General features: G+C 40.5%; 1 protein-coding gene across 2 annotated transcripts; it reads right to left on the bottom strand.

The window, feature by feature from the left end:
- Positions 1-29219: 29219 nt before the first annotated feature.
- tmtc2b (transmembrane O-mannosyltransferase targeting cadherins 2b) lies at positions 29220-110624 on the bottom strand. Of its 2 annotated transcripts, none has more exons than XM_063480121.1 (12): positions 110174-110624; positions 74654-75230; positions 56378-57224; positions 54787-54901; positions 54228-54313; positions 52438-52622; positions 51328-51406; positions 48472-48593; positions 41581-41662; positions 39038-39152; positions 35480-35543; positions 29220-31637 (listed from the first exon to the last, which is right to left on the bottom strand). In XM_063480121.1, the coding sequence occupies exons 1-12, from the start codon at positions 110254-110256 to the stop codon at positions 31458-31460; spliced, it is 2535 nt and encodes an 844-aa protein (XP_063336191.1). In that variant the 5' UTR covers positions 110257-110624; the 3' UTR covers positions 29220-31457. The 2 variants fall into 2 exon arrangements, with proteins under 2 accessions (XP_063336191.1, XP_063336192.1); XM_063480122.1 differs by lacking the exon at positions 110174-110624 and adding an exon at positions 85960-86486.
- Between the last annotated feature and the right edge of the window lie 9240 nt (positions 110625-119864).

The raw sequence follows: 119864 nt of genomic DNA, 5'->3' as shown, positions 1-119864 counted from the left end.
ATTTATCAAATCAATGCTATTTTTCCTTTCCAACTACTTACGCATTCCACGAACGAAACAAACTTTGCTCCTCACACTGGGCCAGTCTTCTCTTCTGTGGGCTTGAAATTTACGATGCTGAGGTGCAACAGGGGCGCTTTCCCTGAGTACTAAAGGGAGAACGGTGGAAAGGGCATTTTTGTGAGCTGTCCTCTGACACGCCACCCACACAGTCCTAAGAGGGGTGTTATCCTCTGCCATAAATCACTCGGGTCATTAAATCACACCCCAGACACTCTTCTGCCCTTTCTCATCACAGTGGTTTCTCTTCATCTTTATTCAATTAGGAAGATTAATGGCCCCGTATACAGCGCCCAGGTTGACATTCTGTTATGGGGGACATGACTGAAATGTCACAGTGTGAGTGGGACACATTTTGAAAAGATGGGCAGGGGACACTCATTTACCTTGGTTGCTCATCATTCTAAGCCAGAGATCTTTATCTCTGTGCATTAAGCCACCTGTTGCAGTGTTAGTGTTAAGCAATGGTTTTCTGTTTATAACACAAAGCCATTTTTGTATTGTTGTTCCCATTTGAACCCTGGATTCAGTTAAGGAGATTTCTTCTTTTCTGCCTAATGGCAAACAGACTAAAACTTCTGCCTCACACTGAGTCAAACGTCATCACACGCTGCAATCATGCTTTCAGTCTAAGCAGGAGCAGTGCTCTGTGAAGCTGTAATAGACCTGAAGACATGGAGCTCGCTCAGCAAGTCAGCGAGACATGCCAGACAGTATTTCCCTACAATAGAAAAAGGAAATGGAGTGGGGATTGACCAGTGCTTCATCTGTCAAACAGTGGACCACATCTGAATAGAAGCCCTGGGCAAAGCCTTTGAAGACTCCTTGTTAGTCTTTCTCCAAGAACTGCCACTGAAATGTAAATTAGGTGGTCAAAGAAACCCTGTTAGGGAAAAAATATGAAAATGTGAAAAGGAAAGACATGAAGCAGGAGCACTCGGTTTCCTGATGTATTGTTCAGTTGCTAAGGAGAGCATAGCACCAGAAGGGCCTTTCATCCTGATTTTATCTAAATATAGATTTAAAATGCATATTTTATACAGGTCTTTTGGTAATGGTCTGGATTTGGAGGACAAGCTACAGTTGAAGGGCTATAATGGTAGAATAAAGCCTTTCATTTTCATTAAGTGAAATTCTCAGCCAGCCATGTCATTGTGCAGTGTCTGTCATGTACACGATACACAGAAGAAGGAGAAAATAGGATTTTTGTGGATGAATCACTAATGCTCGATTGCATGAGAGCAGCTTCTGTTTACTGTGGTTTTCAGCCATGCTGCTGGCAGAGATCCAGACGTGGCAAATCTGCCTGCTTGCTGGTAACTCAGTGCATCCATCAGAGGATCTCTCTGACTCACTGTGGAGATGACTGGGCTCTTTCCTTAATGGCTGTTATTTGTAGTTTAAGGCACAGCAGCTATCGCATGAATGAGTATAAAATTTGATCTGAACACAATTTCCAGAACAAATGAATTCAATTTTATTTATATAGTGCCAAATAAAGATGACCCCCTACGAGCAAGCACTTTGGTGACAATGGGAAGGAAAAACTCCTTTTTAACAGGAAGAAACCTTTGGCAGAACAAGACTCAGGAAGGGGCGGGGCCATCTGCAGTGACTGGTTTAGGGGCCAGGAGAGGAAGAAAGGACAAAGACACAGTGTGGGAGAGAGCCAGAAATACATGCTGAGCTTTATCAAAAAGGAAAGTTTTAAGCGTCTTCTTAAACGTAGAGATGGTGTCTGTTCCCTCAATGTAAACTGGGAGGTGGTTCAACAGAAGAGGGGCCTGGAGGCTGAAGGCTCTGCCTCCCATTCTACTTTAATTTGTATTCTTTATTTTTAATCACAGGCTTTGTGTGAAATGCGACCTAGCATGGTGAAGATTAAACTAGAGATGGCACGATACCACTTTTTTATGTCCGATACCGATATCATAAATTTAGATATCTGCCGATACCGATATGAATCCGATACAGTGTGTTTTTTAATCAATAAAACTGTTTTTTAAATATCTTGCTGCATTTTGTATAAGTTCATACTCAAGTTTAACTAAACAACAACACTAAAGCTATTCTGTTATACCTGGATGTAAAAAATACACTGCACCCAAAATATTTCATAGTTCAGCAATACTGATCAATCTAATAAACTTAAACCTACTCCATCCTTCCTATTCTGGTATTTTAAAGAGTACTTAGCAGAAATATTAAGCAAACTAACTAATAGGGTTGCAAACTCCCAGCAAAAAAAAATAGGGAACCACCCCCACCCTCCACCTCATGATGCTTAATCAATGTAATCAACTTTAATTTAATGCAGGGTGAAAAAAAAAAGCACAGAAATAAATTATTTTTCAAGAATAATTAAATAGATTCAACATCTTTCTTCAACAGAATTGCAGAATTCACAGATGGTACTTTCCCAAAGGAAAAAGTACTATAGCTTACTAGGGTATATTAGACTTAATAGTTATTATATACAGTAATGGACTTCTATACATTTTACATCAGATTAAAATTTTGGGTGTAAGATTCAGATAATTATTTATTAAAAGCTAGATATTTTAAATGAGAATAAGAAAGAAAAGTATGTCTTTGTGCCCCCTTTTCCCTGTTCATGCCCTATCGGCCCCCCTGGCTAAACTTTGCTAGATCCGCCCCTGCACAGTTACCAGCCGTCAGCTGCGTAGAAAAGGATCCTGGTGTAGAAAGTAATATTAAATAAATTCTAACAACAGCTTATCAAGCTTAAACGTGCTGCTGTTGTTCAGCCGCTGGTTTCCTCTTTCTGGTGCAAAGTGGGCCAAAAACAAAGAAGAGAGACAGACTCGCGACAGAAAAGCCGATCAGCTGATCATTAAGCAGTTTCACTATTGAAGAAGCAGCAGGAGAGGGAGAGAGGCAGTCGCTCCATATATCGGTTGTTAAGCTTAACATGGGAACGCTTTACAAACATTCAGAGATGAACTTACACACTTGCTTTACTTCTCTCTGGGATAACTTCCTCGGAGATGAAATGCCGGTTTGGTAGCGAGGCTACAAATACACACAGCCGCTTTATCACGTGACGCATACTGCTCCGAAGTGCTACGGTTATGAGCCGAGTTACGCGGTGTCGCAAGTTTTGTGAGGTGCTTTTTTGATATTTAATGGATCGGATTACATTTTTTATTTCTCACCAATATCCGATCCAGTAATTTAGGTCAGTATCGGACCGATACCGATACGTAATATCGGATCGGTCCATCTCTAGATTAAACATCAAGTTTAATCATGGTAGTCCCCAAGTACAACTTCATGTAGATGACTCTGCACTTTATTCTTACAGAGCTGGTAATGAAATTATATAGTTTAACATTAAATTTAATGCATTTATTAAAGTGCAATATACATTAATTGACTGGATGCATTTTTACCCGTATAGCCATTTTACTCCAAGAAGATCTAAAAAAAAAAAAAGGTCACAAGCCTTTTTGCTTTTGTATCACCTTGACAGAAGTGAGGCAGCTCAGTTGCTGCATGACTCGCCTACCATCATAATCTGGTATTGATTCAAGCTGCTGCTGAATGTTTGGTCTGTGTTGTCGTCTGACAGGTGACTGACAAGAGCAAACACTGTGGCAGTCTTGCTATTGTTCATTGGAGGGAAATCTCATGGGAACCCCTCAGCAGACTCCCCCCAACATTTACAAGCTCTTACAAACACAGACGGGATTGTCTGCCATTAGTTAGTATTCATTTCTTCTCCTGACTGATTGTAAGGCTCTAGGTAGCTATTATTCAGTTTGTGTAGTGTGGTTTTAAATGTTGTGTAATGTGACAGTTATTATTAGTGAAGCAGAATAGAACCTGGCATTGAGCTTGTTAAAGACAAAATGAGAAAAAAGCATCATGCAAGAAACTAAGAAAATGATAAGGTCTTGGAACAAATTGCAGAAACTACAAGACATTATACTGTTTCTGTGACTTTGAAGGCTACAACTGGTTATTAAGACCGTTATTATTGAGCTTGGTCAATGGGTAAATGGGTCTGATAAAAAAATAAATAAATCAGAAATTCTCTTTTATGAGGGAAAATGTTCTGCTTGCATTTTTCTGGTCAGTGAACAACATGGCTTCACTTTGCAAAGGCTTTATCAGCCTGGCAGTTCAATTTGGTTCACTTTTATTTATATTGTGCTAAAAAACAACAACAGCTACCTCAAGGCACTTTTATTGTAAATGAAATAGTGAGAGAAAACCCCAACAATCAGACGATCTCCTATGACCAAGCACTTGGCGACAGCGGGAAGGAAAAACTCCCTTTTAACAGGAAGAAACCTTTGGCAGCACCAGGCTCTGGGAGGGGCGGGGCCATCTGCTGTGACGGGTTGGGGGCCAGGGTAGCAGGACAGGACAAATGATGATGATGATTAATGAAAAGTGGTGTATAAACACACAGAGCGTGAAAAGCGGTGAGTAAGGAAAAAAAGCTCAGTGCATCATGGGAAGCTGACAGCAGCCTAGGCCTATTGTAGCGCAACTTAGCCTCTGGTTAGATTGAGATCACCTGATCCAAGCAAAGGAAAACACCACAGAGCCTCGTAAACAGCGAATGACACACAGGTGTGAGTAAGAAGAGGCAAAATCGATATTATTTTCTTCTTTTCCAAGTCTAATTAATGGCAATGTTGCTTCAATATTGTGATGCTTGTGGTGATTCTGGGATAAAATTGCAGGGGTTTCCTGGATGATAAATTAGATTTAATTAAATGATGTACTGCAGGCCTAATAAATGTGTTTTTCTTTACAGCTTTTGTTTCATGAAAAAATGACTCACTAATCTCAGAGAATATACATTTTTTCCATCTAAATGTATTACCTCCTTGCTCCCTCTCCATATTTTCTTTGCATTACCTGGAATGTCCCTACTACGCTGTCACAGAATGAATAGCCAGTTAATTCAACATTTTAATGCTGCTGACAACTAGAAATCCCGTGTGCATTGTTTATATAATTAACCTTTACTCGCCCATATGAACCACAGCAAAACAATTATACAAACGTCTTCATGCGCACAAATAGTTTGGCTCTAATAACATGAGGAGGAGTAGAAAGATCTTCACATGGGGAATATGATTATGCAGGAACTCACAGGTGTAACATTTCCAATTACTGCTGTTCTCAGTTTAATCAAAACACAACCGCCCAAGAGAATCAGCACTGAAATGTTTCTGAATTATAGTTTAAAGGCTTGGCTGCACACTGTGTAGTTATTTTAATTTTGAATGGTACACTGTCAAAAATGCTTAAACAATTATTCTCAGTAAGTCTTGAGTTAGCATAAAAAAATCACAAATTCCTTGTGTTCAGTCTGTCTTTGTAATGAAAAGAGCTGCTTAGTTTAGGTATTTAACAAATGTGTTGATTTGACTTTCCTGTTTAGTAGGCGTGATCAGCAGTTTGGCACTAGCTGCTCGTATCCAAGCTGACTGTTTTGGCCATCGAACATTTCAGATGATTCCAAAGCCAAGACAGCAAACAATGGCAACTGACTGCAGCTTATGGTAATGAAGCTAAACACTTGCACAGTACAGAAAAAAATCTTCAACACTTTCACTCTGCAAAAACTTGTGACTTCTAAACCGTGAAACTCACAAGCTTGTGAAACCAGGGGGGATTTTTGTATCTGTGCAAAGCCGTACTGATAATAAATAAATAAAAACAAAATTTTTAAGGATTGCACAGCTTTACATTATTAATAAGATTCGCTTTTCAATGTGCTGTTTCCTTGTTTTCCTTAACATGAGGATATATTACCTTAAAAGCATGATAAGAAGCCCCCACCTGTGTTAGCGTTGCACACAAAAAACCCAAAGTGGCAAAACTTCAGCGAGGCATGTGAGAAATTGAAGCAAAAGTGCCAAATATTGCAGTTCTTTAAACGACTGCTTGATGGTTGCTCCAAATATGAGTCAGTCCCCGTAGGTCCCATATTAAAATGACCACTTTACACCATAAATAAACTTGTTTACAGCCTGATGCAAAAGATAATGTCTTTACCTATTAACTGCATGGGGGGATTTTTTTGAATTTTATACATTTCCCTGTCCAACTGTATTAAGGTCTTAACCTGTGCATAATCATGGCTGTGTCCAGTGAATGGCAAATAAAATGGAGAGAATGTTGTCTCCGGGGGGGTAGCTGATTTAGAGTAGCAAGGCATGGTGGGTGTGTTCCAGTTAAAGAACACGGAGGCAGATTGGTTGATTCTGCTGTGGTCTGTAGTAATGATACATAAAGCAAACCATCAGTACAGCATGCGTAAAACATTCAGTGCATCCATCCATTCATTCATTCGCTTTAGCTTATCCTTTTCAGGGTCGCAGGGGGCGCTGGAGCCTATCCCAGCTGTCATAGGGCGAGAGGCGGGGTACACCCTGGACAGGTCGCCAGTCTGTCGCAGGGCTAACACACAGAGACAGACAACCATTCGCACTCACATTCACTCCTGCATTCACACCTATGGGCAATTTAGATTGATAAATTAACCTTTCCCCACTAATTCAATGCAGCCAAACATAAGTCTAGAACCAAGATTACAGAAGGAAACTATCAGCCCTCACATCCATCAGCATCAATCATCTCACACAAGGTTTATAACTAGCATCATTTAGCTTAATAGCTTGCATAGCGCATTAGCGTAAGATAGCATTAGCATACTCACAAGTTAACAAATACACACAATATCATTCAACCTACACAACATAATGTAAGCAGAACCCACCTTCTCGCATTCACACAGCAATAAACCAAGAAAACACAGGTTGCTGGTGAGAGGACAAAGGGAAATATACTGGCTATCAGCAGCTGAGAAGGCAGACTGGCACTGCATGGCATCGAGTCCCTATGTGGTGTGTTCAAGGAGTGTCAGCATTAGTATAGAATAGAATAGAATAGAATAGAATAGCATGGTGAGTTCAATGATGGAGGACAGCGGTCCCCAAACCCCGAGCCACGGACTGAACTCGTTTGGTCGTTTGAGGCTCGGGTGTGAAAGTGATGGTTTTCAGGGTTTTTATTGTTAACTCAGTTTCCCTGGGTCTTTTTTCCATGTTGTAGTTGTGTGTCTTATTTTGAAAGGAATATTTACACGTTACCATATCCACCAGAGAGCATTAAGGGGCAGAGAGGAGGATGTTACTCTCAATGTTGTAGGCGCATTTCAGGAGGACGCTGCTGATAAAGTTACAGTTACACAGTGAATTATTATTATATTTACAAAATACCACAGTTTTTGTCTTGGTCGGATCAGTTTATTTTATTGTGTTTATCCGAGACACCTTAAAGGCCAGTCCTTAAAAATATTGTCTGACATTAAACCGGTCCGTGGTGCAAAAAAGGTTGGGGACCGCTGATGTAGGACATATCAATGTCTATGGCAAAAACACTATCAATAAATGAACCATAACACTCTAGCCAAGTAAACAACATGTAAACAGGGAGCTTTCTAACCGCAAAGGAGAGCCATTTTGCGTTAGAGTGGAGTCTACTAAATGCTAGCTTTTGGTTTGCTAGGTGAATTACTGATGCACCTTGCTAACCATGTCAGTGCTAGGCTTAGCCTACCCTTTGGAACAGGATAAGATTACACAAAAAAGAAAGAACCAAATTGCCAGACTCGTGGATTCAAAACTTGGTACATATGCCAGTCACAATGAAACTCAGCTACCTACAATTTGTTTGATGTGCTAGGAAATTAGCTGCTATGTAGCCCTGAATTACTAGTAAGTGTGGAAATTTGATCACTTCCTAAATTATCTGCAATACTGACTCAAATGACACTACTTAAAACACTTAACAGGGTTAACGCAGCTCCCTCTGGATCCATCCAAGTCTTTACATAACTTTTTTAATTAAGCTATACTGCATATAGTGATGTTTAAAACCAAAATAGCTCCTTTTAGTGCCCTGATGAGAGGTACACATCTGAAGCAAACACATCTGAAGCACTTTCAGCATTGCTCTAAATTAATGTACTTTTACCAAATGTGTGAATGAAATCCAAGAGATGTTAAGTTGAGATGTTTTTCTTGAGACAGTTTCTACGCTTTTCAAAGTGTACAATGACAAGCAGGATTACTCTTTGGAAAAAAAATACTTTTTAATAACAGTTTCCCTTGAAACTGTATTTCCTAAATGCTTGAAACAGTTTGCTGACTTGTCTGCTGTTGATACTGGCACATTTTTATGGTGCTATTTGGAAGGTTAACTCAACTGTGAACAAAATTAAGCATCGGTTTTGAGTCGAAATAGAAGAAATAAACTGATTATAATTACGTGATAGTAGAGGTGCCAGTGAAAACATGGTTTACTCCCTTGGCTTTCCATCATGACCACCGTAATGGCGACATCACAAACAGTTGCTGCCCTCTTTTCATTAATTGGTCATTTGTCATTGAATAGGAAATTATGCATAATGGTGCATGCCTTTTATGAAGCCTTTTCACTTGCCTTTATGGCCAAGGTGGACACATATGGTCTGATGAAAAGCACAGTTTTTCCATGAATGACAAGAAAATTGAGTAAATCAGACATTCTCCAGAGGTGAATGCAAATTAAAGGTGGCTGGAAAAGTTTGGGCCTTGCTTAATAAAAGGAAAATGCAGTATCATGCCAGAATATTTGCTATGGCTATAGCAATATAGAACAATGTCACAGAGCAAATATGGAATATAGAAATTGTTCGAAATAAATTTCAATACACCTACCTGGCGGACCGTCTATGTTCATGTGAACTAAGCAATTTATTATCAGCATTGCACTACACCCCATCTCTCAATAAACTCATATATAGTCTAATATAAGGTCTATATGCTTGCGCTGTGCTATTCTTTCATAGCGTTGATGCTTAGTAGGAGGAGAAGCAAACTAGTAGCTTGGCAACATCATTAGCATAATTGCATCATTAATTGTGAATCCTTTTCACTGTGAGAAATAGTAGCTGGTACCGGGTGTAGCTTGTAGTCAAGCGAAAGGGTCCACACACAGCGGTTTGTAGCGAGCCAAAGAAATGCCTGCTGCCTCATTAGTGCTAGATCCCTGCAGGCCTCCTTTTCTGAATACAGGGGGGGTCTGATGCCTGTGAATGACAAACCCGTGGTGTTTGGTAGAGTGGAAGCATTCAGGTGAAAGTTATTACACTTTTCTTCCCACACTCAGCCGCATAACTCAGCTTTAGTGTTTCCCCCACAGGGACACTCCAAGGTTGATTGTATCTCTCCAAGTAAAGCAGCTACCAAACCTTTGTTTGAAGAAGTATTCCCAAACTGCTGTCTCCACTATAATGAGGACACTCTCCCAGCATTCCTGGCTGCTTTTGCAGCGAAACAGAATGGAAGAAAGACTGTGTGAAGAGGATGAATGAGTGAGTAATTAGGAGTGTAAGGCTGATCTTGAATTAGCAAAGGAATGACAAGTGTGAAAGCCAGCTCTTTATTTTAAAACAGAGAGAAACTTAGTGAGTGGGCAGAACACGATTCACAGCGGGCAGCATCAGCTTCATTCAGGCAAACAAAGAAGAATGTGTAAAATTACCCCACAATTAAAGGTTGTTCACATCGCTACGATGCTTTAGCAAAATATTTAGCGCCTTGCTGAGAGTTAGCACAGGTTACAAACCTACTAATCGCACACAAAGGCAGCTAGCAATGCAAAGTTACATTTTTTTATTAGACAGACATAATTAAACCAGCACAGTTAGAGTAAGGCTGTTTCCCTGTCTTCAGTTAAGTTACAGCCTTACAGACGTTTGCCTCTTGGCATTAGGACAGTGAAACAGCTAGCTTTGTTGCTTCTGCAGATAACATAATCTGTCTACCAGCACCTCGAAAGCTCACAGTACAGTAAAGAAGAAATGTTGTTCACCTAGGCTAACTTTAAGCAAGTGGAGTGATGGAATACATGTACCGGCGTTACATATTTAAGATACAAAATATGAGTAACTGTATTCTGTTACAGCTGCCGCTTAAATAGGTGATAATTAGAATACAGTTACTTTATTGAAATAAATGGATTACACCGCGGTCTTTTCTTGTTTCATTAGGCTATTCTCTCTCTAATTTTGGTAATTCCACACATTGCCGGAAACCCAAACAAAACACACAATAAGAGGCTCTAATGTAAGCGTCCTGTTAATGTTAGCGGCGTCAATTGCACAGTGAACCCGAAGTCAGCACAACAGAGCCAGCAGTGCACAGGCAGGAGTGCATTTCTTACTTGGAAATTCTGACACCACTTTACATTTAAAAAAGAAAGTGATGGGCAAAATCTGACCGTTCAATGCAAACTCTGTTTGTCAGCAACCAAGCTGCTCTCAGCATCAAAAGACTTCAACCTAAAGAAACATCTTGGAAGTACGTTTTAAAAAATAAAATAAAACTAACATTACCCTGCTGCAATTACCTTGTTTTAGTTGTGGTAGATACCTGGGTTATGTGCCACTTCAGTGTCTTTGACGTACTGTTGCTGTGTGATTTATTACTATTACTGAAGGCTGCATTACAACCTGCTAGCTGCAAATAATCATGTGCAGTTCTGAAAGCAGACAGAAATGAAACATATTACTGATACAAAAATACATTTTCATACGAGATCACTGCAAAAAGTGCAGCCTTACCTAATGTGCACCCTACTGTTACTCATTTTATATTAAGATTCAAAAATCTAGTTGCTATTGCTTTCAGAGCTGCACATGATTATTTGCAGCTAGCAAGTTGTTAATGCTATCCATCAAGTCTAACAGTCTGCAGTCTATGAACTAACCTCAGCTAACGCCAGCTAACAATGTTAGCTCAGTGGCGAGTAGCCTTCAGTAATAGTAATAAATCCCACAGCAATAGTACATTCATGTAGTTGTAAAGAGCATGGCAATATATCAAATAATCCAAAGTATTCAGAATACGTTACTCACATTGATAACTTAACAGAATATATTACAAAATACATTTTGGGGCATGCAATCTGTAATCTGTAGTGGAGTACATTTTTAAGGCAACCTTCCCAATACTGCAAATATTCAAGTTTGCATACTAGTACAATGAAGCAAAAGGGCAAAACAGCATTCCCAAAATGCCTTTTTGGTCTATTTCACTTCCCTATATTCTGAGCTAGTGAAGTGTGAACACACTAATATGGTCTATTGAGAGCGAGATGAACACAAACGTGTTTTGCTAAAATAATTTGGTCACAAAAGAAATGCAGTTAAAAAAAAAAATAGACAATTGTTTAGTTTTGGCACAAATAGAAACTTTCTCTTGCTCCTCAGGGCATTTCACACACGTTCATCATTAAAAAAAATGTTAAATGAAATATTTACTTTCACAAGAAGTGTTTACGAGATGTTAATGGTGAATTTTATTTAACCTTTCATTGAAAACTTCCATGTATTGGCTGCAGTTTTTCACTTGAAAGAGAGTCATACAGAGAGAAATGAATAATCCTCTGGCTCCCTAAAATGAACTGTGCACATTTTTTTATCTGCTGTGTCAAAGGGTTACACAAGGCTGCTGTGATGTTTGGTTCATTATTCATGAATAATAAATAATGCAACAAGTGTCACACTGGGTCAGCTGCACAACGACTTGTGATTGGAACATTGCACACAGTATGCATTTAAGAACAGTACTTTTGTGTTCCGTGTGGAATTAGGCTTCTGCAAAGTATCAAACATAAGAGAGAAACAAGAGACTCGTGATTTAATTTTAAATACACAAACCTATTCATAATGAACCATGTCCGCATGAGAATGTGGTCTCCAAGTCTTGGAAAACCAAGCACACTATAGGCTTGTCTGTGCTTGTGTTGGATGAAGGCTGTGATGAAACACAAGGCAATCTGTGATTTTTGCCAGTTTGTAAGCACTCAGGTGTGGGTGAAAAAGAGCCTTTCAAACACGTCTTGCTATTCTACGGTGTAGATCTTCGCCTCTCAGAAAATCGGTGCTATTTTTTCATGTTCCTAACAAATGGAGCGTCATGCCTACTGGGAACCTTTTAAGAGATAAGCTGCATTTATTTCCCAAATGATTTTTTTTCTTGGTACGAAGCCGTGGACATCTGTTAAAGCTGATTACTGAACCAGACCTTGTTCATGCATTTGTGCTTTTCTCCCCCGTGTTAACCTTTGGGATTGTTTATTCAAAAAACTGCGAGCAGTGATGGGAAAGGATGCTGATGATAAAACACAGATGGTGAAGCGTCAAATTCTTGTTGATGATCGTGCAGACAAGTGTGTTTAGTAAGTCAGGAGAGCAACTGGAAACTAATATATTTGATTCATGTGCAGAGGTGCATGCCACAGCCTTGAATCTGGGTGCAACTGTAAGTCATGCTTGATACCGTCAGCTCTGAAGGTTAAGCCAATTTGTTTTACGCTCTTACTGCTGCAGACGTATGCCTTTTGTCAAAAAGCGTGATACTGATAATAAATGCTAACACAAAAGTCTCAAACTACTTGAAGTAGACACAAAATATAGTTGCCTCTTATATTCAGCCCTGCAAAATCCATCCATCCATCTGAGAGGCAGAGTCATGCAAAAAAAGAATGGTTAATGCCATGTCTGTCCTTGTTTGCATCCATTTTTTAATGCAGTTAATAATTTCTCTCCTCCACTGTACCTTTTCTTTCTACCATAGCAAATGAGTAGAACGTGTTTTTCTTTTGCCACGATCCTTCTAAAAAACGACAGACTCTAAAACCACAATCACCTTCTGGTAATATTTTCCTTCCTACCCTAAATTAAGCTAACTTTTGCATGTGGCAAACTGTTGAAATGCCTCTGCAGTATGCTAACAAAAGCTAAGCTCACATTTTGAGTGTCTAAACAAACTATGAAGGACTTAATATTTGACCAGAAAAGAAGCACGATTTCAAAAGTAGTGTACATGGTTCTTCTACCCAACCTTTTTTCATGGACATAAAGGTGTCGCAGATAAATACAACAAAATAAAACCAGTACCAAAAAAAAAAAAGAAGATTTATTCATAACACACGGGAAAAAGACCTGGGGAAATCAAGTTAATGATAAAAACGCTGAAAATTTTTTTTTTTTTTAAAAATCGATAAAAACCCTGAAAACCATAAATTTCAGACCCGAGCCTAAACTCTCCTGGACCGGTACCGCTGTTCTACAGTATGGACAAGCTCAGCATAGCAGCTGCGATCCACTTTGGTTTAGTGCAGAATGTGATAAGAAAATCTATCTTCGTTGATTAATCCGGGCAAAGCTTCTCGGATCTCTGATGCTAAGCTCGCTTTGTTAGATTATCTTCCTTTGACTGGTTGTTTGTTCACTGATAACATCAGGCACATGTAAAGATCTGGCAGAGGAAGTTGACGTGATGGCAAAATGCTAAAAAAAAACCTTGTTTGCATGTTGGCTCCTTTTCATCTGCTATACAAATTATCCCCCCACGAAGATATTATGTACTCATATGAGGCAGCAGGCACTGTTGAATGTTTGTGTTTACCTTACAGATTTATACAATCATCTTTCCTACAAAGTTCTAACAATTTCAGTTGGACCGGGAACAGAAAATGGTTTGAGTCTTTTACTGATTGCAATAGTTTATTTCCATGAAAGCAAACAACAGAGACACACATCATTCCCCCATAGCACCGGTGTTTATGAAACAAAGCCTGTGAGCTGGTTCAGGCCGTCATTTCAAGGCTTTTGCTATTCTCATATAACATAATCTTATGCTATATCTCCAAACAAGAAGATCAAACTTCCAAAACCACAGAATGGAAGAGTGAAAGTTTGGGTGTGGGAAAATGATTCCACTATTGTTTTCTTCAGTGTCACGTGCCAGTACAACGGCGCAAATACCTAAACCGTTCTTCAACACAAATCAATCATGTTGTTGACGGTGCTACAGCCTCACAGATGACCAGTTTGTTCTCCACACTGACACCTAATGCTTGATGAAACACATCATCGGTTCTAAGCATTATTTCTCAGTGTTGGTCAGAGACTATTTTCTCGTATTTTAATATGAACAACATTTTCTGAGATACGGATTTTAACACAAGGGGCACCCTATTAGTGTAAATGGAAAATAATGCTTTTTACTGTGGATTTTTCAAGATACAAGACACAATTACACAACCCTCAGAAGAGTCCGGGGCCTGTCTCTGGCTACTCTTTTGCAGCTCTTTTTCCTTTTATTTTTGACTTCTTTTTCTGTTGTTATTAGTTTGGATTGCAGAATTAAACTTGCAATAATGATGCTCCATTAGGTTAAGGCGCTAGAACTGCTTGGGTGAGTGTAGACAAAAGGCTATGGTTTGGGTGGAAATGTTAAAAACATCTTCTTCCATTTGCCTTTCTCAGCATTTTCTTTGCCGCCACACACACACACGCACACACACACATGTCTGGTTTGCTATCCTCGTGGGGACATCCCATTGACATAATGCTTTCCCTAGCCCCTTACCCTAACCCTAACCATTAAAAATGAATGCCTAACCCTAACCCTTACCCTAAACCTAACCATAACCTAATTGTAACCCTGACAGTAAAACCGCATTTTGAGTGTGAAAATTGCTTTCAACCCCAAGGGGACCTGGATTTTGGTCCCCACGGTGCAGAAAGTCCCCACCAGGATAGTAAAAGTCAGATTTTGGTCCCCACCAGGATAGTACGAACCCGTACACACATACACACACACACACACACACACACACACACACACACACACACACACACACAGTCTTTCGTGGTCACCATGGTTACATGTTCAGCAGTGATGATGGGCACAGTGACTCACTTTAGTGAATGAAGAATCTGAACAAATGGGTTTAAGGTGACTCTGACACAGCCTGACCGAATGAGGAGTTAGGAGTTAGGATTTCCTTTAAATTATTGTCGACACTCTACAATTGAAAGTGCCCTGAGATGATTATGAGAGATCTGAAGTGGGGCTGTCGATACTATCATGCAAAGTTTGGACTGTCATTAAAGGACATCCCAAAGCTCTTCTTTGTTGTGTTCTCTCTCAAGATGATCCAACACTGTTTCCGTAATGTTGAGGTCCGGGATCCGGAGAGGCCGATCCATGACTGATAGTGGTGCACTGGCCGTTTGTTAGGGTTCACTGTCATGGTGTAAAAGGACACCACACTTTGGCAAAAATGCAGGCCCAAACCATGCCTCCACCGTGTTTTACAGATTGTTACAGACACTCACTGTTGTACTTAACTATGCCGATTTAAGCCAAAGTTTTCAAGTTTTGATTTATCACTCCATTAGACTGATTTTCATTTCTTGTGTAATCTGACATATCCCAGCCTTTTCTTCCTGTTTCCTGACAGTTGCCCTTCCACTGAGACTATTTCAACCTAATAGCTCTTTCGCTATTGCCTCATTGGTGCTAATGATGCAGTTTTAATCCTGTTATTTTTAGCCTTTTTTTTTGGGTTCAACTAAAGAATTGGGAACAAAATGTGCCTAAATTCAAAACTAGTTCTTTGCTAAGTTGTGCCTCAGTGTTAAATGACTTAACAAACAACCAAAACATTTCTCTAAAAATGGTCTGGTACAAGGACTAAACTGAAGATGAGTGAATAAGCAGACAATGTCCAGTGCTCAAGGTCACTTTAGAAAAGCAAAAGAAAGTCTGACTCCTTGGTAGCAAAATCTAAAGGTGGCTCCTACACAGACCTTTGGACAGCACTGTAAATAAAATTAAAACAGATTGATTTCCACATTATCTGATTAGCTAAACTGCTGTAATTGTGGTGGGTAATCTGGTGTCTCAACAAATGTCATTGCATGAGCCTGTGTAACTGCTGAGGAAAAGGCCAGCAAGAACAAAATATAACAACACCCTCGAGACAGCTCCCACGGTGGCAGAATATAATTTTGTTTTCATTTCACCTGCACATTAAATCTTTGTTTAGTCATTTCACCATCACCTTTCACATATGGTGTCTAGCACTAAGAGCTTGGAAAGTCTGTCCAACATGGTCCACAGATGTTGATTTGAAGGGTCATTTGCTCTTGAGGTTCTATTAACACAAGCGTTTTAGTTGACTGACCCAGCAGTGATTTATGATCTTCTGGGAATTCCAGGAAATTGTGGTGAACATGTAATTGCTTGGGAACATTTTTAGCACCTCTCAGGTCACTGGACATCATTGTCGGGTCATAGGTCTGGCAAACCAAATGGCACTTGGATCAAAAGGGTTGTTGGATTCTAGTGAAGCCACGCCTACTTACATGCTGTCTACTAATGTATTCAGTCTAAGCAGAGCCCTAAACCCGACAGTAAATCATACAGAGCAAAAAGGAAACCTAGCCTCAGAGCACAGAGCAGCTCTGCCTCTCCACCACCTCCATCCTCCCTAAATATATTTCCACCAGGTGTCCATCACACAAAGAGCTGCTCTGTGAAGCTGACTGTACCTGGGATAATTACACAGCAGCGCTTGCACAATGAACCTCTTTGTCCAGATGGTGTAGGTTTTGATGTATTCAGAGAAGTTTGAAATTAATCACGAATAGATCACACTTAAATTCAATGCTCATAAATTCAATGGGGTGTGTCAGTTTCATGTGGAGAAAAAAGACTGTTAGCAATATAACAGTGATAGTAGCGCACAGCGTGGCTGCAACTTCTAAACTGTGTTTGCTGCAATACTTGGTTCTTCTCTTGGTCTCAGAGCTCGTTGTCCACAGTATCTTTCATAGGTTAAACCACATTTTGCAGAAGCACAACAGAGCAAAATGTTTTATATCAAATACGTTGATGAGTGCACTCTGCGATGACAAAGTGTATTCTGTATGTAAAGAAATCAAAGAACCATCTTTAAAACATTGCTAAGATTAAAAAAAAGAGTTACTGTATGTTTCTAACTAACAGAGAATAAAACCTAACAACTAATAAAAAAAACACGTTACAACCAAGTTGTAAAACATCAAATCAATTTTCAATTTAGGGCCAGCAGTATGTGCCCCTAGAACATCCTATTAAAGCAGGATTCAATTTTAAAATCCTATTAACTGGTTTAAAACACAAAACTGAATTTCCCAGAAAAATGTAACTGGACTCATCATTATTCAGACAACACTTTGTCACAAAACACAAAGTTATAAAAACAGCTACCACTGCTACCTGCTACCACTGTTTGCTGGAACCTGTGGAACTTACCCGGACTCACATCTCCTTCTCACCGAAGCTCATCTCACTCTGTCTGCAAGTTAGCCATCAGTTTAGTTATACTTACCTTCTGGACTCAATAGCCACTTCCACGCTAACACCTTTCTCCTCTCTCCTCAGTGTGACCACTAGACATTACCTGATTCGCTCCTGTGCCCCTTCCTGGCCCACGCCAAGTTATCATCACGTCCAATGCCACATTGTGTCAGTTCATGTTATCATTGTGTTTGCATCTAGTAAAATAAAGGTTGTTGAAACTCTCTGCTGCCTCCACTCTGGGTTCTCTGCTCTTGGGTTCAGTTTTGGTACTGGCCATCAGCAGTTTTGACAGATATAGGCATTTCCTAGGAAACATGGATGCAATCCATTTACAAGTGTGTAGTCATAGAAATTGGCTTTTTAAGGTCCCTGGTAAGCTGACTTAATCTAAATCCATGCAGTTAATTCTTTAGAAATAATTTTACCAGAAAAGATTGTAATGTTGCACCACAAATACGAATATTATAAAGGTGACTTCTAACCAAGAACATTTTGCTTTGGGAACAGTTTAATTGCCTGTGCATTAAATCATTGCATTTCTATAATATGCAACATGTAAGATATTGTTATAGAGTCTTAAAGTTTGTTCATATAAAATATGATAAAACAGGGATTATACTTTTCATGTCCATGATTCCAGTAGGTTCTACTCAGGTCCCAGTGACGTAAATTTCATCACGAGACTGTTAGTGTGAGGGTTTGTGTGGATGTGTACATACCTACCTGGTCTGTGGTAAATTTACATTACAGTGCACCAACTATGCATGCTACCTTGGCAGTGGACAAGCAGACATCAAGGAAACATAACAGCAATAACTACTTGGCTATCTGAGTGTAATCTAGGCTTGAGACTTTTTGTTGAATTCAAGTGCCTGTAAAGCTGCTGACAGCCTTAATGTCAATGATGGTAAGCAGTGAACCACCAGTTGTCTCAGTTCCAAAACAAATAAGCAAATATTATTTTACCAAACATCTTCTGATTGCTTCCACGGCACCCTTTTAAGTCTTCCTTCCAGCATGGAATAACACATCAAATCCATTCATGTCATGACTGATATTATAAATGAAAAATTGTTACTGTACACAACATCTGACTTTAGGAGAGGAAAATATGACATTACTCAAAAGAAGAAAAAGTGTTTTTCTGGTGTCTCATGACAGCAGACAGCTGGACCCCACATTGGATCTTATTATTTGAACCCCATTCAATACACAACATGCATTTTTCACAAAACTTGGACGGTGTTTACAAGGCACCGCCTCATCAGTCTTGCGCTCATGCTGTAAATGACCACAATCTACAGCTTTTGCATTTGGTATCTTGTGTTTGACTGGTTTGACAACAGATGCAGTAGTACTCTCATGATTAACATCAAACTACTTGCATGGCTGTGAATGGTAAATGTCACACAATCAAAGGCAACAATTACAATCAGTCATGTAGCAAAAAAGAGCTGATGTTCAGGTTTTTTTTACCTTTCCATGTGAGAAAAGAGGCTGCATGTGTGTGAAGCTAACTGAAACAGATGTGAATCAGGTGTAATCTCAGCAAACAGGGAAGTGAAATGTGGTTTTGCATGTAAATTTGGTTACTCTTCATTGGCTCAAATATTAACTGTAATGGTTTCTTCATGCTCAAACATTTAAAGGTCCAAATGCTTTATCGAGACTCTGTGATAAGCAGATTCCAAGTTTTCAAGAGAAACGATGATGGTAAAAACAACTACACAAGGGAATCTGCTGCAGGAAAGGTATTCGTAGTATTTTCTTCTCAAATGTTTCAATGTCTAAGTTGGTGGTCAGTGTCACTGATTTTAAGTACCAGTGGTAAATAGTCATAATCATCAACACGTGAGAATTTCATGTTAAAAGTGTATCAGAAAAGGGAAACATGTTGTTTGTATCAGAATTAACAGCCCCCTGGATTTTTCTGGAGCTCAGGCAGGCCCACTGGTAGATGTCCAAACCGCAACTTTGAGAGGTTTTCCATTGGAATTCATATCAGATCTGTCAGGAGGCCTCTAGACTGGAACCCCAGTGCTTAGCGTCCTGAAGCCTATTTGCAAATTACCTCCTTCACCAGTCGAGTGTAGAATAACACATAGCGGCCAGCCATCTGTCCAAGACCAAGCTCCCTGGGTCAGCTACTGCAAAGAGAAGGGATACGGGGCAGGACTAAGGAGGGTGTCAAAGCTGGCTAACCAAACCCTATTGATATGAAACCTGTTGCTGCTTTGACATTCACCCACTGGTGTCCCATTTCTCTTATTATGGGTGTTTTTTGAAGGAAGTGTCCAGAGTTGTTAGCAGTATACTCTTTTTTACTGGTTTTTGACATCCGGGTATAATAAAGCAGACCATAGCAGACTTGAGTGTAGTGTCCGTGTTCTAAATTTGCATGATGAATGGTGGCAGTGGCTGAGTGTGACAGGTTGCCTGCTATAATGGGTCTCTGAGGAACCTAATCAGCCATTCCCACTCACTCAATTCAGTTTGCAAGTCAACATTTTAGAGTACACACATTTGCAAGCACAGAAATAGACTTCAGCAGAAGGAAAGACAGAATCATGAGGGTAATTATTTAAGTGAGAGAATGATTGCTGTGCTGTGTTGCTTAAAGTATGGCTGCAGTAAACTGCAGAGGAAGGAAGCCAGTTTCTACTGCCCAACATATCTAATTAATTCACTTGTCAAGTATATCTACAATATGAGCTAATAAAATGAGAAACAGCACAACTGAAAAAAACAAAACCTATGAAAGCTTTTTATTAGCTCATTGAGGTCTGAGGTCAAAGCTCTATGGCTGCAGATCCCTTGTACAAAGGCACAATAAAGCTTCTTCCGACCTTCTCCGTGCATCTCCATCAACACTCTCAAACCAAACATTTCATCTGTAGTGCTCTTTCTTGGCATGAAGTCATACCAGTAGTAACAGTTACTACAGCTTCTCACAGCACCCTTGTTCTTGAAAACTTTTCTTTCTTAGGCGTCCTCTCACTTTTGATGAGTGCATGAAACAGTCTAAAAAGTTCATTGCCCTCTCTCACAGACAAACCAGTCACCTTTCCACTCTTCATGTTCTCGTGGTTGGCCTCACTTCTTACTAATTCTCTGCCTCTGCACTTACTAATTCACTAATTTTCCTCCATCTGTTCTGCTCTCTTCTCTAACATACTCTTTCCATGTTCTGAACACATTCTCTTCACTCATGATTACATTTCCATCTCTATCCTTAATCACCCTATCCTGCTGCTCATCCTTTCCATTGCGATGTCTCCTTCTAGCCAATTAATTCAAGCCCGTTTCTCCTTCCTTAGTGTCCGGTCTTGCATACAACTCATTATGAGCCTTTTCCTTTGCCACCTCTCTGTTTGCTGTATGCCCAGCTTCCAGTACTCCTGTCTACTTTGTTCATCTCCCTGACTATCAAACTTTTTCTTTATCATCCTCTTCCTTTGAGTGCTTTCCTGTATTTTGTCATTCCGTCGCTATGTCCACCTGTCATCTTTGCTTTGGCCAGAGAATACACCAAACACCTTCTTGGCAGCATCCCTCACCATTTCATTTCATTTCCCAGTCATCTGGTAACGCTCCACTTCATCCCAGAGCCTGTCTCAAAAGCATACGTCATGTTGGCAGAAGCTTCTGGAGATAAATTGCGACATATAATTGTAAGTGTCCTGTCAACAGCGATTATTATAAATACCCAAACTTCAGGGGATGAAAATGTGCTTTATGATTTGTTGTTCAGCATAAGAAAACTATGTTTTTGCTTTTCAGATAATAAGGTACACTTTGTCTAAGACTGTTACGGCCCTAGCAGGGCCTCCTCCTGTAGTTGCCCTTGTGTGGGTGTGTCCTGCCTCAGGTGCCACCTTTTTTTGTACAGCTGACTCCCATCAGCAATTAGAAATATTTAAGGCCAGGGAGCAGTGAGCTCCAGGGCCATATCTCATTATGTAATAGATGTGGAAAAAAATTGGTGGACAAAGCATAACAATATTTCTTTTTCTGAGACTCTTTAGTTTCTTATATGCTCTAGTCAAGTCGAACATTGATCAACAGTTATGTGTCTTCATGCTGTCTAGTTCTACAGCCTTCACCAAAGCATACATGTGCATATATGTCACTTTCTATTTGAACTGTCAGCAGTCATCCTGCAAGTCATGATGTTCCAGCTCCAATGTACATCTTTTGCACCCAGTCTCAAACTAGCTTGCCACCAACAGCTTAGGCACGTAAAAAAACATAGCTGTGACTGAAAGTTACAGATCCTCCATTGACAGTCACCAAGTGGGTGTTTATTGGTGTTTACATACTGTGATTACTTTGTAATGTTTGATTCATTAGGACCACATTATGTAATGGAGGAAGGAGAAATCAGGAGATCAGTGGAGCCTTTGTTTAAGTGAGGTGGCTGTACTCCAGTGACAAGGCTAAACTACGCTAGACAGATGGGAAACCTGCCCAGTTGTAGAGGCTTAGCAATTTGCGTCATGAATCACTCGGTGAAAGAACTTCTGTTTCATGACTCAGATACTGGACAGAAATGCACGATGCTAAGGCAGTCAGATACAAAAGGATGACGCATAAGACTAGTTGCAGGTTGGCAGGCAGATTTAAATAAAATATACACAAATAAAGAGACTTGGAACAAGAAAACAATGACAGAAGAATAAAGCCAATCTGGCAAAACATTAGTTAAGAGGAGCTAGTAAATATATTGAGGCTGATTAGGTGGAAACAGGTGAGATGGAAAGTAATTAAGATCAGGTGATCTTACTGGAAGGAAAGCAGCTCAAGGGTATTGGCAGGGTTGGAAATAACAATGAAGTAATGAAGTGAAAAGACAAAGGCATAGCAGAATGACTGAGTGCAAGAAAATCACTAAATTAAGACTCAAGCTGCATTCTGAAACTCTATTAATATTACTTAGTTTGTTCTGATGGGCTGCTGAGCCGGAGGAAAGACACCACTTTTTATCTATGAATACACAAAACTATCACCTGTCAGTGCAAATTACTACAATGTGTTTTGGCACAAATGCAAATGATGGCAAATGAAGATACAATACATTTGGACTTATCCTGCAGAATGTGCAGCAGAATGTTAAAAAAAAATAATAACTTGCAAATCACCTCTCAGTTGATATTAGGTAGAATAAACAAAGTCTAGGGTGCATATAAGCAAAAGCCATTCCAGGTAAAGAGCTTCTGGCAGCAGCAGCAGTGGCATAAATAAGAAACACATCTGCATTCAGATTGGATGTGAGCATAAAGACGTCAAACTGGCTTCCAAATCACTGCAATTAAATGTGATGTTTGTGGTGAACTGGCTGACAGTTAATACAGCAGAAAGACGTGTGACTTTGAATATCCTTCCAGAAAAAATTCACAATAGTTATTAAGAGCGAGTCACTGTGTGGTTACCGTGTCCTGTTACACCCTTCTGAACAGAATCTCATCTGTCACTAAAAATAGTACTGCCTCCAAACAGCATTCTTATTCAACTATGGAAGAGCAGAAAGGGAAGTTACATGTATGACATAACTGTGACAAAAGTGCCCAAAAAGAAAATAGATGATAAGGCAAGCTTGCACATTTGGATCTGCAGCCTTTTCTTCAAAGGTACAGTATCAACAGTGGACCCTTTTGTAATTGACTCTAAATTAAACTTGTGCCAAGAATCAAGTAAAGAAAGTGTTTTGTAATGCAATACAGAAAAGAAAACAGTCAATAAAACAGAATCTTCTCAGTTTTGTTAACCTATTGATCTTCTATCTCACGAGCGCTGCAGTGGATTAGTAGCGCTGTTGGTTTAAGCGACCGAGGACCGCCGCTATAGCTATCAGCATGTGTTAAATCACCTGGAATCACCCGGGTCAGATGAGTAATTTCTTTTTATCATGCTGCTGCACAGCAATGAGTTTAGAGCCCACACTGGCTCACACACCACTCACCGATAAATATTGTCCCACAGAGTCCTTTCCTCTAAGCCTGTGAGCTGTACATGTGACAGTCTGAGTAGAAATCCAGCTGTGTGGGGAAGAGCCTGTTGTTTTGACAATACACTACTGGATCTTCCCATCTTGTCTCTTTCTCTGGAACTAATCAATCCTGACATCTCGATATGCACAGACCGCACCTGCTTCCTCCTTCGCCTCAACACAGACAACACACGCACACATTTGTGCAGTCATAGTAGAACTCTACAAAAAATGGTATTATTCCAGCTTGAGCATTTGGGGAAGAAGTAAGACAAAGTACATTGTGTCAGTGTAGAAATAAAAAACGATACCATTTCCTGAGATGTGTGAGTTTAGAAAGCCTCTGGGATTTCTTTGTTAATAGCTCTCTGTACGTCTTCAGAGGTGGCCATTTGCGGGAGATGGGGATCTGGGTTGTGTCTCAGACTCCTTTTTTCTGCATATATTGTCCACCTGCACAAGCACACATAACTAGCCATGCAAGATCGTGTACACGCAGGCATGAATGTGTGTTTGCTGCAGTAGCTGGTATCTATAGTGATAAAGTCTATGCCCAGTTGGAGTGGATCAACAACTATCAGTTATTAGTTACAACTCCTTAGGGTTTTGGAGGATTGTGTGAGACGTGGCACTGAAAATTTAAATCTGAGTTGTGGGAATCACACGCATCAGCAACTTCAGTTTTAAACTTTTAATAACACAGTGTCATAGTGCCTTGTCAGTATGCTTGTGTGAAAGCTAAAGCCGAATGTAAAGCGCTGTAAGTGTTGAAAAGAAGATTTATGGCGTGGACGACAGAGAACCACCCGATGTGCTCATTTCCTGCGGTGTGCCAGAGCACTCTGTACGCTAATTTCAATGATAACATCAAAAACTCATTCCACTTGGGTATTATTACACTGCACGCAAACATGCATGAAATCCTAAAAGTGAAGGATTTGACAGTGTCACTTTGATGAATGTTTTGTCATTTAATACTAAATGAATGTAGTCGGGATTCATGAGAAAGGATAGTTTGGGGACAAACTTGCAATGTTGTGTGAGGAGAATATTAATTGAATGTTTTATAGAATTATGTTCTTATGTGGCAAAGAGAAAAGAACAAATCATCGCTGAATAATATACGTCTTTCAGCATGCTGTGCACTCATGGTTCGGTCACTTGGTGCTTTCTGGACACATTAGAGAAAAACCAAGTACCGTATTTTCTGCACTATAAGGCGCACTTAAAATCCTTAAATTTTCTCAAAAATCGACAGTGTGCCTTATGTATGAATTCTGGTTGTGCTTACTGTCCTCGAACCGATTTTATGTGGTACACGCCGCTCAAAAGTCTGTCAAAAATGTTTTGGTACGACTTTGGTAAGCTACCGCTTGATGGATTGTTGGAACATTTCGGCTACCGTAGTCAGGAGCCTCACGGAGCAGTGTTGCCAACTTAACGACTTTGTCGCTATATTTAGCGAGTTTTCAGACCCCCTAGCGACTTTTTTTCTAAAAAAAGTCGCTAAAAAAAGACGTGAAAGCGCGTATCGCTTTTACTCTCAACAAGCAGCGGGTGCTGTAACGCAGTCAGTTCTTCTTTTACTCTTATGCTGTTTTGTGGATCACAAGGTTTAAAACTACTTATAAACACACACACACAAAGTAACTCCACCAGAGTGCCTATTTCGGTCAGTGTTGCCAACTCCTCAGTAAGGAAAATCGCTATTGGTTGTCCTGAAAGTCGCTAGAAGTCGCTAAATGACGTCATCCCCTAATTTGCATAATTGGTCATGCTAACATAATTGTAACCTATGTTGTTGGAGAGAGAAATAACATCGTGGAAGAGACATAAAGTGAGTAAAAAACGTCCTAAATGCATTTAGAGTTTATTTAGAACTACAAATTAAATTTCTCTTAGCAATTATTGGTTTTTTTTTAATGTCACAATTCCAACCCTGCTCCTTTACCCGGGCTTGGACCGGCAAAAGTGACCCGAAATAGGCACTCTGGTGGAGTTACTTTGTGTGTGTGTGTGTGTGTGTGTGTTTATAAGTAGTTTTAAACCTTGTGATCCACAAAACAGCATAAGAGTAAAAGAGTAAAAGAAGAACTGACTGCGTTACAGCACCTGCTGCTTGTTGAGAGTAAAAGCGATACGCGCTTTCACGTCTTTTTTTAGTGACTTTTTTTTAGAAAAAAAGTCGCTAGGGGGTCTGAAAACTCGCTAAATATAGCGACAAAGTCGCTAAGTTGGCAACACTGATTTCGGGTCACTTTTGCCGGTCCAAGCCCGGGTAAAGGAGCAGGGTTGGAATTGTGACATTAAAAAAAACAATAATTGCTAAAAGAAATTTAATTTGTAGTTCTAAATAAACTCTAAATGCATTTAGGACGTTTTTTTACTCACTTTATGTCTCTTCCACGATGTTATTTCTCTCTCCAACAACGTAGGTTATAATTATATTAGCATGACCAATTATGCAAATTAGGTGATGACGTCATTTAGCGACTTCTAGCGACTTTTAGGACAACCAATAGCGATTTTCCTTACTGAGGAGTTAGCAACACTGTCACGGACTAATCTGGGTCCTAAACTCAGTCAGCTTCAGGTCCCAAAGTCAAACGAACACTGCAGCATCACTGAGAGTGAAAAATTGTCTAAAGTCTTTCATTTTTAATAAAACGTTCAGCGTTGCTGCTTTACCAGGTGTAACAATTAAGTTTAATATCCAGGCATCAATGAAAACAGAATTTATTAAATTTAACAGAGTTAGAAGTTAGCAGGAAGTTAGCTCGCCAGTTTCCACCTAAACCTGATATAGCATGTTCTGACTGAATTTTTTCAGAAAGCTCTCAAACGTACAGCTCTGCTGTCACTTCCAACATAAATGAAGACAGAAAACTAAACAGCAGTGACGTTTGTAGGGTTACTGAAATTGAGCTAGCTGGTATATAATGATGATCCCTAGTGACAAAGCTATGTTAGCATAACATAAACACAGAGAAGTTGGAGGATGAACACTAACTTTTTTACACTCGATAAAAGTTAATGTGAGGGTTTCTGGTGGTTAGAGACAAATATAATCGCATGGCAGGATGCTGTAAACGGACCAAACTTCAGTCAGGAGAACATCTGAGATAATTCATCCACAATACGAGGTTAGTCATTAATATACTGCAACAACATGGGAATAGAGCAGCTGTGAGAGAATTCAACATTAATGAATCAATGGTATTGAAGTGGAGGAAGCAAAAGAATGAGTTGAGTAAAGTTTGACTTGTCTGTTTTGTTTCGCTTAATGCGCCTTATAATCTGGTGCACCTTATGGTCCGAAAAATACGCTAAATAAAACTACAGCCGACAGAGTCTACAGACATGCTGGGGACTCTGTATGGCTGTGCATATGCTGTAATCATTATATCAGCAGAATGCAAAAAACAGAAAAATGGTGGTTTTAGTGCCAGTTAGCCTTTATTAACTGCTTTTGTTCTACAAATTATGAAAACTCAGGTAAAGAAGTTTTTAAAATGAATCTGCATACTTTACCATATTTTGTTTTACCTCTTTGCATTTAGGAACAGTAGCTCCTGTATAAACAGCTGCAGTACAACATGTGCTGTAAAATGCCAAAGAAAGACAATTTCCTTTCTGGACATCAAAACGCTTCAATAATATGAGGCAAAATCTAGATCTCATGGAGGAGCTTCATCCTAATGCCTCTTCTATCAAATAATAACAGTGGGTATTGGGTCCAGAGGGGAAGACTTCTCTGCATCACGCACAGCGAACCACTCCAAACAAGCTTGGTCGGGTGCTGTGAGCGCCTGGCTCAGGTGCTTGAGATCAAAGTAGCGATAGTCCATCGGCACATACCACGAAATGTTTGCTTGATAACAGCAGGCAGATTTTCCAGATCACAGCATAATAAAATGAATTCCTTTCTCCCAGTTTGAACAGTTGGAGAGTGCAAGAGGTCATATCAAGCAATGAAGCGCACTAAAGTCATAAGAGCAGAAGTCATATGACTCTGATTTCCTTGGGGCCTGGCTTGAGACAATCTTTTATCTCTTACAATGAGAGAAATGTGGAGCGTATAAAAGAAGCAGGGAAACCATTTTTACATCTAATTAAATATAAAAGCAATTCTGACATACATTGTTAAAGAAATGTCGCTTTTAGCATGAAATATAAATCAGTTCTGTATAATTTATGGTACAGCCATGTCACTTTATATCAGTCTAAAATTCTTCATTGAAATCAACTTGCAGGGTTTTTGCACCACATAATGACATTGTCAGTGATTTGGCCTTGTTGGTACCACAGTCATCCAAGCTGCAAAGTACTAATGAGAACTCGCAGTATTATGTGCTTGCATAAACACCCACGTGTTGAGAGCTTTAAAGGCAGACGAGAACCCAGAAACACTACTGTTTGCTTAAAGGCCACTGACACAGAAATCCAAAGTTATGTGCTCACTGTGTGTCTTCTTACCTCATTTTAGGAACACTAGCTTAAGTGTTTTGGCAACACTAACACATTAGACAAGTGAGGAGAGTATTGTACAGTGCAGGTGCACAGCCTGGATTCAGGTGCATTACTGCAGTGAACATGTATTAACCTGCTTTAACTCTAGACTTTTACATCTTTCCTACATGTGCACGGGTTTACTCTTAAGTCTTTTGAGACAAAAAACGACTATGACTAAAAAAATGGCATGAAATAATTAATAAGCAGATTTAAACAATTATTAAACATTATTTATTTTAGTCAGCTCACTTGTTCAAACCTACTGAAAATTCAGTGCCTAGTCATAATCTGTCCATTTCCCTTATTTCCATCTGCTTATCCTTGTCAGGATCGTGGGGGGTGGAGCCTTTCCCAGCTACCACAGGGTACACCCTGGACAGGTCGCCAGTCTGTCACAGGGCTAAAACATAGAGACAGACCCACATTCACACCTATGGACAATATAGAATTACCAATTAACCTAACCACACTAAGTGCACGTCTCAGAGAGAACCCATGCAAACACGGAGGAGAACGTGTACACACCCTGGCCAGGTGTGAGGCAACAGTGCTAATCACTGTGCCACCATGCTGCCCCTTTTTTATTATTATTCCCTTCCCTTATTGCCAGTGGTATGATCAGAAGTTCATGTTTGCCTTGTTTTAATGTCTGCATAAAAATCTACTTGTCTGGTTGCAGATTCTACTGGAAACACGACATTCCCTATTTTAGGGAATGGTAACTATGTGAACTGACGTGTAATTTCACAGTTAGCAAGCTATGGGAAGACAGTCAAATGCCTACTGTTTCATATAGCAATAAATAAAACTACGTCGCATTTGCGGCGTGACTCCACAACCCGACAAACTGTCAAATTTTGCTATTTGATGCAGAGATTAAGTGAAGCGCACCTGTGTTATGAGAAGAGGCAAACCGGACTGGACAGTGCAAGCAGCGCCCATGCATTCCAGCTCGATAAGGAAATCTGGGCACCATGGTGAGCTCGGTTCATGGACGCAGACCTTCCAAGCAGAACATGTGAGAAACATCACAAGGCAGACTGCTTCGTTCACAGGGAAGGGCCCTTTACTTGTCAACGGGGTCTGAATTGTGGGACGGGTGGAATCGAAACACACCGACCATATGTGGCTCCAACACTGCTACCCCTTCCATATGGGAATATTTACATGTCTCCTTTGTTGTACAAAGATCAAAGCAGAGGAAATTCATTTGAGTTGATTTTATGACACATTTTAGCAAATTTACAGGGGGCAACTTTATATACCCTGTAAAAGCTGTTCCACAGCATGGACGATCACCCCATTAAGGCTTAATACAACGGAAATTTGATGTAAAACTCGAGCTGTTGCTCCAAAGTGTGACTGGCAAAACCTTAATATCAATCTGTGACCCACACTATCAGCAATAATGGCTGCACAGGCACTCGTCAAAGCAGAACACCATAAATTTATTGTGGAAAACAAACAAACAAACAAACAAACAAAAAAATAAGCAGACAAACAACCAAAACAAAGAGGAACACCACTGGGAAGAAAGATCTACTCTGGCACATTGTTCATTTTATAATACAAAAAGGAGAAAAAAATGGGGCTACAAAGCTCGATAATTTATACAAATACAACAACTTTCAAAAATAAATTTTAATTTAGTAAACGCTCCGTGAACAAGTTTCTGCAATAGCCCACCGCTTGAGATCCCTGAGCAGAGACACAGAGTGAAACATTTTTTTTCTCAAACACCTTCATTAAAACAAGTTGTCAGTGTTTCTTCATAAACACTTTATATATACATGTGATAATAACACGATATGTCTGATGTGTGTGACATACGCTGCTAGGAATTAATGTGAACTGTGAATCTTAGTGAACATTTCACTGTCACCATCATAGTTAAAAACAGAACGGTGTTATAGCATTATGACTGTAACAAATGACATAAACTCAAAAAACGTTACCATCCGTTGTAGACACTGCTCTGTATTTACCCACGACGGGCCACAGAACTGGGTATTTACTCCATAATGACCACAGGAGTAAACATAACAGCTGTCGTTTCCTTCTTTTTACATCTAAAAACACAGTACCAGCTGGTTCTGCTGCTAGTTAACACAGAGCAATAACTTAAAATGAAATAAACAAAGGACACGGATAGCTGAGAGGTTTGTGACCAATAACAAACAAATTATTCCAAATATGGTACATGCTGATACCTCTGGGAAGGTGCTGTTTCACTTGCTGACAATAAACAAAACAAACAAATTACACAGAATATGTACAAATGAGACTGAAAGACTGACAATGTGAGAAATACTGTAATAATGTAAAAAGCCAAACTTGCTCAGTAACGCAGAGTCAAATTTGTGTCTGGCTACTTTTTTGCTGCTTTCGATGATTTTTTTGATACTATACACAATGTAGGTATATATTAGAATTAATTTACACACACACACACACACACACACACACACACACACACACACACACACTAAACTTACTTATATCAACATAAAGGCATTAAAATATTTCCCTCAAATGCACCATGACTGTGCACTGTTCTGTGGTTAAAAGGTGTGCATCAGCATAGTTTTTTGTATTTGGTTAGAAGAACTCCTTCATCTGCTTAAGGTCCTTACACACTCTTCTATAAAAGCTTCGGGCATGTAGCAAGGAGGTGTACCTGAATCTACAGTACCTACCTATTTTTTGTCTGTTACTTCCACAGGAAGGTAGCTTAACATTTCTATGTATAGTTTCTTAACTGCCATGGTGACTTCTTAACCAATGCAGAGAAGATCTGTAATGATAAAAACACTTCCTGCTACACTCATGAAAAAGATATTACACCTTTTAAGTCATTACATTGCAAATTTTTCTTCACTTTTTGAGCTTACCTGCCAAAATATGCTGGGTTTTGCAAAGCGGAACATTTGCAGAGGCTACTGTTGTGCTGCAATGGCTAACAAATTAAATTCCCTTTTTCAAGTTGTCACCGAATATTAGGAGAGTGCTACAAATGGTGTGTATATTCTAATGAACAAATTTCATCACTGAGACTATGAATCGGTACACAAGCTGGAGATTTGAGATATAAATTTAAGTTGTGATTTTGAATGTTGTTAGTTCTTCATATACTGTCTTCATGATCAAAGTGGAGTATCTGGTCAAACCAAGAACTTCATTTAATGGTGATGGAAACTACCCGCTCCCCCCCAGTGCAGCGTTATGAGATCCTTTCCTCTCTTTTATCTCTAATATTAAATTTTACCCAGTTCAACAATTCTTTTTGAGAAACCTTTCAGCAGAATTGCTTAGTTTACGTATAATCCATCTCAAATGTTAAAGGATGTACCTGGTCTTACTTCAAGTGCTTTTGTTATAAAGGAAAGAAAAGCCTTAATTTTGAAAAAAGTACTTAAAAGTCCAAATACCACATAACGTCTGCCAAACTGTGAGCAATGATCGTGAGGAAAGTTGCTGGCCTGAGGTGTATGCGAAGCTCAGGCGTCACTAGGAGAGCTGTGTGGTACAGTCACGGCCTCTTTGAGCAAACATTCTCCCTGAGTCTCTTCCATCTTTCCTGGATGAGAAGAGCAAATGAGGAGCGTGTAGGCTGTCCTTTTCCCGGGTCTGGTGTGCAGATGGCGAGTAGGCGGGTTCTCTTGAGCTCAGGGGCTCGTGGTCCTCAAGCCCTGTTTCTCCATGATGTTCCACAGCTTACGCAAATTGGACTGGGTGATGGCATCATCTGGTTTTAGTTGAAGTGCTCGGAGGTAATTGGCTTCAGCTTCTTGCAGCTTCCCATTGAGGTGGAGGATTGCCCCAAGATTCATCAAAGCTGCAGGGTACTGAAATTTAAGAAGAAAAAAGAGAGCGATCTTAGTTATTTTAGGGTAAGATCAATTGGATTCAGAGATTAAGCTTAAAAGACAATGCAACAGTTTATAAACTAGTGTAGTTGGTACAAACACAGCTGCCTGGGACATAGCAAACGGGAGCTAACAGGACAGTGTTTTAACTAGAGACATGTTTTAATAAAAAATTCAAATTTTACTACATCCACGGGCTGATAAATAATGCACATAAAGTCCATCTGTTCACACTTTGGGATGTACATAATTTAATGGAAATGGAAAAAATGAGTAACAGTAACTTGTCTCTTATGACAAAAGCAAGAGAAAATGCCAGAGGTGAGGCTTAAATAAAGAAAGTATTTTTTCATCACATGATGCTTTAACACAGTGGTTTCTGTTCGTCTGATCACCCAGACCCTGTTTGGAGTTTGGTAACCATGCTGCTTTGCGTGTCTCTGTGTCTTGTCTGTGGCCATAGATGTCAGAGGGAGCGACCGCGACTTTGAAGTGGGTTGAGATGAATATACTGTTTATTCCCGTTAGTGCCGAGGGGCAAAATCATCAGCGGTGCAATGAGTGAGTCATGAGGACCAAACTACAGGAAATGTGTCTGGGGTGCAATCATGTCAGATCCAGGGCTAGGGAAGGGCCACATCTGATCGCTATTTCAGTTTGAAATGTGAAAAACATGTCTAATCGTGTAGTGAGGCTACTGCTTCGGACTATCGTGATTTCTATAATTGTAATTCCTAGGATACGAGGATGTTAAAATTTAAAAAAAAGAAAGACCTTTTTTACTATAAGCACAGAAGCTATGAGCCTTTGTCTCATATATTCCCAACTACGAGGAATTATGTGAACGGCGCCGTTTGCTGGACTGTTCGCTTACAAAACATTTCACCATTTTTCCAGTGCCAGAGTAGGATGAGTGATACTCTATGCATGATTTCCATTTTAATGAGAAGGAGAGTGCTTTTCTCTTTGGCAGAATTCAACCAGTATAGTCCAACTATACCACTGTCCCCTTGAGAGAAAACCATTTTCTGCTGTAAACACATAAAATGTAAAACATAGAACACATGCCTGGCCCAAAGGAAGGACTGACACGACCTCTACTGTAGCTCGTTGGAGAGGATTTTTTTTTAATTTAAAGCATCCTGGCAAAACTAAATTTGTTCTGCTAGCAGCCAGGGTTCTTGAATTTAATGGCTGGGGTAATTCTGAGGCACTCTAAATTACCTTCTTTTTGACCCATCATTGGATGTTTAAATCATAGAATAACTGCCAGGCTTCAGTTTACAAGTTGGTGCATTTTAAAAGTCAGAAAATTGTGAGCCAAAGTATTTCTTCTTATACAGATGGACACAGTTGAAAGTGACAGTGAGAGGACGACACATAAATAGAGCCACAATGTATTGATGTATTGTGTGTTAACAAAAAACAAAAAATGTCATTGTCTCTTTCTAATACATGTGTGAGTTCACAGAAGCAGGTGGGCAGCAAGACTTTAACAAACAAACTCTGTCCAGTCAAAGTCAGGGTTTGAATGGATGGGATCCTGGAGAATAGAAGTAAATGTTTTCCAGAAAGCTTACAAAGCTTGTATTCACACTTTTTACCGCTCCCCAGGACACTTACTGATGAGTGGTGTAACATGTGAAACACTGTGCAGTGACTCCTGGGTAGAAAATCCACAGAGTGCTGGTTTTCTTCTTAGCACAGCTGCAGCATAGCTTCAAAGATTGCTCTTTTCACCCATGCACAACTTAGCAATCCCTGAATTTTGTTTCCCTCCTAAGTCTACCCTGCAGACTCAAAGCTAAAGACTACTAAAAGCCTTTGCTTCTCCCCCTTCTTCATATATCTAAGCCGTTTGTGATTTATACCCCCGTTTCTGCATTCTTCCTAGCCCTTGCAACACACTGCAGAACACTGGCTTGTCAAAAGCTTTTATTTTTTTCTCATTTCCTGCTGCTCTGTAACCTCTCCGCCTCCCCACCCTTGCTGAAATCGGCATGCAGGAGCAGAGGCATGTCCAGATGCAGAGCATATTAGCCTAGACTGTAAAGCAACATATGCTATAGAGGTTGTGAATGTTCAGTGTAAAACCAGGTGTTGAATGACCTGGCTGTAATGACTTTAAATAGCCATTTAAGCAAAGACTATCCATATAAAGTTGGAAACTTTGAAAGGGCAGATGTCATAGGTTATAGAGAGCAACTGATGCTAAGCAAGCATCCAACCGGATTTAGTTTATCTAGATTGAAGGAACTGTAGGACTGAAGGATTAAATCCTTTGAATGGAAGGGAGTGTCCTCTCTCACTCAAAGCAAGCAGACATACGTGCCTAATATAAAACACCAGGGCCTTTGGAGAGCAAAGAGTCAAGTCGCAGTAAAGCATGAAATGACAAATGAAGATAGACAGCGTACATGGCTTAAGTCAAATCACATTGGAAAGAACAAAGGATAAAGGTAAGGAAGATGGATGAAGATGCTAAATTATAATAATGCCTCAGCTGTAAAGCAACACAAATAACAAAAAGTTTCCCAAAAAATGGGCCCGACAGGGGCAAAACAGTGCATCTGCATGTGGACGAGGACTACGGAGTACACAAACATCTCGAGACTTTAATTTACAGACGAACTGAACAACACTGACACAGAAATGGTGTTGTGTGTATTTCATACACTCTCCAAACTGTTTGAAGCCAACTTGTTAACTCCAAACTGGCTGTAGTTGTGTATGAAAGAGTCCCTTATGGATTAATGACAGGAACCTGATGTGAGACTCCATGGTGATGTGTGTTTTGCTGTTCAAATGTATTAAATCACAAAATCGATGTGTTATCGATAATGAGTTTGTACTCTGTAAACCTTTCAGAACCCAGTTATGCTTTAAACATGCTCATAAATCATCCCATCATATGTAAAAAACTGCAATATTTGATGTACAATACCGACGGGATTCATTAAAAGCTATAAAATGTATAATTTTTATTATTATTGTTATTGTTATTTAAAGAAGAGTATTTCACATCTCCTCGTTCCTCACTTAGCTGGGCACACAGAAAACACAGCAGCTCTACCTCAGTCTATTGTCGGCAATGTGGAGCACAATAAGCGGCCTATAAACATCTAATCAACGATGGCTGTGCATTTTGGGTGGAGGCAGTTGACAGTAATTATTTAGACATCAGAAAAAGTATCAGTGGGAACGGTCAGGGATCTGAACAGTTAAGCTCTTTGAATTTCGTCATGTATGGAAAAAACATCTAATTCCTCTGTTATACTCAAGTTTTGGTTGCTCCATTTGTCATTATTTGTTTGCGTTATACCAGGGTTTATGTGGTCCTAACACTAGACTTTGCTTTGTCTGTATATCATTGTTCAGATATAGTTGATCATTAATCGCAAACTGATTTCTTTTAATCAAGACGCAGGAATAAACAGGGTGACCACATGCCAAACATACTTTGCTCCTTCTGTGACCCTCACTTAAACAACTTGACCCTCCCTGTCAGAGCTCTCAAAGACTGGATCCCATTCATTTTCAAGACGTCACAGTCCCCTGACTCAGTGTTATTATCATTATTCTTTTCATTCTGCTTACCCTGGCCTCTCCTTTGAAGTTGGTGATGGATGTTGGACAAGCAAATCTCTGGGCTTAGTAAAAACCTAGCATTCATCTGTCTGAGATCCATTGACAATGCATGGTGTTGTGCAAAAGCAGATCAGAGAGTAATAATACTGGAAAACCACCCAGACTGCAATTGCGCATTGTCCATCAGAGTAAATAGTAACGGGGGAAGATTAGCTAGCTGTGGTTTTACTCACGTTGGGTCTCAGGCTCGCTGCTTGTCCGTAATACTTCTCGGCTGCCTCATTTAGGCTGGCTTGTCTGCAAAAGGAAAACAGAGAGGCGGTCATTACTCATTTTTATTGCTGCTGGCTTCGGATGAGGCCTTGAACCCCTCGTGTTTACTAGCGCTCGAGGGTCAGTGAGAAAGTAACGCAGAGGAACAGCATGAGGGATGAGAAAAGCCAATCCAATCGCCCGTAGGCTTCTCGTTCGATAGCATCTTTCGATAACATCTGTGCTGAGCAGTGCACTGCAAGCACTTTCTGTTATAATTGAACCTTGAGGTCAGGACATCTAGTTCATTGCATACCAAGAAACCGAGGCTCATCTGGAATATTCACTGTACATATCTGTTTACATTTAGTCTGGAAAAATTTGGGTTGCAACACTTGATAGATATTGAGATAGTTAAACTGTGCAAACACCATTAAAACAGAAACGTAATCATACCATCAATAAAAACCCCAAAACCAAAACAGGACAGCAGAGCGTACAGATCGAATGCTCCAAAATATGCTGCATATGCCAAATTGTGACAAAAAGGATTTTTGAGCAGATGGCTTGTCGGCATGAGTCCCTGGAACCAGAAACACACTGTTCCCGAGGACACGAAAACTACAGTTACAACACGGCTGTGCTGCATCATCTGCTTTCATAACCCACTGTACTACTGCACATAAACCGGTGGCTCCTCGGTCACAAAACACTTCTTGTTGTTAACTTTCTGGCATATCAGAAATCACCTTTATGACACACAGCTTCAGGCTGTGCCCTTATGGTAACAATTGCCCAATTAAAAACAATTTAACACTGACATAGTCAAGGACGGAGTCAACAGTGGCCGGCTGTGGAGCCCGTTAAGTTGGAATGATCAAAGGAAGCGAAGCTTTTATAGCCATGCTTTCACTTAGGCTGTCGTGCTTTATTATGAGATCGTCATCTGCGTAGTTCCAGAGAAAGTCTGGACCTACGTACACATCTATGTTTGGTTTTGTGAAATCTTAATCCTTTAATTTTAACAAATGAAGGAGATGATTTATAATTCAGAGTTAGAAAAAATACCTATACCTTATATTTTATATAGAAGAAAAAGAGCCTCCAGAAAAACAAAGCCAAGCAAATAGCTTGTAGCTCTCTGAGGCTAACATTAGCCACATACTGGTGTTAGCTAAATGCTAATGTTCTAACGGGTGTCCACGTTTAGTGATCATTTGGTGTCAGTCCATTCCAGTTCACTTCAGCTTACACCATGAATAAGAAGATCATTGTGGTGCTATAGAAAAAAAATCACCCCAGTCAGTAGTCGTTCTTCCTCTCAAGACTGTTTGTACAAAACTTTATGGTAGTTGTTGATATATTCAAGTCTGTGACCACAGTGGGTCAACTGACTGACGCTGCCAAAGTGTTGTAATTGGATCTTAAATAAGTTATACGTTGTGTTTGCTTACATATTCAGATATACAAAGGAATACGCTATGGCTGGGTTTCTCCCTTTTTTGTTTCAGAAAGAAGCATTTTACATTCCAACAGGGATCCAAACACCAACTTGAGTTGCTGAATTTGTCCTGAGATTATAAATGTGGCTTTCACATCCAACCACAACCATATGTTTGTTTGCCAGCATAATATTTAGAAAGCAGATCCTTCAGAGATGAAAAATGCACAAATCTAATTCCATAATATCATTATCACGTTTATAAACACATTAAGAGAGGAGAACTGGAAAGCTGCCACACTGTAACCAGCAGAGCTACAGGACCCCCTAGAGCCGTCTGACTGTGGGTTGTGAGAGCACTGTAGACAGTGAAGGCCAACCGTTGGAACAAGAGCTATTGTAAGGCTATACCAGCACAGGAACTGCGAGAGAGGCTGATGACAAAAACGATGCATTAATGAAATAAAAAAATAATTTAAAAAAAACCTTGAGGAATAAAAAATTCTTGTCCATAATTAAAAACCAGTGATCTTGTTGTCTAATGATGCCACCTAAAAAAACGAGATCACAACAAAGACAAATTCTGCTTGTAAGCATGACATTGGGCTGCAATTTCAACACTTAGTTGCAGTCATCAAATTTTTCACAAAATTTACATTTGGTCTCATAGTCGGCATGCTTAAGATTATGGCACGATAGCAACGTACAGTACTAAGGGGTTATGGTATGGCATATGGTTTAGTTGGGAATCTATGAGGTAAACTGCGAGTGGATAAAGTGCTTGTGTGTTTTATAATGTTTGCTTTTCCCAGGGCTGCCTTTGGAAATCTACAGATTGTACTTTACTCTACGACTTCACAGTGTAATTTTTCACTTTCACTGGCATTTGACATGCTCATGGGAAGTACAACCATGTACCTCTTGGCCTTACTATTGCCCAACTTTTCCTGTCCTACATTCGTAGTGAAAAAAAATAAAAGAACTCTTAAAACGAAGCAGATGAAAATTATTAGTTTGAAAGCAAAATAGTCAAAACCAAAAGCCCAAAGGGATAATAAACGACATTTGCAAATTTGAGAGCTACTGCTCCCCCTTTTAATCTCTTCCCCTCTCCTGTGCAGATTCACTTGTGTCCCCACCAACCGATGGGCTTTCCACATCTACGTCCAAGACAAACACATAAAGAACATGAGCTGTGGAGGGAGTGAGACCCCATGCCAAGCAGGCGGAGATGAGTTCAACCCGAGCGCTGCTTGATGCTCTCTTAGCTGCCAGGAGTCTGGACTCTAGGAGAGGCTCCCTATGCCTGAAACTGTTGGTGGTGAAGATACTACACGATCAGAAGAGGTACGCTGAACAAAGCTGAGTGGGAGTGCACTGATGTACTCCTAAGCACAGTAACTTTGCAGATCTCTGGTGAGTCAACTGAAGCACTTGTCCAATAGTTATCTTTCTTTACAGCTGGCAGTCGTAGTTTTGACAAATATGCAGAGAGTTGCCCACGGTGACTAATTAAACAAGGAAATCGCTACACTGGGTAATATAAAGTTGGAGGTTTATTCAGGGGGAGGGGGGAAGCATTCAGTAAGTTGGCACATAGCTGTATTTATACAATCCCACACATGGCTCTCATTCACAAACAACAGTTTGTGGGCTTTCCTGCTTAGCCTCAACAGCTGAACTTTGCACTAATTTGTAATTATGCTTTCAAATATGAGCACCGACCAGTGATGGAAGACTGAGACAGAGTGGTATATGTAATTTGAGAGACAGCACTCTGAGATATATAGCTACACTACGCACTAAGATAAACCAGGAGTTCTAGAGCTGGCACTGCAGCAAGAGAAGAGGATTACAAAGTATAGCCAAGTAAATCACAGAGGCTGAGGAATGGTGTAAGCCCCTGGATAAAACGTGCAGACAGTAGACCTCCCTCTCTCATACACAGCTTTCTTTCTACTCAGCCACGGAAAACTGTGGCCCACCCATCTCATCTAGGCAGAATAAAAACATGCAGTGTCTTTATGCATGCTCTTGCACTAAGGAAATCATCAAACCTGAAGAAAGAGAAAAAAAATCACGCCAATCAAAAACATACCTGAGCATGTGGGCTGCATTGAAGACCACATCAAATTCCCCACTGTCAAGGCGTGCAGCTGTCTTTGCCATCTCTGCTGCTTCAAGCAGCCGTGACTCTTCCAACAAAAACTGACCTGGCAGGGCAGAAGGGAACAGCACCATTATTAAAACACTTTGGGATCCCCACAGGGGCACGTAGGGATACACGGCCTCGCAGTGTTTCTTTTGGCCTAGGCAGAGGGACAGACTAGTCTGCCCTTGTGACAATATGATGAAACATTAAATATAAGTGCAGAATAAAATCTCTCCTTGGCTATCTTTCAGACTCATTTGTTCAGATTATCAGCCTTGATAGATCTGTTCCTTTTGGATAAAAATGTTTTCAGCAGGAGGGTTATGTCTTATTACGGGTGCGCCTGCCTTGCAGTTAACCTCTGTGGACCAGCCTAATGAGAGGGGATTATAGAAGCCTGACAAGGCCGAGTGCGGGGCGGACCCCTCGGTAAGAGCCAGGTTTAGGGGGAATTAATACACTGTTGATTTTGGTAAGCTCCAATGCTGTGCCAGGATGCTAAACCACCAAGTGAACCCAAGCGCATTTTTTTAATAACTGTGGATGAAACTGGAGCATTTAGTGCAGGACAAGGCAAGAGCTATATTTTAAGTGAGTTTTTAGGCAGCAACTGTGCACTAAAAACCTTCAGATCTGCAGTTTTGCACTGTTTTTGATACATGAAACCAAATCTGTCAGAGACAAACACATCAACTAATAAAACGGACCCGACTTTGATACACAACAGCAAAAATATGCTTTTACTTAAAATATAATAATTTTATCTTTTGCATCATTTCTTAATTGGAGAAAGTACGGCTGTACGATTCTGTCAGTTTAAGCTCATACCCAGATTGTGAGCGGGTTAGCTAATGTTGGAGGACAGATTTCTACGTTTTGTTTTGTTTTTTCTTTCCTTCGAGCAACACTTCAGATTTGGACAGCTGAATAAAAAGAACTCGGGCTAAGTAAATAACTTATGTTATTTATGTTGAGTATCCTAACAGTTAAAACTAACATTAACACTATATTATTTACAGATTATCTTACACAGTGTATAGACAGAGAATTAAATGGGACCAAGACCTGACCCCTGGGGAACGCCACGCAAGGTTTTCATGTGACAATTAGGCCAATTAGGACAAGAAATAAATAAATCAATCAAAGTTTCTTCAGGGCTTACCACATTTATGAAAAAAAAGAAAATGTATGCATAATTAATTTACTTGACCCTTTAATTTCCTAAGTAGTTGGAAATGCAAGTCTAAACATAAAAGTATCACCTATTAATGCTATTCCCAGGCATATATGACTAAATTCTACAATGGAAGTAATTAATTTACCTTAGTAACCAGCAGAATAGATGGATGAAAGCAATAATCAGCTAACTTCTTCTTTACTTATTACATATTTTTTTAAACTAAAATTCAAAAGCCCCAAATGAGGCAGTACACTTCTAATAATGCTGACTGAAACTCTGCAAAAATGACACTGAATAGCTCTTGCAGCACCATTTGTAGCAGGATAGTGTATGCCTTTTTTTAATACAAAAGAAAAAAAACATCACTAGCATTGCTGCCTAAGGCAGGCAAGTGAAAATGATCAAATAAACACAGCTAAATTAAATTGATGATTTTTAGTGCACTCTAAGACCTTTTTTGAAGAGTCTTCTTCAGGCCTGAGGACACTCTGTGAAAGCTGCAGTCTCAGAAACAAAAAAACATTTTGAAAAACAAACAACTTAGTCAATCTAAAGTAATGAAAACCCAGCAGTATATGGCAGACCTGATGTGTTTAGCTGTAAATAGATATATTTGTAAATTAAACCATAGCTGTGATCTGAACAAGAAATAGAAATTAATTGATGCATATTTTTACTTGGGCCAACAGAAATACGATAAATGATGTTATATGGATGTTCCATATGGATATTATATCTCCATTATTATTAGTACCGTTTAGTAATTTCTTGAGCTAACACTGTCTCTGTGCTTGGATCAATGCAATCGATATCCTCTTTGGCTGGACAATTAACCTACACACACACAGTACTCAACAAAATGCAAAAATCCACCATTAACCAATTACCTTAAATGTCACTTGCGACCTGGTGCAAAGATAGTGAGCGAACCCATCATAAAGACAAGGCTTTAAATGCTTTTACAAACTCAAAGGTACTATGAAAGAAATTAAATCCAGGAGGTGATACTGCTGATTAATGGAAAGCTTGAGAAGAGGCATACGCTAAAATTGTCACGTTCTGTACACCCATCAAATCAGTGAACAATCTAAGGAAATCAACCCTGCTTCCTGTGACTCTCAACTAATCAAAAAGAATAAAAAAAGAAATGGCAGAAGGGTCAGCCAACACTGTTGTACAAACAACCGGCTAAGTGCTCGTCTTGCACCAGTGCAGCATGTATGCGTGAAATTTCCAAATCAAATATTTGAAATGTAAGAAGAAATCTGGTGTGAGTCAGACTGGAAGAGAAATATATATCTGTGCTTACCATAATGCATGTAGCAGTTGCCTTTTGTGGGATCAAGTTGGATGGCCTTGAGGAAGTACCTCTCCGCTTCTGTTTTCTGCCCCTGAGAGAGATGGATTAAACACAGTGTCATTATTGTTTCAACTGCTCCTCAAAGCTACTCAGTCTAAAAACACCACACTCGACTCAACAGCCAAAATACCTCTGTGTATACCTAATGTCCCTCTTCCAACCACAGACGTACTTTAACAATAAATCTTAACAAATAGACACGAAACACACGGATCGCTACTGTTATTCTGTCAGGCTCATGTGTCGTCCCACAAAAGCAGACACTGTCACGTTTAGCACAGCAGACCAGACAGGGTAAAGTCTCATTCATTAAACATATTATCTTTGCAAATAGCACTTCCGGAGCATAGTTGCAGATTGTCAGTGTGTGTGGCCTAACTGCTATTAAACAAGATAGTGAGTAGGGAAGAGGAGAAAACAGAAAGGCTTGTGTCTATAATGCCTCAAGTACAGGTGTACTGCACACAAACACATATGATTTTTATTTTTATGTTCCAGAAAGAATCCATACCGGAGGGGGGCGAGCATAATATGATGAGAAGAAGACACACTGAAGCCCTGCGGACTGCAAAAGCTTCCTCAGGCCCTTTACACTGTGACATGTAACCAATCACAGCTCTAACAGAACCGAGCAGCTGGCCAATAGAAGTGCCAACTGGGACTCTGACACATCGCTGATCTCAGTTGGGCACCAGATGTCATCTGATCAACAATTAACCATGTGCACTCATCGATAAAAGCTGATGCATTAATAATGCAACCATCAGTATGCATTTTAGAGAGAGATAAAGCCTTCTCATGAAGTTGGAGTTGTACCAGACTAATATACTAAGGCATTACTGGATTATGCAAAGCCAGTAAAAACAACCTGAATGAGTGTGACACTGAGCGCAGAACTTCAGTTCAGTCATACAGAAGGAATGTGCCCTATATCGTATTAATAACAGCAGACTTCATTTTCAGTGAGCGGTAGATTCAATAAATACAGAAATTTCTAATGTAAACATTTGAGTGTAGTTTCCATTGATGCTGCAGAAAATTAAGCCTGTGCCAAGGATACGTTTAACAGAGCTGATTGTGTCCAAGTTTCATTCTGAAAAGCATCACTTTTGTGTATTTTTATACTTATATTCACAGATGGGGGAATGCAAACATTTTACCGCCAGCTGCTTTTTACAACAAAGACCTACAGTTATTAAACCTCTACAGCTTAAACTTTGACAGACTGAAATGGGTTTTAGTTCTAAGTGCATGAAAGATGTGGACTGTGACACGTTAAGAATATTAACAGAGACCATACACAGAATAAGCGAGATGTTGGTAGGACCTCAAAAATGTAACAACTTTTTTCTTTTTTTATTACTTGTTAAAAAATCGTTTATTATAGGTCAAAATTAATAACTGTGCTACCCTTTTTAATTTCACAGAATCCCCTTAATCAGACGAAAACAATCTTTATATATATATATTAGGGGCAGTAGCGGTTTTTGATACGGGCGGTTGCCCGGGGCGGCAACGTGGTGGGGGGCGGCATCACGGGCATCGGCAAAAAAAAAAAAAAAAAAATTGCTCGTACTCATGCTGTCCCGACATCAGCCAGCGCATATTGGGAATGGCATAGGCACCGATCGGTTTTCTGTCGCCTATTTGCTGGGAGTAAGGGCGCCCTCCGTTTGCGAGGTGCACCTGCTGCTTGCGGCACAGGGAGGAGAGGGCGGGGCGGCGGGGGATTCACTGGTGGCTGGAGCAGCATCTAATAACCAACTCGCAAAATAAAACAAAATAAAAACGAACCAACAAACACGAAAACACCAGACATTATGATACAGAGCGAGAGCCCTCAGTGCACCTGCTTGCTGCTGAAGTCAAAGTAAACTTTATTGTCATCTCCGCTACATACAGTCCAGTATATCGAAAGACGAGACAACGAAGCTCCAGTTACAGCAGTGCAAGTAAACAAACAATAAATATAAGAAGAGTAAGAAAATAAATATGCACTTAGGACTAGGGGTAAAGGGATCAATAACAATTTAAAATTTATAATTTACAGTTTGATGATTTAAAGTCTCACACACAACCCGTCAAAAGGGGAGGGGGGGCGGCTGCTTCCAAACAGAGCACATTTCATTCATAATGATGTAAATCCAAGTCCATTATGTATTCATGATTTGAATCCTGGGTTGTGTGAAATCCCAGAAATAAACCCTAGACAAAGTGAATCTGTGAACTAAGGTGTAGGTCTGTTAGGTTATGTTGTGGTGATCCTCGGGTTGGGGGGATGGGTGTTCATACTGGAGTGCAAATTAAAACCAATTTAAGATGGACAAGAAAAGTTCAAAGCCAACAGGTGCTCAGTTTAGAACAAAGAGAAAAGAAGAGGAGGAGAAACAAGCAAAAGATACAGGTAAGCAGATGTGTCATTGGATAATGGCAGGTCATCCTGAAACAATCAGAATCAGAATACTTTATTAATCCCTAAAGAAATAATGTGGATTACAGTTGCTCCAAGAAGAAATGGTAAAAATAGTAACACTAACAGACTAAACTCCAAACAATACATTATGTTACAGATTTTAATATTAATTAGTCATTGTCAATTGTTGATTTGTCCTGTTCTCATTGTATGACGAATTATGATGGCTGTTTGGTAGCCGTTTGCATACAATGCATACTCTCTCTCTCTTCATATGTGTCTGTGTGTGTTTCTCTGGTGAAATTCAGTGTGGTTCCGACAGCAGTTTTATGTTATTGTACAATCCTTAATATGTTTTATGTGTGAGTGTGTGTGTGTGTGTGTGGGGGGGGGGGGGGGGGGGGGGGGGGCAGAGGGAGTGTTTGCCCAGGGCGCCAAACAGGCTAGGACTGCCACTGATTAGGGGTGCAACAATACTCGTATCGATATTGAACCGTTCGATACAGTGCTTTCGGTTCGGTACGCATATGTATCGAACAATACAAAATTTTAAATTTATTTTATCAACTTTTCTTCTGACGATGCTGTCTGTGTTGAGAGCTCAGTGGATCTGCGTTCGACTACTCCGCCTAGGCTGCACTGTCGAGCGCAGATCCACTGAGCGCAGCGCAAGCTAGCAAGACAGAAGCTTAGCTCGTTGCAACATGGCAAATTGAACCTCCCCCACCCTCATTCAGATCTGGCCTTTGGAACTATTTTGGTCTTCATGTGAAGTATGACCCTGAAGGTAAGCGCATCATGGACAAAAGTAAAACAGTATGTCGGATGTGCCACGCAATGCTCAATTACATGGGTGGGAACTAGTGCGTTAGCGCAGTTAGCTCGTTAACGTGTTGACGCCGTCCAGCCCCACGCACAGGGCGATCCGCAGTAGCTCGTTAACGGAGATTTGCCGTGTTGTGGCGTTAACGTCATTTCAACGAGATTAACGGTGACAGCACTAGTGGGAACACAACGAATATGACTGCACATTTACGCCGACATCATCCTAGTGCAAAGACAAGTGGAAGCAGACAAAAACAACAAGCACACATGCTACAAACTTTACCCGAGTCATTTAGACAGCCGTTAGCACATGATTCTCCTTATGGGGACCTGATATGTTTAATATGCTGCTGAGAGTATACCCCAGAAGAAGCGTATAGTATAGCTTTTATTTTGGAAAGAGCCATTTCTCTGTAATAAACTCTCTTTTCCAAAGATGAGTGATTTCTCGATCAGATAGATTTATTACTTTGTTGTTTCAGCAGCATTAAATTTAAAAACTGTACTTTTGAGTTAAAATATATATTTATAATTTTAATAAATGACAAATTAAAAAGGCATGAACATTTTTTGTATCGAAAAAATATCGAACCGTGACACCAAAGTATCGAACCGAACCGTGAATTTTGTGTATCGTTGCACCCCTAATATATATATATATATATATATATATATATATATATATAAAGCTATGATTATGAGTGGCAATAAATAGGAATAGCTTTCATCTAAGGTATGACCAATGCAGCACGAGAAAGGGATGGAAAGAACCCCGTCTATAAATGATGACTGTACTCTGTTTATTACTCCAGTAAACATATCACTTCATTGGTCATTGTAAAACAGTTAATAAAGCAGGATGTGCTTTAGGACATGAGCTAAAGGTGTAACCAAGTCGCTACCATGTGGAGATATCGTATCTTGGGTTTCTCAGCCAACTAAAAGATACTTTGATGTGGCTGTTTGGGTTTAATGGTAAGTAGAATTTGTTTAAAGTCTGTTTGTCATTGTCCAACACTAGTTTAGCATGCAAACATACAAACATCTGCTGAGTACATGTGAATACAGCTTTGTCGGATATCTACTTGTTATGCAAGGTGACTTATTGTGTAATATTCTCCTGTTTGTCGCACACGCGCTGAGCTCATTTGTGCACGCCTCACACCTCAAATCTCCTGATAACATTGGGCAAACTGCAGATGTATCCCTGGCTCTGTAAGTGTCGAGGTTATTATGAATGAAACCTGTACTGTGTTAGTTGAATCCAATATTGCGAGCATTATAATTATAATTATGCACAACCAACAACACATCCTGCTCCTTTAGGGTGTCAGTGAAGGTGCAGGGGGGTCAGCAGGGCTGAGAATGCAATACTGATCTGTGCGATTAACTCTCCCTTTCTTCCTGTTTGTCCTTCTCACCATCCACACCGTCTCTCTGCGCCTCAGCAGCCACAGAAAGGCTCGCTCCGCCACCCACCACTCACCCTTCTCTGACCCTGCTGCTAAACCTTATATTGCAGCCTCTCCCAGAGGGATTTGAACCTCAAAGTCCCTGACAGCATCTGAAGTGTCTTCATCACTCACAGTTGTTGCACAGGGAGGGCAGAGGTGGGAGATGACAGACGGCTGCTCTTCCTGCACTGCTTTGGATCATATTAAACGCCGGGGTCGGTACATATTAAACGACAGCCTCTGTTCACGGGTAACATTTTTCTGACACATTTCAATAAAATCTTTCAGAAATTCCTTTAAAGAATAGAGTCACTGTAAGCCTATCCAAGTAAGTTAGATCCCATCTTTGATCGCACTTTCATTTGCACTCAAGGGATCACAGGGGTTCAAGACCCCTAAACCATCCATCATGGTCAGAGAGCTACAGAGATTTATCCCCGAAGGTTTGAACTCTACTTTCCCCCAAATCAATAACACTTTCCTAAATAAAATGAGTTTCTCCTCACAGCTCACAGACTTCTTCTCTGAATCAACTTTACCAAGTCTTAATACTCTCCTTTAAAGTATTGAGTTATTCCCTGAAACCGTCCTTGCTGATGGGTTTTGGTTCCATTGAATTTTTCACAGGAATCATGTCAACTTAATGAGTTTTATCTGCGTTGCCAGTTGATCTATTCTTTCAGCTGGCAACCGGTCAGCGGACAGAACGGCAAATCAATCTACCGCCAGTGTGCAGAGGACTAATAATAATGATCCACAACTGTACAGCACTTCAGCAATTCAGATGAAAGACACTTTGTGGTTTTTCTGAAGACTCAAAAAATGCAGAAGCAGTCGGCCCGTCCAAGCCTACAATCTGTACAAAACACACCAAAAAAAAAAGACACATTCTTTGTTTTTTTCTTTAGGGGTATATGCCAAACTATTTCCTGGCTGGGTTCAGTAACTTTTGGCACATAAAAATCTTATAACACCACAAAGTGTGGTTTTTACACCTCAGTTTTTGTATGGATTAAACAGCCCAAAAATAACGTGTTAATTAGTGATCCCCGGAGCCAAGCTTTTTATTTCCAATTCATGTGCTATGCTATGCTCACTAGCTACTGGCAGTAGCCAGTGCCATACAGATATATAAGTGGTAACTGACTTCAAGTTTATTTCCAAGGCTTTTGGTTTTATATGTGTTGACACAAAAAAGGCTAACATTATGTCTAAAAAGTGTGGAAAAAATTGGTTTGCCTGTTAAATTCCTCCACCTATCAGTGAGGATATTCACAAAATGATGATTCAGGAAAAACTATAAATGAAACAAACTTGAAAAGAATTCTGTTTCCATGAAGGAAATAAAAAGGGCCAGGGCCAGGAAGAGTGCAGCCGTTTGCTGGAAATCCAGATATCACTGCTGCAGGCTCTCTCATTAGGGCCCAGGCAGTGGATGAAGGGGTGTCTGCTGAACACAAAGCCTCCACCCTTTTTTTTGACCTTCTAAGCAAGCCTCTATCTGATTTGTTTATTTGTCTTCTGACAGTCCTTTTCAGATCTGACTACTTTGTTTCTCAGCACTTTTCCGAGTATGTACGTCTAGCTGCAGTCTATCACCGAACGACTGCACGACCCCACCGCAAGACCAGCTCCTCATAAACTCAAGGACTCTGGAAACTGCTCCTGTACTGGAGATACCTCCATTTTTTTCATTAGTAAAACACAAGACAGGTGTCACTTTCATTTGCTGACCTGGAAGATGCCGGGCAGTGTTAGCTTTCTTTCCATTTAGTGTAGAGATTCGAGTGCTCTCTAGGCAGTTGATTAAGAATACTGTTTTAGTAGCTTCTAGTAACACATTAAAGATGCAAATGTGGAGGCACGACAAAATCAGGAAGTCATTTCATTTGATTAAACTTTACAGAGAAGCTAAAATGACCCTGATGACATCAGTGTGTTTGTTTTGCCCTGAAACTTGACGTATTTGCTCCAAAGCAAAGAAAGATGCTATAAAACAGCAAAAGTAGAAATTAACTTTAAATTAATCTCATAAACCAAACCCTAAATGTGGGACACACCTTTAAATAATAAAGTTGGTCACAGGGTAGTGTTTAATCAGAACATGGAAACACAGATAAGGGAGGATCAAAACAAAAACAACGTTACCGTCATTGCGAGAAGTTTCCCATAAGTGAGGTGTGCAGGAATGTGGTCTGGCTTGGCTCGCAGCGATTCTCTGTACCAAAACTCAGCCTCAGTCAGCTTATTCAGTCTAATGTAGGCCTCTCCTGTGATGGCAAAGACAGCGTCACATGAGGGATCAAATCAAGTGTCAGGGGTTAAAACATCACACAGCTGTCTTTTATTCTTTTGAGGATTTTTATTACAGGGCGGCAACAAATTCAGACTATAATCCAGTCATCAAACTTAATGATTTTTCTTCCAGCACTTCCATCATATTTTAAACATATGGAGTAATAAGAGGCTTTGGAAGATGCTGCAATTGCTTAAACCTGTCAGATTCATACTGAAGAAATTATTTATGCTCTTATTTCAGGGTTTTTCCTGAAGTAATACATTTCAGCTAAGTGTGCTTGATTATTATATTTCGGCATAGCAGAAATTCACCGTAATGCTTACAGAACAATAGGACAAGATTTCTCCTGTTGTCCTCCTTCACTCTTCCTGACCTGTCAGACATCATCCGATACCTCCCCCACTGCCACATCTGACCCTCTGCCTGCTAAAGCAACACCTGAAATAACAAAGCTATCCAGCAACCCTCGCATGGTTGGAAAAAACTGACTGGCTGGTAACGCAACACAGTTAAAATCAACATCATGATGTATTTAGGGGGAAAGTGTGAATAAATCCCACTTGTTAAAATATGACTTGTAATATGGTTTATATTTCAATCTACACCAAGTCTTATGAACTGCCAAATGACTGAAAGAGTTGTTTAGACAAGAGGAGACTGAGGTTTGAATTCAGTGGGGATTCAGATTAATCGCTTTACTGAAAAGACAGCGATAAGCAACAGGTGACATACGCCTGACCACAGCCTTTTATTCTTATGAAAACACACCTCCTCATATAAGTGATAACATAGAGATACCTCTTTCACACAGACGCATGCATGCATGTAAAGGGGATTCAGCTGAAATAGTTACTGTAAAAAGAAGCACAAGGCTTAAGGCCTTTACATAATTTTATTCCAAAACATGTTAATATGTTATTTTTTCTCCAGTATTATAGTGTAGTGGTTTACACATTTGGTTAACTAGTGAAAGATCCCTGTTTTGATGGTGAGAGGAGCCAAAAATCCCTTTGGGGTTGTGTCAGATGTAAAAATCAAAATCTACCTGCTGCAGCGATCCCTCGTGAATAAAGGATTAAGCCATGTGTAGCTATTATTGTTCTACCATTGCAGCCTCATGCTGCATGTTTCAGTGTTTGTTTCCATCAGATTGTAGCTACATAATAACAAAACTCCCATCAACAACAGAGTGGATTAGGCAGCATTACACCAAGCTTTCCATTTCCATTCGGTCATAATGAAAACCTCTGTGTGTAAAATTCCTACGCCAGTCGTTTTTTAAAAATGTATATACTGAATTATTAGTTCGAAGGTTAATAAATAATCATCATGTTTATATAGAGGCTTATCTAACCCGCAGTGATGTATAGCTAATCCAAGGTGCTAAGCTGTTTAAAAATGCACATATTGGTCTGTTTTGACACGACCTCTTCCTATATTGATTGGCTTAAAAGCAGCCAAATTACTTGACTCCATTTCCTGGCAGCAGACCTCTGTACCTCTGAGATTAGCACAAACATTAACGTGCAATTAGAAGTGACATCGAATCCAAGGAGCTGAAAACCAGCTCCTCGGAGTGGAACATTCCTCAGCCAACCAGAAAGAGCTGGAGCGAGACCAGCAGGGTACAGATTACCACCCAGGTCCGCCTCTGATGAAAGCTTCTGCTCCTTGGCGTCTGACAAACAGCATGAGAGCAGCGCAGTGAGTGAAACTGAAAAGAGATATAAGCAGGTGTGCCAAATGTGCAAATCAGCTCAGCGAGGAAACAACGCTAAGCTGCAGAAATCACAGATCTGTGGCTCGGTGCCTCCATTACAGGCGCAACGCTGCTCCTTAATGGGGCCTGAAGCTTTCATCAACATTTTGACATAATCTCAGGAGCTCCGTCACATTGCATTTTGCCAACACATAAGCAAACCTGTGGCACTGCCTAGTCTGGATTACTTATTGTTCCAGGTTTTCTGTGTGTGTGTATAAGTAGCTTCATATGTGTGTGTGTGTGTGTGTGTGTGTGTGTGTGTGTGTGTGTGTGTGAGAGAGAGAGAAAAACAAGTAGGAAGGGCAGAGAAAAAAGAAAAAGCAATGGAGTGAACAGATATAATGAGCCTGAAAGCAGCTGTTCTACAGCTGTAATGTAACAAGCTGGGTTGCTCTTGCAGTGAAAAGCATCTGTTTAACATGACATTGTAAAGCTTCCGATTGTCTACTTAAACCTCTGTCTAACTGTATGAATCAGATCAGCTGTCTCACACACTGCCTTCATTCATTTAAATTAGTACAGTTTGCTATACGTGTATTTATCACTTTTGTTTTTGACCCCCCAAAAAATCTCAGCAACACCAACAGAAATCCTGGTTTTGGACACACTGTGCCTTACAAATATTTTTTCTTTATTTATTTTTACAGGATATTAAAGACCTGAATAGTGATTTTTTTCACGTTTGCATTTTTATTGCCTTTTATAGTATCCTGCTCAGGAAATCTCAGATCTTTAATTTGTATGCAAGGAATAAAGAAATATAGTCCAAAATAATACACAATATGCAGGAAGTACACGGCCTTTGTACTTTTCTTGTGTTTTGTGAAGCATAAATGTGTGATGACCAGCTGATAATACCTCCAAGATCTCCACAGACTTTTTTCTTCCACAGTAAAAACAGTATCTATTATGCTCATGGTCCTGAAACACGAGCAGCTCTTACCCATCATGTTGTAGAGGCTCTGCGGTGCAAACTGTCTCGGCATTTTCTGTATTGCTTCTTTAAACACAGAGAGGGCCTCCTGCGAATGAAACAAACAAAAAAGAAGGTTTGGGACGTTTGCATTAGAGAGCACAGAGACCCCGCTAGAGAAGCCGGCTCTGGGTAACTCGTCATTCCTCCCATGCAGCCGGGGCCATGACAATATGAATACACAGCGTGGAATTGGGGGTCGCCAGAAGGCTGCTTCATACAGAGCTGAGCACAAAGGCTCTATCCTCAGTGTCACGGCTGTTAAGACAACTAGAGCCGTGTCGCTTGTTGACTTTAGCATGTATAATGTGTTGGTCCGGCAAGTCACCTCAGACTCGCTCAGAGTTTAAATGGCAGAAGGACCTGAAAGTATTTTATTGCTGAAGCAAATGTTGTGGTTAGAGGTCAGAGGAAGTGGGAATGCTCTGTTCCTCAAGGATGCCAACAATTTAGAAAGGCCTTTATTGAATCGGCCGTAGGACCGCTTCATTCCTGATTGAATCAGCAGCATCGGTGCGTATTTTCAATATAAATGTACAGCAACTGGAAAACCAGTTACTTTAGCCAGCACTGGAGGTCTTTTGGGGCATGAAAGAGAAAATTTGTTAGAAACAGCCTGAGGAGTATCTGCACATACGCTTTGTCCCCTATGACTGAGACCATTTTGTAACATGTCCATATAAAAGTAAGCTTTTTTTTTTGTTTCCCCAAAAGGCTGCTTGGGTAACTGCCTGCATTTCACCTCAGTTCACTGTGGTATGAAATTTTCCAACATTTACGTATGCAGAGGAGTACTGTTTCAACTCCCATGGTAGCAATGGATCTGTTTGTTAGACAAATATAAAAAACAAATATGAGACAAAAAAAAGATTTATATTACTGCAAATGCAATCAAGACATTTCCTTTTCCTGTTTCAAGGGCGGGTTTTGGGGGGAATGTAATTCACAAAAATAAAAAACAGTATTCTTGTCTCCACTTGGTGTATTTTATTGTATCCTTAACCTTTATTATGACATGCTATAAGGTTATTATTGCCTTAAATATGTCCTTAGCATACGAGATCTGCAATCTGTCATTACCTCCTGGTGTCCCTGTTCGTGGAGCAGTTTGCCCAGGTTGTACAGGCAGCTTGTGACTGAGCTCTTGTGGGCGTGAGGGTCCTTCAAATTCTCATCTGGGATATCAGCACAGGTCAGGAAAGTGCGTTTGGCCTCATCTAGGCGACCCTGATTCATCAGGATTATGCCTGTGTTCAAGTAGGCTGCTGTTGGGATCAAACGAAACACAAACAGAAAGCTTAGACTGTTCCTGTCGCTTCACTCGATCGATAAAAGCTCTTCCTTAGCTCAGTGATAATTGTGCTTACAATGATAAACTGGTATCAGACGCTCCAGTCACAGTGATATCAAGTGATAAAGCACATAATATTGTAGTGTGGCTCATTTATCTGGGATCCAGGATTCCTTCTCCCAACAAAGTCCTTGTTTTTGCCTCTGTTGATTTGAAGCAACGGCTAAAAAAATCATTTTCATATGAATTTCATTAAACCACTGTTGATGCTTTTCCAGCTTTACTGTATGTTTGATATTTGCTCATGTCCCGCGGGATACTTTGAATGTACGTTAAACTTTCTCTTGAACGGTCAAAGACGGCATCTAATGATCAATACGCAGCTGAAGGGTAATTAGTCTCTGTAGACCTTCCTCTCTAAACAACTCCCTATCAAGTCTGGCTGCTGGAATAAATTAACTTGAAACAGAAGATCAATCTGGACATATCAAATCAAAAACAAATAGCTAGAAAAAAAACTCCTTTTTGTTTTTTTTCCCTCCAACGTCCTTGAAATTCATGATCCTGATGCTTATAATGTTTTACTCTTCACTCTTCCACCTTACAACAATTTTACCCGTTCTGCTTATTGTTGTGCATTTGATGGTAAATATCTAAACCCTTTTCCCAACGACAGGCTGTGCAGACGACGGACGGCAGATAAGAACAACACAGAGACAAAGGAAAACTTTTCCAGTTTCGTCAGCCTTCTAACAACTGATTCTCTCTCTCAAAAAAGTGACACAAATCAATAGTGCCTTATCAAAGAATGGGATAAATGTGCATGCCGAGTATAAATGTGACAGTTTGGCCCAGTTAGCTCCCAATTAGCCAGTGAGTAATAGTGTAACCTTGAAAAAACACACATTAGCTGTCACATTCTCATCTGCCTTCAAAACGTGTGCTGCTTAGGGTAATTAATTAACCTTGTTATCAGCGTTAACAGATTGGATAATTGCACGCTGAATGGAAATTTTCTAGTCTAACTGTGATCTTGATTAGGTGTATAATTAATCTGGGGAATAAAGGAAGAGACTTTCAGGATTGTCTGTTTATCTGTCATTGATTGATGCGCAGAACAACGGGGAGCTAATTTATTTCATGATCAGGTAAGAATGTGAGTGATTTACACTAATCAGGGAGCAAAAAAAAAAAAAAAAGGTGAAAATATGACAAAAGAAATGGATAAAACTGCGAGGAACTCGTGGTGAGAAGAAGAGACAAAGCAGAGGAGGACAGGACAATGGAGAGAAAAATAAGTAAATGAAGTGTACAAAGCATGAATAAAATAAACAGAAGCACCATGGCTTCAATCATAATAAATCACTTAATGTTTATGCTTTATCTGTGGACATATCGGGCTTTGAAACCAGTCGCACAGCTGCACCGAAGGTTTAATTCAGCTGTACACACACTGGCCTTGCCACCTCTTCCCTTCCCTTCACATAACCACAGCCAGTGTTCGCTGTTGCCTGGACACAGCACAACCACGACCACAAGTGCTGGAGATTGTCAATAAAAAAAGGAGAGCTGTACTTACAAGCCAGAGTTGGCCGGCTCCCAATGGCCAGCTTATAGTAGTGAAGTGCCTCTGAGAACTTGTTGCTCTCCTGTAGCAGCAAACCACTGGAGCAGACAAAAGAAAAGACAGTTCTGACAATTTAGAGCTTTAAAAACTCTAAAGAGGAGATCGTTTCAGTTAAAAGCCTCTGTTATGATTAAACACGAACATCAGCCAGCTGATAAATGTGAAGGGAACAGTTTCGCAAACCACAGACATTTGATCACACTGTGAGTATTGGCCGGTGTTTTGTGTTTTCCCCTCAGACTAAAACAGCATCATTAATAATGCTGTCAGGCGGACAGCGCCCCGGGGAATTGAAAACAAGACGGCACTTCCTCTCAGAGGAGCTCTGATCAATGTACCCATGAAAAAGGAGAGTTTTTTCAATCATTCATTCACGCTCTTAAGACAATGAGATGGTTATAAATGCACAGTAGCATCAACAGATTAAAAACAAACAGACAAATAAAACATTTGGGGCCAATGTTTGAAGAAAATATTGAATGCAACAATAAGTGTGATTAAAAACACTCACAGGTTATAGAGCATGTCAGCCATGTTGCTGCGGTAATACAGGGCATTTCTGTAAGCCTGCTCTGCCCTCTCCATCTTTCCCTGGCTCTTCAAGACATTTCCAAGGTTGCCCCATGCTGACGGGTCACACAGGATCACAAAAGAAAAGGTTAATCAAAAGAAAAAGAAAAAAGTCGGTGAATTATAACAGCAGGAGGAACATTTCTATGGCAAGTAATCATTTTCTTTTGTTATTCACAGCCTCATGCTGCCATGGCTTCAGTGCCTTTTAACCTCTGAGGAGGACGTTGTTCTGCTGCAGCTGGCATACCAAGACAGTACTGCTGAAGAGAGCTGGCACACCAGGGGAGCTTTGTGTATAAACCACCAGTTTTTCCAGTGTGTATGAAAAGAAGACCACCACAGCGCCATTGAATAGCTAACGGCATTAAATAGCAAAGAGCAGTAACTGACAGGAGATGTAAGGCTGCCAAGATGTTTTGTACATATTGTGCAGATACTCTGCAGTGTGAAAATACATCCAGAAAACATGAACTAAGTAATAAATACGAACAGAAAAAGGTACAATAATGGGATTTTATGCTTAATGGCAGCGTGCAACATTAGCATCTCTTCAATTTGCTTTGGAATAATTTATAAAAATAAAAGACTATTATGACTCAAGAGATGGGCCTAATGAAGTGCACGCTGCTCTAAATGTGTAAGAGTAGTACTTTTTAACCTTGAGGTATTATTCCATTTCTCCTCTCTACTACTCATTCAATAGGAAGATAAAATCCATTAATGGGTGGTTACACTGCTGTAATGTGCAGCTTTTAAAACACACAAGTGTTTAGGATAACAGGAAAAAAATAAAAGCTTTCTTCATTCACCTATCCAGTTCTGAATGCTTAGTGAAAAAAGTGTCATAAACATTCTGTGTATTCACAATTTCACACTTTGAACAATCCAGTGTGTGTGTGTGTGTGTGTGTGTGTGTGTGTGTGTGTGGATGAGGCTGGGCTCTTTTCTCATCTCATATTAACTTTATTGAATGTGAGTCGTGGACATTTCTGCTACTTGGTTCGGCTGATGGCCTGCCAAAACAAACAGCTGTCATGCCTCAGCGCCGCTGCAGAATCTGAAAGGGAAATTAGCTAACACAACATGCCCTTCTGCTGCTTTGTGGGGCCCTGTCCTGCTTCTCCGTTCAGCAGATCCAAGAGCTTCAGTTTGGATAGGAATCAGTGTCTGATGACCTTTAATATGAAGCTTTAGAATATTTGATCTTTTACTAAAGGTGCCAGTCACAGATGGTGCCTTTCCAATTAAACAGATTGCATGCCGAGTATAAGAAAAGTGTCAGATCAAAAAGTACAGCTCTGTTGTATTCCTTAGAATAATAGTAGACTCGTAAGAATATTGAGAATTAAAATGTGTTATTTGAGTTATTCAGGATGATAGCAAACGAATGGACGGTGCACATAATCAAATTCAAAACCTCGCCTAAATATTTGCTTTGAATTATTCAGACAAATAAATATAATGGTTGCATATAAAGTGTGTATGATTTTACATGTTTACATATATACGAATAAAGGCACACATCTTACCTTTAGCAGGATTGACATAAATCCCTGACTTGTAGAGCATTTCTTCATTTTGCCAGTCCTGGTTCCTCAAAACTGTTTTGACACCAAAAAATAGAACCAGGGCTGCGCTGGAGTACACCAACATTGTTCTGGATGATCTGCGCCGTAGTCGGATGTAGAGGGACCTGATCCCCACTGCAACCAGCAGGCAAAAGCCCATACTCGGGATGTACAGTACTCGCTCGGCTATCACAAATCCCACATAGAAAAACAAGTTTGTGGCAGGTAGAAAAGGGATAGCCAAGAGGCCCAGTGAGAACACCACAACATTTTCAGTGGTAGGTAGCAGAGTCCTGCTCTCATAGTGCTTTTTGGTGCCATTTTGCGTATTATTTATGTGAGCATCCGTATTGGAATTGTTCACGTGCTCATAATCATTATAACTGTAACTGTGCCCATTACTGCTCCCATTTCTGCCATTGGTGTAATGATGCACTTTGCCATTAGTGTCCTTTCCCCTGGGTGCACGATGTGTCCACAAGCCAAACCAAGCTAGCAACAACAGACCAGAATAGAAGACTACTGCATGAAAGTTCCTCCAGTCAGCAAGGCTCCTGATCAGAGGCACGGCATCCATCGACCAATCGAAACTAAGTGTGTCTGGGCAGAGGAGGAGCCAGAAGTTAACAGCAGGAAGGTAGAAGAAGGTCAGGGTCCTGGTGATGAGCGAGGGCGAGTCAGCCGCTGGGTTGTCAGAGTTGGAGAAGTTTGGAGGTTTGTTGCCCATCCAGTAGAAGCGACAGGCCAATAGGAAGAATCCCCACGCTGCCAGCAGAAACACGTTCAGCAGCAGGTGGACGTTCTTTCTCTGAAAGACAAAGAAAACGAAAAGCAGAGATTATACCTTCAATCTGCAAGAAAGGAAAGTAGGAAATGACTGTGTTATAAAATATAGTGCAAACATTAAAGGCTCACACTGCAACTGTTTTCTCAGTGACTGTATATTTACGACTCTCGGACCTTTACTTTCACTTTGACCCAGCCCAACGAGAGGAAGAATAGAATCGCTGCTTTGTGGCCTCGACTACAGACGCAGCGAGTCATCGGAAAGTGAATGATTCAATAACCATTCCTAAAGCGTTGACTAAACGGAGCAGCTTTGAAATGTGTTTAATCAAAATCTTCAGTTGTGCCCAGTGTGTGCTTCCACAGAAAGCTGTGAAATAAAAGCAATTACGTTTTGTGACACCTTTTTCCCTTCTTTGAACTTTATGCCTTCCAAGAGGAGGAACACCACATAAAGCTTTATTAAAGCCAGAACATTAACACTGTCTCAGTTTGGGAATTTTTCAAAATAAAGGTGACCTTGCATCCTAATGTTCTATTTATGGCCTCTGCAGACATAACAAAATAAACACAACTACATAAACGCCATTCATCGTGTTATAGGCTTAATATTAAACACTTTCCCAAATGTTGTGTGGACATGCCGATGCAATATTTATAGCGTGTTTGGTTGTTTAATCATTTGCTGGCACAGCGTTGAAGAATTACTGGCTCTGTTTCTCCACGAGCCTGTTCCAAAGTTAGGACCAACCGACCTTTTTTAATGTGCTAATGTTGGAAAGTCTAACTTAAAAAAACATGCTTGTGTCCTACAGTAGAAACCTGTACACGGCCTGGAAATAAAATGAATAAAAAACTGAAAATATTATTTCACACCCCAAACGCAAATAATATAGATCAACAAAATATGATCTATTGGCTGATAGCTTGCCCAAAGAGTCTCAGCCACCTGCATATAAATCACCACGGCATCATTGCCCTTGATGCTGTAATCCAATTATTTAAGCTGAAACCCAAGGCAATCCTGAACCCACAGTATTTTTAATTCTAGTGAATGTGATCTTTCTCCATCTCCACATGCCAAAGGGGATGATGATGTCTCATCTGTGATCATAGACATCATGCCACTACTGCTTTGGGGGTTGTACTATTGATTTTCTCGCCTGTCCGTTGTCATTTCAGATTGTATCTGTGAAGAAAGGCTTCGGTAACCTCTGGGGACAGCTGTTGTCTGCTAATGATCACTGCAAATACAAAGAGCTGTCGCTGCCACACAAAGGCAGCAGGAAATTAGGCTTAAAACACAGCAGGCGACACCATGGAAATGATCTACAGACGAAAAATATTACATTCAGTGCATCGAGATGGAGAGGGTGAATATAAAAGACACGTACATAAAAAGCAAACCAACAGAAGTACTTTGTAACAACTCCCACTGGTGTGATACAGTGAAGAGTTAAATAAATCAATTCCCAAATGGCTTCTTTCACCTTAAGCAACAACAACAACACAGACTCGCAGCTGAATATTGGATATATTATTCAAAACAGTTTGGGGAAATATCACAAGCATGAAAAAAAGATCTCGCATAAGGTCAGCTCTGTCAAACCCTTCACTGGAGGCCTGACATCAACCCCCAGCGATTCAGTATTTTGTGGGGATGTGCCAGGATATGCCACTGTTGGATAAGTTGTTTAGGCGCTTGGCAACAAAAGGTCAGATCCAGATCACAGTTTCTCATTAATCTGAGCAACTGTTGAAAGCGTTATGGTCAGCTCCCTGTGGAAATCCAGGGGAGGCAGTAGGATGAAGAGAAATTTTCATTAGATGCTGTTAAATGACATCAAATTAGGGAAATGAAACAATAAGTCGCTGTGCAGGATCCTAATAGATGAACCATTCAAGTGAAACAAAAATCAATCTAGTTTAGATTTTATGTTGAAAGGCTAGACAAATTCATAAAAAAACAATGTCAGTTATGTTGACCTAACCACCTGTCTGTAAGGCAATAAAGGTTAAAAGGTCTAGTAAAGAAAAAAATAAACTATCTATAATCTGCTCGTTGCTGGACGAAGCACAGAATTGGTCAAACTAAAACATAAAACAATGAAATGAGATATGCAAATATGAAGCTACAGCTAGCAGCTGATTGGCCTAAATTAAACATAAAAAATAAAACAGCTTTTTAAATTTTATTTTAAACAAAATCAAACAAGTGAGAAGTGTTAACTGGGGAGCTTTAGAGTCAGCATTATTGAGATGTATCACCTTTGCACAGAACCAAAGGCTTTTACTTTGTCAGTCTTTGTGCCATTAGTTCATATTTGTTGCAAAGACATGATACATGGTATCATTACCTCTGCAAGAAGTCCCAAAAATGAACATGCCGATACCAGTCAGAATAACCTGTCTGTCTCATGATAAGTTCTTAACGAGCTGCACACTGCACATGTGAACGAATTACATGCTTTTTGGCTTTGGGTAGCACTGAAAATCAGATGCACTTATACATATAGCAGTCCTTTAAAATGATTGCCCCACAGCCCAGATTTAAAAGCTGTCATCTGAACTTCATATGAACTCTTCTTTTCCCCGGCACTTTTAATCATCTCTAAAATCACAGAAGCTGTGTCCAGTTTTGAATCTAAGCAGGTGAGCAGGAACCCTGCAAAGAAATGAAGTGCACTGAAATGGTCTTTGAGGCCCAGCGGCTGTACTTTGAGCAGACTTTAACAGAGAGGCTTGCTGAGCAGTGTTAATACATCTCAATGACTGCTTCAGGGAGATCCAGCTGGGATTTATGAGGATCTTCGACAGACTCTTTAGATGACTCTGGTTTAAGCAAGCCATAACAAGACGCTACCAAGCTGCAAACTTAAAGCACTGCAGGAGAAACAGGAAGAAAAGCTCCGTCTATTTTTGACAGATCGTTCAAATCTGAGAGTCCTCGGTCACAGCGCCCAGTTCAAACAACAATCGAATGTCCTCCGAGGTGGTTTCAGCGCTGTTAATGAATTATGCTGTACTTTTCTGCAAATAATTTTTGTTCTTGGCGTGATGCAGATCGCTGTCTACTGGACAATGAAGTGGCAACTATGTTTCAGTTCAGTCCATATTCACCTGTGACAGCCCTAAATTCTAATCATTTGTACCTGGAAATGTGACAAACAGATATGCCTCGACTCTTCCCAGAGAGCAGCTAACGCTCAGACACCTCCTCCTTAACCACGTCCATATGCCAGTGCTGTAGACTGAGGCGGTGTTTCATTCAAATTCTTGTGCTGCACTGAGGTTCAACTTTTTCTGTGCATATCGAAGTCTTCGGGCAGCACCCAAAACATAAAACAGCCCTTTGATTTTGCTTCAGTACACATTTGTAACTCTATTACTCCTCCTGGCATACTTTACCAAATGCATTGACCTTTGAAAAATATATAAGTGGCAAAAGAAAAAATTGTGAAAATGCTCAGAATATATTCTGGGACATGAACCCAGTCGCTATAATCTCTGGAATAAATAAACATGTGCATCCTCTATATTATGCCTCCAGTTAAAAACGTCTACTGTTCAAAGGCATAAGTTCAATTACTACCAGGCAACGGCTCCCAGGGCGCTACGGCTCTATTATGCAGGAAAACCAAGGCGTTCCCGCTTTGTGTCTTTTGTCAATAATCCAGTTTAGTCTGAAATAGGTGGTTGAGCACAACCCCGTAGGAGGCATGGGGCAGTGTTTTTTTCTTCTCTTTTGTGTTTTAGCAGCAATCAGCTGAGAACTGAAACAATTTAGGCTTTATAAGGCATGCGTGTGAATAAAATATCCTTGGAGATAAAATGCAAAACAGGCCAATTACAGAATCCCTGTTTGTGCCTGCCTTTTTCCATGTCTCCACTTTGATTAGGTTAATTTGACTGAGAAGAAAACTCAATCAGGTTTTTTCTTTTAAACATCCATTTAGTTTTGTGAATGAAGGTTTGTGGCAAAAAAAGTGGAAAGACCTCAGGGAGAAATCTAATTAATTTGTTTGGAGAAAAACGCTCTTTTCTCAAGGTACACACAAGCCTTTTTTGCATTTGGTAAATGGGCATTATTCTATCACTCGAGAGAATAAAAAAAAAAAAAAAAAAATCAATCACACAACACATATAGGTAGCCCATCAAAATGCAGCGCTGTGACTGGCTTTCACTTCAGCGAGCACCTAAGTGAAAATCCGGTGAAAGAAGTGGCATGTCTGACCTATCCCCACCTCTTCATCATTACTGAGATCAATTGTCTGCAGAAGGCCTTTCATCAAGATCCTGCCTCACATTGATAGACTTATAATGAAAGAAAAAATGAGCTCAGGGTACCAATCAGTGAGTATTACCTCTGTCACACGCATGTGCACACACACACTCCCAGAAAGCTCGAATTTAGTACGAGTCCCTAAAAAGTCTGCATAAACCTTTCTGCAGGCTTGATGGATGGATACATTCTGTGCTTGTGCCTTTGATCTTTAACTGCTGGATCAACTAATCAAGCTTGTGGTTGATGGACCACAAATTTACCATCTATCTCTCTGCTGCTGCAGCTGCTGTGCTCTCCCCTTGTAAGACAGACTTTGGGCGTAAAACCTGATAGTTAGCAAGTAAGACAAGATACGAGCCTGTCCATTTCCTAACAGTGTGTAAATGGATCACCAACAGATGGCTGATGATAAAGCTCAATTAGCGGCTCGCAATTTTCTCTCGCATGTGCACGAACTGTTTTATTTTATTATTTATTTAACCTTTTTATTTTATTCTATAGTAAAGAAATATAATGAATGTTTGTTTTTTACAGATTGCAAAATATGCTCTTTGGCTTTCACGTTTAAAGTTACATCCGTGGCTCATTTTCAAATTCTTAAATGGTGACTCCACAACTACAAATTTTTGGTGACTGTTAAATTACTTACGGGCAATGTACATTGAAATGTATTGTAAGATATAACAAGTTAGTTGGATCAAGCTGCGGACTTGATCTGAGAAAGACAAGTGCAACTGTGTAGCATGAACAGTAATTTCAATGCAATTCTATTCTATTTATGCAGCGTCAAATCACAACAACAGTCGCCTCAAGGTGCTTTATATTGTAAGGTACACCCTACAATAATCCATACAGAGAAAAACCCAACAATCATATGACCCCCTATGATCGAGCACTTTGGCGACAGTGGGAAGGAAAAACTCCCTTTTAACAGGAAGAAACCTCCGGCAGAACCAGGCTCAGGGAGGGGCGGGGCCATCTGCTGCGACCGGCAGAGAGGTCTATTAACACATAATGAATGAGAAAGGTGACTGAAGAAGAAATACTCCATGCATCAATTTACCTGTAAAACGGAGACTCTGTCTTATGGCTGCCTGATAATCACTGTAATACTGGTCAGTACTAAGATACTGATTAATATTATTCAAAACACATGGAGTACACTGCAGTGAGAGAGATATGTTTGTAATGAAGAAGGAGGTAAGACAAAGTGGGAAGGAGGCCTACAGGAGGGGAATCCCACCACACTACTGATCAAAGACACTGACATGTTAAATGTGAAAATAACATTTTCATTTGTAAGTTCTGTGGTATCACCTGCTGTGGAAAAACTTGGAATTTATATGATGAAAGCAAACAAATGTGAGCAAGAATATTTCCAACTAATACATGACAAAATATGCCAGTTCACGCTCTCTCGGTCAGCCTTTATTAACCATAATCACTGCAGCAACATGGGATCCATTTCTCTCAAAACCATTAAGTCAACATTCCAGCCTCGCTCACTCTGTTTTACTCTAACTGAGCCGCTTTAAAGGCCCTTACTGTAAAAGGCTAAAACATGTCATCCTTTCATGCTGAAATCAGAGGTCAGACAGAGTCACTCTCTCCCATTTATTCTGTCATCAACTGCAATCAGACATCTATAGATTTGTAATGGCACAGAAAAGATGAACCTTATTCTGTCCAATCAGAGGGAGCAGCTGAGAGGATGAAATCTACACGTAAAGCTTGTAGTAAAGGGAGGAAGGTACTGTGTGTATCCACGAGGAGGATGACAAACTTGCTGAATGAAAAAACAATATTTCATTTCATTCACTAACTTCTGCCATTTTGCATTTGTGAAGTTTGTGAAGTTTTCCCCAGTTTATTTGCTGGGTCACATCTGAGAAACAAAGAATGAAACGACTCTAAAATCACCTTCTATACTACTCTGTATACACACTGGAAAAGGCAAAATGGTCAGGCTGCCCAAACAATAAGAACATAATGACAATGGAAAACCAAAGTGGACTCAAAGCCTTAACATTTCACAGACGATATTTATTGAGTGAAACCACAGAAATGGTTTGAAAAATAAACCGAGTGTTCCCGATTTCTGGGCTTTCATTTCCCATATTTATTTGTACTGCAAGGGCCAACCAGACTATGTGACCGCTACTGCAAATTTGCTGCGACAAGATGCTGATTCAAGCTTGAAGGGGGGGAATTTTTTTTATTGCTGGAGGGAGACGTGTGTGTGCCCCGCGCTGCTTACAGTCCAAGTTCGAAACTTTAAAGATAAATGAAAAAAAAAGTAAAAATGTACTGTTTTTAAAAAATGTTGCCAGTTGTGTCCAGACTAGATTTATTCTGTACATGCTTGGATTCTCTCTCATTACTATGCATTTGGAAGATCAGAGCCATTGTATTGTTGGGTTTAGAGCGGCAGTAAGCTCCTACGGTGCATGAATGAATGACTCAAAGCCAGAGCAGGGGTCCAAATCTAAGCAGATAGACTGTCAGAGGAATGTCACATGCTGGTTGTAGAAAATTGCTCCAGTTGCATTCTTTCTTCTGTCAACCACTTTCTGAACCACTCTGTCTGGTGTGTCATGTTACAGTTGCCCACAGAAATAGTGACAGCATGCCATTTGTTACTGTGCATACTGGCCAGTAATAAGCATGAGAGAAGCCGAGTAAAGTAAAAAACAAAAAGATGACTTGTTGTGTAATAATGATGAAGAGTTGACACAAATGCCAAATAAAAAGCAGTTAAGAATGCACTGAGCTGAATCATCACTTGGTTTTGACGGCTGTTTGTGAGTCTAGCTCCTTTCACACATTTCCATTAATCTGACAGTATTTGAATGAGTCAGCTTTATGTCTGAATGAGCACCTTGCTCCCGACTGAAACCCTCATATTGCACTGCTACACTCACATATCATCATTTTAAACAAAAGTGCACACCATTTTCTTAAATGGGAAGGGGACAAAACTACGGTTCATCTGCACCAATCTGTGTGTAAACCATGCACGACTGTTTAGAATAGAATAGAATAGAATAGAATAAACCTTTATTATCCCACGAATGAGAAATTTGGGTGTTATACAGCTCTTTTAGCAAGGGGTACATAAAATATAGAATGAAGAAACAAAGTGGTGCTATATACATAAGCAACTGAAAATTGTATATACAGATAACAATGTACAGAAATATGTATACATTTATAAAATATGTATAAATGTATGTATAAGCACACATCAGTGATTGACATTGAACTGGGCATTTTTAGCTTGTTAGACAAATGTGTAAACCACTGCACTATGGAACTCTATTAATATTACTACTACTACAAATGCTTTGTCATAGTTTTCCATTGGTTTTTTTTAGCCTTTTTTAATGTCTTTTTTTTTTTTTTTTTTTTTTTTTTTTTTTTTTTTTTTTACAGTGAGTGTCTTAGGGGAAATTCAATATGTTAGAATTTTTTATTTATTTATTAAATGTAAATGTATTATTTAATTTAAACTATCCTCACTGCCGTGGAGACACTATGGGAGGGTGTGCTTTGCCCATTTTCCTCCTCAGGCACAGTTTCAGGTGTTACAGTCAGACCTTCTCCTTCTTTTTAGCAGTGCAGGGTTCATTCTTCTATCAGCACTGTCTCCACTCTACCCAAAGGTGAAACTGTTTGCTTATATTGAGAAATGGGGTGTAGAAGCATGCAGATAGCACAGGCCTGTTGATTTAGAATAATTTTGATTCACTAACATACCACAGTAAATATGCTCATGTGCACATTTCTTGAATGCAACAGTAATTTTGTGTGTGCACTTATTTGTTTCATTGAGTACAAACATTTCTACACATTAGAAAAAGGAAAATCTTGGAGTGAGACTCTCAGTCGGCCACGGAAACACTTCAAAATGCTCTTTGAAAAAAGAAAAAAAGCAACGAACAAACAAGCAGAAAAAAAGAAAATCGACCCATTTCAAACATGTCGGCACCAACAATAATCTACAGACATCAAAGAGTGCACAACAGACACACACCTCATTGGCCCGAGTACACAAAGACGGCTCCAAAAATCACCTTTCATGTCTGAGTTGCGTTCACTACGATAGTGAACTCTATCACAGTCAAAGAGACATTCTGTGATAGGGCAGATTAAGTATGAAGTAACGACTGTAAACATTATATGTTTTTTTTTAAAAAGCAGGAGAGCAGGACACCGTCCAAAGGGAAAGACTGGGGTTGTGATGAGTACAGTCACCAGACCTTAACTGAGTGATTCAGCTCATTGTTTCACACAATTCACAGAATGTATCATCTGGTAAAATCCATGGCGAATCATAAAAGTCGCCAAAGAAGCATGCAATTACTTTAATTTGTAGTTTTCAGCAAAGACACTAAATCAAAAATGGCCAAGCAGAGAAGGGGATCTAGAGAGTGAATTATTGATCAACATTACAAAAAAAAGGATCAAACAGAAAAGGAAAAAAAAAGCCTTTATTATTCAGGCATCCCAGACATCTTTCCGTAGGTCTTCAGTAAAATATCTCAGTACAGCTGTATGGTCTGAGATTACCAATGAGTCGGGGATTGACAGAAAAATTCACAGATGTGCTGGCACAGAAACCAGACAGGTTTGACATCTCTTTTGCAATATAAAGATTTAAGATATTACATATTTTACAGCTAAGTTAACACGTTCTAAAGGTATCTTTAATCCATTGAAGCCTCAATACAAATCACATTGTTGAAGAGGCTTCGTCTCACAATCTGAACCCATGTTTACAACTGATGGATCGTTCAATGTGGCTTGGCTTTACCACTGCAACAATCAATCCAGTGTGTCATTACAGAGAAACTAGAACTGGGTGTGGGCCAGATTCCATCCACACCAAACGTATGACTGAATGTTTAAGGACAAAAAACCCCTGCAACTCAGCAGCTAAACAAGAAGGAATGGGAGATTATTAGAGAGAACAGCAAGAAATGAGGGCAAACAGCTGAAGAGCAACACTTGGCTGCGTTAGCATGCCCAACAATCTGCATGTGCTTAATCACAAATTCAGCACACTGGAAGAAAACTCCCTGGCTCCACATGAAACTCTTTGTTTCAATACTAGCTGAGCATATAATCTGAGAGGAGAACAGCAGCTCTAAACGGACATAATTAGATCAAAAAAGAGAGAAAAGTTTACTGGAGTAGTTTGGGAGTGAAAAGCTGAAACAATCTGTTCTTCAGACTCCACGATGTCATCTTTATGCATCTTTTAGAGGATGAATTTCACCTACAGTTTTATCTTATGACGTTAGTGCAGATAAAACATTATTTTGGTCTTATGTGCAGGTGTGTGACTTTTAATGCAACATGACTTTGGGGATGAGGAAAACCCCCCAAACCCTAAAAGAAAACATGATTTGCATGGTTTGAAAATGCCCAGAGGGATCCTTCATGACTGACTGATTTGATGAGTTCAATATCACCAGCCTGGTGTCTGGGTGTATTCCTAAATAGCATCCAGTGATTGAAGGCTCATGGGTAGCGACAGGCCATCCAGCAGAAGTATCTCACACAGACTCTACATCCTAAATGATCTTCAGTAGACCCGGGGTCTTCGTCTTTGTCCCTTGGCTGTCGCATCCATTACCATCGCTCTTCTTTAACACTTCTAACACATTTCAGCCCTCTTCCTCTTTTGCAGATGCACAGTTTCTCATCAGTTCTTGTCCATCTTACTTGGAACGCCCACGCTGATAATCCTAGATTTGGACCTCATGTCATTTGTTTCTCCTGCTTCAGTTTGTGTACGGTGGCAAGCTGCCCAGGTTATGCATGTGAATGATTTTATTTATGGCAGCAGTTTAAAGTTTCCTGGATATCTGATTACACTTGTTTTGATTAGACTTCCTAAAAGCTGTATTTACTGTACTAAGAATACAAACAACTCACTTGAGAAAATTTCCCAGGAGTACTGTAAACCTGCCACACCACTCTGAGCCATTCCACATTTTATATTTTGACTGTGATTTGATTGTTTTGCATAACCATACCTCACAAAACCTCTGAAAACAAAGCGCTTTTGTAAACAACTATATTATATGTAAAACTGAGGGGTGTCATTTTTGGTGACCATTTTCAATTTCCCTAATTAAATTAAACGACACTGAGTCAAGCGTTTCAAAGAGAGGCAAAAACAAGAAAATACATGAGATGAAGTGTCTATATAAGGCTTACAGAGGGTTATGCTAGTCCACTTATATCGGCACGTTAGCTGGAAGTCTAGACGAAATGTAATTCTGGCTGACTCATTTTATATGCCAGTTGATTTGCTGAGACCATAAAAGGATCCATAAATAGGAGCCACGGATAAAAACTGAAACAAGCAGTACTGAAACTATAGTTTGCAAAACTTTAAAGTATCAGTCAGCCTTACTGTACTGTATCTAAGGAAGGAGCCAGCTTGCTTTTTAAATGACTAAACATTAAAAAAAACAAAAAAACAAATACACTGAAGTTAATTACATCACTGCGACTCCCTGTAATACGTCTGGCTGAATAAATTATCCCTTGTGAAAGCTTAATAATTTTGGGAAAACAGAAGGAACAGTAAATCCATCCACATCTCCATTAAGACAAGCGACGTATGCAGCTGAAGGATAGAGTAGGACACTGGTGCTGTGGGACGTTCCTTTTTAGAGCCGAGGTCTTACATAACATACCGCTATCGATTCTGAGACGTGCAACAAAAAGAACAAATGGTTTTCAGCAAGAAGCGAGGAAAGGGACAGTGTGAAATATTTCAAGCCCCATGCACTGTTTCACATCTGTTTTTATACCAGCATGAATCTTTTGCTTTTTTGTTTTTGTCAGCATAGTCAGGGCCACGATATTGGCTGTCGCTGGCAACGGGCCTGTCAGGTTCACTTATATTTAATGATCAGTACGCTGAGCCAAAGCCAGCCAAAGTCAGGTTCCATCACTGTGGTAGCACTTGCACCGTTTTAGCCCGAAGTGAAAGATATTCAAGGGCTGAAAGCCTGCCTCAGTAGTCTGTGTGTGGAATTTATCTCATATTGCACTGCTAGCATGTGAGCTGTTTTTTGGCGTTAAAGAGACGAGGTATCAGCAAACACTTCCAGTATTTTATTTTTTTTAAATAAGAATGCTGACTTTTGATTAAATGTATTGGCATCACTGAGTTGGATGAGAACATCTATGAGAATGTTAACAAAACCAAAATGCAATTTCAGCAAGTGGTTAACTTGGAATCCTTCTGAAATAAGATGTCAAGGTTCAAGTCAAAGCTAACAAAGTTAGCCCTTCTAAAGCTCAGTTGGTAACATTTTTGTTTGTTTTTAATTCTCTTATTGTTTGAGATCAAATTATGTTTTTCCAATGTATTACTCTCTCCTGGTTAACATTTAAGCTAACCATTTCTTTATTTTAGTCCTTATGCTGAGCTAAGCTAATATGATGGCAGGTGTATAATAACAACAATCTTATAAAAGCAGTTCATGTCTTTAATAAAATACTATTTCCCACAAATGTCCAACTAACATCATAAATTATGCAGCCTGAGCACTAATCCTGGTTTTCTATGAATATGTTTACATTATCTATGATTCCGATTAACCGTCTCCCAATCAAGACCAGAAGTGGGGATGTATTTCCCCACGTGAGAAGCAGGTGGGTGAGGGCAGGGGGCACTAGCTGAGCCCACCAGGCTCCATCTATCACACTGTGACAGGAGCCATTAGAGCATGGAGGAGCATCTGTGGAGCCCCAGGTAAAATGTATGGGCTGGGCTGTGTTTCTAATGCACAGCAAGGGTATGTATGGATGTCACATTTGTATACAGGCTCTATAAGTTTCATACACAAACTGGCATGTAGACACGCACTACACGTGTACATGCTGTACGTGTGCACGGACCTCACATCTCCCACGTGCCCCTCCAGTCTCATGAGGTCAAGCCTTGCTGAACCCACCACCTGCACAACACCTGAGCACTCAGTCCGAGAAAACTTTCACCCTTCAGACACGTTCCATCCATGCACACACACCTTATGCTTGTGCACTTACCATACAAGTGTGAACAGAAAACAGGAGGTGAGGAAAAAATGATGCTTGTGATTTTGACAATCGCTAAGGGCCAGCTGGGTCTCATCCTACATTTAGAAATGACTTTCCAGTGGTCTCGTTGTCAGATGTTGAAAGTGACTGCAGAGGACTGTCTCATGTTTCTTTTAAAGATGTAGCTGAACTCTTGTGCACTTGGGAGTTGCTATCGCTTGTGCAATATTGACATGACATCACCAAGACAATTCCTCTTTATCCATTTTACACTCTTAAAGCATCAGATTCCGACACCGTAGCTCCAAAGGATTGCTCTTGACACAGTCGTATCAGTAGTGTCGGGGCCTTAAGAACTCAGGCGCATAAAATACTCATACAGCATACTTTCAAGAAGGTGAAAAAACATCAAGACTATGTTTTTGGTTAAATAAGGACATGTTTAATATGGCCATGATTCAAAGAGAAGAAAAATGGGCCCTTAAATAAAAAGAAAAGCATTTCATGAAGGAAAAGTATATGGCCTAACAGGTCCTGTTTCTCTCCACTGTTAGAACTTGCAAACAGGCCAGTTTCACTGTCTTCAATTGTCTAAACATGTATTTTATTGGTGAGCTAACAAAGAAAGAGCACCAGGTCCCATGAACAAACACTTTATTGCATTATTCTATGGAATAAATTCGTCAGATCACATTAAAAAGCATTCCTTCCTCAGCTAAATTAGGACACTTAATTGCGTTTCAGTATCTCTTATTGAAAATGAGCCTATTAGCTGACGCTGTGCAGGAAACAGTCTCATAAAAAGCACGTTTTTCCACATAAACTGTGGTTACACCAAACATGCGCCACTGCCAACTATGTTACATTTGAATGCTATAAACTCATTGCCTTTGGAGTAGCAGGATACATAGCAACACATGGCCATAAAAGCTTTAATCAGGCACAAAGCAACTGGTGAGTATCAACACTGTAAAGGTCAACTTGAGTAAACAATTTAATGACGGTTTTTTTCATTTTTTTTCTAGTATTAGGAGACACCACACGTCTTAGAAAGAACTAATTAGGTAGGCAGAAGGCAGTAGTGACAGATATTAAGACAGTAAGTGTTGGTACAGTCAACAGTAATCGCACAAAGACTAATGACTGCACGGAGGAAAAATAAGGGGGGAAGGCGAGATTCTTCAAAGAAACATGTCAAACTGTAAGTTCGACATTTTCACAACCGCTTATCCAACGTTACATTCTGGAGGTGAGGGCGATGGGACGAGGGGTACGCCTGCAGATACCATGAATCTGGCATCAACGCTCATGCAACACCTGTTTTGTTTTTTTTATTACTGTCTGCGCATATTGTTTCCCTCTAATCTCTTTCATTGTCTTTCTTTCAGAGCAGCGAGCAATATAAGCAGAAAGAGTCCTACACTTTGATTTCACTCCAAATGCAACATGTGTGAAACATTCAATGTTCACAATGCACAAAGCCAAAAAAAAGATGCCTGTAGAATTGACAAATAAATCAAATTCATGAACAATACTTGAATTTAAACTTTAGGTTTTCTCTCTTTGCAGATTTTTTTTTATGCACATTGCAAAAATATGCTCTCTACGTGCTTATCAACCCTTGCAACTTCCAGCTTTAGCAGCAATAGCCTATTTTCTTGTATGAAAGTGGGTAAGCAATAGCAATTGAATTACAAATATGCATAACCCCTTTTTCCACATCCAGAGTTTTACAGCAGTTAATGTGTCCAGAAGTTCATTTTAGTTCCAAACTAAAGACACTGGAACAGCTTCTATACACAAAGCCTGGTAGAAAGAACTGTGTTTTATTTGGGGGGCAAAACTACAGGAGGAGACAATCTGTGAACATACACGATCAGAAAGGAAGTATATTATGAGGCTCAGAGAAAAAGACACTAGTAGCTCTAGTTTTACATATTGCATCATATGCACATAATTCTCATGCACCCAGATCTGTTATGCAAATTTCAACACATTACGAGGAAAAAAAAAAATCAGTAAAGATAATACCCATGCATTAGCTCCTGCCTCTGATTTGTATGCAGAGAGTCTGCAGTCAAAGTCTCGATGAGATGAGTTATGAACCTACATGGAATTACAGTGACGCTCCGAGTTTCGACTGCCTGCAGTCTTTAAACTGCACACAGAAGCCGCAACGACACAAAGGGAGATTTGCAGCAGATATAAAACTCTAATGTAATTGACTGTGCGCCACAATCAGATAAGCAACACTAAATGTCAAATGACTCCAGCTGAGTGGAGCTTGGCGATAAAATATATAGCGCCCATTACGGCGTGTCAGTCATTCACCGAGCCAGCCTCTTTAACCTGAATGAAGAATAGTTCCTTGAAATCAAACATGGAAAAAGCCAGGACAGGGTGACAGATCCTCTCTCTTGCTTTTTAGTTTCCCTCTTATCACAGAATATTAATGTGCCACTGTGGGTAGTTAGCAGCCAGATTTTCAGCACCTGATAAATCTCAACCCGCAATTTAAAGCGCAAACTGTATTTATTTTCACTGCGATCATCATTTGCAACGCTGTATACAATTTAAATTTCATATGGGCGGCTGAAGGCTCAACTCGCCCTGAGGAATAAGTCCCCCTCACGTACCGTTACTCAAAGTGACTGCCTCGCTCCACGGAGACAGAGAGAGACAAATGTACACGGTGCAGTAATGAACTGTTTGCCATTTGGGTAAGCGATTGGGTCACGAGACTCGCATACATACGTACTCACGAGAATACAGTACTACAGCATTTCATCACAGATGTTCATATAAGAAGGAAATGTCTCGAGTTAACATGATTGAAGTGATGATGACAGGTCTCTGGCTGTTCTTGCTTTTATGTTGTCTGTGGTGTGACTAAATGATATGCTATGATAATGATGGTTGTCAGCTAAAGTTAGGAAAATCAAGCAAACTCACTTCCAAAAAATATGCTTTTTTTACAGTCTTGCCTCAAAAAAACTTTGTTTTCCCAGTGTGCCTGACAGCCCACAGCTCCTTATTTGTCTCCTCAATGCACAATAACCCACTGCGACCTGACTTCTCTTTGTCTTGCAAATATCTGTTATTTTTTCATACCAGTTTTAAGCTGTTTCGACATCAAACTGAGTTACTGAGCACCCGTGACACTGCTTTAAAGAAAGGTGATCTGAATGATTCAAACACCACGAGGATACTCGGGCAAAGTTTACTGTTAATAAATTGCATACTTTTAAGTGGCTTTGCAATTCTTGAAAAACAACGGCAACTGCAAGACAATCTTTGAAGCAAATCACAGATGTGACGTCAATTCAGCCTTGTATTCTGTTATGACAGCTACAGTAAAAATAAACACTTTAGTACTGAGAAAAGCTGACACACCACACCACACCCATTGTAGCAGCATTACACAGGCGTGTCCTCTTTTATAGAGCTGATAAAAAACCTTGTATTTCCATTTTACATGTCTCTGACTGGCTCAGCACCAATTAAGACAAAGTAATAGCAATGGGACAGACGGCCTTTATTTGTCATTTCCTGCAAAAACAAAGAAACACATGCTGCAGAAAAATCTTAACACTTCTCTTTTTAATTTTGCAACCTTGTTTACTTCAAAGAAATACATTACTCTTATTCTAGTTTAATATCTGTAAAAAGTTTGAAACATTTTTATGTCAAGCACTTTGGCAACACACCGAGCTACAGAAGCTACGCTGGATGAGCAGCGCAGTAGCCGAACATATCTGACCCCGGTGATGTTTGCCAATTTAGCTGACCATGATGGCAAACCATGAAAGAAATCTATAGGGCCTGCACTGTGCCAGAACTGTAACTATGTTCCAGTGGATTTTTTTTTCCTGCAAAGACAATTGGATCAGCAGGGTTTTTGGACTTTCAATCAAAAGTAGAAAAACTGTCAGCTTTGAGGCATCATCTCCTGCAGCCCTTTTGGCCCTGTTTCCTTTCTGGTCTAGCCATGCCTGACAAGCCATTAGAAGGTCTGTCTGCCTGCCGCAATGGATGGGCAATATTCCAGACAACACCGGGAGTCTGATAAGGCTTAAATCATGAGAAGACAGCTTGGAAATGAAGCTAGAGTCCCGCAACCATCAGTAGTGCGTGTTTTAGACTATGCTGCACACTAAAAAGGAGAGGCTTCTCATTTTCTTCTTTGCTTTTTATCGTTTCATCTGTCTGTCTTATGTTTTACATACAGCCTTGCTGACCACAGTCCCTCCTTACCACACAGCATTTCCAAAAGAGAGATCCCCTTTCATTGGCTCCTCTGGAACACTTTTGTCACATCTGTGCACATGTCTCATTGAATTTGTGATGATGGGTAGGGATTCAGGGATGTCACAGGAAGTAGACAGCAAATAGTAAATACTTCTGACAGGAGCTGTTGGGGGAAAAGGGCTTCTTAATGGCTGGATGCTTCAAAGGCGACAAGGAAATATAAAATGACCATCGCTTTTTGTTATCTCAGCTGTTTCTCCTGAAAAATATTTTCATTTCCATCTCTTTTTATCACTGCACGCCATCTGAATACACAGACACAGACACACACACACACACACACAGAAAAATGGAGAAAACCTCCAATGTCCATCAAATAAAAACAGCCCACTTGTGAGAGGATTAGTAATTTGCTAATCATTCTGACCCCGAGTTCAGCTCAAGCTTAGATTTGTCCTTAATCTCGATTACCAGCTTGTAACAGCGTGAGCGTTACAGATCTAAGCAGATCAAACCTCCAGGATCAAAGTTCTAAAATGTTTTTCCTCTGTTAAAATAAGTAATTTCCATCATGAAGACATTAACATGATAATAATAATTTGTCTAAAATTAGGTTCAGTGTGGTGACATCTTACATTAACAATCAGCTTTAACAGCAAGCTCAGATCAGGGCTTTCAGGGAGCGATTTAAACATAAGAGGAGCACTGAGTGATCCTTCTGAATCACTGCACAAAGCGACGATATGGAAGGGGGCAGCCCAGTTCAGATTAAACATGGACTTCACTTTTAAAAGGCTTACCTTGTTTTGCAAACATAAATGACCAAAAAGCTCCAACAGAACAAATAGTTTACCTTGTAAAGGAGCACGATGATCTGTCGCAGTTTGAGCCTGTGGAAAACGCAGACGTCATACAGCGCTGATACAGCCAGAACGGTTACTCCGAGCTCCTTCCAGAGCATGCTGCACGCGGCGCAACCCAAGCTACCAAGGAACCAGGCCACGAGCCGCCAGGACCCAGCACGCCCCCGCAGCCTACAGTGACGTATGTAACACAGCAGGGACAGCAAGAAGAAAAGGGCGGCACCTTCATCGGCTCGGCCGACGACACCTGCCACTGCCTCGGTGTGAATTGGGTGAGAGGCGAAGAGCAAGCCAGCCAGTAGGCTCCACAGCCCTCCTCCGAGCAGCAGGCGGGCGAGTGAGGTAAACAGGCCTGTCACAGCCCCATGGAGGACCACATTAACCAGGTGGTAACCCCAAGGCTCCAGCCCACCCACAGCATGATTAAGGCGGAAGGAGAGGGTACACAGGGGTCGGTAAGACTTATGGCTGCCGCTGTGTGTGAGTAAGGTGCCCCAGAAATCATCGTAGAAGATGTTTGTCCAGGGCGTCTCTGGAAGCAGGTCCTGATTGGTCTTAATTGCACGGCTGCAAAGAGAGAGAGAGAAAAAATGGTCAGACAAGAACTTCTGATTGCAACAAAACAAGAAAATAGTTCTCTACACGGACAGATCAATCAATATTTGATCTGAACGCTGCGTTGACTACTACAAAGACTACTGGTCTCTGACATTCAACAAACGTGTGACAACTAAAGACATTATTTGCTGCCGTGGGTTTCTACGGGCAAGGCCTGCACGTGTGGTCATGTGGCATTCACACACAGAAAATCAAACGGCGAACTTTAAGTACTGGGCATCTTTGCCACCACCACTTTGGGATTTAAGCAAGAGAGCCACACCCAAACCCACAAATACAGACATCCGGTGTGTAATTTTCTGAAGTTAAGAAATAAGGTAGACTGAGACGACACCAGTTCAATTTCTGCTGCAGAAACCGAAGGAACAGATTTTTAAAAAAATCGAGGTAAGTGTCCATGAGTAAGTACAAATTAAAACATTTAATGTGTAATTTTGGCCTCTGCTGGCAGCCGTGGCCACCAAATAAAAGACCAGTTAGACATCCCCTGACAGGGTTGAACCTACATGACCTATCCTAATGCTGCTACATTAGCCACAAGCTGTGTGTCAGTGGTTGTGGGCACGGCCGACAGGGGTCAAGTAAGGGGGAAAGGAAGGCACATTTCTCCCTACGGGAGTCCTTATATAGATGTAAACTGATTTTCTATCTCTTCTGTCACACTACAAAGTGTCTGACAGCTCGTCAAACCTCTGCTGCTTTTTATCTGCTGATGATTTATCGACTCTTAAAAAAAAACAACCCAAAAAAACCAAAGACATCAAAAAAAGCGAAAAACATAGCGGTGTAATTGCAAATGTGATAGGTGGTGCATGACAAGTGATAACAAGCCAAGTGCACCCCATTGTAGTCTCTCCTCACGGTAGTAACAATTAACACACGATTAATGTCACAACAGATGGGAGAAGGTGAGACGGAGTGTTCAACACCTCATGACAAGCAGTTTTTTTAAATGTATGATTAAAATAAACACAAATTTGAGAAGAATTTATGTATAAAAAAACCCAGTTGTCTCAAAGGTAATGAACTGCTTCCTCGGCCACTCAGAGACTTTAAGCAGAACACTTCACCTTGGCACAAGCCCAGCTCTCAATAGCAGAAAGCTCATGAGAAGTTTGGTGAGGTGCAGTGGGCACTTCAGCATTCACCAAATCACAAAATGATCCATCACCCAGTCTCTGTGAAACCGGTGAGCAGAAATAGCTCCACCTATGATGGATCTAAGGAAACAAATACTACAGGCTACAGGATGTTGGAAAGGGCATGGAAATAATCAACAGGGATATAATAGAAATGCCTTGGATGTCAGCAGACAAATGACTGGATTTTTTTCAATCTTCTCCAGTCAGACTGAAGAAGCAGGCTCACGAGTCAGTAGCCCAACTCTATACTTCAGATACGCCAGTTTGTTTTCTCTGGCCCATTTGTCAAGCGAGATCTTCATTCCTCTGCAAAATGCTCACATAAGAGGCATTATGGTTCAATTACATCTCAAAGCCATTCTGGATAGAGTGTACTCTTTTTCCATTGCATAGTGCGGTGGAGCCAAAGAGGCCAGATAGAATATATATCGCCTCAAAACCACACCAGATTTTTCTGGCAGCAAAGCACAGACAGAAGCCGATGTGAGGCAGGCAAAGACCCACTGAGTCCACCGTGCCAGGGCTCACTTCTCAGATTGTCTCTTTCTTATATGTCACAGAGGCAAGTGAACACCTAACACACTGCGGTCAACAAGCAGGGAATCGAGGAATACAGAGAAAGAGGAGGTGTGACATCACAATCCACTTTGCAACAACTACACAGACATGCCCAACTAAATGAACACATTTGCAGTATGGATACGGTCAGTTTCTCCGGTGTATTTCTAATTATAAATCCACTGCTTGTTGTCGTCATCATCATCACGAAGCCCCATTGCTGTACCAGCTAAGAGGCCAGCTGGAGAGGAAGGTTCAGTTTCTGTTGTTGGCTGGGCCCATTCCTCGGTAGAGCTGGCAGCAGGAAGGACCTCTCTGTGCACTGCGAGCCTTTTCCAGCCGAGAGCACATTCCTCCTCCAACCGCCAGCCTGTACTCTGACTCCCGAAGGAACAGACGGATCATGTGGCCACTAACAAGAGAAGCCTCAGAAAAACCTTTCTACCTCCCATTACTCTTTCTCAATCATCTGCTTCTGGCTACCATCCTCAATTCCTCCACAAGTTGTCTGGATCTCATTCACGTGCTTGAATCTGTCACATTTGTTTTCTTGTCAGAATGTGGACTGAAACAGAGGGTCATGTCAGAAACTGCACTTTTATCCCTGTTGAGATTTGTTTTTTTATATGAGCAAAGTTTTTGATTATTTACGAAACGGCGTGTTTACTTGCACAGCATGAAATATTTAACAAGAAGAAAAAGGCTGTTGTATAAGGCTCGTGAGCCTGGAGTGTGTGTTCTACTACGCATGCTGCAACCAATTGGAATAATTGTGGTGAAACTAGAAACCTGAGAGATGTTAAAAACATTTCCTAAACTCAATAGTTTTAGAAAAGTGTAAGGTCACCAAAACAAGAATGTGTGTGTGATCCCGCTGAACTGAGAAAATAAAGACAGCATGGAGTCTGTTTATATCACATGCCTGACTAACTCCTCCTCATCGCTTTACAAAAATTATCATTTCCATTCTCACACCACTTCTGAAAGCTGAGCCGGGGCACTGACCGATTCTCGTATACATCAGTCAGTCCTTCTGGTTTGTCAAAGACTCTTTGTTCATGGTCGACTTGGAAAGAAAGAAAAAAAGGCCCTACTTTTGTTTGTGTGTCTACCTGTCTGCAGAACCTACAAGGCTGAATTTTGTGAGATATGGTCGAGGGGTCATGAGCCAGGGAAAAATCCCATTTTGATGCTGTGTTTTGGAAATATGCAAAGATTATTATCATGGGTTTGGTTACAAATTACATATTAAAGATGAGTGGACTACTGGCCTTGGGAGAGGTCTGCTATGACCACACAATGCAATTATAAACCCAGAATAAAAGCAGCATATCCATGAGAAATCTCCCCATCTCCTTACTCTCTTAGGCAGATCAAGAGAGAAGAGCTACTGGAACAATTTCATGTGTAATAAGAATGCAGAAGAAGCAGGTTGGAGAAAAATAGCCACATCTAATGACTGCAGGATTCCACGTTAAAAGGCCATCGAAAATTCAAGATTGATTGGCTCTTTATGGTTCAGAGACTAAGCAGCACATAGGAGACGAGCCTGGATATTAAAAAGGAGATTGAAATCCAAGGACATGTAAAGGGAAAATCCTGATGACAAGTACTCAATGAATTTGAGATGAAGCCATGAGGGAAACACAGCTGTATGACCAAACTACACCCCCCTCCTTTTTTAAATCCTCCAAAGCCTGAAGGAAAATGACATAAAAATAGGCAAACCATTCTCCCCACAGAATGCATGCAGGCTGGGCATGTGACCAGAAATAAATTACACAAGAGTAAAGGTTTTTGTAAAGTACCAAGTGCCTCGTATGCCTATAAAGAAAAATATTCAGCAGCACTCAAGAAGCAAATAGGAAGCATATCAATAACCAATTTTACAAAGTGGAACACTTGAATTTTACTAGTAAGAGGCATCTTTGTACAAGTCAGGCGTTCTCATCGGATTCTAACTGAACCTGGCTGAAACATTAATTCAAATCAGGTGATGAAGATCAGACTAAAGAACTCTCAGCCTGGACACCGGTACACTGGAGACAAAGTTACCCTTTCAGAATAAAATACTTATTAAGATTTCAGCTTCTGACAGCATATAAAAAGAAAAGAGTTTGGCGAAGATCTGCCAATTTTCTTTCATCGTGGAGATTCGATATCTAAACGAAGCCCACTGGTATTTTCGGTCTCCCCACACAGACACAGTGGTAGCCCACTCTCTGTTCCCCAAAAGTTCTTTCCAGTTTTCCTTCCTATGAGCATGCTACCTGGTCATTCTCCCACTAGGTTACACTTCGTATATGCATGAGTACGTTTTCTACTTTTTAATTGACTAGAAGGATAAATAAAGAAATAAATAGCACTGGTTACGACCCCAGATAAATGGGGACGGTTGCATCTGGAGGGGCATCTGGCGTAAAATCATTGCCAAATCAAGCATCAACAACAGGGATCAACAATAAATCTATAAACAATATTAACAAGAAAGTGTAAGGCTATTTCAGCTGAGCAAAAACAAGTTATCTGATTTGGTTTGCTTTTACATCCCCACACATTCTGTATCTTAAACCAAAATTCATTACCACTGCAGTTTAAAAGAGTCAGTGACTGATTTCATAGATTATGCATGAAAAAAAGAGGACAGTTCAAGAAGACAAACAGAGCAGTGCCATTGTGGGGTATCTGCTGAAGCCAACACACTGCTGGGGCCCACCATAAAATCCCCATTGTCATGAATGAATAGCTTCTTTCTTCCACTTGACACATGTGATTAGCATGTTTATAACACCATTTCTTAAAACGGCCCAAGTGAACATTACGGATATTTCAGTCTTCTTAATTTTAATGTAATTGATAAGAATTGAAAATTGGAAACAAGTTCAATAAATATTAAAAGAAAATTAAGAGCATTGCACTGTCACTCCTTACTGTGGCTCTCGTTCAGTCACTTTAATTGATGAGGGTAAGGGTGGATGAGCCGGTGGCTTTGTAGGCAAAGTGACGGCTAGAGATGAGGGAAAATCGTGGTTCCTGCCAATTACGTGGATATAATTTGTGCCTAGCTCTATAGTCTCCCATGTATGTTGAAGAGTTTAATTACTGGTGGTGACCCAAGTTTATATTGCCCACTTCCTTTGATCCTTTGATCTATATTCTTACTTTCTTCTAATGGACATGCACTCCAGTACTGTGGATAGTTTGCTCTAATCTGCGCTTAAAGTTTCAAAACTATGTTTAATATGCACACACAATAAAAAAATAAAGATGAACTCATTCAAAAGGATCTAAGTGGTCTTCAGAGTGTAGCAAGTAACACTGTGTCCAAATCACCCAGCAGGACTCCTAAGCCTCCCTAGGTCTCCCCCCCCCCCCGAGCAGTGTATTTGCATTGCTTCACTGGCACAGTCATGGACCCTTACTCCATTTCATGGCACAGTAGACAAGCAAACACTGGGACACTGAGTCTGAAGTGGGCCAGGCTCGTCCAGTGAGCTTGCAGAGAGCTCACTGAATACCCCTGCCTGCTGCCTAGCATCCCTGATCAGCCTTTCAGTGGGGTACAGGATGGCCACAGCAGGGTGTGAGCTGAATACTGATCAGCTCAGCAAACCATCCAACCAACCAGTGAATCACACTTCTATTTGGCCAAAACAGGGCTGACAAAATAAGAATCCGGCCAATCTAGTACTGCATCCCAAGGGTGTGCTTACTAACCTGTGCATTTAAAAACAGAAGTAAAAGACTACCTATTCATTTTCCCCGAATAGCTTCAGTTCAAGGAAAAACTACATCACAAGGATAAAATATTGTCTTTCTGTTTTAAAGAATGTTGTTGACGATATTCAAAAGACAAAACGGACCCTCAATCACTGTCCAAAGCCACAGTAATCAGAGTAAATCATCTAAACGTCACATTTTCGGGCCAAGTGTAAAGTTGTGTGATGTTTATGGTTTATTCCAGGTGCAAGAGACAATTATGAGGAGCTGCCCATGCAGAGCTGAGTGATATACACTCTGATTATTGCATCTAATAAATCTGTCAGCATGTGCAGGGCTGAGACAGACAGCAAAGAGCTGCTGGGTCACCCCTGTACTCCTCTCTCTCACACACATCCCTCTCTTTCTCAGGCACTAACTCTTCTCTTTTGTGTCGACTGTTCTGTAAGGAACTGCTCACTTTAGCATGTTAACATGTTTAAAGTGTCAGTGCTAATCTGAAATATTCAATCGCGCGGCATCTTTTTGGGCTTTTTACCAACTTAAGACAAAATCTGGAAATGTTTCCATTAAGTTTAGTTCCATTGAGTGTTTTAAAATAAATGTCACAGCCCAACAAGACTAAAATTGTTATCCTCAGACTATTCCAACTGCATTTTCCCCCAACGCTGACCCATGTCTAATGCCATGGTAGTCACACAGGCCCTGCTTGGAGGGGGCCACTTCACAGCACTCTTCCTCACAACAGGGGGCTTTTGTCGTGCTCTGACCTTCTTGGGCACACGGTAATAAATTAGTTTGACTTGTTCCTTCTCTCGTGTTCAGGGTGCATCCCTTTCACACTGCGAAGCAGCAGAGAACCTACTCTTCCTCAGTTTGCGTATATGACCCCTTCAGCCATTATTGGGCTATTTAGGCATTCTCGCTCGAGTTGGGAGTATGACGAACCATGGAGCTTTCCAACCCACATCAGATGGATGGAACAACCACAGCAGGATGGAAAAATCCTGTGGAAGAGTTCATGTATGCAGAAAAGCAACACATGAGTGAATCTGCTCATCTATCTAGCATTTTGCCATCATACTTCCCTTTTACATGAAGGCATTTTACGAGACTCAGCAGCCCCGAAGGTTGAGCATGAATCACGGAGCATCACTGCAGAGACCTCTGTTCAGTGATGTTTATGGCAGGGGAGCTTAAGAGCAGGAAGGGTCTTTGAGAATGCCAACAGAGCAGAAAGGAGAAGACATCTTTAGTACCCCTAGCATCTTATATCTTCAGTATTTGAAACAGCTGCGCCTCGTCTCAGATCTCACGGCTATGTCTGTTTAAATATCAAGAAGCTCCTTTAATGCAGCCGTGCTCACAGAGCCCGTCTTCTCTGGGCATAGCGGTTAGTGGCTATTTTCAAGAAGTCTTGCGATCAATCAAATGCGAACAAATATGACAAAGCTGCAGAGGGCGGGACCTTATATGTACTAAACATGCTGCAGTCAACAATTTAAATATACAAAGAATCACTGCATTAATGAATGGCAGCATTCAAGGATGCAGCACTGACTAATTTTATTAGATACTATGACAACAGGCCAGTGTTCTCACAATGCTCTCAACCCAGCCTTTCTTAGTGCTCCCATTTGGACTCCAGTGCTAATTGAATGCACATGTAGCAGATTCACAGAGAGACGGAGAGCCCAAATCAACAGCCACGTGATAGTAATGAGGCTGCTGTCGGTGTTAATGTGGAGGGATGGGCCTGTGGTGCTCTGTCAGGACTCAGCACAGATCTGTCTATGACAGACTGGACTGCGAGTGCTCGAATTGCTGCTGCATTAGTGTTTGCTTCCCTTTAGATAAGCAGTGTCAGTGTAAGGCTGTGCACAGTGATGAAGAGTAATCTGTTATTAATTTCAACTGAAACTGGAAATGAAAAATTAGTTTGCTGAAGTTAATACTTTGGGTTTTCAGGGATTGAAGATCAACAACAGTCTCAGCTTCTACTTGTTAAACGAGGTTTGTCCATGAATATGGAAGATGGAAAAAATGACTGAAACAAAACGAGGCTCATCTCCGTGGCCTGAAGTTGTCTATTAATACAAATGGAGCTCACTGTAAATATCTCCAGCGCTGCTTTCCGTTGCGTGAGACTGCTTTGCATCGTAAACTCATAAACATATCCACGAAAAACCCAAATAGCCTCTTATGTGTTTTTAAATGCTTTGTCTTCCACATGGTGTCAATTTGGATTTTTGTGAGAGGCTCATTTACGCATTTGAAATTTTACAGCCACCAAATCGCACAAACCGCACTGACTCCTTAACCGAGGCCTGTGTTTTTTACAGACCCTGAATTTCCTCATTTACTTTTCCACTTCGAAAGTGCAAAGATCAACACAAGTAAACGATCTGATGGGGCACAGTTAAGCCATACCTTCAATTATTACTGAGGAGCTTGTCCACTCTTGTCACACACAGTTCCTTTTTTGTTTTCCACTGTCACAGAGGATTTTCGTACAAAACATTCACCCTACTCAACTGACACGGTGAATAATTTCAAAAGCACTTATCCCATCTTGATTTTATTGGACAGTCCTGTTTTCTCCTGGGTGGCAGTGGTTAGCACAGTGAGCACACAGCAGGGACCTGCAGCAGCTTGCATCATCTCCCTGTGCCTGGGTACACCAGCTTCTTTGTACAGTCTAAATATATGCATGTCATTCTAAATAGTCCAAAGGTGTGAGTATAAGAGTATGATTGCTTGTTTTTCTGTGTGAGCCCTGTGATGGACTGTTGGCCTTTCTCAGTATACCCCACCTCTTGCTCCATTCTCATGCAGGATGAGCTCCGGCCCCCCAGCATGGCCCTGAATTGGACGGGTGGTAAGAAAATGGATGGATGAATCTTTTTTTTTTTTTTTAAATCACAAAAGAAAGATTACTGCTACACTGATACAATTACAAGAGCAAACGGAGAAAGACCCATAAAATTAAGCATAACAATCTAATCTAATCTTTGTGCCTTGAAATAGCAAAAAATGGGAAACTTCTATTAACAGTACTGTTTCCTGCCATGTCTTCTTCATGTCTTCTCTGTATTGTATTGTCGCTGCTGTCACTGCTCCACAAAAGACTTTCCACAGCTAATCTTTTTCTCCAAGTCAATAACATTCAGAGGCAATTTTCTTCAGTTCCCTTTGTCGGGCTAAATTGAATTCCAAACTAAGATGCTGAGCTGCTCTGCAACAGTCAGCACTACCGGGCTTTCCAAAGCCAGCTGTTGAACACAGACACTCCCAGGTTACAAAATACAAAACACTGAAATAATATCAATAAAGTAACAGTTGATGTTGATGAGGCTGTATCATTAGCTTTAATCATTAGCTTTAGGTCAGCGGGCTTTGAACTAAGCAGAATCAACGTGAGCAGAAATCGATGTGTTTGGGTGGGTGTCCACTTCTGAGAGCAGGTATCACACAACATCAATCTATAGTCTCTGTCCTAAGGGCAGATCTGGTTGCTAAAGAGGCTGCGTAAATAATCAGTCATGTGACTCCACAGGGGGAGTTGCTTGATTGGATCATTTTCCCTGTGGCAAGCTCATATTTTAAAATAAATAAAAGATAAATGTTAAAGTTTGTAAAAGATGGTGTGATGTCACAGATCGTTTCTGGCAATGAAATGTTGGTCAGTAAAGCGAGTTTAACATTTTACACGGATGCCAAAAATGTATGTTTTAAACGGCGTTGAATGCTGCCGACAGCACAGTGACCAGAACGGGTTAAACAAGAAATCCTTTTTTTCAAGGTCTCTTCTACCCAAGGGGTAGCAAGTTCTCTTTGAGGTTTTTCTGTAGTGTAATTCTGGTTAGCCGCGAAACAATAAAGGACCATGTGGTGCAGAGGTCTGATGAAATGAACAACTGTATGCTATGCTTTATTCTTCAGCCAGACTGGCAGCACCAATAAGTCATAACCATTCGTATGGTAAACCAGAGCAAACCGGTAAATGACTCAATGAGATCCATAAAATGACAGTTTAAAATATCTACAGAGAAATGCTGCTAAAATAAGGTTATAAATAAATTGACATAAATTAACATCCCGTATGCCTCGTGTTAATGAAGCATCAGGACGATAACCGTTGCTAGCTGCAGGCCTTCACAGAAGTTTTCTAAATTAGCAATATACTGAAAAAAACCTTACTGACATTTGTGTCAAACATCAAAAGGCTCCAGTCTGCAGATACAAGGAAAAAAGGAAACTTAATAAGGTTTGCACATAAAGATTTATGCTTGCAAAGTCAGACACTGCAGTAAACGTGGAGACATGAGGGACAGATATAAAGGACGCAGACGCAAGACTGATGCCTGTTTTTTTGGCTTTCTAATTCACCCAAGTGTGATAAATATGTCTACAGGTTTCATCAAAAAAGGTGTGATGGGAGTTACTTACTGTTGCGGGCTGCTACGTTGTCTGAAATGCAATTGTACATGAGATTTTCATTTCCTTATTCACTAGCATCATAAAAACAACTAAGGAGATGGTAGTTTAGCCATTTTTTTACATCAATGCTATCAGCTCATCTCAATAAACAGCCCCAATCATCAGCAAAACCTCCAGAGCAACATGAAACTAAAAACCTTTTTTCCCCCTTCTTTACTTAGGCTCTGTTCACTGTGACAGAAAGACATGTATTCACTGCATTTCTGAAATACTTGTTGGTGACATATTGTAGGTGGATCGAACAAAGCTGAGGGAGTGGACGCTGGGGCACCGGGCCCCCAGATAGGAGGACAAAGGATCCCGCATAGCTCCAGCTATGTGAAAGGGTCCTAACAAAAGGCTGAGAAGAAGAGTGCTTTATGAAGCTGGCTGGAAGGAGAGGAGGCAGAGTCGGGGTCTGGGCCCACAAACCGAGGCCCCCGGTCTTGGTGAGTTACTGGAGCACGACCATGTGTGGTCCGTAATCACACCCAGCAAGCAGCAAGGACCACGCCTCCCTCAATGGAAAGACGGATGCCCCCTTCCTGATTGCTTCAAGACCTGGTAAGAAAGGCTCAAGGAACAAAGGAACCTGCCCTGTTGGGAGAGGGCCATTCAACAGGTCGCAGGAGCATGCCTCTCTGGGTTTACTCTTCTCCCGAGGATGACAATAGATTTGACAGGTGCTGGAGGAAGAAAGACGAGAGAGCGCGGCGAGAGAAAGAGACAGATGGGTTTGAGTGCAGAGGTAGACGATGAGCTGAAAGAAGAAGACCTACCTAATAAGCAAATGGCTTTCGGAGGGGAGAACAACAATTAGCATGAAGCCAACAACAGAAACCTAGTTATAGGAAGACACGTCGTCAGCGACGCTGCCCATTGTTTGTTCCATTTGTTTATAGAAATTCCTGACAAACAAACATGTTCAAAGTTATTTAACAGCCTTGTCAATATTTCCAGCCTCACACGCTCAAGCAGAAACACTTGTCATAACATGACAATAAAGCGATGACTCATCCTTCCGTTTATTCATTTGTCTTCATCCTGATCTGCCTGCAAATGCTGCAGCCTTCAGGAGCAGGAAACAGATGGAACAATGTCCCTCATCACATCATAAAACCAGCGACGCAGTTCAGGCACTTCAGTGCTTCGTCTGCAGTCTCCGTCTGCGTCAGCTGCTCTCCGTACCGTTTCCAGGTCATCTGCCAAAAAGGGGGAAGGGAGCAAGAAGTGTCTCTTCTCAGGAAACCTTTCCTTAAGGAATTAGGGTCAACGGCAAGGAGCAGCTGACCTCTCGAGTGCTCGGGATCAGAAAACGGAGCAGAATGGAAGGAAGAATGGGAGGACACTTACGTCATTCGCTGTCCCCTCCTGCCCTCCCTTTGGTGATCAGGTCACTTACACAAGAGGCTTTAGAGCCGCATTATCTGCTGCTAACAGTTCACAGAGCAGCGGGCTGGTGATGCTGCTCATGAGATCCCGCAGTCCTCGTCCTGGATGTTTAGGCCGTAAGTGTCACTGGGTATCCATCAGCACTGAGCGCTGTGTTGCAAATACACACGCACACTTCAAGCAGCACTCAACAGCTTATTACACAGAGTGATGGATGCCTCAGAGTAGCCTGGATGTGCTCAGGAAGCTCAGCAGTACTCCTGTTTCCATGCAGCCAGCCATCTGAATTCAACTCAGATAAGGTTAAATAAACTGCAACATGGAAAATGCCTTTTGCTCTTGGATAGGGTCGTGTGTCTCAGTGCTGTAAAATATGATATTTAATGTATCATAGCTGTAAAAGCTCCAGTTTTAAAGTCTGTGCTACTCATAATTGCATTTGAGTGAAAAAAAAAAGTGAACAAGTCATTCTAACCGTGCGTTCACACTCTGAGTAACAAGATCAACAAGTCACCAGAGGGCCATTCATTTCATACGGAGCGCAAAGAGGAGCTGAGGGAGCAGGGAAGCTCACGCTTGTGCGAGAGGCCTCGGAGTTATTAAAAGGCCACCATATCTGCATCTTTCAGGGCCATCGGCTCATGAACAGGCCACGGCTGTATGTCAGATAATATCTGCAGATATGTCAGAACTGACGTTTAAGTCAGACAAAACAAAAACTGGAAATTCTGTTAAGATACTTTTTTAATGAAAAAATGACTCAACTGGCTATTTTGAGACAGTTTTTTAAACAGAAAAACAACACAGGAGTAAATTTGTTCATTTTATCTTTAAAGCTATTTTCTGTCTGTTTGTCAAGTGTTAAGGTAAGTCCTAGGTTCAGTGGACACAAAGATCTCCATGAGGTGATTTTATCATGAAGTGGGCAAGAAATATTGTTGTTGTTAAACAACAGATTTGGTCAAATGGATTGTCTTTATCATAAAAAAAATGTATTTACAGTATGTGATCATGATCCACATTGTTTTGCTCCACCCCACCGTCTGGCTTTCATCATGGAAGGCATAAAGGACGGGACCATCTCTGGGGTCGCATCCTTTGGAAAGGAAACACCTATATGAGAGTTTAGTGCTAACTTACGTGGGCAACCAGTTAAATAAACAAACATAAAAACAATATCTGGTTTACAAACAACAGGCATTAAACGGCCATTGTGAAACATTACCAAGGGTGTGACCACCCATGTCCAGCATCTGGGATTAAGCTTGGAAATGAGTCAAACGCTATCCGGCTGTGTGCAACATAAAAAGAAAAACTGCCCACATGTTCTTCCTGTGGTGCAGAATCAAAGCTCTTCCCTCCAAGATAAATATCATCCAGCAGAGTATCACACACATCTTTCATCACAAGGCCAAATGTGGAGGGGAAACAATCATTTTAGAGTTTGTGCAAACAACATACAGGCTAATTTCCAACCGTCTGGGAATTTCTGGGGAAGAACAATAAAGCCACCCCAGCCAAGAAGACTTCACTGTATCTGCTTCCAGTCACTCCAGCGTGCTAACCTTTGCTGCATGGCTTATTTCTCTCTGGACTGTCTGAATTAGCCTGGGAGATGCTGTATCACACCATCAAGACAGAAACATTTAAACAACACTGCAGAGCCAGCTACCTCGAAAGCCTCTGCGCAATCTGTCTGGCCTAAGACGAGGTGACACGTTCATCCTTATTCAGCCCCCCTCACTCGCTATCATTTCACTCCCACCTCGCTGTCAGATAAAGGCACGACATCCTGATATAAACCGAAAGAGGAGATCAAAGATGCTTGAGGTTAGCAGGCCAGAAATACCATTCTGAGGTGAAAGTTGCTCTCCAAGTATACGTCCAAGTAACAAACTGTCATTTCTGGTATGTGCTACTGAATATAATTGGCTGGGAAGCTGTTCGCAAAGGTATATTTTCATCTTGCAGCACCTCTAGCTATAATTCATGGAGTACACTCAGGCATATGCAGAATATTAATAAATCAAGACAAAAATCATCCAGAGTGCTGCTTTTGGATGTTTCTTAGACACTGGGGAGTAATTTGTTATTGCAGGTGGCCCCTTACAAGCCCCGTGTTCCTTCTCAAGTATCCCAAATAAAGAAAACAAAGGCTCTCAGATTAGAACTGCAGTGGGCTTCTTTCCTTCGCCTGCACAGGAAGCACAAAACACAGAAATTGTAGGCTTGGGTAATAAAAAGAATAAAAACTGTAAATAAAAACAACTTTTGCAACAGTTTATTCCCACTCTAACATTAAGCCTATGCCAGGTTTGTGCGGTAAACACCAAAATACGTAAATTCGCAGAAGTAGATTAGTCCATTTCCCCCATAATCCCTTTGTTGCCTAGAAGGAGGGATTTGTGGGTCAAGCCCGTGGCGGCGGGGGGTGGGTGGGTTGGATGTTTCCACGTATGGAGAAGCTACGATGCTTCAACCAGACAAGGAGATGAAGCATCCGTGCCCATTCCCCCTCCCCCCACCCGCACACATCCAGACACACAGTCAGGCGCATGCATACATCCTGCCTCAGACAGACCAGGAACAAACCATAATGGCACAATGACCTACAAACCACAGCCCCATGGGAATTATTCACAAGCTTTCAAATCAGATAGCATTAAAAGTCCTCTGCAGCAGCAACACCGGAGAGAGGGGGGCATGTAACTCTACCCCACCCCGAGCGCAAACACACCATCATTTCATGATCTCACAAAAGGCCTGCTAAACATATGCTTTTGTTTCTGATTCCCTGCATACTCTAGTCATGATTAAACGACTGCGGTCAGTGACTACATGAATCTGTAAAAGCAAATGCCTAAAAAACAACAGTGAGCTACGTGTGTGGCATTTTTCTTTTTCTAACGCATTAATGTGGAGAAACAACATTAAACATTTGCACTCTCTATTGTGAAATTTATAGAAACCGCTTCATGTACTGTATGTTAGTAATTTGTAGCTGCTTAGTGTGACACAATTACTGCTTAATATCACACAAACACTTTACACTTATTGTGAAGTCAAACGAACGTTGTGTACAAGCGAATAAACTGGAATTGCAACTGAAAACAATTAACACTTGTACCACATTTCCAGCAACACTTTTAATTGCGCCTGTATAAAATTTGCTGTTTGTAATGCGTCCAAATTGGAGGCGGGGAAAAAAAGCAGCGTTTTCACGGCCCTGTTCACACAGTGGTCAATAGCATCAGCCAACACACTGAGAGCACCTTTCAGGTTTTCTTAAGCTGTTTGAGCGCTTATAGTATAGAACTTGGACAGACAGACGGTCCAAGAAATATCGTATTGATGATTTCATTTTCGTACTGGATGGAGAAAAAAAGTTTTGCTACTGGAATATAAATAATCGTCTCTACGCACACACAGCAAATAAGCATTACCCGCTAATTCCTCTTTTCGCCGTGCTCTGATGGACCACCTGTTGGACATGATCCTCATTAGACTGGGGACTGAGAGGCCGCCATGGGGCTGTTCAATCAAAAAGTCAGACTCATCCTGGAGGAATCCAGCTGTAAAACACACCCTCGCTGGGAAATCACTCAAAAGAGCTCATAAAAAAAAAAAAACCACACACAAGCATTTACTCACATAAGCTCCTTCTCTCTCACACACACACACACACACACACACACACACAGCAACAGTATACCCAAACAAACACACATTTTTAAATTCTAACTGCTTTCCAATGAACTCAGAGGCAATTGCTATCGCCGGTCCTCGAGGATTCAAAGGCCCATTATCCAGCAGGCTGGGATTTGATTTTCTGTTCGGGTGGCTCCGGCGTGACAAGTTGCTGGTGGAAATAGATTCTCTCACCAGGGAGTAAGAAATAACTTCCTTCGGCACACAACAGATGATTTCTTGTAAACATTTTGCAATTCTGTTCTTTTGATGGGTCCGTGTCATCAGCGTTTATTTGGAGACTACTCCAAATAAACTCGATCCTTAAAGATGTTCATAAATAAAGCGTCGAAGTAGAAAATTTGTGGAATGGGCAAGAACAGCGCAGCTGATAGTCCTGTGCCCTCCCCAGGTAACCTCACCTCTGCAAAGAGTACTTACAGTATTTACACATTTCCTGATATCTGCTACATGTGAGCAGGCGATAGAGGCCAAAGTAAGTGGAATGTTTATTTTAACAAAAGGTATTTTGAGAAAACAAAGATGCTAATCTGTCCAGATTTTAAAGGTGTTAAAAGGTAACAGATGCTGTTTCTTTTTACGTCCTCTGCTGGACTGTTTTCTATCTATCCAACTCGCCTTGGGAAGCAGGATCACCTACACCAGATTGCGGACGATGTTAAGTCTCCCACAAAATATTTCAAGCTTCAGGTTACACTGTTTTACATGAGCACGGGAAGTTTTTCCAGAGGTAATGAGAATCTGTGCCAGCTCGGAAAAAGTGCAAAGCGCACTCAGCGGGCCCCAGGGGCAGACAAAACAGCATTAAGTATTAAGGTTGCTTAAATGGAAAGAAATTCACTGTGTCAACTCAATTTCCTCGTGAAGGAGCGGGAAAGCCGGAATCTCAAAAATACCATGTTGACAGAAAGTACGCATTTAACGTGTGGTATTGACCAAAACGGCGAGGTGCTGAGAAATTGCACTGGCTCTGTTTGTGATGCTCTCACAAGAGCAAATAGTGACGAAATATTCAAGCCTATTGTATGACTAACATGTATCCATACTCACATGCTATTGTGTTTTTTTAAGTTGTGATGTGACTGAATTTAAGATATTTTAAGTTAGAGAGCTTTAGCTGTCCAAACAAAGTGTCCCAAACCACCCAAAAGCTGCCTCAGGGTCTGGAAAAGGGTAAGAAGATGTAAACAAAACAGCGGGATTCAATTATATGAACCTGCAGGGTTTTATGCCTTTTTTGACCTAAAACAAGTCAGTGAATTAAAAAAGGGAGGATGGATTCATTTCAGCCTCCTACCTAGTAAGTCATATATAATCCAGAATTATGATTAGGTCAAACATTTTTGGCTGCATACTACATTCTCTATATCACCTCCCTTTTATATCTTAACTTATGACCCAAGAGCAGACAAATACATTTTTCTTTTTAGAATAATGTTATACGCACACAGGTGTTGTCATGGTGCGTGATATTTTATCAACCTGCACAACATTTTGTCCAAACACAAAATTAAAAAAAATTAAAAAATCTATGAAATGTTTCACGGGAGCCTCTTTAGCAAATTCACTTTAGATTGAAATGCAACAAAAACTAGAACATAACACAAAGTTTGGAGCACGTCTCCCTACATCAGGGGTCCAGGCCTCGAGGGCCGGTGCCCTGCAGGTTTTAGATCTCACCCTACGTCAACACACCTGAATCAAATGATTAGTTCATTACCAGGCCTTATGTTGAGGAGGTCATTTAGCCATTTAAATCAGCTGTGTTGGATCAAGGACATCTAAAACCTGCAGGACACCGGCTCTCGAGGCCCAGAGATGGACACCCCTGCCCTACATATTTTCACTTTCTTAATCTATCTGTATTGTACCTGCTATTCATGAGCATATTAGCTTCTTTATATTGGTTCTTGTCCAAAAGCACCACTGGGCAAAAGTTCACACCCTCCGTCCCACCTTTCCACCAATGCTAGTTCTGTGGTAGCTTGTGCCAGTTTCAACTTTTCCCCTTTTCCACCAAGGGAGGAGTCGGTGGCTAACAAGTTGTCCATGTTCTGCTTCCAAAAATTCCTCTCCCAGTTGGGTAAACTGGGATGCTTACAGCTCCTTTCAATGGGGTGAGGGCTGAATTATTCTAACCAACTATATGAACTTTGTGAATGCAAGTGTGAATTTATAAATGGATCTATGTGTCCTGTGGTTGCTGTGTTACTACCAGCATTTTTTAATATGGGCATTTATAAACACACTGCAAATGGCAAACATGAAATGTATTCAGCGGAGGTTCATTATGAACTAAGGGTGTGTTAAGAACTCAATTAGTTTTAAATCAAGCACTGTCGTAGAGTTGCTAACGTGGCTATAAACTCTCATTCTTGTTAAGGAATGATTTTCATGTTTTGTGATGAAAAGCTCGGTTCTTTGCAACAATGAAACCAAAGCAAGTGACATCAAGGTCATTAATCAGAGCTAATTCTGGTCTCCGGTGATTCCTACAGCTTAGATGATCAATCAGTATTGCCAATCGTTTGAGCAGTTTAACAAAAGACTCACACAGCACCAATCTGTACACATCTGTGAGAGTAAGCACCAAACAAATGGTCATTTGCCAGTGTATCTCGTCATAATTCATTCAGTGAAGTTCAATTCCAGCTCACTGCTAAAAATGTTGGTGGGTGTTAGCGAAGCTCTGCAAACCACAAAATCAAGTGCAGTAAATGCAATGAGACTCTGCAGTCTCCCAACCCTGTTATTTCAGTGAAACAGAGTACATTCCTGGAGCTCAGCAGATATTAAAAATTCAAGTCATGCAAACTGGGTTAAAATGCCACACAGCACACACATTTTGTTCAGCTCAGTAGCCGAGGGTTTAAGCCAGACTTCTGCATTTGTGGCAAAGAAATACCCTTCTGGCACTTTTTAGAGTCAACTGGCAGCTGTGAACATCCAGAAGGAAAAGACTGCTAAACTATGACTCTCTAAATTTATGGAAGTGTCTCATCATTCTTATAAGTGTGTTTTAAGGTGAAGTACATTAAACACACGTATCAGTTGTGTGGAGGCAGACAGGATGCACACCACTCCTCTCCACCTCTAAAAGCTTACAAGGATTGCTCTGAGGCTGTCAGTTGAGAGGCCTTCAGCAAAAGGTCTTCAGCAGCAGCACTTGAGGTGTGCTCACGGACTTTATGAGGTGCAAAGTGAGCTATTATCCCTCCAACCCTTCAGCTGCCATTCCTGAGGCTGAAAAATTCTCTCAAAACCCCAAAGAAAAATACTTGTATATGGATTTTTATGACTTGAAAAGTGCACTTGCAATTGACCTATCCCCTCTCTTGGCTGAGAAATGCTGACTGGGAAGATGATGTTGCCAAATTCCACACTGCATGGTTCGACTGTTCACTACACCCACAAATAGATCAAAGACAAAATGAAGGTGAACCCAAACTTAAAAAACATGCCCACAACATCGCTGCCTCAGTGTCCTTTGTTTGTATTATTCATGTTATACCAACAAATTATTCAGACCTTGCCTGAAGGCAAATGTCAGTATACGGTGGAAAATGGACGGACACCACGTTCCTCCACGTGAGTCTACGATCCAAACATGTGAGCTCAACGATTTCTAATAGTAAAGACGGACTTTTTTTGAGAGTTTGAATCCTTTCAGCAACCTTTAATGTGGGATTTCTGTGTGATGTCTCCCTTTATTTGTGGTGATTCCATGTCATGGTGCTGGATATTAAAAGGCTATTTTGGGCATCCACATTGTATTTTATATCCTTGATATCACTTACAATGGTGGGCAGTTAAAAGAATCATTCTCGGCCTTGGAATGGAAAAACCACATGGTCAAACACATGGCCAGTAAAAACAAATGGCCTGTGTCACTGATATAAGTTTTTCTTTTTTGGTAATTAGATTCCAGCTGTAATGTGGCAAAATGGCTGGTTGATAGCAAAGTCTGAATGAGAACAAAGGGCTGCAGCAACATTTCCACAGCTTTATCATGTAGTATTGATCTTCCTGTTGGGTCATGGGTTTTCCTTTTCCCTTCTTCCAGTCAGCTATGCCTCAGGGCTGTGGTTGGCATTTCATTTCACAAAGCCAGGAGGGATCCTGCCACATGTAGTACCAGCCTTACTAGATAGCTGGTTATAGGCAACCAGTTATCCTTGATGTAGGGAGCCAACACAATGACTTAGTCAGCCCAAACCATCATAATGTCTGATTAACCAGCCCATTTTAAGATAATTTTGCTTTGATTAATTAAATTCTATGAAAGTTGAGACAGAACATAACCTGCATGTTTAATGGTACGTTAATTAACCATGTGTTGAATGCAAATAACCACAAGTAGCACAAAACATGCTTTCAGTTGAAATCTGCAGAGTTAAAATTGTTAAAGATCTGAAATGTAATCCCAAATACACAATATACAGTATATCTGCAAACGTACCCATTAGAGCAGCAAATTAATGAATTAAAACTAATCCTGGATTAGTAACATTTTTAAGGAAATCACTGAACTCTAATTTAGAAACAAAAATGGATACCTTTACTTGCTTCTGAGTCAAACTCAGAAATTTCATGAGTTTCTTAAAACCAAAAGAAGTTTTAGCTATACCAAAACTCTCGAGGTAGAGTCTGCTGAACACTAAGCTCTTTTTTATATATATCCAGCTCATAAATGTCTAAATTGCCTGAATAGACGTACTGTAAGCTGCTGGTCCCAAATAAACAACTCTAAATCCTGAACAAATAAACACAGTCCCAACACCCATAAACACATCGCCGCCTGAGCCTATAATACAGACAAACGCTGCTGAAAACAACGCAGTAAATATGAGCTCAAACACTGCAGGCGTACCAGAGAAAATACTGATGCTGGTGCTATGCCAGGAAATGTTTCCACAGCAGTGCATCTAGTTATGAACGATGTAAATGAGATTTAGTCATCTTTGCTGAAAGATTGAGGCAAGTGTTTTTGCATTGCTGGAACGATTTATTCACCTGCATCAGCTTAACAATTACCACGAGGCATCGCGTGTTATTTCATATTTTTCCAAACATGCAACACTATCTTCTCTACTTCGAAAGTGTGGCTGACCTGTTAAGCATTAGTGAATGAGGGGATTTTAGAATATCTTTAGAGTATCCTCTGTTTTTTTTTTTTTTTTAAAAAGGGAAAAAAGCAGAAAACTGTAGCACATTAGGAACACAGTTTATCCCGAGGAGACTTAAGGCGAATTTTCCAGTAAAACTAATGCTGGCTACTGCACTAAGATGGCAGGAGATTGATTCAGATCAGACAGCGGTTGCACCACACACGGCTAAACTTGCATCATTGCGGTTTTTATTACGTTGACAAGGTGAACGCTCTCAGCTGCTCCAGATTTTACGTTGTCTTGTCATGCTGCAGTGAGTTCTGTGTTGGTATCATACAAAATCTGCCACGAGCTATTTATATAAGAAACAGCTGACCCTGAAATCATTTGTGTTGCTGTTTATTCTCAACAAACCACAATATCTATGCACATGTGAAAATATTTAGAACTCGGCATCCACGTCATCTGTACTGAGGTTTATGAATATGCGAGTGACCTCTGCTTCAAGGTTTAGAGCTGTCAGAGAGCGTAACTGTGCTGTGGTCATAACGCTGTGCATACCCACGGAGGAGAACTGGGTTTTCATCCCGTACTAGGACGTAACACGTCGATGCTTTGATCAATGTTTTAAATAAGAACATGATGTTTGACCAGTTCTGATATTCTTTCATCTCACTCATCAATGCTGTGATGAAACCTGTGTTGGAGATCAAATGCACCTTACCTTCAAGGCTTTCTTTTTCAACTCTAAGAATCATGAATATAGAAAAGCCTGCTGTTGATTTTATTTTTTTATTTGTATAGGAGAACTATCCAGACTACAGCACATGCACCGGCATAAGAAATCCCTCGCAAAAGGATATGGATTTAATAAAGTAAGAGAAGTAAAGCAGGCAATTAACCACAGACTGAAAGATTAAACAATAATCCACTTTACACTGTGGCTGCAGCTGAATCATCCTTACAGTAAACTAAGGGTTAAAGTCTGAGAATGAGCTCCTTTTTAAAAATAACATTTTTATACACACACACACACACACACACACACACACACACACACACACACACACACACACACACACACACACACACACACATATATATATATATATATATATATATATATATATATATATAACAATTCTTTCTACCACAAAAGATGTAAAATTGTGAAACGCTTAGATATTGATTTTTTTCTCCACTGGTCTGTTTTATTACAAGAGAAAGCCAAGCTTCTTAGGGAGACTGCCCATACTCAGGAGCTGGAACTGTGTAGTGATGGTACGACACTTTACCTAGTAGACCATGGAGCACGTTTTTCTTGTATTTTTTTTTCTTGTGAAATACTGTTATTTTAAATTTAGCATCATCTTATTTCCACATTTACGTTTCCTATTAGTTGGTTTTAGTATTTGATTTGATCCAATTTTAGTGTCCTTTCAGGAGAAGCTAATGACCCGCCTGTTATCATGTTTAAATATCCCCAAAAGTTGATTCTGTTCATCTGGACGTAGCATTTTCAGTCATCCAAGTGACTTCTTCAGTCTCAGCTGACTGCAGGTTTCCCCAATCTTATGAACAGTACTTTGCAGCGTTTGTTGATCAATGGTCATGAGAATTTGCATATTAATGATGAAGGAACGGACCTCCCAGCCCATTGTTCCTTCAGTGGGCTGGTTTCAGTCATTATGCAAATGTCCTGTTTATAAGATTGGGGAAACCTGCAGTCAGCTGAGACTGAAGACGTCACTTGGATGACTGAAAACGCTACGTCCAGATGAACAGAATCAACTTTGGGGGATTTACTTACCTGGATGACTGAGCATGCATCAAGACATGTTTAACTATATTTGAATGGGTGTAGATTTGTTTGTGTTTACTTTTAAAAGACAACGTTGAGATTAAAAATAGGTTCTGATGGCTTGCTTGAATAAAAAGGCAATATTTTTTGAATTGTCATTTTCTCTATCAATCATACCGTGGATGTTATGTTAAACAGCACAGGCTACTTTTTGAAGAAAACCAGAGGTCTTCTTATGAAATGCCATGAGATCATTCATAATGATAATTATGTGATCATGGCAGGGCTAACCATGCGTCCTTTCCAACAATACTCAGACAGCATATTTTAAAACTATTAGACTTTGGCAACACTGAGCATGAGATGACAGGAATTTGAGTAATTTGTTCAGGAAGTGCTTTTTTTTTCCATTCATATTTCTACTCTACATAATTTCTATTTCCATGTAAAATCTAGATTTTTTGGGGGGAATTATTGCAATAAGAAAGCTTGCCTTGTCTGGAGCCCAAGCATAGCTTAATCACGGCTCTCAAAGGGGAAATTGTAATTGCACGGAGTGAGAGCCAAGTTTGTAATTTAGTGTAAAACACAAAGTGCCTATGAAAACAACAGCCAATTACACTGAAAAAAATACAAATGTGCAACAATAGCCAAACTGAGAATCAGGGATAATTATGTGTGTTAAACAAATAAATACTATAAACTAGCCAAGAAGGCAACTGTAAATTGTGTCTAATAACTGCGGCTCAGTAGAAAAAGTGGAAGCTGTACTGACTAATGCTTCATGTCACTTTTTCTTACCCTGATACCTTCTTTTATGTATTTTGTGTACTTATAAAAGTCGGCCTGTTTAAGGAAAGCTGGGCCTAAATAATATATTTTAATAAGCCCCAAAAAAAGAAGATGAAGAAGAAGAAAAGCAAAGCTGCAAGTTAGTAAAACAAGCAATTTATCGGCACTCTTCTATCAGGTATATGAAACAGTTGTTTCGCTCCTTCACAGAGGTCTGATTTTCTGATTTCCAAATACCCATAATTTGCCGATGTCAAGTCGTTACCGCAAATTAAAAACTCATTGAGCAGGAAAACATGCCAGCGTGTGTTCCTGCCAACTCATCTGTTCATAGTGACAACTGGCATCCATCATTCATCCACAGGATTTACCGCCAAACGTCTCCAACAGTAAAGTATCAGATACACAGTAATCCCCTTTATAAATCTGACCTATAATTGTTGGCTACATGCAACAGATCACACGCAAAACGCAAAAGAGATTATTTTACATTCTCATGTTAGTGTATCTATTTGGATCAAGCCATAAAAAAAAAACAAAAAACAAAAAAAACAGGGAAAATGACCACACGTGTTAAATGGAGACGTATGCTACTGTGACACTGCAGACAACAGAAATATAAGTCATTAATTTTTACCTTGCAGGGTTACACTTCGCTGAATGAATGAATACGATTTGCACCGGCTGGAGGAAGAAACAAATGACATCCTTATTCATGTAATAAGCACCATCCGTCTGTGGCACTCGCAGGGAAACTATGGGAGGATTTTTCTTTTTCTCTTCACTAAAAATCAATAACCTCTCAATGAACTGGTGGGTTCCTGTGGACAATCAGCACTTCAGAATGTGTTGTTTAGCCAATTAGAAAACAGAAGCACCAATCAAGGTCTATTCTCCTCAAAGAAAAGGGGCCACGTCTCAATGGAGTGCACAGGAAGGTAGGTTACCTGCCTGCTTTACTTTAGCTCTACTTTACTCACATTGTTTAAGAGCCACCAGTCTTATCAGTTAAAGTAGAGCGACGGGTAAAATTAATTAGGAAATGTTTAGGCATTACATCAAATAAATGGTGGAAGCAGTGAAAGTGCTCATGTTCAGTTCTGATAATGCATTTTTCTTTACACAAGTGAAGGAAATCTGCCAAAAGGATAAGATTTCTCACTTCTTTGCAGACAGAAATTGACTTGCCTCAAGACATTCCTTATTAAAATTGTCATTCTTCTCATTTGTCTTTTTCCAAGACGGTGCAGTAAGCTTCTGAAAAACATAACATTAATCCAAAACACTTGCTAAGTGGTTCAGATTAATGTTGTGTTAAAAAAAATTGGCAAAAAGAGAAAAGACTGGAGGTTTATGAATGACTGTTTGTTTGAACAGACGTGTCTGGTGGTTAGGGTCTTCATCTGGGACCCCAGCAGTCACTCACACTAATGAAAACAAAGCTTGCGAGCCAGCAGAGCTGAGGATGGATTTTCTCTTTAACTGCTTCCTAATTAAAAGAACCACTGATGTATCTACCATGTGGTGGCAAGAAGTGAGTCTTCTGTAAATGCTGGACTCTTTTGGAGAAGCCACTTAAGGGTTTGGTTTGGGGCACACTTGACATTTCATCAGGTAAGTATTATAAGGCACCGCATAGTTAAATCAGAAAAAGACCTGCACACAGCAAAAAAATGTAGACTTACTACCAAACTTTCACAATCCAGAGTCAGACTTCCATTTACTGCCATATTATTGAGAGCTTGGTATGGTGGTTTTCTTTCTCTGTGGTTGGAGAAAGGGGGGGGGCCAAGTGTCTTGGACACCTTTGCTAAACTAAATGTTCTCTGCTGACCAGGAATAAACCTGTGCCAACTGTGCGAATCCACCTCGTGGAGAAGATGAAGACCTTACTCGGCAGAACGGCTGAAAAACGAAAGTCGCACACGTAAAAGGTCAAAGTTGAAGAGAAACACCTCAGCCGCAAATGCCGAGGGTCAGTGCTGTGAGCCAAAATAAACCGCCGAAATCAACCCTGTAAACAATCACGATCCCATCAATCAGTCACCGGGTTGATTGTGTTCACAATGACAGAGAGAGAGTAAGGCAGAGAGAAACAGTGAACTACAAACTTGGCCCTGTGCGTGAAATACTATACAACACAAGCTGTTCTCCATCTGGAGAGATGTCAGACTCGTCTGCCTCACCGAGCCATGACAAGCTACATTAGAAGCAGTCATTTCACACCACATTCGATTGGATTTGGTAATTCCACCTTTACATGTCCAAACACAAAAAATAAAATTAAAAAGAATATGCCCCTGATGGCCCTGCAGCTGTATTCAAAATACAGAAAATCATTTATTTAAAAAAATAAAGAAAATAACCTGAATACTTTGCAGGTGTAGCTGCCGGGGAAAGCACATGTACCAACAGAAAAAAAAGTAGGAAGCTACTTCTTTATCTTGTATGGAGCTTTCATATCGCACACAACTATTTAGTGAGCAGCCCCCCAAGGCTAAGATTACAGCTCTGGATTGGATTCAACTCTTGCCCTCTCCCAGTGAAGCTATTTCATGAAAGGCTTGGCAAAGGCCACATCCAAGTGTGGTGGAGTTTTCTTCCCCCCCTTTTTTTAATTCACTTAAACTATATGAGGTCCTGGACCAGACTGGTCGTGTGGTTGTAAATAACCTGTGGTGTCCCAGAGGGTGGCATGCTGCAGGCTGTTGTGCTTTGCACGCATTTTTTCAGAGCGCTAAAACCACACTCTGGGTTCCCAGGGCTCAACAGTATCAATTAGAGGCAGCTTGTGAAAAGATGTGCTTCCTCCGTTGCTGTGGTCTGGTAAGAGGTAGGAAGTGAGGGAAGAGAGAGGGAGGAGGCAACTCGTACTGCTGGGACTGTCCGGGTCCGCAAGAATTCAGTCTCCAATTTGCTCTGTCAGCTTCTCCATCCACATATATAGAAAAGGAGTGCAACAACACATAAACAAGCAGTCCTTCTCAATTTCCTTTTTCTCATCTGAACTGTGCAATAATCTGTCCTCCGTACAACCTCAGCTCAATGGCAAACAGCACACAACTTCAGAATATGTGCCACAAAAGGCTTCTGTTAAGTCCCAGTGTTAAAGGTCCAAGGGGAGCAGCAGCTGCAGCAGGTTACCCACAGTAGCTCAACTGGCCAGACCACAGGCTCTACTGCACTGCATCTGACTCACTCACTACACTTAGGAAACACCAGATACTGTAATCATATGTGAAAACCACTTAAACCACAATAATAACAGAAGTCAGAGGATTTCTAACACTTGTTTCCCTTAAAGGAATGAACCTGAACCTGACAAGAAGCAGAAAGAAATCCTCAACCCTGCAATGTTAAAATAACCGAAGTAACAGAGCATTGCAGGAACACACCATCTAGATGCAGCAAAGGTTACTTCACAAACCAAAATACAGTCCTGATCAAAAGTTTAAGACCACTGGAAAAATGGCAAAAAAAAAATAAAATAATAATAATATTTTGCATGGTTGGATCTTAACAAGGTTCCAAGTTGAGCTTCAACACGCACCAAGAAGGAAGGGGAGTGAGACAAAAGACTTTTTTGAGCATGCAATTTATTGAAAACAATGCTTAATACCATGTTGCTTTTTTAGCAATAATGTAGTTAGAGCACTGGCATCTACATTACCAGTGTTTAGTCCATTTAAATTGAACTCGGGTTGGTTTTCCCCCTTGGTGCCGTTCGTTTGTGCAGGTGTGAGCACAGCACTCGGGTGTGGACCAAAACAACTGCCCCAGACCCTTTACAGGAGGTGGTGATGGTACGGCTCAGATCGAACTCCGGTGCGCTTCGTTTGAATGTTATCCGACCTCGATCTGAACAGACTACCAGGTGTACATTACAAGTACTACAGATGTGTTACGCTCTGTACAGGCTAGCAGCTAGCCATGAAATGAACATAAATGCTGCGTTTTCTAAATATTCTCACATACTGTAGTTTTTAGTGGAACTCACTTGGATTTTTCTCTGTGTGAAAACAAACCAAACCACAGAGAAAAGCTACAAGTTTACTAACTCATCAACTGACTCGGACCAGAGTAAAAGAACTATAAGTGTGAAAACTCCCTTATTACTTTGAACTAATGAACTTTGTTCATTATTAAAACATGGTTCGAAAATGACAAACACTGTAACTGCTATGATGATCAATTTAAACAACTAAATGAACCTACTTTTGTATCTGGCAGCTTTGTTTAAGCAGGTGACTCGTTTTCAGTTTGGAAGTCCCAAGTGCACTGACAGACGTGATTTTCCAGCAATACAACCAAGACACTGGATAATTTAGCTGGCATACTCATAACAGTCGGGCTTCTTTGGGATCACCAACCGTGAATCCTCTGACCTCATTCCTCTGTCTTCTTACCACTTGAGAACAGCCAGAACTTTGAGAGCATGTAACAGAGCACGTACAGCCGTAATGGGATTGCCCAATTGGTTCTGACAGGTTTGGTGCACAATGCTGCAGCAGTTTTCTGCTCTGTTCAAACAGTGACCTCTGGGGTCTTGATTCTTTGTCCTTCATAAACAACAGGACAACACAAACGGGGATTAATTCCCCTCTATTTGGCAACAAATGGTCGCCTTCACTGGGTCCAGGGAGAACAGAGGGAGCACACAAAGCTTTCTTTTTACAATGAACAAAGGCACTGGCTCTGAACCGGCCAACTTGTGTCATAACCTTATCGAAATGAGCCAGTGCTTCTTGCCACAGAGATGGTGAAGCACAGTGAAAAGAAGCCTTTTCCTCTTCATTGCTGAAAAAGCCAAACTATAGCATCCCTGTTGGATATGGGGGACAGGGAAGTTTTTGTTTCTAATAGCTCGGGGTTCTCTGCTTACACGCCCTCATCCATAGTGCTGTTAATCCCATTAATATGAAGAGGGCCAAGAGCCTGAGAGTGGCCGTGGCTTAAGAGCCATCAGCCAGCATTAGCCCTGGAAATCCAAACACTTGTCTAGACCCATTGCCAATTAGAGTTTAATCATCTGAGACATATTTACAACGATGGCAGCAAAACCTATAGCTGCCCTTTATCAATCGATGCGCTGATTCTTGGCAGCGTCAACGCCTTTCTCACGTCATTGAACTGTGGTCGTGAATGTCTGCCACACAAAACTGACCGTGGGTGGGATTTAGACTGGTACTACACATTGTTTAAGGCAATTATTGTGTGTGTGTGTGTGTGGTTCTGTCTGCAGTACACTGTGCGTGCAAGATCTATTAAGCAAGATAATCTGTCAACTTTAATTAAACAGCCAGCCAAGGCAATGAGAATACTCAAAGTGGACTAAGGTCAACATCTTGTGTAGTATTGTAAAGACTGATCTCTAATGCCTCAATCCACCACCAGGCAGCACACCCGACAGCTACATATGGACCATTTTTCATCCCCTGCATGGCAGTTGGGTGATTACCCTGCTTCAGAGCCTGATTATTTTAAAGTAGCTTTAAAGTATCTTGATCTGGCCTGGTGAGAGCACAGAGGTGGCTTTCAAGAACTCGTGGGCATGCTATATATTCATTACCAGCTTCAATCTTATAATGAAACAATGCATTCCCTGCATTTTAGCATGCAGATATCACAGAGTGCCATTTGATCAGGAGCATATCAACTATTAGAGGTATTTAAGACTCATGTATGTATCGTGTTTCTCCAACGTCTAGACACCATCTGGACCTGAAGGTTATGCGTGTCCAGAAGCGAGGAAGGAGCGTGCTCCCTGTGTAAGATGTCAGTCAGGATTACATATTAGGTTTAAAAACCTGGCTACGCATTACAGCCTGTTGGTGTGCACAACCTAATCAGATTTAGTAACAATGTTTAGAATATTTAGGTTGTAACACATTGAATGCCTTAATGTTCTGTAATAAATACTGGATATTTTAATAGTTGTAAGAGAAATTCAAGGCCACTTTGTTGTCATTGTTTTCTGAGGCTGTACTCACAGAACAACAATGCTATGAACTAAAAGCTGGGACGGAGCCTATCCCAGCTGGCAGGGTCCACCCAGGACAGGTCACCAGTCTATCAGCGAGAGACAGAAAACCTTTCATGCTCTCATTCACACCCATGACCAATTTAGGATAAACAATTAACCTAACATGTTCATGTTTGGACTGCGGGAGGAAGCCAGAGTACCAAGAGAGCGCCCGTGCAGGTACGGGGAGAATTCGCAAAGTCTTGGCAAAATTTAGAATTTATCCTCTAAAGACCATGAATACGAAAATCAAATTTCACAGCATTAAATTCAAATTGATTCTTAATCCGTCTTGTTGAAATCTGCTTTGCATTTAATTAACAGTTAGTGGTTTACAAGAAGTCACATAAAGCATTGTGGGAAAAAAAAAGTTTCCAAAAAATCCAAAAGTTCCTCGGATCGCAAACGCCGTACAGGAAGTTGTGGCTGAAGCATTCAGTGCATCAGCAGATCCTGCCGTGCCACAACCACACGACCGTTTGCTGAATGTTTTTTACTGGTTCAACAACCACCAGAATATTCTTTGTGTGCATTTTTACACTTTTTACATCTTAGGATGTCCACCAATAAAACGCTTTCTCAAGTTTAGTCTCCATTGCATGTTTACAGATATGCAGGTCTTTCTGTCTTATTTCCCCTTTCTGTCCTCACCACAGTGAATGCAACATAAGAGCCAACATTTTTTAAATGAACTTCAGGAGTTTCGGTGCAGTAACAAAGATGCAGCGTGGCCATATTCTGGGCCCGATGACAGTGTGAAGGAGTGAGAGTAGCATCGTTTCTACTCAGCTGTTTCCTATTAACCTAAATATGAACTCACTCCATCCAAGACGCATGCTTCGAGCAATTCTGTGGGGTTTTGTTGGTAAGAAAAGAAACTCGCAAACATATCAGAACCCCTCATTAATGGTATTTTTAGAAACACACGAATTTCTGCCAGGCTAGCTTATCTTGCAATTGTGGTGAGAGAGAAAATAACCATTTCTACCCTCACTGGCTATCTGTTAGGAAACGAGAGCTTGGGAAAATTGAGATCCAATCTATCTGTGGTTGAAAGTGAGCTGATCTTTCTGAGCTGGTGTAAAGGAGTCATATTTTAAAAGAAGAATCGTCTTTCTTCTTTTCCTCTTTCTGGTACATTTGAAGGGAAATCTGAGAGATATTGTAATGAAGATTTCAAAAAGTTGTCACATTCACCGCACATTGGCAGCGCTCACACGTGGAATGTCAACAGACTCACACTGGAGCTAAAAATCTGTAAATGATAATCAGAAACATTCCTGTTAGAATATTTATTAGAGAGAGTGTGGAGCCACCAGGAGTGAGTAGGATACCTCCCACATGTCTCCTTCCTATCCTGCCAGCAGATTATACAGTCTGGCAGTTGAAGGAAGGATATGCAGGGCCCAAGGTTCTTACCGTTGACAACAGAGTCACACTGAAGAAAACCATTACAGCTCTTTCATCTGTGCTTTTTAAAAATGAGTTCTTTGCATTTTTAACTTGATTTAAATTTGCAATAAATCTTGTTTTAACATGTCCTGTCCTGAAAACAACAGGTCATATATATATATTTATTTTCAATATAAATAATATTTGTGATAACTTTGAAGATAAGAATCATTACATATGTTAATGTCCATAAAACTTCAAGATCACAGAGTCTTTCAAGTCAAACGTGAAGGACTTTGACCCAGGAGACTGGGGATCATGTTTGTTTGCAGCCATGACTGTTGGCTTAGGATTAGGTAACAAAACTAACTGGTTAGTTTTAGGAAAAGATCACAGCTTTGGTAAAAACAGACCTATGATTTTTTGGGTCTATTTTAATGCTTTCTAACATGTGTAAATGTTTACCACATGTTAGAAAAGCTCTGGCTGAGTGGAGAACTCTGCCCCATCAAAGGACATTGCAATATGTAAAATCTTTTTAACTGAATTTAGCAGAACAACACTGCAACCTAAAACTAACGGATTAAAGAGTTCTTCACATTTACACAGAAGAGCTTTAATTTTCTTCAGCTGAATTGTTTGGGAATTGAGGAAACCTGACTCCAATATTAATTCTGCCTCACTTTTTCAGTCTGCTACTTGGTGCTGGGAAAAGCAATCGAGGAATATGAATCTGTTGTGATGGAAAACCATATAAGAGCGGTGAGAATAAATCAAAGCACATAATCTGAAGGCCATAACATAAATAATGAGTTGAAAAATGCTGGAAAGCTCTGTGTATCACAGAGTCAGGTGATAATTATGTGCACGTTTGTCATTTTGGTTGCATTACACAGATTCGATCTATTCTAAACAGTGATTATGGCCCCTTTGAAAAACTAAATACATGAGTTTTAAATACATTATATTATTTTGTCATGAGGCTATCTTCACTGACTGTGTCAGCATGAACTCTGATGTCTCCATCCTGGCAACTACAAGCAACAAACAACCTCCATTTGAATCCACTTCAAATGCTCCCCCTGAAACTGGTGAAGGGAGAAAAACCCTAAACTGCTTACAGAACGAGACCATCTGGAGACACTGGATGATAGAAGCTGGGGGCCTAAAGGTTTTTGGGGGGGTAGCTGAAAGGAAGAGAGACAGAGGGAAAAAAAGATGCAGAGAGAAACAGCAGCGTAGCTACATCTACGAAACCATGTCGTGAGTCCCTCTCTGCAGGCAGGACGATAATTACAGGGCGCAGGCTAAGAAACCCTGACTGGGAAAAAAAGTAGAGATATTCAGGCTGCTGGGTTGCCGCCCTTGGGCCCTCAAGATAACCGCAATGCTAAGCAGCAATCCTACAGTATAGGCTATGAGAGTAGGGTTCAAGATCACTGCAGTGACACTGTGCCAAAGAAGAGACAGCTATGGGTATGGACAAGCCTATACTGGGGCAGGTAGGTCAAAGTATTCTGGTCTCCACCTCAGAGGCCAGATTAAGGTTGTCTACACGTCTCTGAAGTTAAACTTGAAGAAAACTTGAATAAATTTGAACTAAAAACAAATATTTAATAGTTTCTTTTTCCTTCACCATATTTACTATAACATTTGGGTGGTGTCAACATGAGTCACCACCCAAACCTCACATAAACTGCCTCAGCAAAGCAGGTTTTGGTTCTGCCCTCAATCCCAACTTCTCTAATAAAACTTTGAGAGCATGGAGCTGTACGATGACTCGCCTTTACCAACTGTCTGACCATTATAAATCACTGGCCATGCCCAGGGAGGCTGCGTCCTTCAGCGTGACCCACAACCTTCACACATCCTCACACAGTCAAATTGTACACCATAACACGAGGGTGGAAAAATGAGGTGGGTGCAGTTCATCACATCCATCAAACTCCTGACAGTGAACAATAATCCATAAAGCCAGTGTGTGTGTGTTTGGGGGGGGAGGTAAAATATATCTTAAAAACAGTCCAGTGTTTACAGCTATTAAATGGAGAATTTGGCAGCCTTTTAAGCTTCATTAAAAACACCGTCACCTTGATTAACCTGCGTTCAACAGGTTTTTATAACCGAATAAAAGAATCCTGCAATCAAACCACGGAGGTCTTTTCATTATCACGCGAGTTCCTGGTGCACACGGCTTACAGGGAGCCGCAGAATATTGCACCAGTATTTCTCGTCTGACATTTATCTGAGCTCTCCCATTCCTTCACTCAGCCCTAACTGTAGATTGCAGCAGTGCTGATATGAACTACATGACGTATGATTCCCATTTTCCAGTGCAGGTGTCAAAGCTGTGTATGTGCTAATGATGACTGTGTCCCAGGGAGGTAAAGGAAAAGCCCCCCCACCCCCCGGGAATTTGGCAGTGGAGAGCAGGTCGCTCTTCCACGCTGTCATTCGTATCAAATGAGGGGCATTACCGGCTGCAGGGTCAGAAAACTGACTTGCATGGAATTATTTTATTTAGACTCTGGAGAAAAATAATTTAACATGTGTAAACTAATTTTTTTCCCCTCTCCTTTTAAATATGAACTTCCTTGGTTACCGCCTTGGTTACCAAGCATAAAGTTTGCTTAAATTAATGTGTAACCACTGAACACATATGATAAGACGCATGTGACCGAGGCACTCCTGTTACCATGAGAAGAATGAATTTGAGAAGTATTGCACTGCTGCAAAGCGACTATGAATCCTCAGGTGTCTCTTCTATGGCATCTTTGTGCCCCCCAGGCATTTTATCTTGAATTTTGATTTTAAATCACAAACTGATTTAAGTCTGGGCATTAGTTTCACAGCCAGGAGCAAAGGAGAAACACAATCTATCTTTTCACCGACAGGAATCAATGTCGCCTTGTGAAAAACAGCTATATTTATTTTTTTCTCCTCAGCTGTTTACCATAAAAAGTTCAATCGAAGCTATAAATCTTTATTTTGGGGCATGCCGTCGTTATATTCTGTAACTCTGGTGTCCTTTTAGTTTATGAAAAACAATATCTGAATGACGCATAAATTAGTGTCACAGTTTAAATAAATCCACTCTAAAGGCTGCAGGGTGTTTAGTAATGGCAAGCTCGAAGTCTGATTTATTGCCATTACAAATTTAGTATTTTCCATAATGACAGCATAAAGACATCATCTTTTTTCAAACCTAACCCAGCATTAGCAAGTCAGATCAGTTTGTATGCCCAGGACTGTTGTACTTAAAATGATACAGCACCGCCGCACACACCCTTCCTCTCTCCTCGCTCCCTCGCTCTCGGTGGAGCCCAGGGGGGACAGGAGACGGCTGCTAATTGCAAGCCTGGAACACACGGTGTTAAAAACAGATAACGCTGGATGTGACAGATAGCCTGCAATGGAACAAGATGTCAGAGACAGAATACTGTACGTCAGAGCAAAACCCCGGCTGGGATGGGCGAATTCGGTCACTCATCTGTTTCACCAAAAAAGCCAGAAAAAATTTGGAGCCAAACTCCTGCGGTAATAAATAATTATTTTACAATTATGTTAACATCTCCTCATAGAATGATCAAGGTTTGGCTTTCCGTGTTACATTCAAACTTGGAGGGGCTATCCAACAGCCGGCTCTCACCTCTCCACCTTCCTATCATGCAAGTATGTGATTCACCCGACCTAAGCACCAAGTGCAAAACGCACAGCAACACACAACTGTAAAAGAAAAAGTGTCATACTTTCAGCAAAAAAGAAAGAAAGAAAAAGACCAGGGGGAATGTGCTCAGCAGGAAATGTTCTATATACAGAGCAGTGAGCAGAGATGTGCAGGAAATACACCACTAGTAGATGTTTTCTGTATTCTCTGTGTGTGCTTTACTCTTTAAAACACCTATAATAAATGCACAGCACTGCACAATATTCTGTTCAGAGAAAAAGCATCCCAGACTAACAACTATGAATAATGGCTGTAGTAATATTGATAGGATGTTGATACAGTGATAGGAGCATAAAATGTGCATGCAGCTGACCTACATCAAGGCAATGGATGGAGAGTAAGGAGCCGGAGGCACTGACAACCATTCAGCCATCAAATATCAAAAGGCCAGCTATGAGTAATGCATTTCCCTGCATAACAGCGACTGAGCCCACAAACCAGTGAAATGGGTTACAACTTTGCCTCTTTTAAGTAAATGAATAAGAAAACGCTTTGCACACTCGTGCATGTGTGGAACTGCTGCAGAGATATGAGGCACATTTTTTCCCTGTTGGGATCAATTGATTCCTCAGCACATCTCAAGACTTTGAGCAAGTCCAGACTTTGAAGAACTTATTTCTGAGGCGTACGGGCGCGCTGCCTGACTACACTTTTCAACTTAGGGAAAAACAACAAGCTGTGATCCAAGACAGATCAGCTGTAACACGGGAATGTTGAAATATTAGCCCAAAGGAATTATCTTTCAAGGCAGCTGCCACACATGTCACAAACAAGCACACGTGTCTGGACTGTGGACTCTGACAGTGACTTTCAAAGCAGTGGGACATTTCCATCACTCAGCTTCTCCTCAGAGCACAAACTACCGATACGTGATACCTGCCTTCGGGCGGACTGTTTGTAGTGATAGACACAACGCTCTGTTTTGATGCTGACGCAATGAAATGCCCCCTTCCTCCAAGTAGTAAATCATCGCTTCTCTACAGAACTGATGAGGTTTCCTGCTAGTGGATACAGCACCGTGCGTTTGGATGTCATTCATTCACTCAAGTACCTGTCATCGTAGCAGAAATCGGCGCCCAGAGTGTTGACATACAGGACCAGAGCCACGGCGCCGCACAGCAATTCTGCAAACATTTCTGCCTCGCACGCGCGCGGGGAAATACTAACAAAAACAAAACTAAACAAACTGGGAAATGAGAAAAAATAAAGAAAATTAAAAAGATGCAAAGCGAGATAGAGAAGCAGCGAGTCCCGGTTTCTAGTCCCTCTCAGTCCCCGTCTTTGTCAGGATGTCTCTGCGAAAACAAGTCCATTCTCTCCCCCCCATCATCCTCGCTGAAGTGCGCAAAGTGGATAATCCATAGGTGGCTTTCTTTCTAACCCATGTTGGGTCTGAGCCCGAGAGCTTTTTATCCCGCTGAGAGTTGGGCAGGAAATAAAACACGAGCAGCGTTTCGTGAATCTGTGACAACACACGCAGCACGCCTCCCTGACACAGAGGAGGATCAGCCTCTGATGCTCAGCGGCCGCTGCTGGCTAAACGTCGCGATTGAGACAGAGGTCAAGTTAGACAGTCTGGAATTGTCCAACATCCGAGTAGACTTTCAAAATAAACTTTCCAGCGAGACAGCGCGAACAAAAACAGGTGTCCACGTGCATCTAAAGGTTGACAAAAGAACACGGCAGCCTTATTTAATGAAAGTCCTGCGATACAGTGTCAGGATGTAGATGAGTAGATAAAACAAGGCGTAAAAGACACATAACTGCCTTTTGACCCCACATGAGGTTAATTTTAACAAAGCTTTATATTATTCAGTGAGCTCCCCCCGTATAGGATTTTTATATATACTCTTTTAATAATTAATATTTAGTTTTCTAATATAACTTCATTTCTGTCAAATCTTAAGATTTAATATGGAGGATTAATCTACTTCACTTCCGCTCCAAACCTTCGCATTTCTGCAAACTTGACGCAGCTATGCTCCTAACGCATGTGGTTTGAGAGAACCCGAGCGCATGCGCACGCTCTCCTCCTCTAGAAAGGGGATAAATCACACTACATGATGCTGAGAACCGCTGGTAGGGGTCACTTAATACCGCTAAGAGTAGTCCATAATGTCAAGGTGGTCCTTAGAGTGGAGTTCGAGGGTATGCTTCATGAACGAATATCATATTAAATTTCACAAAACCGATCCCAGCGGGATGTCAATGTAATCTGTGGCGCTCATCTAACATCTACAGAAGAGAATAATATATAAAATATTTGCTGGCTATAGCTACTATTGCTTACATAGGAGAATTAATAATTAAAGAAACACAGGCTTGCTTGGCTGTAAGAAATATTTCCCTCTACTTTAAATGTGACTTCAATTTGCTGCACATATAGACATACAGGGAACAGCAGCTGAAGCAGACACTAACATCCCGTGCGCTTGCCTTGATGACGATTCTTATAAATAACAGTTGCTTATTAAAAGCTACATTATTGTAATTTATGTCAGTCCAATGACAAGATGGTGTGAGAGTAGAGATCACTTTGACCTAAAAGACTGACTTTCTTAAATAAATGATGACGGGAAAATCTTTTCCTGCTTTTGATGTGAAGAGCAGATTATATGTTTACCACACTGGAACAATGAGTCGCGACAGTGTCTTTTCAGGAATTTCTTTCTCCTCAACAAGGGTCAGAAAAGTTGTAAAGCTGGCCCCAAAGGGACCACTAGAGGGCCCTTAGGCCAAGAATGTCTGTGAGAAGACTAAACAAGGTAAATTATTTCAGCCTCTAATATACAACTGAATACATTGTCCTTAGCTAAATACCAAACATTTCCAATGATTTTCCCGTGATTGCACAAAATTGCCACTTTAGAAGTGAACAAACAAAACAAAGCTGGGTGTTCTTTTTCATGATAAGTAAATTCAGTGTCTGGTAATTATTAAACTTTCCCAGACTTAGTCTTTTATTATCAGTTTTACATGACCAGCATGTTTCTACATTTCCAAAAACAATATATTGCATCTCGAAATTAAAATGATCATCACGACCGTTAACATGATTCTTGGACTTCCTTTAAGAGTATATTGCACAACACAAGGAGGTATTAGGCCAGCGGCAAAGAAAGAACAGAAGAACAGAATAATTGTAAAAGTGTTGCAGACAAAGTCAGTAGTCTGGCCGACTGCTATTGATTCAAGGTTGTTTCAATAGGCAAGCCCCATCTGTCAGGGCAACATTTCAATGTAGCCTTTCACAGGACAGCAGCAGGACACTGTGATGTAATACATTTCAGGAATTAATTAGTCTGATCAAAGTTTTTCTGTTTTTTGGCTTAGAGTCTACATTTTTCTGTTGACTGATTATTCATGCTCCTTTTTATATATTTATTTTCATCAGGTTCAAAGCGCATAGATTGCTTACCACACCTCTGATCACTGGATCCTTAAATAAAATTCATAATATATCATTATGAACATAACCCACTTGATATGTATATGTGTATATATATATATATATATATATATATATATATATATATATATATAAATATATATGATGGTTAGTTCTCAGCATCACACATATAAATGTTTCACCAAAGTTAAAACATGTGCGTCTGTGGGTGAATGAGAGAAAGAAGAGTGTCCTGGCAGGGTGGAGGGAGCGGGAGTGTTGCCCGATGTATGTGACAGAAGAAGACCTCCCTGTACGGATCCTGGACGGTAAAAGGAATTACAAGGACACGACTAATAGTAGGTTCAACGCCACATCTGAGCCGCAAATTGCCCGTGCATGGAATGAAAATAATGAAGCAAACGTGAGCATGTTAAAGCAGAAAGTGACACTAAATGCAGGCTTTCTGAAGTATGGCTTTGCATGAAGCCAAGCAGCTTAATCCACTTTGTGGATGGTTTGGAGGAATATGCATTCTGCACAATATCAAATAAGAAAACATTTAATATCAACACAATGTAATAAATGTTATCTTGACACGGGTTAGGAATGTGAACTGGAAAAAAAAATCCTTTCTTTTATTCCTCGTGCGCTCTCCCACTTTTGTCTGCAGGATATCAGACCTCAGCTTTTTAGCAATCAGGGACAACATGACATCATTAGTTCGAGATATGAGCTCCGAATATCATCTCGACACTGCTTACTCAGCAGTAAACTATCTTGAGCAAATTACTTTTCGCTTGAGAGCTGGTGGTGGAAGCATCAGTGGAAACATAATGCTGAGTGGAGGTAAAAAAAGGAAGGTGTCCATCAAATGAAGAGGAGTGGCATTTCAATTAATATAATTTGTTGTTCTCTTTTTCACTGGAGAGTTTGCAAGTCTGTCCACACGACAGGCTCATTAACTCTGACTCAAACTGAGGAGAAGGGCGTTTGATGGACTTTCTCCAGTGGATGGTGTCGTATTGAGCACTGGTGAAAGGGAGATTTAAGGCGCTTGCTCGTGTGATGTCAGGAAGATTAGACTGAACTGCTTCTAAATATGGCAATAACAGTTCTCTCACACATAGATTGTCTCTCCAACACATTTTCGTGGGGCGCTGGTACATAGACAGAAACAGATCCAATTTAAAAAGCAATTAAATTGTGAGCAGAGAAGAAAGCACTTTCTATTATCTTTAGGACAAACTTGCCCAAATCAGAGGTACATAACCTCAGGTTCTTTAACTGTTTTTTGAAGATCTGCACTACCTTTTTCTCAACAAGTAACCACAACCAAGTTAGGAATCCATCCACATACTCTGCATCTTCCTTTGAACCGCGATGCCTCCCGCAGTGTCAGGCATGCTGCTCTTCTCTTTTTCTCTCAAGTTTAAGTAGAGAAGGAAAGTCTTGATCTCTGGCGAAGAAGGGAAATTTTTTTCCTTAAAGCCAGAAATCTTTCTGAGAAAGATTCGTGTGATTTTCTATGTGAAAATTAAAACAAGCTATAGAAGAATAACTAATTTTAAAAAATGTGCATGCATATTACAAGTCATCTCTACCAATGTTCCCTCAAATTTTTCATGTGTCTGAGTGAACACACAAACTCCCTGAGCGGTCCCTTGGACCACTGTGAGCGACATCAGACGTGAGCACTGTGGTCACGCCAGCATCGAATCCATCCAAGTTACATGGTTTATTAAAATAATCAAATTACAGCATTTATGTTAGACTACTTTTAATTAACTGCTTTAGCCCACTTACAATGAAAATGTAAAAAAAAATCTAGTCATTGACCTGTGTCGTATGTAACACTATTTTAAAAATTATAACATAATTTTGAAAACACAACTTTCTTTCTTTTCAAAAAAAGCTCTGACTTGTATTATGAGTATGAGTCTGTGGTCTGGGACAGAGTCCTGTAACTCTCTGTCTGCAAAATACAGTATATAATGACCAATGTTGGGCAATTAATTATATAGTTACTTCTTCAAAAAAGTTATTGAGTTTTGCAAAACAACGTTTGTTGCAGCTGTTTACCTAAAAATGCAGCCAAGGCGTTTTTTAAATAAACATTTCAAACTATTTACAGAACAATCAGCTGTTCTGCATCAAATTTGATGCCACACAAATTATTTGTGCCACTCCAAAAAATAATTTCTGTCCACTATGACATAAAGGAGAACAACAGCCTGATACCTGCAGGCCTGACAACAGGAGATGTATCACTCCTGTAACACCTGTAACATTCAGCAGTCGCCTCATTGTTCTGACACACACAACAAAACTATTGACTACACTACACACTAACTACACACTAACTACACAAGATTTGCGCTAAACGTCTCAAAACTCTCACATCTCAAAACACCGTCGTCACTCCTAAAACTTCCTCCCGTTTCTTAACAACTAGATGCCACGTTGCCATATCATTTTGTGATTGGTCGACATGGTACTTTTTTGGACGAATAGGAAAGGGAGGGGGGTGGAGTTTGTTTTTGCTCACAGGTGGAGAGCACTTTCGAGCGTTTTCCTTATAAAACGCCGTTTTTACCGTTTCTTCCCGCAGTAAATATAAACAACGACAGTATTCAGGAAGAAAACTAAACATTGCAGATATTTTTATCATAACTCTGGTTTTACGTGGCCTATCAACACAATTTAAAAACTGGTATAAAGTCCACACTTTTCCCGTCAGTTGTTCCGTCTCTCCTGCTCACATCTCCAATGGTTGTACACGTTGTCATTAACGTGGCTTCACTCCACATCAGCCACGCCGCTTTGCCAGCTAAAAGACCGTCGGTGTCCGCACATAAGGACGCTGTCATAGCCTGTCAGCCACGTTGATTAGCTGCCTATATACGAATGTAAATCGCATTATTGGCTGGACTATGGGATAAGGTGGCATCGTTCTAATCCCATACGGGAGCAGCCAGTCACTTACTGACTAACACTGCAAAACAGAATTGTTAAAGTATTAATTTTAATTTCAATTCAGGTTAGATTTTTTTTGTGCGCAACAAACCGTGCCAGCAGTGCGCAATTGCGCACGTGCGCAGCTTAGAGGGAACATTGAACCTGGCAAGAATATGTTTGCATTGTTAACATTTCATAGACTTTAAGCATAAAAACATCTGCCACAACAACAGAAATGGTTTAAAGCCAACATGAAAAAAGGAGAGGGGATTTTTATGGCCCAAAGACATAAAGGAAGGAGAACAATAAAAACTGTCTACAAGAACAGAAAACCAGAGAATGATGGAGAAAATGAACCATTCCCATGGTTTATTTCGACACTCTGTGAAATGTATAATATTAAATGTCTTCTTGAATTTTTTTTATCATTAGCAACGGTGGCTTTGGTAACTTCCCTTTCTTCTTGTTTAGGAACCAAATTCTCCACAGGAGTCAGATGCCAGAACAGCAGTAGCCTGCTCTAGCTTTCAAAAAAGGAAAAAGAAAAACAATAGATCCTCGAGTAAAGTTAAGCCCAGGCTGAGCTTAGCCAAGATCTTCCATCTGTTTATGCTATACAGACATAGGCATTGTCAGAGGAATGCTGTGGCTTTTTTGTGGATGCCATTTTTCCTGTTAACTCAACCCAAGGAAAGTGGACAACTGCAACTGATCAGGAGATCACTGCGGTGGCGGTGGTATACAGATTACCGTGCCAGGCCGTACGTGTGCTGCCAGCAGCACGCCGCCCGTGTTCTTTTCAGCACAGGCACAGAGGCGCTCCTTCTCATCTGCATAATGAAATTACCCGCAGCAAGGTCTTTCCACGGATGAATCAACATCTCCACTCCAGAGAAAATCACTGAAACCTTCGTTATTCCTAACCTCTGCCTCGATAATGACTGGTACTGGACCGACTCCACTGAACAATATAACTGTGGGTCGTGTTTAATCTTTAAAAGCTGCAAAAATGAACATTTATGTCTTTCTGTGGCACAGAAATGACCTTCTGCTTGAGCAATCTTGTAATATTGTCTCTTGATATTGTCCCTAGGATACTTCAACAACCAGACATGATTTAAACCGTTTAATGGACCCTGATCCTTAACAAAGTCTCAACAAATAAGTGAATGAAAGCACCATAAGGAATATTTAAAATTATACAGAAAAAGGAAGAAATGGTTTGTAGAACAGGACGAAGGAACATGAGAAGCTTCAGAAGTAACAAAGTCTCAGAGAAGAGCTCGAGAAGATGTGGAGGCTGAAGGTAACAGTGGTCCCAGTGGTAATCGGAGCACTAGGTGCACTCGGTCCGGTGACTCCCAAGCTAGGCACGGGGCTCCAGCAAATCCCAGGAACAACATCGGAGATCTCTGTCCAGAAGAGAGCAGTCCTAGGGACAGCTAAGATACTGCGCAGGACCCTCAGGCTCCCAGGCCTTTACCAGAGGCCTAAACCAATAAGAACACTTTAAAAACAAACCTTTTAAATCTGGATGCATGTTAGGTTCATTTAAAATGTGCAGGTGTGAAGCAGGTAAAACTTTGAATTCTCAGTAAGAGTCCAAATATATAAATATATAGTATTAAAATATATAAAATAAATGCATGTTTGCCTTTCTTCTTAGCTGTGTTTTGTTGTTCTTATTTTACTGATACTTTCACTAGTATCTGGCAAGGTACAAAAAACTACCAGAGTGCAAACACATACACCTTATTAATGGGATACCAGCCTTAAGGGCACATTGCTTAATTTTCTGAAGGTGTCAAACATGCATATGTTTTTATGTTTGGGGATTTTCTCGACACTGGGGTTGGAGGTTTCAAAACGTGTATTTGTTTGTGAATGCTGGCAGAGCATGTATGCATATTACTGATTATTGATTATATTATCATCTTTGAGTCTAGTATCCTGAATATGTACAATATTTTGCATTAGATATATTATATAAAAGTGCACCTTTTGGCCTCAGGACTGCATATAGAGATGAATGTGCAAGTAAATCTGATACAAGGACATTTTTCTCTTATATCTTTGTTTGTTGTTGTTTTTTAATGGCATGAAAAAAGAAAAATAAAGAATCATTTTAACCATTTAAAGATTTTCCAGTGAAATCTGTCACCCAAATCCTATAAACATATCACGAGAGGATGTTTATAATCTTTTTATTGAAGACACAGCTGAATCTGTCCCAACAACCTGAACTATGAATCCCAGGACTGTAGTTGTGTTGTTCCACTGCGAGTGTCTAGATGTGTTGCACATGTATATAAACCAGTGTGTCTGTTTATAAGAGCGTGTGTTTATTTCAGGGTTTTTTTTCCCAAGTGTAACATTTGATCCTCAGCCTGAGTGCCTCTGATGAGAACCACAGCTGATCGGAGCTAATGTGTTCAGCAGAGGATTGAAGAAGAAAACCGAGTCGAAGATTCCTTTAAACATCAGCTCAGGTCTCTTCTGCCTGCAGTCTCTCTGCTCTCTGTATCTGCTAAATGCACGCCAGAGGAGGCCAAACTATGAATAAACGTCTTGGTGATGACAAGGAATTCTGTGTTTTCTGATGTCTTGAGACTTACATAGAATTACATGGTTGTTGGTCGCGAGTCTCTCGGCTCTTCTGCAGTTAGGGAGACGTTTGAATGAGGGAACATTTCCTGAGTTGATGCAAACAACCAGAAGGAAAAAAGGAAACATGTTCGTGAATATGACACTGGCCAATTACTTAACCTCCTAGGACCTGGCATCCACATATGTGGACATCGGATTTTGGGATGTCTAGACCAAAATACAAAATTTTACTCCACAAGGGTCTGATATCCACTTACGAGAACATTATACTGACACTGTTCTATCGAAATTTAAAACAAATGTCCTCATATGTGGATCTTATTTTTGTCAGAGACAAAAATTAGGTAAAAAAAAAAAATCTGGAAATTCTTTGTTTTTACATTCATCAGGTCCCAAACAGCCCAAATAGCAAAGAGAATTTAAAAATGCATGCCGTATAAGAGTTTGGGTATTAGGAGGTTAAACAGCAAAAAAAAAAAACCCAAAAAAACCCATGCCCAAATAAATTTGGACATAATTCGCAAAAGGAAAAGTGCAGAAATGACTCATTATTAATGTCCCTGCAGCCCATAAAACCATGACAAATATGAAGCACTTAAAACTTAGGGCATTTAAAATTGTGGACCTTGAATTGTTGATCTTGAAGGTTCTTAAGTAATAAAAAATTTCCACACAAAGCTCCTTTATTTGGTGTTTTTGAAGTGTTCGTTGACACTTTGTAGACTTTCTGAGGTTTTATAATACAATCATGAGCAAAAGTCTCAAGTCACCTGATTTTGTATATTTTTCAAGGCTATGGGAAATAGGTGCTACAATGTTTTCATTAAAATTTGTACAAACATGAAAATACAGCGTGTGAGGCAAAAACGGAGTTTTTAAAAAAATGTGTTTATCATTCTAACAAGTTTAAAAGTTTGGTGTGACCACCTTCATTTTTCAGCACAGCCTGAACTCTCCTTGGCAAGCTTTCTCATAATTTCTTTAATTAGCCTTCACAAATAGTCCTCTGGGCTTCTTGGAGGACATTCAAGGCTCTTCTTTAAACTGTGGTAGAGCCTCCACCCTGTTTCACAGATGGCTATACACACTCACTGTTGTACTTTTCCCGACCTTCTCTGCACATATTGACAGCTAATTAAACCAAAAAGTTCAAATTTTATTTCATCAATCCATCAGACTCGTTGCAGCTGATTTCACTGCAGTTCTTGTGTAATTTGGCGTACCTCAGCCTTTTTTTTTTCTTGTTTCTGTTCTTTAAGAATGGCTTCTTGACAGCGACGCTTTTATTGCAATCATTTCTGATGAGGCTTCAGTGAACGGTAGAGGAATCGACTGAAGGCCCCGACACATCTCTCAGCTTCTGTGTCTGTTCTTTGGTGGATTTTTGACTTTCAGATACTGTTCATCTACTACTGACTGTGTATTTTTTAGGCCTGCCACGCCTTCTTTTTTCCGCCACTTGTGCATTTTCCTCATTTCTTTTAAGGACACGCTACACATCATATCAACATATGCAAGTTTTTAAGTAATGGCTCTTTGGGAATCACCTTGTCACTGAGTGGAAAACAAACAAACAAACAAATAAACAAACAAATGATTTAATGCCTAAGTATTTTATCTTTGACATTTTTATAAAGCTCAACTAAAGTAATGGGAACATATTGTTATTATTATGGTTTATTACTATGGCTGCTATGGTAGCTGGGATAGGCTCCAGCCCCCCTGCCACCCTGATAAGGATAAACAGCAGAGAATAGATGGTTGGTATTATTTCTATTAATAATTGTTG

This window comes from Pelmatolapia mariae, linkage group LG7, assembly GCF_036321145.2.
Source record: "Pelmatolapia mariae isolate MD_Pm_ZW linkage group LG7, Pm_UMD_F_2, whole genome shotgun sequence".
NCBI classification, from domain to species: Eukaryota; Metazoa; Chordata; class Actinopteri; order Cichliformes; family Cichlidae; genus Pelmatolapia; species Pelmatolapia mariae.
The sequence above is the reverse complement of the archived record's forward strand: the minus strand, read 5'-3'. Positions and strand labels throughout refer to the sequence as shown.

Coding starts and splice junctions, on each gene's coding strand:
- tmtc2b (XM_063480121.1), bottom strand. CDS start 110,256: ATGTTTGCAGAATTGCTGTGCGGCGCCGTGGCTCTGGTCCTGTATGTC. Junction 54,314..54,786: donor GCTGACATGCTCTATAACCT/GTGAGTGTTTTT, acceptor TGTCTGCTCCAG/TGGTTTGCTGCTACAGGAGA. Junction 41,663..48,471: donor GGAAACTTCTCGCAATGACG/GTAACGTTGTTT, acceptor CATCTCTCTCAG/GGGCAGAAAACAGAAGCGGA.